The following is a 144,179-nucleotide window of genomic DNA, read 5'->3' as shown; positions in this document are numbered from 1 at the left end:
AGGTTTTTTTCCCTCCTGCACTTGCCTCTTTTTATTTTAATACATTGTTTGTTTTCCTTTAGAAGTGCTTATGGGGGAGAAGATGCTACACAAACACAAAACATGCCATTCAAATTAAATGATTTGGAAATCAGTTTTGCTGGTTCTTAGAAAACAAGAGTGTTTATGATTATTAAAAACCAAATGTAATTACGATCACATCCAACACAGCCCCTTTGGAACAAATTGTTTGCGGAACATTAAGGGGTTAGAGTTTGATTCACAAAAGGAAATGATGTGTCTGAAGAATTCTTTTGTCTGGGGGCTTCCCAGAGACTGGAGACAGCAGCAGAAAATTCCCAGTTTTCATCAATAAGCTGGAGAGAAAGTGTGGATGAAGTGTCATTTCAGACCAAATCCTGTGATAAGAACACCCTGAGACATCAATGGCATCTCTTATCTCGTCTGCCTTTAACAAGAGACAAGGATCCCGCCGTCTCGCTAACAAACAAATCGCTCACCTCCATCCTGGCGTCTCTTGCCAAATTGCTGAAGGGTCTGTCCGTGGGTAAGAAGCAGAGAGAGGACCGAGCATCCCCCCTGCCCAATGACTGGGCTCCCAACGAGGCAGCCGCCTGGTGTACAGCAACTCGGATGCAAAACCTGACCTAGAAAAGAAACCCAACTGAATAAGTCTCTGTGTGTTGGATAAGATGGACTAATTCCCCCCCCCAAATTTCATTAGACTTACCTAGAGAGCTGGAATTCACTGCACAGTGACAAGCAGCGACCTCAGGAGGCCGAGCCCACCATCTTTTTAACAGCACAAGCACATGCTGGTCAACAGGTGAGGCCAAGGAGTACGAACACCAGTTGGTCTCTTCTCCCAAGTAGCAAGTGACAGGACAAGAGGAAATGGCCTCAGGTTGCACCAGGGAAGGCTCAGATTTGATACTGGGAAAACATTATTCCCAGAAAGGGCTGTTGGGCACTGGAACAGGCTGCACGGGGCAGTGGTGGAGTCACCATCCCTGGAGGGGTTCTAAAAAGTGTATAGATGAGGGTCTCAGGGACGTGGGTTAGTGTAAGATTTAAGTTATGGTTGGACTCGATGATCTTAAGGGTCTCTTCCAACCACAATGATCCTATGATTCTGTGAATACCAAACTAAAAGAAGTACAGAAGGACTCAGCGGAAAAAGGAATTGCCCAAGGGACAGGTTTTTGCCTGTCCTTTGCATACCCTTTCCATGACAGTACCAGAGGTTTTCTACCAAAGAATACCACCAAAAATAAAGATCAGTGCTCGAAAGATGATGCTATTGGGCTGGCTAATCACATGGCTATTAACAACTCACGCAGGCATAGGAAACTTCACTAACATAGAAAGCCCAAGGGCTCACTCAGCCCAAGGCAGTTTGAAATCACCAACTCCAAGCCTCTCTCCAGCAGATTTCCTTTCTCACCAGATATTTCGGCTCTCCCACAGTCCCGACTCGCAGCCACCTTCCCACTTGGCACCAGATACTCGTTACGCTTCCTCGCAAAGTGGATGGCAAGCAAGCTTCCTTCTTGAGGGAATTACTGCATCCTCCTCTGTTCTTGGATGCATACAAAGATCTAATGATCAGTCCCAATTCCATATGTTCCGCCTTTCTTACGCTCTCTCTTCCCTTGTACGCCTAGACTGCGATGCCTTTGGAGAGGGGACAGAGGTTTTCGCTCTGACTCATAATTCTGCAGCACCACGCACACCAAGAGGGCTCTAAGTGATCACAATTAATACTTCAAGATGATTTAAGAACCCAGATGATGTTGAAGCTCACTCAGTTCCTTTACACCATCATATCACAGCAGCAAATTTCTTGAGACTTTTCAGATGGGAAATGTTCACCTTTACACCTTGTCCTTCAGCTAAACCCCTTTGGTACCTTGTGTCCCAGCCTTGATCCCTCACGCATCAATTCTGTCCGAGTCACAACTCAATGAGAGACACATCTGCTGCTTTGGAGTCCCAACATGATCTGGACACCGAAACCTTTCTGGGGAGACAAAAATCATGCTATTAAACCCTTGTTGGCTTCTTACATGGGCTGAGAGACCAGCTGTGTTACAGTCTCAATGGGGTGGGATGATGTCTCATTGCACTTGGAAGATTACTGTCCTGATGACCTTTTTAGTAGCATAAAGTATTTACTCCTCACTCCATCAATCAGTGCATAGTCTTATTAGGTAGGTACCATTAAATCCATCCAGGATCGCCCCAGCAAAGGCCACTTCTCAGCAGACTCAGAGGAGGCGCTGAGGGACGTTTCAGCACAGAGAAGCGTGTGCCTCACGCAGCCCTTCAGCACAGGCATTCTTTTCCCTTCACATAACTGCATTGATTTTTATCAATGTTATATTTGGTTCAGCCGCCCATCTGGAAAGTTCTTGCCTCCCCCGGCCCTCATAAATAACCAAACCCAGCTCTAACCAAAGGCAGTTGACAGAATCAGCCCCGTTGCCCTTTGGCAGTTCTTCCAGGAATTTTTAGGGTTTTTACCAGTCAGGAAAAGGCTTTGATGCTTTGGAATCAGGATTTTATGAAGATCATTTTGTAGGGTTCAGCCAACTCATGAAGTGTCAAATGGGGGGCACTCTTTCATCTCATCGCTGGATGGGGAAAAGATCCTCCCTCTTACCGGAATGAGGACCGGAGAGGGGGGAAACAGAGATGAAGGTTCATCCATGGAGGGGAGGGTGTCTTTTCTCTTGGTAGAGTCCACCCACCACATTCCCATCATACTGACTGCTGCAGTTCTATCTGTCTGCTCTCCGGGCTGCATCAGATAAGAGGAGAACGGGCTGTTCGCTCCGGTTCTGATCCTGCGTCACAGGGGCCTCCTGGACACAGAGCTGGGCTCTTCTTCACCCTCCTTTTCCAACAACTGCTCGTTGGTTGGGATGCCACCAGGAAACCTGCCACCGGCAAAGAACAAGACAGTCATCGAGACCAGCCTAAGGAAATTCCATCTTCCACTTTGCACATATAACCACCTGTTACAAATGAGAGCAAGGGAATCCCTGTGCTTTCCCAAAATGTATGTGATGCCACGCCAGGGCTGTTGAGGGCTTGGTTGCTGTTTCCCTCTGAGCTAGTCCCCATTGGGACTAACATCCCTATTGGCGATGGCATTCACCCACGCTGCTGGACTGTTCCTGAAAGCTGCACCTCCATTTTCTCAATAATTGCAGGTATCACTTGTTCAGAAGCTGCAGGCACCAATTAATGGCTATTTATCCTTACAAGGGCTTCTGCAGGGCTGTGGGCTATGCAGCCCATCTTCATCGACCACCTGATACTATTGCACCAGGTTCTGAACAGCCGAGTTGTGCACAATTGCTTGTGTGTCCTCTCTCTTGGGTGGGCTCGGCTGCATCGTCCTCACTCACCTCAGTGCAAACACCGGCTTCCTTGTCTGGGTAGTTTGCTCGGGTCAGGCCACTCTCAAACGGTTCCTTCGCTGGCTGTCCTGTTTGCTACAACCTGTTGCTCACAGCCTTAGTGCAGACCAGGCCCATGGTCACGCACGTGGGATTTGCAAATGCCAATCTCTCTACCACCAAACCCACTGAAGACCATCCAAGACCAGTGAAAACACTGAGATGCACCATCATTACACTCAGATCGGCTGACTGGGTTGTTGCTCCAACTTAGAGGCCCCAGGGGTTTCATAACCCCCAATAGCCAAGAAGGTGTTTGTGGAAGAGAGTCGAGCAAGAGGAAAATCCAAGTTATTTTGCTGGCATACCCACTGATTTAGGCAACCCTTTAATTTATTATAGTATGTTAGCGTGCACAGACACCCCTTCCTGCACCCGTGGAGACCACGACTAGACAACATACTGAAGTTGTTCTTCATTTTTTACAGAAGAGCAAGCAGTAAAGTCACAGTGCTTGAGCAGATGTGCAGACACCAGACACACATCCTAAAAGAGGAGTGGAAACAGCAAGCACGACACATCCAGAGCTTCCACCCCTCCTCTGCTGCAGAGCAGAAGCCAAAAGCGATGTCAGCAATGGTTCCAAAAAGGACACGGATGATGTCCTTCCACCTGCTTTACTCTCCATCACACCTGACAACGTGAAACAGCTACCCAAAGAAGCCAAGCGGCCTCCCAGCCATTTCCCAGCTAATAAAATACCAGTGAGCTTCACTGGGAAACTGACCTTTAGTGCTGGTGCATCACATGGGTTTCTATATAATACATTATTTGGGTCTGGTGCTGAAGGGGGAAGACGCGGGTGGTTGCGGTGCTGGAGCAGCTCTGCCTCCAGTTCCCAGCTCTGTATGCACGACCTTGAAAAAGTCATTCAACTGCTCTATGGCTGAGCTGTTTAACTCCAAAAAAACCCTCTTTCAGCTTTTGGCTGTCTTGCCCTTTTAGACTGTAAGCTCTTCAAGCCAGGGACTGTCTCTTATTAAATGATCATAACTCACTCTTAATTAGGGTCTTCTGCACATCCAGGGCCTTCCCAAAAATGCCATACAACACAGGCTTTTCACTAAATCTGGGGGAATTCCGGATTCTGACCCAAAAATGCTCTGTGGCTTTCCTTGCTGAATGTGGTGCCGAATCCCTTCTTAAACTGTTGTGTGTGAGGGAGGGGGGGGAAGAAGACTCTTTATAATTTAAAGAGATTGCATAAAAGACAGTTTAAGTCCTTGTGGCTGTATACTTCTTTTAATTAGTTTATGCACAGAGCATCTGCATGGGAAGATGCACAGCGTGTGGACGGACTTAATTAGGAGAACAATACGTTCCCTCTTAAGATAATGACTTGAGGATTATGAAAATTATTATTCCAGATCCATCCACGGGTCATTCAAGGTTCAGTATCCAGCGAACTTTTAAAATGCATTGAGGTCAGCAGTTTGGGTACTGTCAGTAAAGTCACTTGATTTTACTGTTGCTTAAATGATTAATTACGAAGAGCGGCTGCAGGCATCCCCCAAGTTACACAATAGCCCGAGGACTTGCTGCATTTCACGTATTCCATCAGCTGCTCTGGAGAGACTGATGTGCTGAACAGGGCTGTAAGATTCACCATAGTCACCAGCAAAGTCTCCTTTTGAGCTCTCCCGGCTCCCTTTAATGAGCCCTTTTGCCTTTGTCTTCCTGGCTGGGGAGGCGAGAAATTTCTGTCTCTGTTAATGAATCTTTGTAGCTGGAGAACCAAGACAATTTGGTGAGTGTTTGAGGACCCAGCTTAGCGGCTCATGTGAAACGAGACACAACATGTGCCATTTTAGAACAAAGCACCCACAGGCAACTGAGCTGGAGACACCATCTAAGTGTATCTCGGCTTTAACTTGGGGCTTGGCAGGTCTCAAAACTAAAAAGCAGCATATTTTCTGCCTCTCTGAATAACAATTTACTCCTAGGAGAGCAGAGCGGGGCAGCCCTCTACCCACAGCCACCCAACCCCAACTGTCCAGACTATGGAAGCTCCTGTCCACAAGTCTGACCCACCACGTGCAGAACAGACAGAAACTCCATCTTTCACCTTAAAAAGCAGAGCTACATACACAGTTCAGGAGGACATCCACAGCCCTTTCAACATCAAAAGCCAGGACTCATTTAGGAATCACAGCAGTAGCCTTTCCTTCCTCCTGCTCTATAACAACGCAGGTTTTCCACTCAATTGCAATGATTGTGAATTAAACCAGTTTTTTTTAGTAGCAGTGACAACAAAATCCTGGTGCATCACTACGCATGGTGTTGCTCTTCGAGCCATGGAAAGAGCAGTTCTGGAGGGACATGGACAGGATATCTTCAGCTGTGTCTCTCCCACTGAAAACCTGTGATTTAGGGCAGGCCATTCACAGGCAAAAAAGAAAGTCAGGGATTTGCCAAGGGAGGTCACGGATCCCTTTTAAAAACTGAGGCTTTGTTGCACAGGCGCTCTCAGGAGCTTGTGAGAACTGTTCTTTATAAGAATACACCTAAACCAACAGATGCTCAGGTCCGTTTCCTGCAATAACGTTCCTTTATGGCAAACCAGAATCTCGGTGAGAACAGCCTGGGAAAGGCCCAGCAATGCCCAGTTACTACGGAGATGTAGTTTATAGGATATACAGTTTATAGGAATATAGTTTATAGGAATATTAGAGAACAGCCTCTCAACTTCGCAGGGTCAATAGATACAGTTTGTGAGCATGGCTCATTACTCAACCTCTGCGGTTGATAACATGGCACCCAAAGCATGTCAGGCATACAGGGCAAATAAAGATGTCCCTGCCCCAAAGAGATTACAATCTAATTCTGATTTTACAGTCATATTTCAAAAGCACAGTGAGATCAAAGCCCTGCTCTCCTCCCCCGGGCACTCATTCTCTCTGGTGGAATATATCTCAATTCATAAATCAGAGGAGCAGCACATCTCTGTGAATTCTGCCATCCAGGGCACAAACGCGAACACAGGGATGCCCAAGGTAGTCCCGCCACCACGTTAGCGCTCAGGAGAGTAATCCTGAGGCACAAGAGAAGGGGAAACACACAGTAATTATTGTTTTTCCATTACCAAAGCAGAGTTTCGTCCGGCTGCAGCACAGCCAGCAATAACAGCATGTGACAATCCATGAGTCTCTAGAACAGAGCATTTAAGAAAAGAGCTCATTCTAGAAATTAAACGAAACTTCAGGAGGCTTGAGGTAAAATGGCCTGAAAACACCTAAAAAATTGGGATGAACGTCAGAACAGAGTTGTTTGGAAAGAGACACCCCAAATTAGATTAACAATCCCAATGTTCACTCTTCTCTGTCCAGATAGTATAACAGCCTCAGGGCACACTGAAGCACGCAGAAGGACAGACAGTTGTCTCCCAAGCATTATCTCCAGTGCAACATTTAAGGGGTTTGCCTCTCCTCTATATAAAAAAAATAATAATTAAAAGAAAAAAATCAAAAAATCTGCAATTCAAACACTAAATTTGCCCCTGGAACTGCTCAATCCGCACGCTCCAGCGACCTCCCCGCGACGGGACGCGCAGGCGACAGATGTTCAGGACCCGAGCTGGCAGGTTGCGCCACCTGAACACGCGAGTGGGAGCGAGACAGCGAAGACGCACGTCGCCTGGGAATATCTGATAAGGCCGAGCCTTGGGAGGCTGCGCCGCTGCGAAGGGGCAGGAGCGGGGCTCAGAACAACCAGCAGCTTTCTGCTTCCTCCGTGAGTCACTCCTGCTCCGAGGAGCTGCCGCTTTGGTTATTAACTGGGCTCGTCAGCTAGATATTTAAATGATTCCCAAAAGTCATTAAGAGCCCAATCAGATATGCGGTGCTTGACTCCAGCACAGGAATGCAGAGAGGGAATTATTTGCATAAATGATGCTTTAGAGAAAAGCACCGTGTATTTTGTATTTGAGGGTACGGGGGAATCTGATTTGAGTTAAAGAAAAGGAAAAGAAGCTTAAGCATTTTAAGGGACCACATTAAACATGGAAGAGACTAAAAAAAAAATAAAATAAAAACACCAGCTACCATAGGGATTAGGAATAACAAAAATATAATGTCAAAGTGCTGTTCCTCTCTATTCTCTAAGCAACAGGCAGCTCCTATAGACTTCTCCTGGCTTTTCAGAGAGAAAATTCAGCCTTAAAGCCAAAGCGCTGCCTGAAGATGTATATCTGAAGATGTATATCTGAAGATGTATATCTGAAGATGTATATCTGAAGATGTGCACCTGAGCAGATTTCGTAACCCTTTGGTCCTGTGTCCCAGCTTGAGACCACGGCTAATGCAAGAAGTGAAGGGTGGTTAGACACAGAAAGCCAACCCTTACAATTAAAGTAGCTTTACATTCACCTGGCCTCCACTCCAGAGCCAGGACACCGACTTTCCTCCCATCAAAAACTCAAAGCAGATCTTCTGTGGAATTGTTTTTATGGAAAGCATGGGGCAGCAAGCCCTACAGGGTTTGGTATGTCTGAAGGCAATACGAGAACAGAAAGTAATACCAGGATCAGGGCAATCTGTGCAGAGGCTTTACTGAGCTTGGCTGCAGCTTTTCTGATGGTTTATAACCCACCTCACACCTGAGGTCACGGGAGTTCCTGCCATATCCTGCATCGCCGGGGCTGGGACTGGTTTGGAGGGGTCATCCCCAGTACATCGCATCCTTCCGCTCCAGGTTAAAGTCGAACAAATGGCAGGTAAATCTCCCCCATATCTGCAAAAATAAAACCAGATTCAGGGTGCTTGGAAAGCTGGGCTAAGCCTGGAATTTGTAACAAAACAAGAAGGGAGTTGAAAGTGGCTCTTAGTTCCACATGGAGCCTCCTATCTCTTGAGAAGCAAAGAGCAATCGGCTGCTCACACTCAGCCCAGCATTTCAGGCAGAAAACTAAGCCTTGTCTTAACAAATCAGTATCCTGAGTCTGGTCACTGAAACTCTTCATCCCTCAGTCCCTCCATCTGTACAATGAGGGTTAAAGTATTTTACCTCATTCTTCCCACCAAGGGGTGGGAGCTGACAATAAACACACTGGTGCCTACAAAGCCTTCCTCAGAAACTGCCATAAGGCAGGCAAAAAACCATTATTGTTGTTGTGATTAGAAATCAAAGTCCTCCTGTGCAGTTATTTAATTAAACCATAAATACAAATGGATAAGTGTCTAATGAGCTAGCTCTACACAGTATATTTATATTCGTCTGAAAAAGAATAATGCTTAGACTAGTTGCAAATAATAGTCCTCTCTCCCAGCTTGGTTTTCCCTGCAATCAGGAATCAGGCCACACAGTAGTTTGCTGACAAATTGGTTCATGTTATGAAGATAATGAAGGCATCAAATTACTCTGCACTCCTTCCCCCTGGAAGCAGCGAGGCTCTTGCAGAAAAGAGATTTGCCAGGGTTTTATTTGTGCGCGTGTGTCATTTGTGACAAGACAGGCCCCCGAGGCCCGCCAGCCGAGGCAAGATGGCTCCAACCGCCGCGTCCCGCCAAAACCACACCGCACCGGCCTGCTGGCCGCGCGCTTGTCAGTGCTGCGAGAGAGGGACGTGGCAAAGATCCACAGCCCCAAAACGTGCTTTTCTTCCTTCAGTACCCACAGAGACACCTCAGGTTGTTCTATGAGGGACCTTCAAAGGGGCTGATAAGACGGGGACTGACTTTTAGCAGGGCTTGTTACAATAGGACAAGGGGTGATGGTTTTAAACTAAAGGAGGGAGACTCAGGCTGGACATGAGGAAGAAATTGTTGCCCTGAGGGTGGTGAGAGCCTGGCCCAGGTTGGCCAGAGAGGTGGTGGCTGAACCATCCCTGGAGACATCCCAGGCCAGGCTGGACGGGGCTCTGAGCAACCTGAGCTGGTGAAGATGTCCCTGCTCATGGCAGGGGGGGCACTGGGGGAGCTGGGGAGGTCCCTTCAACCCAAATCATTCCATGATTCTATGAGAGCTTGCACGGGTACCAGAAACCATTTAGTCATGTTATGACAGCCTTTCTCTAAGTCTAATATACTTTGCTTTCCAAGAACAAAACCTAAAGCAGCAGAGCCAGCAAATCATCCAGCCATGGGCTGAGTCAGGTCATCTTCAGAAGAACTGAAGCACTTGGTGAGGCCACAGCCCGTCTGGACAGTGGCTCTGCAATTTTTTCCGCCTCTCCCTTTCTGCCCGGTAAAAGGAGGTTTAACTCCTCCTTTGGAGGGGATTCCTGAAACTCAGGGGTAGAAGGATAACAGAGAGAAAAATGCTCCCACCCTGAGCTGTTAGTAATAAATAATGTATTCTGAACAGGTAAGATTTCAGTAAACTGGATGCAAACAGCTTTTTAAAGCCCCTCCAGCCACTATGAGCATCAACAAGCCCAGCAAAGCTCTTTAGTGATCATAACAAACGTGTCAGGCTTTACCCTGCGATTGATTCTCTTTTGGGAACACAAGTTAAGCTTTAAATCTATATTTCATATATAATCAAGCAGCCAAATCAGCTTTTTGATACAGAACCCAGACCAGCCGCTGTGTCTTTATCTCAGAAAGCAGGAAGGCCAACAAAGCTACAGCCCGGGAAGTGACAGTTCTTCTTTATTATCCTCCCTGGTCGTGCCCATCTTCTCATCTCCCCTATCAAATTTCTGGGCCTTTTTGATAAAAAACAATTTAAGAGCGCGCTCCGCAGGAAGCACACGAAGGTTACAGATTGAGCAATGCCCGGGAACCCCTGGCTAAAAGGTGCAAGCATAAAAAGGGAATGCAAAGGGGAGCAGCACGTCTGTCCGGCACGCAGCCCCTTCCAGCGGCACAGAAGGTGCCGGGGTCAGGTCTGGTGGGGAGATCTTGTCCCTTCACGGTCACCAACAGCTGCTGCCACAGCCCAGATGAGGGTTGTAACCTCCCCAACTTGTTGATGTTGCTTGTTTTCTTTCCCTCCCTTCTGCATTGCAAGCTGCCCAAAACAGCCCCTTCTCCTCTGCGGGGTCAGCCAGAACGCTGCTCCTGAGCTGCTGCTTATGAAAAAGGACTTAGTTGGGGTATTTTTAAGGTTTGTTTGTTTTTTAAGTACTCCCACCAAAGCATCTTTCCCTTTTTTTTTTTAACTGCTCACAGACTTCTTTCCTCTTTTGCTGGGGTCACATTACAAATTCAGCAGCAATACCAGCTTTGGGGATTCCCTTCGACTGATCCCCTCTGGGTGACACCAGCCTGACAGGGGAACGGATCCGCTACGACAAGACACGCGAGACACTAAAGCAGGATTTTCTTTTACCGCCACGTCAGTTCCCTGAGACGTCTCACCGCACAACCTTATAGATCTGCATGCTCAGCACCAAGCGGGGAAACGCTGCTGGGTTTGATCCCAATAAGAAGTTTTGCAGATGAACCCACAACTTGCCTTGGCTGGCTTGTGCCTCGCTTCGTTTTATATCTCTCTACATATATTCATTCATATATATATATATATATATATATACACACATATATTCATTCATATATATATATCTCTACATATATTCATTCATATATATATATCTCTCTGCGTATATTCATTCATATATATATCTCTCTGCGTATATTCATTCATATATATCTCTCTCTGCGTATATTCATTCATATATCTCTCTCTCTCTACGTATATTCATTCATATATATATATATCTCTGCATATATTCATTCATATATATCTCTCTCTGCGTATATTCATTCATATATATATATATCTCTACATATGTTCATTCATATCTATACATATATATAGGTTATAAAACATAGTCGTTTTGATGAACCCAGGTTTTTACTTCAGCCCCTCATAGGATATCTCAGATTTAAGCTGCCCACAAGGATCAAGAGAATGTGAGGATTTGATTCGGGGATGTTTCATAGCCAGCTACAGAACTGACAGAATGGATTCCACCAATCTGTGAAAAGTAACATGGATGTATGTCCAAAATCACGGCTCGGTCCTCTGTAAACGCTCCACAAATCCCTGTGTTTTTCACTTGCACGAATAACCCACAAATCAACACGCAACAGGAAATTTAAACTTGAGGCTGGCACCTCCATCCATAATTCTCCTTGTCAAAGGGGAAGAATAGGAGGAAAAGACCTAAAGGGCATATTTTGTATATCTGGAACAATAAAATAAAGCTGGAGAGAAGGTTCTGCCAGTCATCCACAGCCGCGTCCCACACGGAGCACGGCTCTGGTACGGCCCAACGCGCTGCAGCGCTTGCTTTCAATGGGCTGCATTCACAAATACCAGCCCCCGAGAGCCAGATCAGCAGCAAGACAAGGATTTCTGAGCTTATCTATCCCTTCTCGTGCCAGTTTCCCACCGCTGAAATTCGCTTCCAGGCCAGCACTTAGAATTTTGTTACATTGCAAACTTCGTACCTCGGAATAACAACGCAGGCCTGGAGCTGCCACCGTGCCTTGAGGTACCGAGGTCCCCTGTGTCACTGCATCTCACTACAAAGATATAAGAAAACCAGTAAGATTTCCTCCCTCCGGAAAAGAGGTTTAATTCCAGGTGAGTATGTTGCAAAGGAACTGGATTACAAGTTCAAGCATTGCTCAGTTCAGCTTGGATTCTTCAGCTACGTTATTTCACAAGATATGACAATTTCAGTGCTTCCTAACCTGATATTCAAAAAGCAGTGGTGTTTTCTTGGCCATTGAAGGTTTTAGTAGGGTTTTGGGTGGTGGGTTTTTTGTTTGTTTTAAGCACATTTCTAGCTTCTGCCTGGAAGTATCTGGGTTATCTGTCCGATGGCCAACACCTGCAGGATGGGGTTGCTCTTGTGAGAGTTTCCCAGTTCAATCTAAATCAGCTCCTAAAGGCCACAAGCCATGGGCATCACAAGGGTGTGAAGCCGATCAGAATATACAATTTTCAGCAATGAGCTGGGTTTTTTAGGTGACTAATATCAGACTTTTATAAAGAACCTAATTTCTTAGAAAGGGCTATTTTATACTTCCCTGGGAAAGGCCCCTCAGGTCAAGAACCTAAAGACCAGGGACTCCAAATCCCCAGGCGCTGCTTAGAACCTCAGGCTATACAGACAGAGCGACCGAAGGGGAGATGTTGTTTCTCAAGTAGCAGTACTTATGGTGCATGTATTTGTATTTCCTATGATTCCCCACATTCACCCCTTGCATTTCCACCCTGCCCTGCAGGGTATTTCACCTTCCCGGCCCAGCAGCCTCCCCTCACCGTGCCAGCGCTGCTCCAGATCAGATACGTGCATGCACAAGTCTGCCAAGATCTTGGGAGAAATACACTGTTTTTTGAAGTGTTTTTAATTTGTTTGCAATGTGCCCAATTGAGTCTATCAGCACATGAGACTATGGAATTCACTTCACCTGAAATTAAACACAAAAAGTTTAACCTTGAGGCTTCTGACAGCAAAACAGACAAGGGGAAAAATAATACAGACAGACAGGCTTGCTTGGTCTCGCTGTTTCCACATAACCAGCACAGGACTGCTCTGCTTGTGCTTTATCTGAGACTTTCTGAACGAGTCGAGCGCTCAGAATCATTATATTTTGCATTTGGTCCAGCGTTAATTCCTCTCCTATGCAGATGATTAAAAGGTACAAAGGCTGTTTAATTAGCACCCCACGTCACGCCTTATAACTTGTTCTCATCATCCAGTAGCAACCAGACAGACACACAAATGTGGGCACACATACACGCAGAGGCACATCACCAATCCCCCCCAAAAAACCCAGAAGTTCCTCCTGTGCAATTATAACAGGGTGCCCCCTAATTCTGATCGCTTGAGCATTTAATGCGTTTGCTCTGGGGTCTCCACAATCCTGCTCTAATTTTGCCAGCGGCCTTTGTATCAAAGGCCTGAGCTGTGTGAAAGGTGATTTAGCAGAGATGGTGTCGGTGATTATTTTCAAAGGAACTGCTGCAGCCCCACCACGAGGGACACTGCAGCCTCCAGATAGGGGGCCCTTATCATATTTTCTATTCTCAGATAAGATTATGTTTCCTTTTTTCATCCTCCTTCCTGAATCTTCTTGATAACAATTGGGGGCCAGTTTAATCACGGAGGTTGAAATAACCAAAAGGGTTCCTCGGGTAGCGGTGGGGAGGGCAGGGAACGGGGCCAGGTGGGTGGGGAGGAGAGAGAAGCCTTAACCGGTCGGAAAAGTTGGGTAAGAGCAACTAAGCAAGCAAGCCAGCAGAAACGGGGTTATTTCAAAGGGAACAGCTGTTAAACTGCAACCAAACGAAAAACACACGCGGCCAATGTTCTTGTGGTCGCCCATCAAAAACAAAAACAAAACGAGTTGTTCACGCGCCCATTCTGCGGTCTAAACAAATTAGAGTGAAAACGGGACCGGGACAGGGAGATGGATGACCTGAAAACAATAGGGACAGGCCCTTTGCGAAACAGCCCTTTTTGCTGCTGGTGGGGGGTTTCTAAACACTAATAATATCCTCGCGATAAGACGAATCACTTCGGCATGATGTGAATTGGTTCCAGGGAGTCGACCCCGACCCCTGGGGTTTGAATCAACTTGGACAGAGCATCAGAGACAGAAGGAAGCAGCGAGTGTCTTGTATTCCTCTCCCCAAAAAAAGGATTCAGACCTGGAGCTGGAGGGGTACAGGGGACTCCATAGCTCCAGCCCCATTCCTGGACAACATGGTGATGTTCCAGCACGGTGAATTCCCCAGCATACACTCAGGGTGGTGGAAAAGCCCAGTTAGTCCTAGAAGGAGATGCTCTAAGAACCATCAGGCTGAGCTAGCCCGCAATGACCCCGTGTCCTCCGGGCCCGTTCTGAATCAGCACCCTACATGTTGCATCAGAAGGTGCCAGGCTCTGAGAGCGGCAGTTAAGGGGCAGGAGGTGGGGTGGGGAGATAACACATTTCAGATGGGTTATAAATCAGAACTGTTCATCGCCTCTTGCTGTTAAGCAACCCCCTCCCATCTTTCTCTGTTGCAAAAAAACTGAACAATCCCATTCTGCTTTGGCAGCGTTACCTCCAACCAACCCCTCAATCACCGGGATGTCTGTTGTGTCAGTGCTAACGTTCCCACACGCTAAACCACAGGGGACTAGACTGTTGATCCATCTTTGTGTAAAAAGAAACGGGTTCTGTCCTCAAGGACTGTTTGCAGTGAGAGGCAAAGTGAATTTAAGACGCTGAAGCAACTCTAGAGACACATCCCGATCTCCTGAGCTTGAAAACGTCCCCTAAGGGCAGCGGGGTAAAGATGATACTTTTGAGATGTTGCCACCACAATAGGACATTGGCAGGGACTGGGCCCATGGGAGCCATCCTGGACATGGTTCCCACTAAGACCTCACAAAAAGGTCTGCATTTCCAGCTGCAAATTTTGGCGGCACCTGGACCTGCCTAAATCAGGTCATTCCCAAACACCAGTGTCGGTTCGTGACGTCCCTTTGAGAGTCTTTGTGACGTCCTGTCGGGAGTCACACGTGGCTGAGCTGTAGGTTCCCCTCAGCCGGCTTTTGGCCACTTACGGTCAAACCCATGTTCTCTCCTTGGCCAAGGACCCACCTCCTTCCAGCGACGGCCGGTCCGGAGATGCTGGAGCAGAACTTTCCTCCTCGAAGACACTCGCACGCGGAGTTCAAAGCCGGGCCTGACTGGCTGTAAGGCGGCGGATGGCAGCTCACCACAGAGTTCTTGGTAATAAAGTCTATTTGAAGACTCTCAGTGAAAAGTGTGTTCCTAATAAAGGATAACATTTCATGGTCATTATGCGATACACTTAACTTTAAAAGGAACAAAAATGCTGAGAAAGTCATTTTCTGAAAAGGGCTCTCGGATTTCATTACTATGGGTCAAGTGCCTGGGGAGAAGAATTAAAGAAAAACACGAACTTGTGCACAAATTAATTAAAGATATTTCCACTAATAAATTGTCCCTGTATCCCAAGGCAGAGCCTTCAGTTTGCGAAATGTGGTAATATTCAAGTTGTGGTTTTCTCCACCAGGCAAGCGGTTCAGCAACATTGAAAATCAATTGGACAGAGTTGGAGATGTGGAGTTTGGGAATGGGAGGGGGACGCTTCCTTCTTCAGCCCAAAGAACATTTCTGTCTTTTTAGCATATTTCTAAGAAAAAATGCCTTGTTACCCCCCCGCCCAAGAGACCAAAACCAGGATGACCTTTTAACTTCTTATTTTTCCTTGATGCAGCCAATTTCTCCAAACAAGGTCCCCTCCTCCACATTCTTCCACCAAAATTGTGAAGGACTCTGTTCCTTTGGATGCAAAGACAATGCCAGTTGATGTAATATGAGGAAACTGCACCACAAGGGGAAAGAAAACAAAGCAAAAACCCCAGAAGGAAAGACAGAATTCACTGTCAGCAGCTTTCTGAGCAGCAGGCCTGAAACGGCCCAGTGTTAATGACCCCCTTCCAACCACGGGAAGAGCTGTCACGAGAGGGGATCGTAGAACCATACAATGTCCTGAGTGGGAAGGGACCCACAAGTGGCTACAAGCAACACTGGGACAGCAGCTGAGCCCCCCAGGTCTAAGCTGTTTCCAACCCATAGCCAAAGCTGTTTGGTCTCCTGAGAATCATCAAATGTCCTGAGCTGGAAGGGACCCAACGAGGATCAGAGTCCAACTCCTCTCCCTGCACAGGGTCAACCCCAAAATTCCCACCGTGTGTCTGCAGGCATTGTCCAATTGTTTCTTGGATACTGTCAGGCTTCACGTTGTCATTTTTGAGAGGATTCATAGTCTGTAGAGCACTGTCAGCGCAAAGCACCGTCAGCCTTAGGTCCCGGGGTACGTTGCAGCACGAAAATTGTTGCCTTGTAAGGTGGTTTGCACAAGGGGTAAGGGCTGCATGCTCAGGCCTGTCTCCTCATTGTTTCTGCTACCACCAAAGAAAACTAAAGCTGGACTTCATTCTCTTTTACAGCTTCGATGCTCTCCCATTTTACTGCCTGCCTGCTTTGCAGGCATTGGAGAGCACTTGCAGTATTTGTCATTAGGAGGAAAGGAAGGTGGAAAGATTTACAAGCCTTTTGCAGCCCATCTTCCACAAAGCCACCGCTGTCTTAAACATCACTGTTGGTCTGCTCGCAGGCTCCAAAGAAGGTAACCAGCAAGTCAGAATGAGCTTCCCAGACACACAAACACAGCTAAAAAGTCCTGTCCTAGGAGTCACGGCAGTTTGTTTGGTTTATATTGACCTGATCCCATTTGAACCATCCCTGTTCTCACACTGATCGGGGGCTGAAACGGAAGGAAACTGCTTCAAGCTTCTCTTTTCCTTTATTTTTTTTGCCCTCTCCCCACTACCACTTAAATTTCACAGGCACCTGAATCTGATCACAACTTCCTCTACCCAGTGTAAAGTTTAGTCTGAGAGAGCTCACATACCACAATGCGTTGGGATAATATTAATGTATAGTATTCGAAGCCCCAGGGCCTGTATGTTTCATTAATTTCCTCCCCATTAAAGTAAAATGAGGATATCCTGTAGAGAATTGCAGTGAACCATTCGGACTGTGAAACTCGTCCTGACCCTGCTAAAAAAAACAGACAGAAGAGGAAAGAGCAGCTGATCGCAATATACAGCCACCCAAACGAAACACAGGGGTTCCTCGCCCAGCCCTCTTTGCACTACTACCGTGCAAATATTTAGCTTAACAGGATGTGAAGAGCTGGTCAGCAAGCGTTAAAAAAATACACACTGATTTCTATTTGTTTAAAATGCGAAACATTTCCCGTACATTCTTTGCAGTGCATTAACCTCAGGCACAATTTCCACTCCGGGACTGAGCAAACCAGAGACCTGAGTTGCACACGGATAATTCAGATTACTGCATCTGTTTGTGTGCGGTTGGGTGCGCACACCGGTCCTTACTCCGGCAAACCCTGCAGGGCCAGCATCCAAATGGAACCACCTCTTCCAACACAACTGGCCATTGTGGTGGGCGATGCCAGCTTGAGAATGGCAATGCCAGGTTTAGGACAGACCCAGCAGAGCCCAAGGCCTTTAAAGCACAAGGATATATCCCCTTCCCCTCTGCCCTAGCATCTTGTCTTTGGTTTTATTGCTCACCTAGACCCCCCCGACCTTCTTAATCCAGTAACCCTGGCGCTCACACCCCACCTGTCCCCCAACTCAAGAATTCCTAGAGGAGGAAATTTTCCACTTTGGACTTAAAAGCGCAGGTGTAAACACATGGATTTTATAAGCAGGAAGAGTTTCTTTGTGGAGGACAAGGGCAGCCATTCAGCCAAGGTTCAAGTTCTACCAGTGCCCTTGTTTTGGCTCTTTTAATCTGCCCAAATGCCGGAGCTCCGCTGTTCCACGGCAGCCGGTGTGACGGGCAAGACGGGAAGCAGAGCTGTAACCCCTCGGAATATCACTGAACAAGTGAAGAGACTCCAACAGAGCTTGGTTCCTTCATTTTTCTGGCAGGCACTACCTTGCTCCGCAGGTTTTCCTGTTTGCCCAGCAATCTCCAGGTCACGCCTGAAGCGATGCCCGGGACGCAGGGTGAGCACAGGGAGCCTGGGGATCCAGAAACCTGCCACGGAATTCACAGCTAAGATACTTGCACATAAACTTGAAGTTGTTCTGGGGAAATCGAGCACTCAGATCGGTCTAAATTACCTCCTGCTGATGCGCGACATGGTACAAAAGCGCAGCTGGGAAATGAATTTTCTCTTCGGTAGCCCCCTTCTGCACCAGCCCATCGAGGACCTCATTTCAATCCCAAGTAACAGCTCTGCCCTGACCCCAACACCGCAGGTTAAGAAGCGTATTTTGAGCGCGCTGCCTGCCCTTGGTGGAAGATGCAGTTGGAATTACCCTGCACCAGCCTCTCTGGGTTGCTCACGGACCTGCCCATGCCTGGGAGCACAGGGGTTTTCTGATGGAACGTATGGGGTGAAACCAGATATGGGCAAACACAGGACTGGGACGATGTCCCCTACCCTCCCTATGAAGAATGAGAAAATCTCTCTGTGCTCCTTTCGTTTGCACTGCGGTGCAGCCCCAGAAAACCTGATCTCTGTATAACATTTGCAAACGGTGGTGGGATTCAGGAGCAGAGAGATGACAGAACGGCAGGGTAACGTGTCCTCTCCAAGACAACAGCCAGTTAAAATAATCCCCAGTATGCAACCCCCCCCGAGACAAAAACCAAAATAATCACCTAGACCAGATGACTAGACAATCTGGTCAACTACCCCGAAGGTCTTTAGCTCAGCACCCCACATTGTCCCCACAAAGCCTTAACTCTAATTCACGGTCTTTACTTTCAAAACCAATCGCCAACGCACCTCCTGTGCCAGAGGTTCATAAGAAATACCCATTTGTATTTGCTCAAGCCTGAAGAGTAAAGCTCAATCCAGATAAAGTCTCATTCCCTTATTTTCCAAGCTCCATGACAGTAGCTGCCATTGGCTTCTCCTTCTAACACCAACCAGCATTTTCTTCTCCCATTTCACTTCATGTCCCCCCCTTGCTGAGCAACTTTCTTCCTCATCCCACCTCAGAAGCACCTTCTCTTACCCATTTCCCAGCACACAACTCAAATGCTTCCTTAAATGAGAGGTGGGTCTGAAGAATGAAGGTTAAATCCAGATTTTGCAACGGTTCTGCGGTGTTTGGCTCCCCGGCAATCACTTGGGCCCGTCTCTGCCTCCACTGCCCTAAGCAGCATGAAGAATCCGGCCTCTGGGCATTAGAGGAATGCATAGAATAATTAATCACAAAAGGTTCCAAGAGTCATGTATATGCCAGTGACCGTATTTGCACCATTTGGATTTGAAACAAGGTCTTTTATGCTCATGTTTGCTTGGAAAGCGCCAAGCCCCCATTGGAGACCACGTAGGTATCGTTTCCCCATTCTGCACCTTCAGCCAGCTCCCAGCAGGGTGGGAGCGGGAGGAGGACATGGTCAAGATATAAATATGCAATAGACTGATGATTACTAATATTTCTTAATAAAAAAAAACATATATTAAAAAAAAAAAAAAAAACAACATTAAAAAAACCCAACAGCCCCCAGCTCATGATTTGAATAAGGGGGAGGGAAGAAGGTGTAGGGGGGGAAATTGTCTTAATTAAAATTCTCCCTTTCATCCTGGTAATTACATTCAAACAGGCGACAGCAGCGGCAGCGCCGCTTGTCACCGTGCCAAAACAAGGAATTGATTTGATCGCTGGGACATCGTGTTGCGTTAAATCAAATCCCTAAAAATCTGCCAGCGAGTTTTGGTGGTTTCTTTAAACTGTAATTACTTCTAGAACACTGCAAAGAAGGGCAAAAACAGGGAGAAAAGAGGAGGAGGAGGAGGACGGGGAGCCAGTGGCAGATAATTCGGCAGCAGTGATGGAAACACCTGTAAGGCAGCGCGGATCGCGCAGCTATCGGCTCTGGCTGCGTTCCATATCCATTAGCTACGAGAGGCTGCCAGGGCTCCGGGAAAGGAGGGTGTTGGAGCTCTGACAAGCGGTGAAAAGCTGATGAAAACGTACCAAAGGGGCAGTCACGGCGCTGCCATTTGATAAAGAGGAAAAAAAATAGAGAGAGACAAAAAAGGGAGAAGGGAAAAAAAAGCCAGGAGTAAATCAGTCTAATTAATGGCTTTGCTCATTTATCGGGGGCAAATGCTAATTATTCTTTTTAATCACTTTTCTGCTGCAGTTGCTCATTCTCTCTCTCTCTCTCCTTCTTCCTGCCAGCTCTGCGTAGCGAGAGGCCGCTGGGAAAGCAATCCAAACCTCAGGCTTGTAAATAGGGAAAACACCAGAGAAAAATGAAAAACGGACGAAACGGTTCCATGAAATCCTACCAGGGTCCTCTCCACGCAGGAGCTCCCAGCACCCCTGCTGCTCCCTCGGAGAGCTCCAGGCCAGCCACCAAAACGAAGAGCAGCCCCGGGTGACAGATCCTGCACGGCAGCTGTTGAACCCATCCCTGCGCTCAGAAACCACCTTTCTGTCCCGTATTATTCACCAGCACCTGCACGAACAGCTTTGGTTCACACCAGTCTATAGGAAACCGGTCTCCACCAGTAAACCCAAGAGTTTCTTTGTGCCAACACTGGTGTCTGACTTTCCTGTCTGTCGTTTTGCCCACAGCGTGTGGAGTTGTCCGGACCCATGTTGGTTGCACATCTCCACGCACCTCAAGAGCTTGGCTTGGAGAAGGCAGCTAAGGCACCACTTTCTCAAGCCTTTTCGAGCCCATTACCCAAAAAAGCCACTAATCGCCACCATAAATCTTGTTCTCTTTCATCAAGTGGCGAGCAAAAACTCAGTGTTTGGTGACCAAAGAGACCATAAGCACAGGGACTAAATCTGCAACAAACCCACAGAGTTCATTCAACAAAGCCCCGCAGCAAACTGTCAAAACAAAATAAAGGCAAAACCAAAAACCTACATAAAGAAGCAAAAGCCAGGTCGCAAATTAATCTTGATTAAAAAAGAAGACTCCATTGATGGCCATCTGTCTGGAGTACGTGGTGAGCACCAGTGAAGAGACAAAGATGAAGCACGATGGTCAGATGGCATTTGGGAGCAGAGCTGCTCTACCAACACAGCCAAGACCTGAGACCTTGGTTTTCCTTACCTTGAATTTGCAGAAGGAAACAAGTTACTCGCCCCAGGGAGCCAGAAGGGTCCACGTATCCTCCCCGCTCAGGAACAGCTCCACCCATGGCAGCAGATCCAGCAGGACACGGACGCGCTCCTGGAGGAAGCTCCGGCTGCACAGCAGCTTCTTGGTCACAGTTTAAAGGTCTCCAATAAGAATTTAATTCAACAATCCAGTTACTGCATAGTAAATCCCCCGAGTACTAGATGTGCGTCTTGATAGCTGCTAAACCTCAGTAAACAAGTTTTTAATCATCCACTGGTAATTAATTAGCAAACAAGAACTAATTGCAACTAGATAGCTTCTTAGATTCAAGACAGCTGTTTTACGTTAATTAAATATAGAGGTCTGTGAATTACACAAATACACTCTAACCAACGTACACACAGGTTGCTAAAATGCATTTTGTCCCTAATGGAAGAGCTTTGCCAGTGAAAACTGTTCCAAGGGAGCTCATTTCAGAAACCCCATCGGTGCGACCCCAACCAGGGCTGAGCCAGAGCCACGAGTCCAATTCTCAGGGAAAGGCGGCAAGAAACGTAAATGATAAACACACGAGGAATTCGTATTCCACTACATTTTAGTCTGTTCCATGAAAAACTACTCCTTGAAAAATTATGTGTCTTTGATGTCAGTCCTGATGGCATTAAGTCAGATTTCTGCCACCAATTCCGAAAAGAACCAAAGCTTTTGGCCCATGAGTCTCATTTTCAGAGCTGACTTTATAACCTCTTAAAACAAGCAAAACCCCAAACCGAGCTGAAGAGATCTTATTACAATAGGAGAAATCAAAGCCCTGATTTGTCATAGCCACACTTGAGATTCGGTGAAATCAAATGAAAATGTGTGTCTCTTGCTCTCCCAGGTCGATCTGAATTACGGTTATTTTCAGGCTCACTAATCCCTTTGTCTGTCTTCAAAGACCCTGGAACCTTTTCCTCCCGGCTGTGCCATTCACTTGCCAGGCAACATTTACCAGCAGTTCAACATGATGCTCTGGCAGGGATTTACAGTAATGTTTTGCAATATCTGGTCAGATGTTGGGGCTCTGCCAGCGCATCCCGAGAGGGAGAGACCGCACCGAGTCCAGTGCGGGTTACAGACAAAACAAACAGCTTGGACACTTGCAAAGAGGCGGCATTTCTGGAAGTACAGGACCAGTTCCCATCTGTCTTGCAGATGATGATTTGGGCCTGATTCATGCCTACCTTTCCGTTTCCTCTCTATGATGGAAATTACTGATCATAGTGTCTTAGGTCATCATTTGGGAGGTGGGAACAGCAGCTCTTCGCCTGCATGGCGTTCACCAGGATGGACACAAATCCACAGCGCAATTCTCTTTGTCTTTGCAGCATCTCGCCTCCTCTAAATCCACCTGTTTTTCTCTTTACACCTTCCCCTAAAGCTCAGTGACAAACTCCCTCCCCGCCTAGGGGCTCAGGTGAACTCTGCCTGGCAGCACAGAGCTGCACGGCAATATTGGAGATTTTCCCTCTGCATTTTCCCCTAGATCAGCGTTGCAGTGTGACGAGGCTTCGTCTGCCTTCCTCCGCCTCCCCGTCATACCCATCACACAGCTCCGACGGCTGGGGCTGCAGCGCACGAGTTCACGGGCAGGCGGAGAAAGTCGAGTCCTCATCGAAGACGTGTAAGAGAAAGGGAGGAAGCTGGGTAGACAAAATTCAACAATCGTGATTTACGTACACAGCAGAAAAACAGCAACCAAAGGGTCTGCGATCCAAGGCACAGAGGATGCAGCTCTTTGCTGCAAGGAGACCGTGTCCCTCCAGCGTGGCCTTGCCAGACACCGTACTACGCACGGTTGACAGATAATTTCATCCAAATGTGCAGACACGCAGAACAGCTCATACAACGGGCCTGAGCTGAAATGCATTAATGACGACGACATCCCAAACTCCCCCCGTGCGGCTCAACCAACACAACTCTGCTGCCCAAACTCCTCCGAGGGGCCTGCACACAATCGCTTTTCCACAACAGACGAGGGGGGAGCAAAAAATCAGTGTGATGTCGCAACCTCTTGTCTGCTCACGCTTCCCCACCTGACAATAGTTGGGCTTGAACAGCAGTGGAGGGAGAGAGGGTGAGATTTCTCATGTGGACCAGCGGCAGCAGGTTCCATCTCGTACACAATTAACTCCCCTTCTAGGCCCCCACGTCCCCCCCAAAATCACACACATGGAGGGTGTGTTTACAAATACACCGTTTCTATATGCACTGCAAGCGCTTGCACAGAGATAGCACACCAGGGGAGAGGTTTAAAAGCAAAATGTCTTTCTCCATATACTCTATGTTCCCCTGGTCTTTCCGTTTCATTCTGCTTTATCTATCAAAAATATATTAACCCAAAAGCCTGTTTCCATCAAAGTCTCGATTCCATGAACATTTAAAGATAAGCCTTATCTTATTACTGGTGCATTAACAACAGAAATCTAAAGGGCTACTGTCAATCATCTCCTCTTCTCCGTTTCTTTTTCCTCTCTTCTCCGAAGAGCTTTGCAGAGCACGACCGGGACCTCGCCGGGGCTCTGGCGGACACGGGCGCACACAAACACCGACACACGCACAAACTGCACCCCTGCCCACGGCGCCGTGGAAAGATCTGAGGGTCTGGCCACGCACCCACAGAAAAGGAAAGAGCAGCGTACCGATATCTGCAAACACGAACCTCTGGCGCAGAGCCCGCGGCTGATCATCTCAAAGCAATTTGCAACAAGTCTGCACGGGGGAAAATGAACCACTCAAAAAGTCCGAGGTCACATTTCTCTTTCCATTGCATCTATTTTTTATTACAGCTTTTCCCTTGCCAGCCTTCACTACTGCTTTCTCCTGGTATCTAGTTCTCGCCACGTCGTATGTGTAAATTTTAAATGGTTCTTATTAGGATGTTTGCATCAACTGAGGCGGCATCCAAGTGTCTTGGCAGCGATGCTTGATTGAGGTTTTAAAATTAAAAGGTTCTAGATTACTTATGGAAAGCAGTGACGTTTTCTCCAGTGGTCTTTCTGGGGCAAACCCCACAATAGACCTCAATTCCATGCCTGTGGGGCAACTGAAATATCCACCTTAATTTTGCAGCAATGTGTTTTCCTCCCTTTGCTTTTTCTTTTTTTTACTTCTAATTAGAAGTTTTAATTCTGTGATGAGTGTCACTAAGAGACACAGCCAAAAATAACACAGCCTGTTCCAAAGGCCCTTTGAAAAGCTTTTATTTTTAAAAGCCAGAACAGGACAGACGGTCCAAGAGTGATAAATCTAAGGTTTCTGAAGGCGCTGCGGATGGCGGGGAAGTGAAGAGACAGCTCGGGATGAGCAGCATGCACAACGCGGCCCGTACCAAAAACAAACTTCCCATGGACAAAGCCGTCAGCTGCGCATGTAAGTCTCTACCAGAGGTCTCACCAAGAATTTCTACGTGCTAAGATGGTTGTCACTGAGAACCTTCAGGCTCAAAGCTTGATCCTAACATCAGCACCTACCGATCCGTCTGCTTGCCCACCTGGAAAAAAAGCACAAAGTTTGAAGGGCTTTGCCACAAGGTCTGTTCCCTAAGATGGGTGAGAACGTATCCCCTTGTCAAATGGAGTTCTCCTGTCTGGAAACAAGGCTCTGGGATTCTCTGTCATGTCCCTTAGACGAGCATAGTGAAACCACCACATATATGGTCAGTGACTCCATAGCCACACACATTGAATCTGTTTTATCAGAGGCCCCGAACAGAGAATCCACCAGTTACCACAGCCAGGGATGGCCAGGACAGCACAGGTGGAACCTGGAATCAAACCACATTTACTCCAAATGACGCCTCTAAAAGAATTTCCCTGCACCTTCTAGATTCATCTTTTTCAGCAACTTATCCATTCATCTTCCCTCAGAATGAAAAGAAAACATGACGGGTTGTGAAGATCCTCACACTTCAGCTGCTCGCTGGCAGAACAAGAGACCAGCCCCAAAGTGAAGGAGCTCCCGGGGAGAAACCCAGAAACTGCTGCTTTTCTTGTGAGCTACAGGAATTCCAGCATGGAAACACCTGAGCTCAGCTACGGCTGCACACCGTCTGACACGGGTTCAAAATCACTCAGATTGGAAAAGATGCTGGGAGACCATCTAGCACCAACCTCCACTGAAAGCAAAGGTAGTTCAGACCAGGTTGCTCAGGGTTTTATCTGGTTGGGTCTTGGAAAATTTGCAAGAAGAGAGATTCCTCCATGGCTTTCTAGACTGAAACACTGTCCTTTCCCTCAAGTGTATTGAGCAGGAGAGACAAGCTTAAATTGTGTAAAACGGTTTAATGGGTCACTGCTGGAACGAGAAAAGCATTTAAGTCACAAACTTGCATTCAGGAATGAAGTCACAGCCAGCAGCTTGAAGCAGAATTAAAACCAGGTTATATCTTATGGATGGTGGGAAAAAATGAGATATGAGCTGTAGGTCTTAAAAAAAATACAGCATGGGGACACGAAATTTTAACGAGGAAAATGCATCTGATGTTTGTGCATGTCAGGTGTTTATTTTTCAATCAAGTGCATGTGCCCAGATCACGACAGGATGTTTGAACTGTGCACATCAGGTCTTTCAGCCACTGTTTATGTGAGTGTCAGTCACTATCAGGCCTCTGCGGAAGACAAACAGATTGAGGAGAGATGAGGACGTATCTGAGCTTTGCGTTGCTTCCCCCTCTAACTCTGTTCTTGCCGCTGTAAGAAACACAATCTACTGGCCAGGAGGATGTCGGATGAAACAGCGAAGGGAGAAAAGAACTGGAGGCAGAGACAAGTGCAAACCAAAGGCATCTCCCAAAATGCTTCAGGATGGGCACTCTTGAAACCACGAGACACCCAGGACAATTTTTCTGGAGTCTGAAAGTGACAGACACCAAATAGCTAGAACTAAGATCAAAAAGACACGTGATCTGCTTACCTAGCAGACAACATTCCACACGTGCATAGCAGAGAAACTCGCTAACGGGACTGCAGGACTGCCAGATCCTCGCTGACATTCAGATCATTGTGTCTTCCCAACTCTTAACACGTCTGGTGTCTCAGAGGCCGCAAAGCCAGGCTTGGACCTACACATGGTTCAGGGAGAGGGGCTTAAAAGCTAAAGTTAATCACAAATTAATCAGAAGTGCCTGCATGGTTTTGCTGCCCTCTGTTCCCACCACCCTCTTCACCCCAAACCTTCACTTAGATTCTTCACACAGATTTGAGAAACAGTCATAAAAAAGGTAAGACCTTAAGCATCCATTGCTATCTCAGACTAGCAGAGAGCACAGGCAGGACACCAAAATCCTCAAGACTCCTGCATTAAGCGATATGTACCAGTAAAGCACAGCCACAAATCCCTTCTTGCAAGGTCTTGTACTGTTCCATTCAACAGGCAACTGCTTTGGACTGTTCTTTGATACAACACAACACCACAGTCACGTTGACACGAAACAGGCTCGCAGGCTCTAAGCCAGAAGTACTTTTTTGAGAGCCATCCTTGGCCTGGTTTTTGCAGTGGGTTATCCTTATGTTTCACCCACTGTTATACCCAAAAGACAAGACTCAAATGCATTTAGTGGGCTGTGCTCATGTGCTACCTTCCCCAGACATTTCCCCTTCCTTCTCCCTCCTCTGCAGGGACACTGAGTTTACTTCATATGTAAGGAGAGATTTGGAGACGACTGTACAAGCATCCAAGTATATCCTGGATGTCACCAAGGTCACTCGTGCAGACCTACGGCAGTGACTTGGTTTGGGCTGTGGGCATGTTCATCCCACTGCCATCAGCCATAAAACTCACTTTGATTGCTGTAGGAGCAGGTTTAGGGCTCCTCCTTCTGAAAATCCCGTCATGGAACACCACCTTTACCTTCAAAATGCAATTAAAGTTAACGGTTCGACCTACATACCCAACACAGGGTGGAAAGCTAAAAGCAAAAGGATATTTGCAGTGTTTATTTCTACGTTCAAGCTTTTAGAGCACAAACTACTATCTTGATTGTTATCAAAAGGTCACTCACACCGACTAGAGATTAAGATGAAGGAAAGGCAGCTGGTTACGGGAACTCTCCCTTGACACACGTTATTTTCCAGCAGACAGTGCTATATAAAGGATCGCAGGATTATGCACAAACCCCCAACAACCCCCCAACTCCAGCGTTACCACAGAATAGCTCACCTACCCAGACTCCAAAAGAAAAACAGCAAGTAATGAAACAGCATTTAGTAACAAAACCCAGCCTTTAGTAACAAAACTCAGCCTTTAAGCCTGTGAGAAATACCAACTCGCTGGCCGCACCAGAGAGGTGTATTGGTGAAGACAGTAGGTGTAATAAAGGGATGGAGGAGCAGAAAGGATGGGGTAAAGGTATGTTCTGCACAGGAGAACTGATGAATCTACCGCTCAAATATCTGCAAACTCAGAGTGGAAAGACCACTTCCCTTGCGCTCGGAGCAGTATCGTGCATTTCCCTTCAGACAACGATACTATCAAAGCCCAGTGTCCTTCCTGTGTGACACACTGTCTCATGCCTGAAGTGTTGTCTTTTAGAAAGACAAAAACATCCAATTTGACATGTTTTCACATGAATCATCCCTAACCCCATGTGTTTCACAGAATCATTTTGGTTGGAAGAGACCCTCAAAGATCATCGAGTCCAACCGTTAACCCACCCCTGGCACTGCTCCATGTCCCTGAGAACCTCATGTCCGTCTGTCCAGCCCTCCAGGGATGGTGACTCCAGCACTGCCCTGGGCAGCCTGTTCCAATGCCCCACAGCCCTTTGGGGAAGAAATTGTTCCCCAGATCCAACCTCAACCTCCCCTGGTGCAACTTGAGGCCGTTTCCTCTCATCCTGTCGCTTGTTCCTTGGGAGAAAAGACCAACAACGTGCAACTTTGCACTGTGGTGTTGGGGACAAGGACGCCCATAGTCCTACTTTCTGCGTTGGGAGCAGCCAGATCAAGGTGTCCCTTGAGCAGCCACATCTACTGCAAGGTAACGCCACAGTGTAGGCTGGAGCCTCCTTGGGGTGAGCGAGAGGGGAGTCAGCTGCTGCCCAAGGCATTAAACCATAGGCACAGTTGAGAAGATAGACAATACAATGGATTATTGTCCCCATTGTGTTTCAGAGCAGGAACTTACCCAGGCAATCCCCAAGGGTTTGGAATGAAGATTTTCCGATGTGCACACCCCATCACTACCTGGGGCCCACACCAGCACTATGGATTATTCCCCATTCCCAGCAGCACCCCCAGACGAGCCCAAATCCTCACTTAGAGCGTTCTACTCAGCACATTTCCCACCACACAGCCCCTGAAAGGCAACCTTGTGTCACTCCTCCTTGGTGCACCAGCTGCAGTGGGTAAGAGTACCCAGCCCTAGTTTCAAGCGTTTTGTTTCAGAGTCTCATCATTTCCCATCACGCGCTGGGTGGGGGCAGAGAAAGGCCGTCAGTCTGTCTGCAGAACAGGCTGGCTCTGTTTGCCCCGTGCCCCAGCCCACAGGGGTTGTCGACTTTTAATGGAGCGCTCAGGTTTCCACCGATGCCAGCTGCAGATAGAAGGGCCCAGCGGCAAACAAATTCAGGTCCCCGGGGGCCGCTTGGTTTCTCCTCTTATTTGTTAGTTTACCTGTAAAATACAGTTGGGCTAATTCCTGCTGGTGTGGTTGTGAAGATATGTTTCCCTCCTCTTTTGACTTAGTAGGGGTAAGAAAAGAAATGAGCAAGTGTAGCAAGGCTAATGGAGTAAGAGAGTATTTCCCATCGCTTCAGCAATACGGACTATTTTCTGCTGGGGATTGTTTGCCGAACACCCTGCCGAGAGGTGAAGTTGTGCAGCACTTTATAATAACTCAGACCCATTCGTTACACACAAAAGGTGTAGAAGGCGTCCTGATATCTGCATGTTCAGATGGGCTTAAATCCAATAGCTTCTCATAACGCCAGCTACTGAACTTATTATGTGCTTATTACAAGGCCAAGAAAGGAGCAGGAATTATCAGCAAATGTCTTATTTGATTTTTAAATATTAACAAAACACATTTTAATCACATCTGAAAGCATCGTGTTACTGAAATGGACCAGAATACTCACCTGCAATTCAAATCCCCACTTATTTCCTCCATGAAAATGAGCCTGAATGTCTCCTCAGACTCTGTTTAGGATCCATCCTGGTCACCAAACTGTTGTTCAATTCAGCTGCAACACTTGCTGCCCCAGAAGACAGAGGTGCTGTGATTTAGACATGAGCCATGAGAGAGAAAGGCTGCAGTGCTGAAACCAGATCCAGTCTGGGTTCGGCTGTGAGTGTCTGATGGCAGCTCTGATTTAGGGCTGTGATTACACCACACTTAACAAGAAAGGCACGGCTGTGAAGACTGAGTCTGGCAGGTCAAGATTAAAATGCACCTACAGAACCAGGAAAACTTGCATATCGCCTGTGTACAGCGTATTCTGCACCAAAAAGTCACCTAGAATATAGGTGCACATAGCTTCATTTAGAAAAACTTCTGACAGTTTTCCATAAAACATTTGCATAAGCAAGCTAGGGAGAAATCACCTGGAGAAACTCACTATATGCTGAGCATGATGCTGTTTGGAGAACACTAAGAGAATACGTATCAACGCTATGCTGTTTGGGATGATTTATTAACCATGGTTCAAAAGGGGTCTGTCCTACAGCTAATTCTATTCAATATTTTCATTAACGATCTTGATGACTAGATCGATCAGGCGGCAATGAGTATGCTGGAGGAAAGTATGGAATTTAAGGGATCCTGGCAAAGTGGGCAAGTAGTCTGAAAAATCAAGAAGCTACTTAAGAGAATGGGAAATGAAAGGCCATATAGCAGACCCAGAGAGAGGCATCGTGATCCTGAGCTCACACATTAAACTTAAGGCAATAAACTCCAGATTGTGCAAACCCCCACAGATGGGGAAGCACGAATGGGGAGATGGGCTGAGACAGCCCCAGAGTTCAACTCCTGCTTTATTAGGTCAGTGCTCACGAGGTCTCAGCCACAGAACGGCCTCGCTGAGAGAGACGCACTGGAGGAAAGACACCGGGCACTTGGAGAAACTCAGGAGAACAGAAACAGCCCCAAAGGGGAGAGACTGTTCAGACCAAGAACATTTAGTTCAGAGGAAAGAAGACTGAGCGCAGACGTGATCGGTCTCCAAGTACATAAGAGTGATGCGAGGAGAAAAGGAATAGTCTGTTCTCTGTACCACAGTGGATAGGGATAAAAATATAAATAGGCTTCTACGGCAACATGAAAGATTCAATAAGATACCAGGAAGAAAGAACCTGCTCCCTTTCCCTCCCAACCAACTCTCATGATAGTAAAGCCCTGTGACAACTAATGGCAAAAAAATCTCTAAAGACGAGTTAGCTGGACACCTGAAAAGAACAACGTACATACAGCCCATCCTTCTTTTGGGTAGGGAGAGGGAAAGGATGACCTCAGGATTCCCTTCAAGAAGCAATAGCCCCTGTCATCCTGTACTCATCTCACAGATGACAACTCCTTACTGAAAAGGCACAGAGATGCTTGTCACTGCCAGACTCACAAGAGATCTTGCTAACGGACAGGACAAAGGACGGTTTGCTTGCTTAATATCTTTATATTGATCCTAACTTGGACACAGTCCCTCCAACACTCACCAGGAAGTTTTAAAGTGACAACTTCTTCTCTTTGAACGTTGGTGCTAAGTTCACATGACAAAGCAAGGCACAGCACTCCATGGAAAAAATCACGGAGACTTTTTGGAAGCTCAACAGATGCTACTTTCCATCTGATCTGGTGCAATCCTGGAATGAGATGCTGTTGTATTTTCCTCCTACCTCTTCTAGCACTTACCTGGGCTTGATATTGTGAGCTCAGAGTGACAGAAACTCTGGCACCGCAAGCACAAACAGCTGCATTAGCCACAAAGACACCTCATTTGCAAGCCAGGAGCCACAGGCTGTTTACACCAGAGCGTCCAAGCCATAAACATTTAATTAAATCAGCCTTTTTCAATCAAGGCATATTTTCTACATCACTGCTCATTTTCGACTCGTTGCAAAGCCTCTCCTGATGGTGCTGTTTCAAGGCACTGAAATGCTGGACTGGGATGTTGCTGCAATAGGCAGAAGTGAGGAGTAAATGTAACACTGGGTTTACTCACCCGCTCCTCAAGGTTTGCCTGGCTCCAGATGCGATAACCGCAAACGTCCTTCCAGCAACAACTCATTCCAGGGCTTTCTGACACTGTCAGCTTAGAGTGCAGATGGATAATCAAAACTTCAGCTTTACTAATTTAAAACAGAAGCCGCTTTCACAATCAGGTGAAGAACACAAGAACATATGTTGACGCCCAAGCCAATTTTGTGAGCAACTTTGGACTAGAACTGCTCAGCAAACAGGGGAGAAGCTCGATAACGTTCAGTAATCATCAACTCTTGATCTGGGTTATTCTACTACTGTACAGCAAAAAAACCTCAACAAACACACAAAGCCCCAGGAATGTGCCTCTGAAGTACATTAAGACTCCCTTCTTTACCTTTTTTCTTTTAGGGTACACTTCCTCACTTCTGTTGACGGGTGTAAGAACAGCTGAATCCACTAAGTAACCAGACAATCAGCAGAAAACTTGTTAAAATGCTTTGCTGCATTATTGACAAGATTCTCAAATGATTCACATGCTAACAGAAATACACGTCCTAACTGTGGTTAATTACCAATGTTATCACTTAAAAAGAGAAGCAAAAAATTCCCCTGGGAATTACAGACCAGTGTAAGGTTACTTCAATGCCCAGGAAAACCATCAGCCAACAATGAAAACCAGGCTGGCTAAATCATCCTGACAAATGCGATTCATTGAGCATCGGAAAAGCAAAGGAAAATTGGGCTTCTCCACTCTGCTGGAATGATCCACACACGTTCTTAACCACCGGCTTACCAAGGACCTTCTGCAAACAACGAAAAGGAAGAAAATAAGAGGAAAATAAGAGTTTGGCTTGAACAGAATGAAAGATTAAAAGAGTGCTAAAAAACTCTCTGCTAACCTCAGTGTTGCTTAACTTTAATGACCATCCAGAATGTGAAGAACTATAACTAAGATGTGCAAATAGCCCAAGGTTAATGTAGCCGGCAGGATGAGGAGGAGGAGGAGGAACTTAAGTACCACCAAAGCTGGACTGAAACTGAGTATTGACAAGTGAAAGGTAACCACGCAAAGTATACATTGAACTATGCTGATGCATTGACAGAAGCATCCGAGATCAAGGATTTGGGCGTCACTGTGAACAGCTCAACGGAACACGGACCCTGCGCAGCAGGACGCTGGGGGATAAGTGATAAAGAAAAGCAACAGATATTACCAAAAAGTATTAAAATGCCACTGATCAATCTTAATTTGGAAGACCACATTGATTTAATACAACTGTTGGAAGCATGGATAGCTCTATACCAGAGGATGCAAAGATCCCCCTTCCGAAGACAGATGATGTCTGATAAAGGCAAACAAATTAAAAGCAAGAACGAAGGGAAATCGTTACTTGAGTACCAGCCGAACAAGAAATTAACTGACAATAGCAAATCAAAATAGCAGTTTCTTAAGTAGCTTGTGGGTTAGAGTGCCACAAGATATCTTGGAAAATGCACTTCAGCGATTTTTTACATGACTGGGTGTTTGTTTGGATAACAGAGCCCACATTTACAACTAGACAGAAGAAAATACACATCCCCGGGCTCAAAGGACACAAGATACCCGCCAAGTGTGAGAAGGCTGTGGAAACAGTTCCCTCACAACTAGGTTATTCCATAATTAGCCATGGCAGAAGTTTTGGGACTTTCCAATGCTGGAAGCATTAAATGCTACTACTTTGGAATCTGTCCCTATCTTCCCACAAATCTGCTTTAGAGCAGGTGTCTTTTCATCCTAGCAGTGAATCAGTGGAATCTCCTCTAAACTCTTGGGACAGACAAGGTGCGATCAGGAAGACGAAGAGAACCTTGCAGAACATTTTCTGATGATCCAACTCAAGAAGCAAACCGTACCTGCAGGCAGAAGGTGCGAGTTAATCCCCGTTGTGCTACAGCCCTGCAGAGACAGCTGATCCTCCTGCAATTCCCAACTGCCAGTCAAAGCTTTAACATCTTAATACTCAGCATGCTCTAATTAAAATTTCTAATTAAGGGGGGAGGAGGGGAGAGCCACTAACCTGCAAAACTAATGTTGCAAATTAGCAAGCCTTATGTACAAATTGAAGGTGGTCTTTGTTGCTCGTTCATAGATTAATGTTAGTATTTTAAGCAAATAACTCTGGACAAAGTCACCATGAGCTCACTTGTGCCTGTTTTAACAGTGGGAGACAAGTGACATTTCTAGACAAGCCTCCTATGATAGGGTGTATGGCAGGAAACAGAGAATCCATCTTATCACCTGCCGTTGGAAGACAGACCAAATCAAAAAGGACCAAGGGACAAATAAAGGCAAATTCTGTCTCCATTGCCTCAGTGAAAGATAAAGTTATTTCAGATTTTCTCTTACTTTTGTCCCAGGAAATGTCCTGAGGAGTCTGGACTCACCACCCCAAGTCTCAGCAGCCTCAGGAGGGACCTTCACGCAGCAGAGAAGTGAAACGTGGGGCAAGGAGCAGCAGGTACAGGCTGAAGATTCAGCTCCACATCTGCAACATCCCAGGACAACTCACTGAGCTCATTCTCCCGCTTCTGCACCATCAACTGGGCACAAATTTACCGCAAACACATCAGTGGGAGTGAATTGTACGTGATGCTTTAGAAATGCGTCGCATACCGAGGGCAAAAATCGTCAAACGCTGTCAGCACTTGGAACTGCTAAGTCAAAATGCTCTGCAGAGAGGTTTGCTCAATACTGACCTTGCAACCACTTTAAAGGAAATTGTTATGTTAAAAAACCGTGATGCTTAAACATTTTTATACCTGTTATAACAACAGAAGTACAAAACGAATGTGTGCTCAGATATTGTTACTACAGCAGTTCTAGGCCTGTACAAATATTAATACATTCCAGGTTAAGCCCAGGCCTCTGGTCCAGCCGTGTGCTTCTGACAGCTCTATTTTTAACACCAAACCGGCAAACCTCTGCTTTTCCACTGTTCTAAACCCAGATGTCTCCCTGAAACGGCCCAGTCATGCCACACTCTGCCAGACAGCAAACGAGACTTACAGCTCAACTTAGAACTGCATGGAGACCAAACAGTTCACTTAGCGGGGTTTTAAGCACAGATCCCACACCGAGGTATAAAGTGATTTAGATTCGTCTCCAAACAAAAGGCTTCTCTTGCCAGAGCTCCTCAACTACAATTTTTAATAGGCAAGATGACATAACATCGTCCCTTCCTTCTCCCTTCTGCGTTCACTAACAATTCAAACCCAGCTCAGTTCATCTAAAAAAGAAATGGGAATGATGTGCACGAGAAAACGCATCTCGTGTGCCGTCACAATCAAGCTGGGCGGCTTTCTGCCCGTGCCACCCCACCTTGCCCTTCACCGCAATAGGGGACATTGGCCCGACATTCCAAATCTTTCCCATAGGTGTAATACTCTACAATAATCTTTGTCAGGAAGCACCCGGGAATGAGGCTTAAGAAAACAGGGTTTTGATGCACTGAGCAACACTCGATGGAACTCAATTACTGCCTCACTCTTAAAATAAAAGGAGTAACAGAAGAATCAGACAAAACCAACTGAGTGGGTAACGGAGGCAAACAAGCTTCTAAATAGATAAATACAAATTGATGCACCTGGGCAAAAAATACGAGATGCTGAGCTCAGAACTGCCAGTTCCAACTCAGGAAAGATAATTTGGAGTATTCACTCAATCCTCTACAGTCATTGACTCAGTGTGTGGTGACAACCAAAGTCAATCACCAGAAAGGATAGCTGCCAGGACAGAAATGATTTCTATGCTAGGGTTGGACTCGATGATCTCTGAGGTCTTTTCCAACCCAGTCGATTCTGTGATTCTGTGATATAAAACTGCATACTTCTAATGTCCTGCAGTAATACAAAAGGATGGGGAGTTACGGAACATGCGTAGACAATGAAAACATCCGAGATGCCCGGGTTCTGGGAGGAGGAATTTCGGTTATTTCCAATTCCTGCCCAGTAAGTAATTTTTTTTGTTCCAAATGATTATTTCCAGATACTCTGTTCCCATTTCCAACGTCTTCATAGACAGTATGATCCACGTTCTGCTGAAAAAAAATCACATGCACGTTAATGCAGGTGGGAACCAACACAGATCATCTTCGAGCAACCTGACGTTGTCTAGAAGAGCTTCTGAAATATGTTGATCTTTCCAGGTAATAAACCAGTATTCTCATAGAAGGCGCAGAGCTCAACTTAGTTTTGGTTAAAGTAAGGCTTAAGAAAGAAAACTGGACAACAGATCGCTTGCTTAGCTAAAAGGAAGAAATTTAGGCAAAACCAGTGTGTGGGGTCTGAGTTTCGACTTGTCCTTATGGAATGTTGTTTTGGGAATGTATTCACCATGCAGGCACGGATCACTCCCTGTCAGCCAGAAGTTATTGGCACTAAAATATCAGTTTTCAGACAAGCAGTATAAAAGAACCGGTTCCTGCGTGTCTGAATGGGGCCATATACAGCCTAATAAAGCAATTTTGCGGTCCAAGGAGGATGGAGTTTCTCTGATTGACATGAATGAGGCCAGTGAGAAATCTAAGAGTGAGCAACCAAAACACAAAAAGGCTGCGTGACTTCCAATCAAAGAAAAGGAGAGGAAAGTGATCTAAACAGAACCTTCTAGAGCTAATGAACAGTTTAGATTTCTTAAAAGATCACATGCCATCAGACCAGTTTAGCCAAAATGCCGACATACTGGTGCTAGCAGGCACCTCAGTCGCTGCCAGGGTTGTTTGGTTTAGTGGCTCCTGATCCCGATCTCAAATTACTTTTTAGTTAAGAAATGTGAACTAGAACAGGCAAGACTGGCGAGGACGTGATAGTCAAAAAGATGGTCGTGTTTTCAAGAATAAGCCCCGGAGTGCCAGGTAGGGCTCAGATTTACCCAAGATCTTGCAAGGTATTTCTGGTTCTGTCTGATGATCCTGAGCATGAGCTCCAAAGAGAAAAGGATGAGACGGGACTCCCTCTCCTGTCCTTTATTAGGACAGGAATAGCAAGCACGTATCAGAAACAAAGAACCCTTAGAGCGTTCATCCTTGACAAGCAACAGCCACACCGAGGGGGAAGACCAAGATTTCAGTCTCGCAGACCGATTACACCATTCTGGAAAAGCACTTGTACCAGGCACACAAATAAAAATACACAACTTTAATACTTCCTGAGAAATGCAAAATCCATTCTATCCTAAACTCTAAAGTCCACTTACAACTGGAACTAAAACCAGTGCTGCGTGAGCAGCCGCAGATGCAGGAAAGGCTCCGTATTCCTCTTATGTAGTGTATATGGTGGAGACCTAATCATACCGAATCATGCTTTTAATCTGTTTTTGTACAGAACAGTAGGAGAATTTGTGGGGAATCCCAGAAGGCTGCTCCCCTTTCTCCCATATCTTGCTTAAACACAACCTCTCCAAACCCTTTAATTCCTTCTGGATGCTCATCACCTGGTACAACCGGCCTCACCGCAGACTGTAATCACCCAGTTCTGCTCCAGACTCAGCAGGTCGGGCTCCCCATGCTAGGCTTTACCTTAAAATTATTCTATTTATATACTCAGCAAGTTCATTTAGAACTCATGTGTTTGTAAATAGAGCTTTTCACCTCAGTGTGGATATTCAAATAAAAGGAAAACATAGGTTTTTTAAAGTGCTAATAACTCATGCTCCTTTGGTCCTTTCACCCCTCATTTCACAAGATCCCAGAGCATTTCCAGATGTAAATACAGGTGACAGCTCCTCGTCGCTTTTCCTCTGCCACCCCGTGGCTGCTCGGACGAGCAGGGAAAGCTCATTGTTCCACGCTCAGGTACTTGCCACGAATTAACACACTTGGTAGGATGTGAGGAAAAGAGCTACTACCAACTGAGCCAGACACAGAGCCAGAAAGGACGCCGGTACTTCAGGGTTTGGCCAGAAGATCAGAGTTAACGACTGCCCGAGTCATTAAACACAGAACAGAAACTGCTCTTTGAGAGATGGGCTGCGAGCTCGATGCAAAATCCTCATTATCAACACCAGCACACAGCACATTCTTAGGTGGGGAGCTTTAGTTTTGAGGCCAAGTAAAGGATGCCACCTACTGAATGGTGCGGCTGTAGTAACCGGCCCTCAGGCTCAGGACCTGGGGCAGGATCACACACCAGCCCGCAGGCCTCAAACAAACCCCAAGGAAGAGCAGAAAACAGGCTGGGAAACACAAAGCTTTCCTCAGTGCTCGTCTCCTCACAAACCCACAGATGTATTACTCACCAAACATCTGCACAGCCATAATAATTCCTAGTTTTGCAACGCTGACAACCTCAGCGGTATTGAAAAAACCTCCTTACATCTTTATTCTGTTTTGGATTCATTATAAAATAGTCTGACAATATATGCTGGTACAGTACAATCTGCAACATTTAACCCTCGCTCCCAGATGCCGTTCTTAACTTCACGGCTTAACAACACAGAGTCAGTAGATCACAATATGACCCTGTTAATATTTTTTTAATGCCATTTTTACAAATTACAGCATAATGCACTGATTACGAGGATGAAAGGAAAGTCTCTACGTCTGTCTGGAAACCAAATAAAAGAATGTTTGAACATCTGTTCATCCTACAAATGTCTTTAAAAGCTTTGATTTTCCCGTAATCATTTTGTTCCACCATTTCACCCTTTTTCAAATGTGTATCCAACAGCCTCAGGACAGCAGCCAGAGATCTGCAGTAATAGCACATTATTATCAAAGTTCTCAGGCACACTTAAGTCCTCCTTTTGAAATGAAAAATGGGGAATAAAACCACAAAATCAAACGCCAGCCTTCAAGAGGTACCTCTGTCCTACACAAACCTCTGCCCTACACAAACCTCTGCCCAGGGAGCAAAGCGAAGGGACGGGGCTTTGTGATGGGGCTTTACTGAGAGGATTATTACCAAGCAGAAGGACGGGAGATGGTGGCAGGTGAAGGGATGGACACGTTCCCGCTCCTCCTGTGTCACCAGTAACTGTCCCCAAGACTTTGCCCAAGTGCCTGTACTCAGGAGTCACTCACGGCAGCAGGAGCAGGTGTAGGAGCAGGGACGGGCCAGTCCCGCCATGCTGGGCTCCCAAAACCCACCATGGGGGCCCTGTCAGCACCCAGACTGACATCACCTTCCCCAGAGGCAAAACTAGAGCGAGGAGAAGCAACAGGCAAAGATGGGAAATCGGAGCACGGAGGAGAAGGCCTTGGAGCGAGGGGATGGAAGAAAGATGCTGAGTTAGTACGTTAGTGTGAAAATTATACTTCTAAAAAAGCTTTCCTCCCATTTTCCGTATATTACAGGAGACTGGATGAGAAAGGGATGGGGTTCCAGCTCTGCAAGCTGTGGCTGCTCCCCTCGAGCACCCCAGGCAATAAACCATGGACCCTGGGCAGGACGAGACCTTTCAGCTGCAGAACTAAGCTCTGTAAGAACTGACACGCTGATCCTGCTGCGGGCGATCCACAGCGTAGGGGGGAAAACATTAACCAGACAGCGCTTCGTACACCCACATCCCACCGTTTACACTGACAGCCTCCCCTCCAGAACTATTCAAAAACGCCTTAGAAATGATTAAAAGCTCTAAGTGCAAAGCCAACAGCTCCAGAGCAGCCAGTGATATCCCAGAGCAGGACACCTCTACCAGCAACTGCCCTTTTCTTCCCACAGCTCCAAGCACAGTTGGCAGAATTTAGTGACCCATTTAAAATTTGGTGAGGACATTAGAACTATACAGATAAAAATGTAAGTTCCTTAATATATATTTTTAAAAATTTTTTTTTAATACCAATAATTCTTAGACTAACCTGGGGTGGTAGTAACAGCATTCCTTCTATGTCACCTGGTTCTCTAGCTTCCGTCACTGCAGTATCTTAAGCAGAGTAACAGTGCAGGGTACAAACCAGGATTTGATAAAGGCTTAAAAGAAAGATAACATAATAAACACTCTTTCCAAAGGCTGCCTTTGGGGGTGTCTGGGAAGAGGAGAGGAATGGGGAAGGAGAGGTGACAGGGGGATGAAAAAGCACTATTTTTCACTACAGAAGGACACATTTTCCAGCACAAGGCACGTTAAGCCATGGCTGAAGTTGCCTCCCTAATTCCCCTGGGATCGCACTGAAAGCAAACCCCATAATCTTAAGGGATGTGCTAAAGCTTCACTGGGACTCACTCAGCAGAAACTGTTTGGGATTATTCCACAAAGCGCTAACTCTGTTCCGATTTAAAGGGGCACCACCACCCTAGTTTAGACACCAGACCTGCCCTGTCTCTCCACTGTCCAGTTGCAAATATCCTCTTGACAGCTGATACTTTTGCCATTTGTATCCACTTTGGTTACCTGGAAATCAAAAGGAAAAGACTGAAAAACACATGATCATGTGAACGTGATGGACTCGTGCCCATCAGTGGATATTTGATTAATAACACTGTTATTAATAATATAACAACAACAGGATTATTAAGAATGAGTGTAGCAATTTATTTACTCCCATGTGCAACTAATGCACTTACATTATCCATGTGGTCACCTTCCACGGCTGGCTTCAGTGAATTTAACACCAACAAGCAGCAGATTTGTTGTTCAAAAGGCAGGAACTAACACTTTCCATGCTGCCAAGCCTGAGTCCGATTTCTGTGCCAGACTGGAGCTCTCAGACCTGTGGAATTATTGTTAAGTTTTCACATTAAGGTGTCCCATGCTTTGTAAGTAACATAAAAAGGATATTACCAGTGCTCACCTCTTTATAAGCCTGGGACACGAAATCGAGAGGAAGAACTAAAGCAGCCATGAAATCCCTATTAAGCAACAAATGGTTTCTAAAGCATCGTGGAGATGTTCATTTTACAAAGCTTATACTGCAATCTTCTATCATTATTTTAATGAAATAAAGCCCTTGTATATTTCCAGGGGCAACTTGTTCTTTCACACACCAAAAACCTTTTGACTACAAAAAAATAAACCAGTTCTGGAGTCAGATTTGCTGCAGAACAGGCAGGAAATACAGACAAGCTATAAAAATGCCCCTGAAGATAGGTTCTGAACCTTCGGAACAGCAAACAGGACAGTTAAGACTCTCAGTTATGCACATCATTATGTTTAATACGCAAAACATTTCTAGATAGAAATCATAGTTATAAAAAAGCTCCATCCCCATCTCTCAGACAGCACCTCACATATTTGCAGCTGAAGGAACGTGAAATATCCATGTCAGGTTTCACCTTTTACATTGTGTGCTTTCTGGTCCCCAGTTTGCTGGGGGAACTGAACCAAGACTAATCAGCTTCACTTCGTGGGTCACGTGAAATTCACATTTTGACCAGATTTAGATTAACAAACTTGGAAACCAAGAGAAACTCCCAAACAACTCTCCAGCAAACCAGCCCTGTTAGAACACACCCGGCGGGTGACGTTCTCCGAGAGGCAGGAAGATTTAACACGGCAAAGGTGACAAAATAAGCAGATTCTAACAGAACAAAACCAGATTGCAGAGATTTTGAAAGGCAGCACATTGTCAGCAGGAGCTTCCAGGCTCTGTTGGTCACAATGGAACAGGTTTAATGCGTTCAGACAAAAACCACGTTCCACCTGAGTTTATTTCAGGGTTTGGGCTTTCAGGTGCAATCGCTATCTCAGGACTGAATCATTTTCTTCTGTGTGTCAAAGACGTATCTTTTAAAGAGAAGAGAGATGGTAATAGGTTGGGCTGAATCGTTCTTGCTGTTTTCCTCCTCTTTGGTTGTATCTCCCTTCCCCGCCTTCGACTTCTTCTTGGAGGCAACAGTAAGAAGCGTCTTGGTCTCCGGCTTCAGCCCATCTGTAAAAAACAAGAGGATGCATGACAAATGTGCTCAACATCACGGCAAAACTTGAAACAAGCCTCAGCAGATCATTCCTATTATTTACACACACCTCCCAAAGTGTATTCTCATCACTAAGAATATTTATAAAAATATAAGTTATGAACAACTGGTAAACACTAGAATTATATTCTGTCCTAAGAATCAGAAGGTTCTTGAATGTCTTCAGTCTGCTTCCCAGACCTGCTACAATCAGATTGCCAAGGCTGGACCAAACTACACCATTTTGGGTTTGTTTGCTGGGTTTTGTTGTTGTTTCTGCTAAACCACAGTATTTGTTAAGGGTTTCAACTGTCACCTTTTAGCGGAGCCAGAATTAGGCTGCACAGGATTCCGGGATCTAATTTTAGTCTTTCTCCAGGCATTTGTGCCAAACAACATTTGTCCTTTTATTTTTAAATAGCTACAGTTTATTACACTTTTATATTTTCTTTTAACTTGACATATTGGTGACGTTTTAGATGAGAAACACAAGATAGCAAAGTCCAAAGAAATGCTGTAAAGCAAGAGATGCGGCCCCTTGGAAGCAAATTGAGCGCCACCCCAACCCCTGTGAGGCGGATCTCCAGCCAAACTCAGTTCAGGTATTTTTAACCTGTGGTGTCACATAACCTTATCTCCAACACTTAATCGGCTTCCCTCCCCCTTGTATCGAAATTCAGCTGCGGGTTCTCGTATCACGGCCTGACAAAAAGATCGAGACACTTATGATTTCCTGGAGACAGGAGGTCTGCGGCACTGGCCAGCGGCTCCGGCACAGCCGCACCCATCGGGGGACCCGGCCCCAGAGACACCTTCTCATCTTCCTCCTGTGGGTCGCAAATTGTTCCCGGTGGCGGCATCGCCACCGTACGGCAACGGTGAAGGAACGCCAGGGAAATGCCCGTTTGCCGTTTCATAACCAGGGTTATTAAGCAGCCCAAAGGCCCTGCAGTGCGGTCATGGGGAGACTTTTGGAGATAGAGGGGTCTGCTTAAAAAAAACCCCTAATAAATAAGTAAAAATAATTAAAAACCCAAACACACACAACAAAAAACCCACATAGATGCACAACAAAATAAAAAACTCCCACACTGCCAGCCCAACCTACACCCGCCCAACCCAACGTACACCACCAACCCCAACCCAACCTACACTGCCCAGGCCAAGCCAACCTACACCACCAAGCCAAGCCAACCTACACCGCCCAGCCCAACATACACCACCAACCCCAGCCCCAACCCAACCTACACCACCCAAGCCAACCCAATCTACACCGCCAACCCCAACCCAACCTACACCGCCCAGCCCAACATACACCGCCAACCCCAACCCAACCTACCTAGCCCAGCCCAACGTACACCGCCAACCCCAACCCAACCTACACCGCCCAGCCCAACGTACACCGCCAACCCCAACCCAACCTACACCACCCAGCCCAACATACACCGCCAAAGCCAACCCAACCTACACCGCCCAACCAAACTACTAAACCAACCAACACAAACAAAAACAACAAAACCGAGTGAAAAAAACAAATGAAAAAGCCTAACAACAAAACAAACTCCCCCAAAAAGCAAGAGCGCAAGAGAGGTGAAAAGCAACACATGATGCATGTAACTCCATAAACTCCAATTCACACTGAGGCTCAAGCAGGATCAACTTTGCAGAGCTCTGCAAGATGTTGGATTTCCCACCCAAGGCAGCAGCCGTTTTCTCTTCACAGATGGCAGAACACACCAAAATAAGTAATGATTATTTCACTGGGAAAATAATCGAGACTGTTTTCTCTTGGTGGCTGAGAAGTCTGACAATGACTATCTTTGCACGTGTAAGGTTCAATTAATCAAACTAGATAATATAGTGTGGCTTGACCACATATTTATTATGTGATTGTATTACATTGTATAGTTGTGTTCGATGCAGCCATTTCGAATTTTTTAATTGGATGCTTTCATATAAATCCCATTAATATCATTAGCCTTACAATCACTCAATCTTCGTTATGAAAAATCATTTATCATTACATGAAAAGCAGCTTATTTCCTATTTGGAAAGCTTGAGAACATCTTGGGTGTTGCCAGAAAATAAATAGCAACAGTTAAAACAGAAGGAAACAAAATAAAGACAGCAAAAAGAGCGATTTCACGCAGTCCTGCTCTCTACCTTTGCAGGATTTATTTTAAATTGTATGTTTTCTGCTGCTTTGAGCTACCCAAGTGTCCCCAAACAGAGTTTCCACTGATTTCCTGGAAATACCATCTATTTTTTACACAAAGAAGCATTTCGCTTTCCTTTCTACTTGGTTTCCCTTTCTGGGGCTTATCACAATCGCTAATGTTGCTGTTACTGGCACGTTACTGTTTAAGAAAGATGTTTAACTAAATCCTCTCAGAAAGACATGCTTTAAATTAATTAAAGCAAACAAATCCTAAAACACTTCTATTTATGTTCGTAGGCTTCGTGAGACTCTAATTTCCAAAAAAATGCTAATTGGCGGAAAGGAGGGAGGAAGGGAGGAGACGTGGCATTAAATTCACAGCCAAAATGTCCATTTTCACTCTTGCAGCCCCAAAGATGAAATAAACCCAGGTTCAGAAACTTTCAGGGAGCTCTCGGAATACCCAACGCATCCCAGACCCAGATCATCATCTATAGTGTTTAACCAAACAATCTCATTTTGAACACATTTTGAGGGAAAAAAAGGATACGCTGCACATGGAGCTGCACTGGGGAAAATGGATTTAAAACAGCAATCTCAGCCTGTCATTAACTTGCATATATGGAGAAGTAAAGTTGTACCTCACCTGCACCCCTGAACACCTATTTGGATTGAAATATAGTATATAATGGGTAAGAAGTCTACGGAGTGGTAGTTCCCAGCAGGACGATGAGGGACGGGCTGCTTGGGTAGCGTTAAATTCATAAGACATAGAAGTGAGCCGATCGGAGCCCATGGCACAGGGGTTGGGGGGCTGGAATGGCCCCCGTTCCACACCGGGGCCCGTTGTGGTTTTGGGCGCCGGGGCCGGGAGGTCTCGGGTCGTTGGAAGCGGCACAATCGGGGCTTCATCGACCTCCGCGGGTTCTCGCGTTACACACGACGCATACTTTACATTTCACAACACCGAGGAAACGAAGGGCAATATATCTGTCACCGAAGAAGACATCAGACCTTTAATAGCTGAAATGACGAGTATTTTTAGATGGAGGTCTAGTTTAACTTACTTACATTAAGGGTCTAATCTCTCCTGAACAATGGCTATGTTAACTTGAATACATAGCGAGAAATCTGTTCCGTTAATTAAGTGCTGCCTGTACGACTCGGATTTGTAGCAAATGTTAATAGATTTTTTCTCCCTTCGTCTGTTGGACAATTACTTTATTTTGCCAAGTTGCTAATGGATTACAGTGAAAAGGACGGTGTGTTCAAAAAAAGACGTTAAATTCAAAGTTCTAAGAAATGCCTTGCATACAGCAGTGGGAAATACCTATATATTAACGTTATTAATGGGCAGTCCTCAGAGGCACGTAAGATGTTTGAAAGCTTAGCAAATTCATTCCCATCCATCATAACCGTGTCTGTAACAAGAAGTGCCCAGATAAGTCTTATGTAAAAGGTACTTGCAGCATCAACTAACGCAGGTTAGATGTGAAAATCCAGTTGTAAAACAGTTTAATCCACTTCATTCTTTTAGTTTCAACTACTGTTAATAACTAACATATAAGAACACACACTATTGGCATAATATCCTTTGTCTCACCAAGGATTTAATTCAAACTGGGCCATTCATAAGCGCAAAAAAGGTGAATTTTCAAGTTTAAATGAAAAGCAATACCTCATCAGGAAAAACATCTTCCAAGTCTAAGTACAGGTTCACATGCACAAAATAAAGGATAAACACATTATTTTAGCCAATTTTCCACAAAAAGAGCCACCAGCTGCTTGCTGACTCGCAGTAGTTCAATGCATCACAGCCTGGAGTTTCACAAATACACAAAGCAGAAGTGTCCAATACCAGCACATTTTACTTTTGCTTTGTTTTTATTATTGCTGCTTCAGCCAGGAGGAGGACGAAGGCTGATATAATACTTGCTCTTCTAACTAATCCATCGGCAGGGGGACAGAGCACCGCTCTGCTTTTTCCCCATTGACATTTTTATTCCAACTATTACGTGTCACCACCTCCTATTCTGCCCTTCACGTCTTTTCAATCTCTAATCCAACTTCATTTTTCAGATTTCCCCATCTCCACATTTTTCTTTCCTATTTCCATGAATCTCTTCAATATTTAGGAATCGTCCTGTCTCTTGCAAAGCTACTGACACATTGAGTTTGAATGGAAGAGTTTCAAGACTGAATGCCAGACGCAGTTTAGATGCGAATCAAGATACTACAGCATCTCCTTGTAGCCCAGCCAGGGACAGGAGTCATTTTAAAGCAACTGATAAACACATCATTGAAAACAGGTGTAATAATATAGGTGCAGGGCAGTTTTCCAGCACAGTCAAGAGAACAATTCCTTTTGCTGAACTTCAACAACTCCCTTCTCACATGCACATGCGTAAAAAAAGTCGACTGGTAACTATCCCAAGTAGCGCTGGTGAACGTGGAGGTGTTTGCGTCAATGATTACACAGTTTTCTTACGGTATTACAGTATCACAGTATGTTTGGGATTGGAAGGGACCTCAAAAGATCATCTAGTCCAATCCCCCTGCTGGAGCAGGAACACCTAGGTGAGGTCGCACAGGAACATGTCCAGGCGGGTTGGAATGTCTGCAGAGAAGGAGACTCCACAACCCCCCTGGGCAGCCTGGGCCAGGCTCTGCCACCCTCACTGAGAAGAAGTTTCTTCTCAAATTTAAGCGGAACCTCTTGTGTTCCAGCTTGATCCCATTACCCCTTGTCCTATCATTGTTTGCCACCGAGAAGAGCCTGGCTCCATCCTCATGGCACTCACCCTTTATATATTTATAAACATTAATGAGGTCCCCCCTTAGTCTCCTCTTCTCCAAACTAAAGAGCCCCAGCTCCCTCAGCCTTTCTTCATAAGGGAGATGCTGCACTCCCTTAATCATCTTCGTTGCCCTACGCTGGACCCTCTCCAGCAGTTCCCGTAAAGTGTTACGGAGGGAATCAAGCTAAAAGATTTCAGGTCTACTGATTCATAAGAACCTTGCTGTCGGGTAGAAATTAGAAGTTCATCCTACCAATAGCAGCATCTGTATTACACCGGCCACCTGCAGCGGTACCTGCCGTGGTTTGCCAGCAAAGCGCTGGCTCAGGGTTCTTAGCACCGTCTTAGGACGAAACACATTAAGGCTACACCAGCAGCTCTTGCTGGAATAGAAAACATTCCTCTTTGCACTTGATATCAAGAAATTCCTAGACTATTCTTCACTTGCTATTATCTCCAAGCCTCCTATTCCATTCGGGAATTTCTGAGCAGAGATTCAGTGGGATCCTGAGCTTGGATTTTCCCTCCTCCAAACAAAATATCCTGTTCACTTGCTCTGAAAGCTGCAGGTAGAGGACTCAGCCACCTGAAATTGCTTGTTTCCTGTCAACATTCAAATGTTAAAAATGGACTGAACATCAGAAAACAACTTACCATAGCACAGTTGATATACTGGGAATAATTTTTATCCGAGGCAAACGTGACCTTTTAATATGACAAGCAGACTCTTTGAGTGAAAGAAAAATCAAAAGAGCAAAACTTGCAAGAGGCAAAGGGCTGGGGACAATCCTCACTTACAATGGATTATTCCCAACAGCTGGTTTTCACAATTTCAGGATTTCCTTAAATTTAACCCTCGGAGCCTGAGCCCTCGTTACCCAGTTAAGGAGCGTGTGTTTGCATCAACTCTCCTGCTGACACAGAGAACAAGAGCTGCTTGACCTGAAATTCACAGTCTGATGCAAATGTTATATTAGTTATAAACTGATAGTTTTGTTTTCAACAGATATATATATATATATATATATATACATATATATTCATCCAAGGCTTTAAAACCCCCATATTTAACCTGTGTTCAAAGAGGGGTACAAGGCTCAAATACAGCACTCTTACCCATTTCAGATTCTGACCAACTTAAAAGGAATAACCATAAATCTATCGTTGCTTTGGGCAAAATTAATAGAAATGCCAGTGGTACAAGTGTTGGCTCTCCAATTACCACAACGTATGAGCAAGCACATGCTGCTTCTCCTCCCAGTCCCAAAACATGCCAGCAGGTCCTATAAAAAGAATTAGTATTAATCTGTGCCCTGAAAACATGAAAAGCTCATGCGATTATCCCTAAAGTGACGTTCTGGAGTTTTGATTCAAACAAAAAGCAGAAGCATCCCAAAAAATCAGAGGATGAAATCGCCCAGCCCTTCCTCTTATCTTCTACAGACAGAAAGGACAAGAATAAAAGAAAACGCACCAGCCTGATGCTTGAATTCTTTACGTTAAGTTACCAGGGTAGCAACTCCACTTTGCTCCTCCTCGGTTAAAGATACCCCAAAATCCTACCTTTTGATTTTACTCAGGCTAAGGTGGTCATCGTTCTCCTTCAATATCCCAGTAAAAAAATAAACTCTGAGCTGCCGAGGAAAAAGAACCTCACTGTAAGCCTTCCAAGAACAACAGCACCATATGACTCTGCCCATCAACACTGTAAGAGGAACATCAGCCCTGTCCGACCACATCCAGGTGACAGCTCATCCAGAGACCATTGGTCCTGCCCAACTCGGCATCTCGTTGCCTGTCGTGAGTACACGGAGCTTCAGCAAGAACAGGGATGAGACCTGTGGCCTGAGCTGACCAGGCCCTGGATCAGGTAGGAATTCTCTGGTCGATATGTCGGCACCTACCAGTCTTTCTAGGGCAAAGATTTAAGCACAGTGTGCCTGTGGGAGCCAATCTACTCTGCTCCCATCACCATGGCCACAAGCATAATGTGATTACCCAGACAATTTCAGTGTAATAGTTGATGAGAGATCCACTCAAGAAAAAAGGGATACTCCTTTCCTCATGACCCTCAGGATTTGAACTTCAATTATTTGACAGATCAGGCGATGATTTTTACTTATGTAAATCCCTTCACAATTCTCCAGTAATTCTGTTCTGAATTCACACCATCTTTTCCGACATCTCTTGTCAGCTCTCTCAAATATTTCCAACTCCAGAGTAGATGCAGATTTCTCTTCCAGCTGGTACAAGATCTGCTCTTATCACCTCGCTTGGCTTGTGAGTGTTAACAGGGTTGAAGTCGGCCAAGGAGGGCGATCGACCTCCATGGGGACTGGAAAGCAGACTGTCCTTCCAAATAAGAATCACACTAATGCCTTGGTGTGGCATTTGGGATCTACACAAAATAGCCACAACTCATTGCTTGACGACAGAGAGCAGAAAAAAACTTCTTAAAGCCACTTTTGAGCAGAACTAGACTGTCCCACATCCCGACCAAACACCAGCAGAGCAATTGCCACAGTCCCAGCTTGGCAGATTCTGTTTGGAAATCCTTGACTACTAAAACATTTTCTCATAAACTGGGGAACGGCTGCCCCAGACCACAGCATGGAAGGTGGCAGTTCAGCAATGAACTGAATTGAGTCTTGTGTATCCATTTGTTAAGTTTATAAAGGCTTTTGGACTGAAAGCCATCACTACAAGAAGTGGCACTGCTGGAAATAACGTGGATTTCATTACGGGCTCCTATTTAGCAGGGAAAGGGCTGCTCCTCTTGATGAGGAAGACAGAAGCTGTTTTAATTCAAGAGGCTGACCTGGGTGAAGTTCAGGCCAAGGCTGGACTTGGAAAACTCTCACATCAAGCCGGACACGACCCTTTCAAGCTCAGTGCCAATTCCACACAATGGCTTGAACCGCGCTCTCCGGCAGCCCTTAAAGGCACATTTTGTATCTTGGCTTTTGCTGCAAGCAATCAAGCAAGAATGCAAGAAAACAAAACTGTTTCCCAAGCACTGTTTGCTGGTGCCATAATTAATATAATCAAACAATTCCACAAATTGCTTCCAATTGCTGGCGTCACTTTCATGTGCAGAGCCAGACTTTCAAAGAAGGGCCCTTCTTGTCCTCCATCCTCACACTGGTAACCCTCGCTTCACACAATAGTAAACAAGACCTCGCTAAATACTGTAGGGTAATTTGTACTGTAATAGGTCCCCAAGGCACCATGGACACAATTTGAAATGCCATCTAATTTTTCTTTTTAATTAAAAAAGCAGTTACTATATTTAAACAACAACACAAAAAAAGTTCAGAGGGGACAGACCGGAGTTTCCCACAGCTCCCTGGGAGTTTTCTCAAGGTCAGGAAGAGTTTTATAGGCTCAATTGGTACACATTTTTTTCTTTAATTAGTCTGCCATACCCTCTGCATGAAGTCAGCGTCTTGATTTTTAGTCTGATATTTTTCATATTGCTACACGGAGCACAGACTGCAGGACCGCGCCGTGTCTATCGGCGCTACCGCGTGGTTATCGATGCCAGGTTTTCCTGTAGGTGCCTTGCTGGCCCCTGAACCTGTCACCTGCACCAACAACACCCAACACACGGCATTGAGAATGTGCCATTCATTTTGTTTAATACTCCTCAATTTCCAGCAAGATGATCAGGATATATTTTCCAACATAACTACCACGTTTTAACCTTTTTTTTTTGGCAACAATATCATGTAATAATTGAACACCAGACACAAATGGGCCGCTGTCATCTGAAGCCATGGAGCGGGATGGATTTCCGCACTTGACAAATCCCTACGACGTATCACACCATTGTTCTGCAAACACCTCGTTATTTAAGTAGCTGACAAGCCCGCACACACTTCAGAAGGATATTTGCGGTTCCCACAGTGGGTTTTCCAAAGCGCACCCTAACCCAACACACCCGTCACCCCAAATAACCACCTCATTTCTTGGCCGGCTGGCCACGCTGCAGCAGAAATAGGCTGAAATACCAACCTTGACTTTGTCTTATAGGCCCATATACATCTCAAGCTGCCATTACGTTTTGCACCAGCACCTTTCGTTGGCTGAGCCCTCCCAGGGCAAACCCTCCTCAAGGTGATGACTTTATACTTTACTCTCCTGGAACACAACTCGGACTTGTACAATCCACACAATTGTTTGTTTCTGTACGCCAGAGATCAGCTTGAACCCGGTTCCATGGGAGACTCCAGCGCCCCGTGATTACCAGGTCTGGGCTATACAAATTAAGTGCACACACAATCCGATGGATCCGCTTGCAGAGCTACAAGATGATCACTAAGGTCATCTTTTTGGCCTCAGATCCAACACTGTCTCATTAGCCTAAAGGAAAAGATTTCCAAATTAATTTCTGCGTGGGCAGAATGCAGAGAAGGAAAGAAACACGCAGACATAATCAACATGATGAGTAAAACTGAGGAGAGTCTATGATGACTGTTGTACAACACAAATTTTCCCAAGTTTTACTGCTGAGGTGGGTCCTTGCTGATCTAATCCTCAAATCAGGAGGAACAAAATTACCAAAATGACCCCAAGAGTACAGTGAGGTATGGAAAAATAGATCCAGAAACCACAAAGCACAGGAGCTTCCATAATTTTAAAGCCTGTTGAGTATTTCCTTGGGACTAAATTTATATCCAGTGAGGGAGGTCTCAACCCAGAGCCACCCGGTGTAGGCCAGAAAATACTCCTGGTTATGTTTTTGTCAGCACCCCAGTACCTGTAAAACAGTAAATAAACAAAACAAACAATCCTTATGGTCTGTGCGCTAAGGCGAGAAGAAACAACTGAAAACGCGTCTCAGATTCAACACAAGGGACTAAGATTTCATCAGTCTAGTGAAAAGGCAACTACAATGAAACCAGTGCCCACGCACCGTCTCTCTCACGGCGGCCTTTCAGAAACACATATAACGCGGAAAAAAGTTCAGGTTTGCAGATCTGACACAGAATCAAAGGCAATTTATTACAAAGCAGCTTCAAATCCAAGCGCGAGATCCACGGGCCCGTCTCTAATCCTCCCATCGCGCCCAAGGCTCTTGATGGTGCCGCACAGGCCAGTTAAGCTGGACTAACTCCGCTGGTCCGGAGTTGGTGTTGGGCGATATTCATCTTTCCCTGGGCTGTCTTTAGAAAGCAATCCTCAACAATGGGACTTCAGAATAAAGAGTAAAACATTGCCATTTTTCTTCTTTTTAAAACTTCTAGGCCTTTAATGCGATTAGAAAGGGGAGGGGGAGTGGATAGCAGCTTCTTCTTTTTTATGTTATGTATATTGTGTGTAAACAAATATGCAATTTGCTTTAAAAAGATAAGGTGATTAAATTTTTATCGGGCTTGTACTCTGTTGTCACCACAACAAAGAGAATTAGGAGGAGGAAAGAAAGGCCTTTTTATTTGAATTATGCTCTTACCAGAGGTTCTCTCCAGCACAGCTGTAAAGCCACTCAATGTTCTCCAAACAGGCCCTTTGATTGCATTTTATTCAACTTGTTTGCATTTGGAGCAATCGAAAGGAAAAGAACGCTCCACATTTTGATGTCTTAATGTTCCTTAATACCTTCTTTAATTTATATTAAGCTTCTTAACTAGGGTGATGAATTCTTCAAAAACAATAAAGACCTAGCGCAGAAATCTTTCACGCACCATGAAAATTGAAATTATAATGTATTCATGGCTGCTATTTTTTTTTTTGGTTATAAAAAAACATTATTTAGAAGAAAGATTTAAAGCACACACATAAAAAAAATCCTGAAGTTGTACGAAAATTACTTGATCCACAGAAACAGACGCAAGTTCAAACTAATTATTACAAGGGAAGTAAAATCTTGTAGGAGGTGGAAGCAAAGAAACAGTAGGAGAATGCTGGGTTGCTATGAAGCTTTTCATAACCTATAAATTCCTTCCCCATGCTTTTCCACAAAAGGAGCCTGTACATCTTTATAATTTTGTTTTCTCAAGATCAATTCAAATGTTTATCAGTTCTTTCTCTTTTATTATTAATTTACTTCTTCCCTAAAAACAGCTCTTCGGGTGCACAGTCCCACAGGGTGTTCCCCTCCCAATGCCTTCTCAGTCTGCCAAGAGCAGCAGCACCCATGGAAATTGGGGAACACCAAAAGTGGGGAACACCAACACCCACAGACGCAGCAGCTTCACACGTCCTTCGGGAGGTTCCCAGGTGGATCTCAGTCAAACGGGAACAGCAAGGGTCGCAACATAAAAAGTCCAGAAGAAGCCAACCGAGGGACACGGCCGGATGGGTTTGTTCTTGCAGGCGCTGCGTGTTTTCTAGTTGTAGCTACAGGACGCTCGGTCTCGTTAAGCCTCAAACACTAATTATCTGGCCAATAGAAAATAAAACCCCTCACTCTAAACTATTTCACTGCTCTTAAAAATCCCTTCTGCAAAACATGAACACAGCTTGCAGTCAAAGTCCATGATGGCACAAACCAGCCTTAGCAACAAACATCCAAAAGAGCATGTTCTTGCTTTGCTTCCCTATTTGTCTTTTTAACTTAAATTTACGTTCCGATGCAACATCTTTAATTCTCAGCAATACATATGCATGTGCGTAGTGACAAACACCTCACTTCGCTCCCCCGTTTTCCTCTGCAGAGAAAGGGCAGAACAGAAACCAGCCCGAACGGCTGGAAATTCTTCTCTCAACACCAACAGCTCCGCAACAGGGACCGGGCACAGGGGTGTTACGGCAACGAGCTTCCTAAACGAATCCTAAACCACGCTGAATCATTTCAAGTATCCTCAAAATAATGCATTTGAAAAACAATGTATATTTTCATGCGGAATGATAATTTTCTGTCGACTGCTCACCTACCTTCCCCAAGTCACATTTTCAAGCAAATACCAGGAAAGCTCAAATTAAAACTACATGACAAAGCCCGCCGCATGTGTATAAAACCCTTGTGAAACAGGTCGCTCGGCTGTACCAGCAATCGACCGGCCACAATAATTAAAACAATTTACAAGGTTTATATGCTGCATTTACCGTAGAGGAAAACAATGCTGATCTTAATCTAATCCCCACGTACCGTGGTGAAACCTTGAGAAGGGTCACAGCACACGAGCAGAAGCACCAAATCCAAAGAGTTTAAGAGCAAATACAGATCACTCCAGCAATACCAAAAAACCTCCAGCACTGAGAAATTAGTTATTCAAGCACAATAATTATAACAGGTAACACTTACTTTATCCCACCTATTGGAGCTTTTATCTACATTTTTTTAAGGGAGTAAGTACGTAATTCACACGTCCAAACCAGTATTTAGGTACATAACCAGTGAGAAGCCTTAACTGTTGTAGCCATGAAAGTTTGTGCCTTTAAGCACAAATGATTCATGAATTTTAATTTGTTTTAAATGTTGAAAAATCCCTTCCAAGTAAATGGAGTCAACAAGCCAGCAAAGGATGAAGACACGTGTCTGGTTTTTATTTAAAAAAGAAAAAGCTCAAGTCTATACATTTCTTAGTCACCCACAAATCCTTTGCAATAACTAAGTTTCCTGCATTTCTTTTAATCAAGACACTCTGCTTCTCCCCATCCAGCACATGCTGTTTGAACAGTATTGAGCCTTCACTGATTCCTTCTGTATTATTTAACTATTACTATCTTTAAATGTTTTTATAGAAATAAATCAGCCAATGATTTGGGAATTTGGGAAAGATTTGCAGAATGGGACTCTTTCTGTAAGCTGCTCCAACATCATTTCAAAAATGTACAGTCATCAGCCCACCCTCCAAATAAAAACATTTCAAATTCATATAATTAATATATTTTTAAAGGCATAACTTATTTCCTGTCTCTGCACCAAGAGTTTCAGTTCAAACTCTTCATGTTTTTTCTCAATAACCACAAAGACCAGGAATAAACCTTTGAATCCAAAGTTAATGTTTTCTAATAATTACTTTACAGGACTTCGGTTCCAAATAAACAGCAACACTGGCAAAGCTGAGCCCAGTGAAACGTTTATAAAGGGGCAGGCCCACTAAGTCAGGCTTTAAATAAGACCGCGCGACTTGCAGGGATCCCGTGAAACAGACCCAGCACGTATTAATAACTTAATACCTCTATCCGTGCCACCGCGATACTTCCATTTTTCTAGGCAAGCACCCAAGGGCTGGGTTTCCTTCCTCATTACACTCTTCCTGGGCACAGATTGTTCTAAAATCCAGGCAATTATATGCCAGAAAATGCAGGTACAGTCCCTGCGCACGGGAACCAGACCATGATTAAGGCTAAAGAAGATGAACTTTCCTGACCCAGCCCCCAAAAAGACTCTCTCTTCATCCCTCTGAAATTTCCAGGTCCTGATATGGCTTGGAAATAAGATGTAGGCAAAGCAACGATGCTCAGATGTAGAAATTAATTACAAGCATCCTGATGTCAGTCGGCTGGACGAGAACATGTTACAGCAACCTGAATGACAATATTCCCACTGGTAGCGCCACTTTGACTGTCCAGCTCCAAACCCGGCAGCGAGAGGCAGAAGGTTCAAAATCAGTATTTCAGGGTGTTACGACTGCCGACCCAGCACCAGGGACTGAGGACCTGGGTTGAAGAGTCACTGCACATTCCAAAACACCAATTTGACTCGCGTTGCAAAAAATCCAACCCCCACAAATAAATGCAGCGTTTCTAGGGAGCGCAGTAAGAGTGGAATTGGAGGAGAGGAAAATTAGATTAGAGAAGATGTAATATAACCAGCCAAAACACACAAACAAGTTAAAAATAAATTAGCCCTGTTACCAAAACCACAAAGGCAGCATCTTGTGTGACGACTGGTGATTTCTTTACGCTTGGGCTCTAGGACAGTCCATTAGAGTTCTCACATCTCAAGACTTATTTTTCCTGACAAATAATTGTTAAACATTTGCCTTGTACCAACGTATCAGTGTTTACGAGATCCTAACTTACCCAAAGACAACACAGGCCTATCAACCTAAATGACTTGTGAGTGACCCTACCAAAGGGTGGAATACCTTTTGCCCAGCGAGTTTTGCTACAATACTGGATTTTTGGAGGCAGGGGGAAGAATAAAAGCCAGACAAATTCACACTCAAATGACATTTTCTCTGAAACCTCTCCTATATCTTCCCCCGAGCTCCCGCTGCTCACATGGCGATGCTGCTCCAGTCAACTCCGCGCTTCCCGGCGTCTCCAAAGACATCCAATAAAAGGAAACAGAGTGTCCCTTCCAATACCCATCTGTGCCTGTGTTCTCTGCTCAGACCCCTGCCCCAGGGGTTTAACTCCCCCCATCCTCCCTCTCTCGTCAGCATCAGTGGTCCCGATGTCTCCACTTACTGCTCAGGGCAGAGCTGATCAACTGCAGGTTCTGTGACGGCAACCAAGCGGCCGCTCACAGTTCCGACAGCTGGTCCTGATTTTGCAGCAGGATCGGGTGGTTCAAACCCTCCCTTACGAGGAGGGAGAAAACAACAAGAAAAACAAACCCGAAGAAAAGGGAAGGACTGGGAAAGCACCACGGATAAAGGACACAGCCCCAGCCGATAACTATTTTGCCAGTAACAGAGATTATCGCACAACGTTAAGTCAAGCCTAAGTCCTATCTTATCTAGGTTCCTTCCTTACCAGCAGACACCGGAGAAGAAGGAAACCTGCCATGAACCACTATATTAGGTCACGTTGTCCTTTGAAAGAACCACAGACAGCAGCGGGGTGCAGAGATAACCCGGGTACCGCACGAGGACGCGCATCCCGGGGCAGGTAAAGCATCAGCTCCAGCCCCACTTAAGATCTTCCAGCCTTGAAAATGGAAGCAGCAGCATTCCCTCCTCCCGCATCTTGACGACGAGGGAACTCGTAAGAGTGTTTGTTTTATACGCAGTTCATCGAGGCTACAGATCTATAGAAAGCTTACGTTAATACTTACACTGCTAAAATTAAAGCTCTAGTGAAAACGCTGAGGTGAAAGAAAAGTCTTTACAACATCTACCAGATGCACTCCCAAATACATTTAAACAATAAGTCTTAACACGATTTTCCTCAGGAAAAGCCATCCTTTCATCCATTGGAAGAAATACGGGATACTATGGGGAAGATAAGAGCCTGACGCTTTGGAAGGATCCCAGGTGGTTTACCCAAGAGACACGCGGGTGGTTCGAATGAAGCAGCATCTTCAATTTCTTCCCCAAGAAAAAGGATCCTGGGCAACGAGCACATCGAGATCATTTCTGTCAGAAGCGAGAAGTACGTAGCAATTACTTTTAGGGTTTTATTTCATACTTACGTGCATCATCTTCAACCTAACCATGTTTTATTCAAAAAGATGGCAGACACTAACACCAACTTGCAACTCCAAAGTGTACTTTGAGTGAATATTATTGGAACAAAACAGAAAAAAGGCCTTAACATCAGAAGAGCCTCTTGGTTGGCTGTGCTGACTTCTAATGGAGGTTGGTTTGTGCTCTGCAATCTCAAATTATAATGGACAGACCACTCTATTCCCACCTTTTATTCAAGTCCTATTTTACTACTCCAAATATATACTACCTAAATTTGTATACTCTTTAACAGTAGTTAATCTTCAATTAAAATACCTAGAGCAGAAACTAAGATAACTGGTTTAAAAGGTAAAAGCTTATTGACAAAAATGTATTCTTCATATTGCCTTTTTTTTTTAATTCTGCATATTAAAAATGTCATTTTTATGACTTGAAAAAAAATATCTTCAGGAATAATGAAGGCTAACAAAAGACTGAAGAGCAGTAATTTAAAAAGCTCCATATGTAGCATCCTGATTACTGTATCAGTCCCATTTCCATAACGAAGGGAGAAGTCGCCAAACCGCTGCCTGTCCTTTCTGGTGACAAGGGAAGGGCAAAGAGGACGCAGTGTTTGAGGCATCAGCCTCCAGGCTCATGGGGAAGAACAAGAAGTCTCTGGCTTCACAATATGTGGGTGTCAGTGTCCGGCGCGCTTCTGGAATCCGGTAACCCCGGCTCCGGTGGTCCCTGCACATGTCCTTAATTTGCAAGCAGCTGGGTTCAAAAGTTTATCCTCACTTTTTGACCTGCAAAGGTTTCTGCGTGTCGTACCACACGGCTGGAGATGCGCACGGCCATGCGGGGTTTACGTGCACGGTTTCGCACACAGAACATATTGCGTATTTTTAAATAGCAAAACATTATCCGGTAACACATCAGCGATGTGCACCGTGAGCATTCAGCCAAACGAGCCAGCCTGTGTTTTAAGATCCAGTAAACTTCTGGATTTTTATGGCGTAACTTCTAAAGGACACATAATGAAATAATTTAACTACAACAGCACCTATGCAGATAGAATAGAAAGCGCAACCACCAAACCTTCAAGCTTGACCAGATTAATGCCATTAACACACCTACCACAGGTACGCCTACATAATAGATACAACAACCAGAGAGTTATCTTCATATTTAGTGTTTTTCAACACAGAAACAGCAAGCTAAAAATGCTGGTGAGTTGATGGGGGAAAAGAGGCAGGGAAACTAAAAAGCCTAAGGAGGCTGGAACCTCTGAGCACAGTTTAATACCAGCAGCAAAATGTACAACCACAGACCAGTGGGGTGGGCAGAACTCAGAATTAATGTCTTCTACAGTCGACATCTGAGTATTTTCTTGAATTGCCCTAAAGCGCTTTCCCCTTGCAGGCAGAAATCCCTGATCTTAGCATCAAGCATCTATTTTTCAACCATTTTAGGGCTCAGCCGCAGTTTAGTGCCGATCAGCTGAGCTCGGAACCGCAAATCTCAGCACATCAGAACATCCTCCCCGGGGTGGGAAGGGAGATCCGGGGTTAGGAACTTACACCACATTTGTGATGTGTTCGAACGTTCAGGCGCTATCGCCGAGGTAACAAACGGCAACTCATTAATCCACGGAAACGTGACAGTCCAGTTGAGCGCAACAGTTTTCTCGGCACTTGTGCTATTTTGAAATCTTGAATCAATTGTTTACAGAAGCTCTTCACTTGTGTTCACAGCACTAAGTGCTCCACATACCAGCGAACCTTTAATAACTCCTAATGCGCAGCGTGTACCAAACAGCGGTTTGTTTTATTTAAACGATAAAAACCAGCACACAAAGTGGATAAATAGTTCGTGATGAGTGGGAAACACAAATTTTTCAAACAGAACAAGCACTTTGTGTTTGTTGATAAAGTTGTAACCATCAGCCTGAATTACACAACAGTAACTCTATTACAAACCAGTTCCAAACACAACAGGGGGGGGAAAAACGCTTTGTATGCGACACAAATCAAGGAAAGTATGTAGGCATAATGGCATAGAAAAGTTATTTAACAGAAGAGCTCATACATCAGCAACTGAAACTGCGAATTAAAACAGAAGATGGTGCCTCGGGGGGAACTCGGAGCACAAAGACACCACAGACGGCAAGTCTATGGGGACCAGACGACTCGACCAATGCCAAAAAATGCAAGTCTCCCTTCAAAAGTTCCAGGGACACAAAGGAAAAAGTGAATGTTCAGGGCCATTGTGCACTGCAAACCGGCTCGTGACCTAAAAACCTCCCCAGCTTTCCAGGGAAATTTCCGGATTTCAACGGAAACGTTTCGTGTGTCGCATTTGCTGCTGATCTGAGCCCCTGAATGGGGAAAACGAGGGGAAAAATCCGCCGAGAAAATTAAATTGTGCTTTCATTGTTAGACAGTCATCACTATACCCAGTGCAACAGTCAATGGAAACGCTTCCCATTTTAGTTTCAGCACTGTAGTACACAACTACTTCTAAAAAAAGAGACAAAATAATAAGTAATAATTCTAATGTATTACTAACGCAAAGAAAATAACATTCCTTGAGCAATAAAGGCACAATGAGGGAAGAACAGGCTCTTCTACGGGGTGACGGCCCCGCGGCTGCTGCTGCGCGTCGCACGGTGATGCTCTCCTAAGTAAACCGGGTTCTACTTGTTCCACGAGCATAAATCAGGACTAACTCTAGACATTCAGTGGTTGAAATGAGGATACAACTGAACCGGTAACTACGTCTCAGAGCAAAGATGACTGAGAAACAAGCACTGCCTTACTTAGCCCAAAACTGTAATGCAACTTGTGAGCAAGTTATTAGAGCCCTAATAGACACTTGGATTGGAAATTAAGGAACCCAAGCCTGGGCAGTTTTGCTTGTTTGGCTTCTAGCAGTTCACAGTATTGTTTAGTCTCTGCCTCGGCTTCCCTACTTACAAAATGGGGTTTATGACGCTACAGTTCTTTACACAATATCTCGAAATACGCAGCCCTTTCTCAATCTGAAGAAAAGCTGCATATTATGTATTAAGTTTACAAATTGTCACTGTCGATGCGGCAGCCTGTTCCTTTTCATTTCCCACTCAAACAACTGCACTGCGGGCTGAAGATCTTGATTTATTTCCGATTTCACACATTTTTAAAAAAGGCTTTTTGCGGAGATGTAATTCACGAGTTTAACGTTTCATCAAACGTGCTTTTGTTAAGCGCGGTCGAGCAGGCACATTACCCAGGGTCATAAACTCTTAAGTCAAATCGCAGGCAACCGAGCGGCTCCCGTCCCTTCCGACGGCCTCCGCGCCTGCCACAGAAGGCTAATTATTTCACAACAAAACTTGAGAAGTGTACTTTTTCCCCTAAAGCCATATTTGTTCATTGTTTCACTGTTGCTGCCTCCGGAGCGTGAATTCACGTCTGCAGTTCATATTTTTCCCATCGGAACCACAGCCAGGCATTAACGGGAGGATCCGCACCGCAAAACGGCAGGGAAAAGGACTTCAAATGGCCACTATCCATCACACTTACGTAATGAATCTAGCAATAAAATTCACGTATGAACGTATAAAATTGCACCAGAATGATGCCAGACAAGAACTTTGAGACACATCCATGGCAAGAGCTCAGAATTCTGCAAAAATCTGGGACTTAACTGTGTCCCCTGCACTCAGACTGGGGCGAGTTATTCAAACATCTAAGCTGTTTGAATTAATTCTTATGCTCAACATATTGCTTTTGTCACTCTTCTGGTTTTTTTCCTTTGATTATCAGTGTAACACTTGCAGAAAAAACAGTCCTGCAATAGCAGTTTCCCCATATAAGTAAAATATTAGATGGTTATGAGGAGTGAGGATCTAGATGTCTAGAAAGCCGTGATTATTGTATCAGTGCCATTTCTAGGACAGAATCACAGATTCCCAGAGTGTCAGGGGTTGGGAGGGACCTGGGAAGCTCATCCAGTGCAATCCCCCCATGGAGCAGGAACACCCAGATGAGGTTACACAGGAAGGTGTCCAGGGGGTTGGAATGTCTGCACAGAAGGAGACTCCACAACCTCCCTTGGGACAGGTCCCAAGATGTGCTGACATAGAAAACAGAAGTCATGGAAACAGAGAAGCAAGAGGCTCAGGGTATTGTTTTGTACTAAAATAGGTAGTTCTATTTTTAGGAAAAAAAACAAATCTCTACAAAGCGGCAAATTTATTGCTGGCCTGTGACTGGTCTGGAAAAGGGAGCTCCCCAAATGTAGAAAATTTGTCAGCCTCACCCAAAATAAAGCAAGTGGGGTTGTTTTCACTAAAATCTGTTAGGACCAAGTGATGCTGTTAAGGAAGTTGAAGTTCGTTCTAATCTCTTCTGCTGTCTGGAAGCTCCTGTTTGATCTCAGTCGCTTCCACAGTCTGGTTGTTCGCAAAAACCTCCGAATCCAACCTTTATGTTGTTTCCTACCCAGAGTCTCTTTTCTGAGTGTGTCTGTGGGACCAGCACTCACAGAATGGAAAAATGGTCCCTGTGCACAAAAAGCCTCATCGCCTGCGGCACCGGGGTGAGCCAAAGGATGCCGCGTACAATACCATATAACACAAGTTCGCTGTTCGGGAATTGGTGATCCAAAATGCCACCAGCCTGTTCCATCTTAAAAATCACATGCAGAGTGAAGATTGATAATTAAGCACGCAAATAAAACAGGTCTAACAAAGCCAATTTAATCAAGGAAATAAATTTATAACCACTGTCATCTTTCTCCTTTCATGATGACCCAATTCAGCACAGGCTGGATCAGCGTTCAGCAAGGCTGGGGGAAGGGGAATGACCCGGTTAACACTTGGTCCCATTTAGTCATACAAAGCTGGAAGGAGGGTAATAATTTAGCAATGAAAAAACTCAAAAAGACCCATCAAAACATGGCAGGCTCCAGAGATGGGCTTTGCCAAAAGGCTGGTTTGGGGACAGACTGGGCTACAAAGCTGCTATTAAGCTTCAATCCTTAAAATAAGCCCATAAACTCAGAAAATATTTATCTGGAAGGGTGGCAGCCCAATAAAAGTTTTATGGATGTTTTAAACCCGCCCTGTCAGGGGAACAGCCGCTCGGTCACCTCCCGCCCTCCTAACAAAACACACACAGAAAAAGCAGCGCCGTGGGTCGGGATCCCAAGTGGGAACAACAGGGGAGCCTGGGAAAGGGCTCCCACCTCCCACAGCCCCTCACAAACACTCCATCGGGTATCATATAATCACTACACATAATAGAATAATAATAATAATATAATCAGTATACATAAGTAAGGGACAGCATAGAGAAATACAAAACCTACCTGGTTTTAAAGTTTGTATTTGTAGAAGCATCGTGTACCAAGAGGTTCTAAGATGACACGTTTCGGGCTCCTCATGTGAACCGGTCGCTGTGAATTTGGGACTGGCTCACAGGGATGGACACCAGGCCAAGTGTAAAGGGACAAGAACAGTCCACTTTGGACATCCCTGCATCCCATCTCTGTTAACACTCCAGATGAAAATCAAGCTGAAGTAATGCAGACAGTGAGTTTAAAAGTAAAAGAACATAAAATTCACTTCTTAAACTGCGCGAGGCTGGAAATGACAGCCAAAGGAGCAATGCTGCTCCCCCAGCCCGTCACACGCTTTTTCCCTTCCTATCTCCCCACCATCACCAAATCTAAAACCCCACACAAAACTCCAAAAGGAGCTTGGCACCTTCCAGGGGGAAAGAATCACAAGCAGCAAAATCAAAATGGGTTGGAAGATAAGAGTCAACGCTGAACGAAAATCTGTTTGCAGCCAAGCAGACTCTCACCACTCACATGCAGGAAAAATCAGGAACAACTTTCAGAAACATGAACTTCAATACGTTGGCGGTCATTCCACTCTTCCCGGGCGGCAGCACCCTCCTTTAATTTCTTTTTTTCCAAGTAAAACACCTATAGACTTAAAACCAACACAAACACCCAAATAAAATCACAGCAGCTGAGGCTGCTGCCGTGCTGGGGACACGCGGCTGCACTGGCTGGCAGGACAGATGGCTCCTCTCCCCACCGTCATGTTTGTGTTTTTAGAGGGTTTTTTTAATGTATTGTGTTACTCCATCAATCTTAGCGAATTGTCCATCTTGTAAAATTCTTTTAATTATGTTATTTTCTTCTCGTTATCTGCATTATCTAAAATTATTTATACTGTTATAATCTGGGTTTCAAACACCGGTTATAAACATTGTCGCAACAGTTATTAGATGGGGACTCACATACGCACATAGATGAACTATTTACTTCACGACTGCTCCGTAACGCTGTAACATGATTTTGTTTCGCCAACACGCTTCTCTACCAAAAATGAGAATAAAAGGACTAGAGGGACAAGATCTAATCTGCCTTCCCCCGGGATCCCAGAGCAGTTTTCCTGAGGATGGTACAACACTGTCCTGTATTTCAAAGCCTTGTTGGCCACTTTTTTCCGGGGGAGCGAAGCAGCGTCTGAGCCGGAGTTTGGCAGGAGGAGTAAGTGCTCTGTTAGATTAAATTTCAGCGTAATGTTCTCGATAGGAATCGCAGCACCATCCCTAAAGTGCAACGGGAGGGTAAAACGCCAACCGTCGAGATGGATGGTTTGTTTTTATTTTTATAGAGATTTTCTAAACCTCAACTTTCACCTCCTCGCCCCCTCCCTCTCCTGTTCTCAGTCACCTCCAATAGCCCATCTGTCTGCCTCATTTAATAGAAACCTATATTTCCTAGCTAATGGATACATTTGGCTAAGAAGATAATCTCTTTGTGTTCGCTTCAGTTGTCACATTTCTGTTATCATATTAATACTGATTAAATACAAAACCCAACATTCAAGTCAGACCCCACACATTAGTTAAAAGAGCGACACGACGTTCATATTTTGGCCCTGGGAAACCTCAGCTGGAATGGAAGGGGCCTCCATGTCGCCCTTCAGCCGGGATGCCACCCATTGGGATTTTTACAGGACAGGATTATTTCAATAGTTTTGTCTTATATGAGACCACCAGCCAAAGTTCAAGTTTCCTGAAGAGCTCCAGGGCTGGTACAAACCTCTTGTATCCCAAGAAAACCATGATGACGCAGGACAAGCAACGTGACGCCAGGGGCTGCAAGACAGGAGGGGCTGGGACAGATCTCAGCGCGTTTAGAAGTGTCCAGAGGTGATTTACAACCCGCTCTTGTGCCTCGGTTTCCCCCATCTGTACGTGAGAGTATTTCCCGAGCTGCGTGTGTGGTTAGGTTATTAACCTCTGTTTGGGTCTGCACGCTGAGGTGCGGCAGAAAAATGGAGTAAAAACCGCCAGACATCAAACCAGCAAAAACTAATTCAACAGATCCTGGGATTTAAGCCAACTCCGTAACACGGCGCGTTTTAAAAGCGGCCGCTCACACGCGTGACACAGCACACTGCCAACCCTCAAAGTCATCCTCAGCTCCAGAACAAACCTACTCACCACAACTATCTTGCATCAAGGCCCCGATGAATTTACACCGTTCCTTTCTCGCTTCTTGTGTGACCATCGTCTGCTCTGTGGAGAGGGAAGACTGCGACACAACAGCCTCATGAGGCGCACACCTCAGTTCACGGTTCTGCTCATTACCTCACCAGTGCTCATTTTTAAATAAAAATTATTAATAGAGCTACTCATTGATTCAGGGTTTATCCTATTCCATTTAACAGACTGACACTGCCATTCAATAGAAGCACTAATTGGTAAGACTTCACCTCAAAGTTCTGCTCAAATTAAGCATGTAGGTCATTGATTTTTCAAAACTACCATTTGATGGAATCACAGAATGTCCTGAGCTGCAAGGGACCACAATGATCACTGAGTCCAACTCCTGTTCCTGCACAGGACACCCCACAGGTCACACCGTGTGTCTGAGGACGCTGTCCAGTTTCTTCTTGAACACTGTCAGGTTGGGGCCGTGACACCTCCCTGGGGAGCCTGTTCCATGTCCAGCACCTCTGGGTGAAGAACCTTTTCATAATGTCCAACCTGAACCTCCCCGGCACATCTTCCTGCCACCCCCTGTGGTGAGTAAGAACCTAAGTTATGTGTACCAGCCATCTTTGTGTGCAAATATCAAGCCTAAGAATGGAAGCACAGTAATTAGCTACACACACCACACACGCAGATTATTCATTAGTTACTCAAGATGGACCCAGTGTTACTTTTCTGATTCCCCCCACCTTTCCTAGAGACAAAGTACGAGCTGCAGACACCCCGCTCAGCCCATACCTTCCCTAAAAGAAAAAAGGGATGCGACACCTCCCGAGCGACTCTGGAGCAGATGAGGTTATCCCATGGTCAGGAAAGCTCCCCTGGGATGTCAAAAAGGCCAACCTAACCTTCTGAGATCCGTACAAACAAACAGCTGAACACGGAGAGCCTTGAACCGAGGGGCTGCTGTTTACCTAACCCCTGAACCGCACAAGACATCAATCCCTGCCTTATTAAAGAACCGCGTCCGTGGGGCAGGCACGGCGGCTGCAGCGGCATCGCCCGTTCGCGGCTGCGCCGGGGTCGGAGGAAGTTCCAACAGGCCCCACTCCGTAAATAAAATCCTTCTGGCCTGCGATAACTAAATTGTATTAAGACCAGCTCAGGCAGCTTCAATTAGAAATAGGCGGCAGGGGCGGACTGAAATACCCGCCGTCAATTTGCTGACAGCTGGGCTTTTCCACCCCGAACCAATTCTAACTGCCCAGATCAATGAAAGGAGCAGAGAATCCATAACATGCTTCCACTTATTATATGTGTAATCCATATGTACATGTGTCCTGAAATCAAAACCATGTCTACATAATAAAGGAGTAAAAGCTTCAAGTAGAGAGAAAAAGCAACAGGTTGTTAACAGGAGATTCCCAACCACCAGCAAGCAAAACGAAGGGACTTCAGATTCTGAACAACACAGACCCTTCCCCACACTCTGAGCATTTCTCTCTCTCCTTAACCAGCCTGTATATTACAAATCCATCCTTTCTTTATGAAAATTAACAAAAGTAAGGTTATTCAAATAAACTGATTTGCAACACTCCAGGACTAAGGATTGTCAATACCATTTTCTCCTCTGAGCTCAAACTTCAATCTTTCTCGGAATGACAGAAAAACACAACTAAAACCAATTACACGATGCCCTCACACCACTTGCTTAGAGCACAGCAAGGAAAATACGAAACAAAACTAGTGAAAAAAGTCAGGGATTGGTGAATCAGGCATCAATTTCCACATGAGCTGCAGAGGGACTGCAATCTCCGTACATCTTCTGAGGAGGCACTTGTGAGAACAGGCGATTGTAATGGGCCATGAAAAGAAAATCCCCACTCTGTGATATACAGCCGGCTCCTGTCAGCGGGAACTCGCATTCTTCAGCACATTTTCGGTCCTTGGAAACGTCGTCTTTCCCTCTGCCGGTGGTGGTACCCGGCACAGGCTGCTTGGCACAGCCCACGGACCATCGTGCCAGCTTGAGAAGATAACTCCTTGCAATCATAAAGAAAACAAGCGCATATTCTTCACGTCGTATTCATATTATAATACCAGCCGTGATGAGCTGATACTTCAGGAATAGGCAGACAAACAGTCCTTAGCTTAACACATCCCTACATTAACCGGTCAAAATAGAAATTTGGAATGTTATTCTTCTTTCACAGACAAAGCTGAGAAGGTAAACAAATGTATTCAGAAGGAAATACGTACCTGGCAGCAAAGCCATGGACTGAATTAAAATCTTCAGACGCACAGTGAAAGACTGCACCATGCAAACAATATTCTTCATTTATATACAAAGAGACAGTATAGGATGAAACAGAATAACTGAAGGGATGGCATGGCTCCATTTTCCTGGTTCAGGGTTCTGTAGCTGTTAATGTATTTACTTTAAAAGCAAAAAGGAGCTGAGGCTGCTCAGGGTTGTGTGGGCAAGGAAGGGCCAAACAAAGGGAACCGACGGCGTTGGGTATGGGGATGATAAGGGACAGATTACAGTAAAACACAGGAAAAATGAAACTGGGCAGCTAATCAGTTTTCACAGGGAAGAATGGCTTCTCTGAATTACCACATTGTCTTAATTTCCTAATGCAGAATAGCTGAGGGGCAGGAGAACCTCTCTGACCTACTGACCACCCCCTTCTAACCCACCCCAGGTACCATTGGCTTCCTGGCCACAAGGGCCCAGTCAGTGCTGGCTCATGGTCACCCTGCTGTCCCCAGGACCCCCAGGTCCCTTTCCCCTACGCTGCTCTCTAATAGGTCATTCCCCAACTTACACTGGAACCTGGGGTTGTTCCTGCCCAGATACAAGACCCTACACTTGCCCTTGTTATATTTTGTTAAATAAGGTACTACACACAACTCTATATTTTGTGTTGTAAGGTTGCCTAGCCAAGCTGTATAGACACGTAATAAAAACCACTGTTAGCTGCATTCTTTCTCAAGGAAAAAAAAAAATGTTTTAACACTCAAAAGTACAGCAAGAGTGTATTGAATTTGTAAAATGAAACACCTCAAAATGACAACAAATAACCCTCAACACAAGGTAGCACATGCGTGCTGCAAACAGCACACGCTGCCAAGCCGAACCGCCGTGCTTCAGGAAAGCAAGAGCCGTTATTCTGTTCCACACCACGTTCTCATCCAAACCGTTTGCAATTTCAGCAGCATAAAATCCAGCAAAGTCACAATTAAATGCAGCATTTGGTCTATAAGGAATAGGATATTGGGTCTGTAGGGACTGTAGCGAAGCATCTCAAAGTGAAAAACATCCTAAATGATAATGCGGCGGAAATTTTAAAACTTGAATACAGATCTATTCTGCATTTGTATGACTACAGAGCTTTACAACTATCACACATGTAAAATAGGGTCGGATCACATTTATAGGTAAATAAGTTTCTTGATTGCCTCATTCTGAGTATTTAATTTTGCCACCCACCACCACGGTTCATTTTTTGCTCCCTTTTCTCCTTCTAAAAGGTAACTTAGAGTAACAGAACCCCATTTGACACAGCATTTCCCCAGCAGGTCAGGAAGGTTTGTGACCGTCCGATGGGGCAGGTTTACACAAGAGCAGAACGAAGCTAAAGACATTAGATGATTTGGAAAAGGGTCCATGTTTGCGGTGATGTGATGGCAAACACGAGCTCAGAACGCAGCATTTTACCAGCTCCATCAATCCCCGACGTGTCTTGCCGGCAAATCCAGGACTTACAGGTCCTCTTGGAAGTATTCAAAGATCAGCTCATGCTATAGCGAGTATCAGCTGCTTTGCTATTCAGGGCAGGGAAAGGGGTTCAGCACACAATGGGTCACAGAGCAATGGGTCCTGGCGACCACCCCAAGCTCCGGCTCCAAGTCACTGGTGTACGTGATGAGTAGGGAAGAAAGAGAAATTCCATCATATGGAAAGACCGTTGGTGGTTCTACACCATTGACGACACTTTCCTGCAGCTCCTCTTGGCACAGAAATAAGAAATGTGTGTAGGAGGAAAAAAAAAAGGAGGCTCAGTCTCATTTTTTCCTCAGTTACCCAATGCAGACTCCACTGTACCCAACACAATGGGCTTGGACAGGAGCTGGAGCTTTTTCCTCCCCAGTTTTAGTGCTTGAGTTAGGTTATGGTTGGACTCGATGATCCTGAGGGTCTCTTCCAACTGAAATGATTCTATGATTCTATGACACTCAAACATCGCAGTGTTACATGGGGTCAGATAATTCATCACCTGTTTCTGCTCGATCCCAGAAGAGCAACCTGCTCAACAGATGCTCCAGTGGCAACTTGATGTCCAAGGAGTCTTCACCTCCCCTGGGCACACACCATCAACCAACCTTTGCAACCAGTTTTACAATCAGAGATCTAAATTTAGAGACTCAGTCCTGTAATTCCGTCATTAAAGTCAAGACCAGGATCTACTGGTACTCATGTAAATGAGGCAGACAGGCAGTTAATAAATTAACACCTCCCTGGCTCCTGTTTTCATTCAGAAAGAACGAGTGTAAATCTTGACTTTGTCTCCGCAAAAAGAACGCTCCAAGGTCAGTAAATCTGAATATTCAAAGGTCAACAGGATGTCACTGCTTACAAGGCAGGTTTGATTCCTTCATTTTATATCAACGCAGCACAAATTCCCGGCTCCTCCGTGCTCACCAGGACTCTCGCGTCGCTGCAGTTTAATCCGCTCAAGAGGGGATCACGCAGCGACGCTTCCCTGGCAAGAACCCTCTCCAGCCTCGTCCCTGCTCCCCCGGCCAACACAACGCAGAGGAGCAGATTGTTGCCCGGAGCACCCCTGAAGGATTTGGGGTTTTGTTTGGTTTAGAGGGTAGGGGAAAGAGCGACTGCGAAAGAACAAGCAGAGCTAATCTCCAGCTTTTAAACAAAACCCAGCCACGCAGATTTCCTTGCCCTTGGGCTTTTGTGTTTCCTCTTGACTGAAATCCCGCTCAGCCTCACCTGATACCGCCAGGGATGGCAACTCACCAGCCCCTTGCAGCCAACCATTTGCTTTTATTAAACGAAGAGCCAGGCTGGGCAAACACGGACATTAAACGTGCCTAAATTTCATTTGGCCTAAGAAAGGAAGATTATCCTATTCTAACGCAACACAAAGAATTCCAAATATCGAGATCTCCCACCAAAAAACAAGTGTGCTGCTTAGTGACAGGGTGTTTAATTATTCTCAGTGCAATGAAAAGGTTTAGACTGCCCTGGTCCTGCTGATGTCAGTAGGGACCGCCCTGCCCTCCAAATTAAAGTGGGAAATACGACATTTATCTACAGTCAACTATTTCAAGCTTGTCTCCTACAACTGTTTTAAAAAAATAACTAATATTCCACAAGTGCCAGCTACGTCGGTGCATTGAGAGCTACCTGAAGCGAGACACCTCTTGATTCATAATAAAAAAGGATATATCAAAAAAGAATATCATTAAGATACCTCTGAAGGGGAAAGTTATAGAAAACAATGGGATACATAAATTATCTTCCTGTTATGTTGTTCTATCTTTGCCCAACTAATTTCCCTCATTCCATTTAATCTCTGTTCAACTTCCTCACTTAAGTGGAGTGCTAAAAAATAAATTATTTGAATCTCAACTTTAAATCTCCAGTTTTTAACTGGAATTGAAGCGATGCAGACGCGCTGGTCACCTGCCGCTCCTACAGCAAAGCTCTCCCGCTACATCACCCACCGCTTTGCAAACCGGTGTGTGATCCCATCCACCAAACCACAACGACAAACCATCTCCACGATGCACCGAAGTGGGAAACACACATTCAGCATTTTCACCCCTTGATTTGACGCACAAAATACGCCAGATTCTCAAGAATAAGGCACGTTGGTTAATTCTTTGCGCTGCAGGATGCATCCCAGAGGTGCTGTGTGCCCTGGACTGGGGAGCACATCTGGGTTATTCCTTCAGAACAGCATTTATGGTGCATTTGACCCCTCTACCACGATAAGAAATGGAATCAGTGAAACCAGACTTGCTCTCTCATATGCAATAACGCTTGTAAACGCAAAGCAGAAAGTGACCGGCAACAAAAGGCCACAACCAAGTTTGTCATCACCTGTTGTAAGAAACTTAAAATGACTGTTATCCCAATACAGGGGAAAAGAACAGCAAAGTTAAAAAAGCTTGTATTCTAATATTCTCCGTTGTATCTCTTCTTATGAAAAGTATGCCTTTTATTACACTTAAATTTGCTCAATTCAGAACCACGTTCCGCTGTTATGGAGCGTTAGATACGTGCTACTTCTTTGGCATTAAGAAATAAGGCAGCTTTTAACTCGTGCCACGTACGGCAATTTTTACTGTATCGAGTCAAAAAGAGCAGAACAGAATTCCAGACAAACAGGCGGTCGTGGCTCGGAAAGGACAAACACTTGAGCAGCAACCAGACAGTAACGACACAGACGGAAAGCGGACTATGCCTGAGATAACACAGACACTCCCATCGGATTTTAAAAGTCTCTATATTTTACAGTAATTAAGCACAAGACAAACGCAACATGCCCAAACCAATTAAATGGGCACATCTAGAGCTAATGGTTTAAAAGATGTCCTGAGACATACCAACAAATAATGATTTCGTAAACTAAGCGGAGTTTTACAAGGTCAGTTCTCGGGTGAGAGACAGTTAAACAAAATCCACAATCAGGACTAAGTTATTCAAATGATTCACTGAACTTTCCTCTGAATCTCTTACCAACCAACTTGACATTCTGAGGTGACGTGTATGTTGAAATGAGCGTTTTCCAAAGACAGGCACTGTTAGCTTTTGTCTTCGTTACCATGAGACACTTCAACATACAGTTCCTGCCTTCCCAAACTTGTTCTTGATTTCCACGGCAAACAATACTTTTCACTCATTTACCTTGACTACACAACGCAATGTTTTCCCATTGACAACCAAACCCGCTGCCACATCACCCACCACAGCAAGAAGCTCTTCATCATTAACACCACTGTAGTTTAAATTACATTTCAAATCCTGCTTGTTTTTTAAGCAGCTTGTTAAACTAAGCAAAACTCTCGTGCGAGTTTAGAGATTATGTCCCCCTTTTTATATATTTGATCACGCAACCAGACTGGAAAGTAAGCAATGTCCATCCATTAACGCACCTTGAAACTTCTTCCTCAGCTGAAACACAAGCAGCTGCACAATTCAGCCCTATAGAATGGCAGATGTGCCAGCAAATACTCCTTTTTTTTTTTTAATAGAATCATTTCAGCTGGAAGAGACCTTCAGGATCATTGAGTCCAACCATAACACTAAACCATATCCCTAAGAACCTCGTCTAAGTGCCTTTTAAACCCTCCAGGGATGGTGACTCCACCACTGCCCCGGGCAGCCTGTTCAAACCAGACGCTGCTGCAAACAGTCTACAAAGCGGGCGATACCTTGTCATTCAAGCAATAAAACTGTGCCCGAACGCAAAACTAGAAACAAGGTGAAAAATACACTGTTCTCCCACTAAAAAACCCAGACACCAGCAAACATCCAGGCCAACTACACATAAGCGTTCCCAAAATGGAACCACATCTTCCTCTGCAAAGAGGATCTGGCACTGCCAGGGGTCTCTGCTAAATAACATCTCTCAATAATCAAGCTACACTTTGCTTTATTTCATATTATGAGCTTTACTTCTACCTCCCTGGACCACCCGAAGGGATCCTTCGCCATTATGTTCTTCAAATACTTGCAGATAATCATATCTCCCACTTAGACATCATTTAGCCAAGTCTCATGCGTTTCTTTTCATCTCCCTTCCCTCATAAATCAAATCCCTTCAGCCTCTCCAGCATTCTTGCTGCTCTTCCCTGAATTTCTTCCAAATTGCTGACATCTTTCAGCGACCGAGGAACTTCCAATTGCATGCTGTACTCTAGATGTGTTTTTTGTACTCTAAAGAAAGATAATTAAGCTTTTTCAAGAAATATGCTCCAAGTCTGGAATAAATCTAAATCAGAGATTTTTTTTTTGGTCCTCCTTTCCAGAGCGGGTAGTAATTATCCCCGTTTCACAGAGCAGAAGAGCAGCGAGAAGTATCTGAATCATTGCCGCACACAAGCGGTGCCAGAATAAGAAACAGAGCCGCGTTCTGCCAAGTCTCAGCCCACAGATGACGCTCCCAGGCTGCAATGGACCCGCGGGCAAACACGAGCCACGTCCAAGTGGCCATGAATGACACTTGTGGAGCCCAGGGCTTGTTTGGCTGAGCCAGAGGCTGTTGGGATCAGTGGGAACACAAAACACCCCATAACGTGCCACAGGCTGCTACTGCCACCAACACTCAGCACACAATGATACATCTACCTGGTTTTTATTGCTGTGCAGAAGTTTGTTGCTAAAACCAGTCCTTAGCTGTCATCAGGTTAACAACCCGATCAAGTCCAGAGGTTAAGACTGGTTTTAAATCCAAGAGGATTGAATGATTACGACAGTTCAAGGCACTTTTCAACTTGCACATTTGCTTCCCTTCGCTCCCACTCACGGATACGTTTGTGAAGGAATCGTGGGGAAATAACTTCAGAAAAATCACAAAATAAGTCTATAAGAGAGACTATAGAAGGGGAAGCAAGGCTGAAGAATGGGAGGGGAGAGAGAGGAGTCTGATCAGTTAAATTTAATAATAATAAAAAACCTAAAAAGCCACAAACAGGATGCAGACACATTAAAAAAGCAACACTGACCTAACACAGGAATGTGAACTGCAGTTGACTTAAACAGCGTTACAGCAACAGCCCTCCCCCTGCACACAAATCTCAGCAGCTCTTAAAGACACAGGTTTGCGGGCCCGTCTCAATTGTGTGGGTTTTGCCATGCTGGCCACACTTTGTTCCATACTCTCAGCTTGAGCTGATTTAGCTTTTTGCCTCTTCTTTCCAGATAGCAAGAGCACCCAGATTTGACCCAGACTAAAGAAAACTAAGTTGTATTATTCTGCCTGCCTTAGAGAGGTATTGAATTCTACTATTCTGCTACATATTATTCTCATTGAAAGAACAAACTATAAAGGGTCCTCTGTTTCACGGGCTGCTGTTAAACATCAGTAGAGTATATCCGAGATTAGATAATGAACACCTTGGTGAAAGGTATCATTTCTTCCCACTAACTCAATATACAGGGCAAAAAGCAATTTTCTAAATCTGCTTACGATTTTCTTAATGTGACTGCTGGTTCACAATTATGTTACACCCACCCCGGTGACAAAAGTTCCTTATTGGGCTTCTCCCCATCCCGTGAAGAACCATTTGCTCCATCCAAAATGTGGAAACAGCAACCTAAACGCCATCCTCCTGTCATTCTTCTCTGTCATCGTATTTTTGCCTCCGGGAGATAAAAGCTACTAAGAACACTACATTTTTAAGCAAGATATCATCTTGATTTTCAGCGCTAAGGTCATTTACGCATCATTTCACCACCTACCTAAAGGTAGCTATCTTAGAAACGCTTAAAAGCTTTTCTAGAATATAAAATGCAAACCAAACATGGTGCAAATTCTGTTTTTTTTTTTTTTTAAATATGCATGGTCCTTGCTAATTAGGCGCTCAGGCCTGTTTGCAAAGTTCAGCATTTGGTGACAGCTACAACAGAATACGGGAGGTTTGGTGTCTAGTCAGAAATTCTTATCTTATGGTAGAAAGAAGAAAGGAAATTTGCTATGGGTCAAAATTAGTGCACTTGCATTAATTCCTCAGTTAAATGGAAAACAGTCCAGAAATCAGGAAACCCCATTTTTTTCTGTAGATCAATCACTATGTGATGTTCACTGTCATAGGACATCACAATTTCTTTTCTCCACTTGTACGACAGAGATAATCTTGCTCATCTCCCTAAAGAGGGTGGAAGATTAACCAGTGACAAATGGGCTGAAGACGCTACAGAAATAGAAAGTACTCCTAAAATCATTACAAACTTATCCCATAATCTGAGTTAAATGCAGTACCTCTTATGGCCTATTGAAAAGGCTCAGAACTACTTTCCTAACTTAAAAGAAGGAGGAAAAAAACCCAGCACTGACACACTTATAAGCTCCAGTACCCATCAATCCCCATGCTCTAACCTAAGGAGGTATAAAATCCTTGCTGTAATTCACCAAACACTAAAATAATACGGTAATATATAATATCATAAAACCAAGAAGCAGAAGCAATAAAACCAATTCTCAAGATCTCCAAAAAGTCATTTGTCAAGCAGCTTTTGCTTGGGGGCAAGTCAGATAATAACATGCACAACAGAGGCAATTTAAGGAACTTGCATCCACTATAGTATAGTTAATAAATAGCTACAGGTAAAAACGAGCACAGGTTTATTTTCCTTTACTTGTTCAGAATGGCTCTGGTGCAAATCACATATATATTAAGAGAGAAGAGATACCCGCAGACCTTTCTGTGCAGAGCGTGATTTCGATAATGCTGACACTTAACAATAAGTCATTTTGAGACCAGAGTTTGACTGCGATGTGGCTTCAGGCCACTCAGTTGCACAATATAAGTCACAGTCACCATCATTTAATTAGAAGAGGTACAATCCACCAAATAATCAGCGGTCCGGGTACGAGCTGATTTCAAGATTTCTGGAAACTACTGGTGACGTTCAGACTTGCAACATGAAAAGATCAGCATCTACACTCAACAGAAGACTAAAGAAGGGTTTATTCACATTAGATAAGGAAAAAATGTTATGCTGGGGGTGGTGAGAGCCTGGCCCAGGTTGGCCAGAGAGGTGGTGGATGAACCATCCCTGGAGACATCCCAGGCCAGGCTGGACGGGGCTCTGAGCACCCTGAGCTGGTGAAGATGTCCCTGCTCATGGCAGGGGGGGCACTGGGGGAGCTGGGAAGGTCTCTTCAACCCAAACCATTCTATAATGCCACAATTAGCACTTGTTAGCTGACAATCACCTACCTGGAATTCGGATTTTAAATTTGCCGCTCTGTCCAAAACCACCATCTATTATTCCATCTTCTCCTGTAGATAGTTTGACTTTTAGACCCACGAAAATCTGGATGTTTGTTTCCTTTTTGAACAACGAGCGACCGATCACGCTGTAATCATCCATCACCTGCAAGAGAAATGGGGCTTCGTGAGCCTACAATCTGAAGCGACAAACCAAATTATACCTATGAGATACGCTAAGTCTGGTGACTTCTACCCTCCTGCCCTTGGAAAACTATTTATACCTACGAATGAACAAAACTCTAGACGGACCATCTAAACTGCTGAGATTAAGGCAATTTGTATCAAAAACTGTAGAAAAATAAGTGAACTAACACATTTCTGCTTTCGCCTCCTTTCTACTCGTAGAGACAGAACAAAACCTGCATCAGAAAATGCTTTAAAGATCAGTTAATTAAACTCTCTTTTCTGTTTTGAAACCTCTCCGTGAAAGTCATTTAAGCAGCTATGCTCACAAAAAGTTCATTCCATTACTCATCCTACAGCTCAGTATATTATCACCTGCATAAACCATTCCATCTCCCAGCTCCAGAACCGCCCTCCAACAGCTACGCTTCAAAGAAAATACAGAATTACTTAGATTTTCTAAATAGAGACTTCTAGATATTCACCTTTACATACGTATTTGATTCGTTAAACTGAAAGCCTTATGACCGTTGTATCCAATTTTAATTTCAAGGTTTGTAACCTGGTGGGAAGAGCCGTTCCAAGTCCAATTCTTAATTAAGCTATCAGGAACAAGAGGCACAAGTGCGGTGGGTACGGCGAGATAAACAACCCTCCCCTCGGCATTACAAAGTAGAAGGTGCAGTCAAGTGAGCCTAATCCTGGAGGTGTGAATATCTTTGTACACCTAACGCCTGCAGTTACTCCACCTCATAGCCATAGCAAGAGCGTTTATTTATTTGTCACAAGAAATAAGGGGATATCACTTTAAATCTTTCCAAGGTTTTTTTTTTTTAGTGGCAAAAGTTGCTGCTCTTCATATTTTAAGAGCTACTTTTATAATAGATAAACCTAACGGTTTCAAAGATCAAAGTGACTTAGAACGGTAAAGGATTATAACCAATTTTGAACACTCCCCTTTATTCAGTTTAAGTGATGACTCCAAGTATTGCAGGTCTATTGAGCTACTCTCCATCCCCAAAGCCTCTTCCATGAACAGGAGGACCTTCTTGTTTAGTATTTTGTTCCACCGGTATGCCTCTATTTTCATGCCAATGGCAGTATGGTGGTAAATCTAACATGAGAAAGCTAATTTTGGGGTTTTTTTGGGTTTATTTGCTAAGTTATCAACAGCCTTGCAAGGGCTGTGCAGCACCAGGGACCACCGGCAGGATGAGAAACCTCCGCAGCCCTTTTTCCACATGGAAAAGAGAACAAGCACCCATCTTTTCCCACAAGGTCACGTTTCTGGTGGTTGGTGTGGTGGTTTTGTGTGTTTGGGTTTGTGGGTTTGTGTGTGGTGTTTCTTTGGGGGTTTTTTGGGTGCCTGTCCTCTCCCATCCCCAACAAAACACACTTCAAAATACCTTGTGGACCATTAATGGTAATATTAATATAACTGCTTGGCAACCTCTGGCTTAAATTTAAAACTGAACGTCTTTCACTATAGCAACTGATGATAGGTGGTGGCAGAGAGGGAAGATAAGCTTTCAGGCACACTTGCCTTTCTTCAGGTCTGAAATTGAAGACTAGAAACTAATTCCAACTCAAAACGAACTTAAAATTCTCAAAACCTTAATTTTTCTAGTTGCATTAGCTGATGAAATAAAAATATTACTTCTTCCCATACAATCTATTATTCCTAAATCAAGAATTTTACAACCGAACATTCCTCTCCTCCACCACTGGCCATGTGCTCCTTACCCCTGTGCTTGAAATACAGACGGGCTCTTACACTCCAGTGAGGATCTTCCATATATCTATTATTTTTATAGTTATCCCACAAAATAGCACAGGAAGCCAACTCTACAGACAACACAAACACTTTTTATTTTTTCAAGAGCACTTCAAAGTTATCCTTAATTAAAAATGGAATTACAGGGTGAGCAATGAGGTTCGAGCCTCCCCAGCAAGATGGTTGGAAACAACTCAGAACGATTCTTGTGAACAAGTGTTACAGGCACCATGTGCCTTTGAGTAAACTCGTAATGATAACCTGCTGTTTATAACAGCAACAAAATCTATCACCCTTTAGATACGGCATACTCAACACCTTTTGATTTTAAAACCCCTCATCTCTCGTAAATAAATGTGCCTCTTTTTAGGGTCTTGCTCTTGTACACACGGTTTAGCAAAGTAACCGATGGCTCCAGCTGAGCTGTTCCTCACACTCCAATGGTTAATTTGTAAACAAATATAATAAAATAATAATAATACCTCCTTTAGCCAATTTAGATGTTCTGCCTATATCACCATTATTCCTTGGGCATCTCTGTTGGCCATTAGGAAAACAACTGTTTTACCAGTGTTGAGATAAGTGATCAGTGACCTGCCCGAGTGGCTGTTTGGAATAAAACCTTTATGAGCTGAAGTCTCAGTCTTGCACACTAAATACTACACATCCCATCCCGTGTCATCCATGTCCCTTCCTCCCCCAGTTACCGTATCATCGATTTATCCCTAAAGACTAAATAATGAGAGAGTTTCCGATGTAAGAAAAACTAAGATAAGTGGCCAGTCTTCGCAGTAAAATCCATGGGTAAAGGAGAAAGAATTGCTGTGAAGGAAACTTCATTTTCTCAACTTCAAGACCATTTTACAAGAATAAATAATTTTTTTTGTTGTTTTAGTCTTGCTTTGTAAAAAGCCACAGAAATGCATGTTGTTCTCTCCAACTGAAACTCAACACTTCCAATTACTTTACCAGCAATTCACCTCCAATCGCTGGATTTTAAGTTAATCCCTTTTGGGTTCTCAGAATATCTACAATGGCAATCACTTTGCCTATTAGCTGAACAGCCTTTTGGGAGATCTTTCCTGCTTTTCTCTCAAACAGTCGTTTTTTTTTTTTTCTGGTTATAAAATATTATTAACTTAAAAAGCCGAATGCCGCAAAGACAGTAAGGGATACGCGGCCTGCTCTGAACCAGCAGCAAGGGGCCTAGCGATGAGGGCAGACTAATTTTATTAACTTCAGGGAAACTTCAAAAAGCTTTAGGGCTTTAATGCCAGACAGAGACGACCCCAAAAGTCAGTTTAAGTGCTGCATAAACAAAGGATTAGGGCAAGAAAAAGCTGAAGGCTCCTTGCATTTCTTGTTTATATTGTCATACGACCTAGTGGGAGTGGGAGAAGCCTGCGCCTCGCTGACTTTAATCCCCCATGGTGTACAGTGGCGTTTCAGTTCACTGACCTACATTACGATAATATTGTTTTAAATTTATGGGCAGAGGTGCAGCATCAAACTCACTTAAGGACTTTAAAAAAAGAAAATGGGGGCGGGAGGGGGAGAAATAGCCAGAAGAGAAAAATTTTCTGGCTGGTATAGTCTCCCCCTCTCGCTTCGGTGGGATCAGCAGCTTCGAAGGGGATTTCAAGTTCAAAGGGAATGTCTCTGTTACTCTTGTTTTATGGCTCAGACCAGAGGACACAATAGCAACGAGTTTATGAAATATCCCTTCCCGCTTGGCTTTTGTGTTTGCAGAAAAAGAGCAAACAGCACTTTATAACCATAGGTGAAGGATGTGCATCGCCAGCACAGGGCGCTTTTACTTACACCAAGAATTTCACCTAAGAGACTAACCATCTCACACTCCCCATCTAAGCAGGACTTATGCTACTGTATATTGTTCGTAAAACCGCAGTTATGTTGGTATTCAGTGCAAACTATAGTATAATTTCAAGGAAAACTAACTCTGGGATTCCCCTTTGGGCTGGGATAGGCAGCTATACCGCCCGGCCTGGTAAACCACCCTCATTTTTAAGGTAACTTAGGAATTACTGTCATCTGAACACCCTCTCAAACTCCATCACACACATTTTGAGAGCAATTAACTCCATGTCTTAACATATCTGTGGAAAAAGAAATAAGGGGATCAGAAGAGAAACACACAGGAGGAGACTGAGCAGTTCCAGAATGAAGTTGGTAACAAGATAAGACATGAGACAGAGAAAGTAAAAGCACTGAACATTCACCAGCAGGAAGAGACAGAGAGAAGAGCCCTCTCCGATTTAATCTAAAATTATAGAGTTTTAAACAGAAATAAAACAACTTTTTTAAAAGGATAAAACCGGGTCTCAAGGTTATTCTCAGCAAACTGAAAAATGGCCCATTGAAACTAAAGCAGAAAACAACAGGAGGAGAGAAAAAGAACAAAAAGAACCTATGACTAACACTGAAAATACCAAGTATTTTTATTGCTTTTTTGTACTTTGGAAAAAGTACACTTGAGACACCTTCATCATGAGCAGTGACAGCTCATTTATTTCTAGAAAACAGTTTTGAGCACTTTTCATTTCTCTGTCAGAAATGGGAATATTTTGGAGGCTGCAAATTCCTATTCTTTTTTTAAAACGTGGCTTCACTCATTGAAATAATGATGGTACATCCGGCTGCAAAAGGGTGAAGGAGAAAGGAACCCAGAAGATTTTCACTGACAATTGGGTTTGCGGCTTTGTGGACTCTCCAAAGGCTGTTCTGGCTTTTAGTTTGTCATTGAGAACTAACTGAACAACTTGGTATAAAGAAAGAATAATTCAGTCACAACAGTTGTTTTTGCAAGAGCTTACACCAGCATAAACCACTAAAGACTCTTCTTTCTGCCATCGCCTCCAGCACTAGAAGGTTTGGTTGTGTGCTGGGCTCTAAACACCTTCTTCGCACCATCCGCCAAGCAAACAAACTAAACTTCTGTCTTTGAACACCCATCCAAAAGGATGGAACAAGCATGAGAAGTTCATCTCCTTCAGCACTTCGTGTCTCATTATCGCTGTTTTAATATAACAAGAAGCCATCACACAAACATCTCTGCATATCCACTAACTCTGGGTTTTAGAAAAGGTTTGTCCCTTCTCTCCCCAGCCTATGGTTTTTGTATCCAAGAAACATCTTCCTTTCTGAATAAAGCAATGATTGTATTTGAGAACGTCTAACAAGCAGCCATAAAAACCCTGCCTGAAGCAACTGATGTCAAGGGAGAAGATGGAGCCGACTCTTGATATAGACTCGCATCCCACGGACAAACAGACATCCTGCGGATGGACAGACATTCCGAGTCTCTCTCTAACTCCTCTGCCCAAAGCCCAACAGTCCATCATCTCTCTCGGATAACAGTTTCTTTCTGCTATTCGGTTGTTCACAAGGTTTGTGCTACACTGCTGGATATTTCTAACCCAACCCTAAGTCAAGGTGCACGGTAGAGGGATGGTTACACTTCAACAATACGTAGGTTTAGTTTTACCTTCCTACTTTAAAAATTGCCTAGGAAATTACATTTATATAAAACCCAAGCTATTTAAATTGCAGAATCGGGCACTTAAGAAATGCCAGATGTCCATACAAGCTTATTCCTGTCCCTCTTTGATATGCCCCATGATATACTCTTTACATGACCACATCCTCAAACATTTCCCAGGAACGCTGCCTTATTGAGTGCACGGGGTAGAGGCACAGGGGAACAGAATTAATGTTGCATAGGCAACTGTAAATCTGGTATTTCCCAACTTTCAAGTGCTTGATTTTGCAACATAAGAAAGATTCTTAATTTCTTTTTGTATCCAATAAATAAAACGGTGTATTGGTTGCCTTGCTGACAAACTGATTCCCCCACAGGTGACTCTTACACAACCTCAGAAAAATCAAGACCAGCTGTCCACACACTTGTAAGACTCAAAAGCATGTCTGCATTTTAAATTTAATAATATAAATAATAACCATAGGTGTTACTCAAACCTTGCAAAATTCTACTACCCAGTCGTGCGGAGCAGGCCGTTCTTTTCTTGGTGAGTGAACAAAACACCAATCTTTTCATATGAGTAAGCAAGCAGATTCTGCGACTTAGCGGGTACACTTTTATGACAAGTTTAATCTATCGCATTAATCCATATGTTGTGTCAGTCATTAAACATCACCACTCTCTTCTCAGTACTCTTTAACAGAAATGGTATTTGTTTAATGAGCACGCAGCCCTTGCCTCCCCTTCCCCCACACTGAGCTCCTCAAACCCTTTTACTCAAAAACTAAACAAGAACCAGTAAATAAAAGCATCTTTTATATTCCCACTTTACAGTGCGTTTTAACTGGTGAATGTGCTGTGCGCTTCTATTCACCTGATTGCCTTCATCTCCGTATTATTGCTGTATTTAGCATACCATCACCAGCCAAGCAGAACCAAACAAACTCATGTTCAGACTTCAAAGCGGGGAAAATATCAATTGTGGCGTCTGCACATTTACAGTAGCTGGAGTGACACCCAGCACTTGTCCCACTGGAGCCGCAGCAGGTTCTGCAGACACAGCCCTGCTCACCACAGGCAGCCCCCAAACACCTTCTGTTTGGTCTTGTTACTCACTTTGTGCCCATTTAGCCTGTATCAGTCACCCAGAAAGCATCATTGCGTTCATGCCACGTTTACTTGCTGTCCTGCTGGAACTACAGTGCCGCTATATGAAAACAGCAGATGAAACATTAGCCTAAGCCAACAAAACATCCTTTATCTAGGAATAAGTTACGTGGAAGAATCTAACTATCGGAACAGGTAACATATTTATTTCTCTTTGTTCCTAGCGGCACTACAACCGTCCAACAGAAAATTCAAGGTACAGCGCACAGACATAACTCTGCAAAATGAATTCTGGTATTACTGATATCTGGAAAGGATTCAGTGGGAATAAAAGGACCGGTGTTGCTCACACACAATCCACAACTCAATAACCTTTCCAGACAGGAATATTCTGGCCGTCCCCTATGAACTTACCACCTCCCCAAGCAAAGAAAACCTCCCCAGAAGTCCAACTCAACCACCGTGGATGTTCCTATTTTCTCCTGGGCAAGTTCATTTTCCCTCCTTCAGCACTTCAGTTAAATATGTGGTTGAGCTACTACAAACTTGACACAAAGTCTGGAAACTAAATGTTGGCGCTTTCACTCATAAGGAACCAAAAGACAAAACATGGCCGATAAATGTTAAAATAAAAAAAAGTCATTTTCACGACTGCTGCTTTTGAAAGCATCAGGCTCCCTAAAGGACGGTCTGGGTCATTGCTGCTCACCAACTAACTGAAATACTATTCTCTCAGGCCTCCTGCAGTTACTCACTAGTGCTGATCTCCACAATATCTCATCCTTCTCCTGAAAGGCCAGAAGGACCCGTTGAGCAATGGTGCCAAAGACTTTCCATTTGAACACCCAGGTAACGCACTTGCTCTTGTTATCCTACTGTAAGAGAAAACCAGAGTTTTAAAAGATGCTGAAAGATAAGCTTTTCCTCTTCCATTCAGGCTTCAGAAGAGATGCTCTGATAAGAATCTTGAGAACTTGCCCTGCTTTCACACCTTGCTCCTGCAACAATACTTGTCTCCTTGGGGACACTTGGATCACACTAGTACTCAAACAATTATAACACCTTGTTATTAAGCAGCAAGGGATTCTTCCACCCTCCAGAAGGTAAAAGTGCTACATGACGGCCTCAGTCCCCATGAGAACCAGTTCAATAAGAAAACTCACAACCCGGCAACCCACCAAACTTGGGAACAGCGGCTATGACTGAAACAACGCCATCCCAGGGCTGTGACACACGGAACTGCTGAAGAAACAAGCACAACGTGACAACCACCAAACAAGCAAAGCCTAAGAGCAAGGTAAATAATGAGAAAAATACATTTAAAAGTTTGAAATACAGAGAAAATTCATTCTTCTTAGTGTCAGAGGAACACGGAGAAAGCATCTTTAGGAAGGACAAGCCCATTCTCATAGGAAAACATTCTGCTGTGCTTAAAATGGGAAACAATCACAGCTGAGACACGCGGATATTTTTTCACCACACAAGTTTGAAAGTGCAGAAGGTGCAACTTGTGCCATGCGAGCACGGCGCAGAGTTTCCCTTCTCCTTTTGTTCCAGCCACAGAGCTACTGATTTACGAGCATCCTTGACAATAGGACCCTGTGACGACCATCCCAAGATAAATCCTGCTTGTGCAAACACTTTCAAAACAGGCAGAACATCTGAGTCACGCAGGAAAGAACGATGTGCTTCTACGGTCTGAAAGTTACTGCACTCAACCTGCATGTCCACAAAAGCCTAAGAGCAAATAACGTGACAAATATAAGGGATTTATCCCAGGAACTTTGTGAGTCAGACTGGAATTCATCTGCAATGCTGCATAAAGGTAAAATTCAGAGAGGAAGATATTTTGGAGATGGTGTGAGGATTAATAAGAGTCTCTCTGCCCACAAACGAAGAGCTGACTGGTGAGCAGCCTGTCCCCAGGAGCACAAAATCAAGGACACCAGTTGCTCTTTATGATCTGCTTGTCCCCCATCAGCAACCATCACCCACATTCACAGCCACCACGCACCAATTTGGAGGGATAAACTTCCTCCGCAGCACCTCGTCTGCCTGTTTTTCACCAGGACTCCCACACCGTACTCCTTCAAGCGACGCTGCTGTTCACAATAGCACGCTCAGCCCTTTTACCTTTTTATCAGTACAAGTCACTTGTTGCCAGCCAAGCGCGTTTTCCTACCCAAAGAACATTTGTCAGGCAGCCAAGGCTTTGCAAAAATAAAGCGTCTGGAGGGCAACAGCCTCTGCCTCCACGTAACCACACCAAAAGATGCTTGTGACAGAAACTTCCTTCCACTGAACTTTCTCTCCTGTCTCGAGTCCTTTCTGCAAGAGAAAACTAGAGTCGTATTTCACATCATTTTTAAATCAAGTTAAGCAAATACAAACCTTTGCCAGCACCCTCTTGGTTCTGTGGGAATGGCAGATCTTGATTTTCCTTCAAACTAACTCCCTAAAGATTTGAACCGCCAACCAACTCTGGGCTAAAGCCTAAGAGGTGAATCCATATGCTCCCTCAACAGTTCAAAGACATGATATAAAATCCTCACTCCAGTTTGAATCGTGCAACTTTTTCATAACCAAGGGGCAATCCCAGCACAGACCCTAAAATGCCCCATCCTGGTTAAAAGCAAGTTCCCCCAGAACACCGGCTTAACCAAGAAGAGCATGTCTTAAAGTCAAATTTCTCATATACTACAGTAATACATCAATAAAAAAGAACAATAACCAGCAGCTAAATAAGCAAGGATATGAAAAGAAAAAGGGAAATTTGAGGATCCTGGTGGACAACAGCACTAAGGCTCCGATTCTTTCTCTCCCAGAGCTTCACTCAAGACTTGGCATTGAAGATGAAGACGCCAAGGGGAAACGGTGAGCAATACAAAAGTATCACTGAGCAGACAAGAAAACCCAGGAAGCTTGGGTGTGACTTTCCACTAAAATGTACTAATTCAAGACTGTTCGTACAGTATGTATGATTTTTTTACCATTTTAAAATATGGTGTTTACCCAGTTCATAGATTCAACTTCTATGTGAAACAGCATAAATGTCACACTTGCTCCTAGAGAGCCAAAAAGTCTTTGAGAACAAATGTTGTTCTTTTATTAGAAAAATAAACATTAATATCCAGGGGGGTGCTGTACACAAGGGGCACAGAAGTACCGTGATGCTGCAACGTCACGACATTACAATTCCTACTATTCCATCATTAATCAGAACAGGAATAAAAAGCCAAACGGTAAACGCCTGATTTCTCCTGGGTAAACTGGTAGTTAAACGGCAGGGAATTTATTCCAATTCCAGCAGCAAGCTGGGGGGTTGGGAGAGCCCACATTAGATGGGCTGCGATGGTTTACAGGCGGGTACCACTGAATTCCGCCGCATCCAGATCCGAGAGCCTTTCCAGCCCGTGCCGAACCAGGACGGCGGTTCTGTGCCCGTCTCCCTCTCTCCCAGCCTTTCAGCAAACCACAAAGCTGCTTTTCCTCAGCAGTTTTCTCCAGAGGAAAAGTTCGCTTCTCCTGAAGGTACCATGTATTTTTTAATTATTACTGGTTTTTATGCCTCCCCAGGGGCGGTGAGGAGGGGGAGCTTCCGTGTTCAACACAGAAAGACATTTTCCTGTCCCGGTGCCAAGCACAGACACCCTAAGCCCAGCGATCCTAATCTCCAGCCATCCATCAGCAGCAGGGTGGGACCAGCTGATTCACATTTTCTATTAGCTGGCGACTGTGTGCTAAAATAAGTCACCATTCCACCCCATTGTTCCTGCTGCTCCCGGCTCTGCAGAGCACAGACTTCACAGGAGGTACCTCCGTTAGCGCTGTAATCTATTCCCAGCGGGCACAACCCGCTTGCCACCCACTCTCCCAAATCTCCATGTGCCCCCATGATTTTACACCATTGGATTTTCTTACCACATTTGCTCCGCTATCCTTTGGGAAAACCAGCATGGAAAATACCAGTTTGGAATATCTACAATATCATAGGAGGCAGAATCCGAGAAAAACCTGCCCTGCAGACAGTCTATTCAATAGCAACTGTTCATTCGCAGGCAATTAGCACTAATACAGAAAGTGATCAAGGCTCACACACAGGACACACCGTGGGACAGATGAAGACAGCATAACATGATAAAAACACCCAGCTCTATAGTTTAAAAGGCAGGGGAAGATATCAACACAGTTCAAATAATAAATGACTGTTTGCCAAATACTAAATAACCCATCCTCACTGGTTATTTTCTGGGTCAGAAAACATATGTAATTTGATTAACGTTATTCCATTATTTACAGAGTAAAATCAATAGCAGAGTAAGTAAATTGGCAAAGGATTTTAAAATAACACTAAATAAAAATAATTAAAAATGTATGAGTGAGGGTAAGAGCAAACTGTGCTATCCCAGCCGGACCACTCACACAACTGGTGCTCCGCATGTTTCCAGCTCCCATGGACCAGTGCCGTGTGTTGGGAGCAAAACCGGAGAATAACAGACATCGCAATGTAATAATACCAACTGCTATAGACAGTGTATCTAGCCATACTGAAGGGATGGTACAGAAACAAGCCAATTAATTTTTACTGTGGATGCTGACTCCTCCAGAAATCACCTTTATTTTCTGCCACAATGAGGAGGGTCAATACATACACTATAGCAGATTAACACCAGTGCAACGTGGAACAACACACACGAATCAAAGCTCCGAGTTCTCCATTCCATGAGCTTGATCCCAACTTCAGATTCTACAGCTCTGTAAAGCATCTTGTGGGAGATTAGTTTTGTCTACTAGAACGTGTTAATAATTAAAGCTTTTATGTAATAAAATGTAAAAATGCATAAAATAATTAATAGTATTCTCTGTGTTATTTACTCTACGTTCTGATTTGTCTTTAGGCTGTCTCTACATTTCCAATGTGCTGCAGAATAACTGCGCAATACATGTCAATGGAAAGCTGGAAGTTTTGTCAAGTGGGAACAGATGAGCCACTCGGGAAGGTGAACAAACAAAACCAGTTTGCAGCAAGAACGAGTTGCTACACATCAAAACCATCGGTGGAAATTACTCAATGCCGCACTGAACTGAACAAACTGGTCACTTTTAAGCAGAGATTTCTGTTCGCAAACAGATAAGATGTAATACACTAGGTATACAAACTTAAGAAAAATATGTATAAAGACTCTAGAACAGTGAAAATCCTGTAGCCCACCTATAAACGTACTTAACGCAGAATAAATATTTCCTTTTCCCTCCTATAACACAAAGACACCTTACCCTTTCCACTTGTCCTTCTTTGTGCTTCAGTTTGTACACCTTCAGCTTTGGAAGGAAAGTCTCCGTGTAGTTCTTGTCCTCCATGCCCTGGAGCAGCACCCCATGGAACGCCAGCCTGCAGGTGTTTGCGTGGATATCGGTGTCCAGCTTGGAGCCGATCACAAGGCACAGCTTAGGACAAGTGACGGGTTTTTCAAACTCCAGCAATGCCCACTGTTGTCTTGGGAGCTGCACTTCTCCTCCCTGCTCCTTTTCTTTGTCCTCCTTCGAAGAATTTGAGTCCTTGGACAAATATTCCTCTTGATAAAGATAATCTTTGCCAAAATCAAAAGTATTTTCTTGAATTTCTTCATTGAAGTCAGCAGGGGCTGGACTGAAAAACATCACTCTGCCCATAACTGTTTCGTGACCAACTGTGATATGGAACTTGGCCTTAGTCTGCAGAGCTCCTCGAAAATACTGGATTTTCTTCAGGGAAATGATCGCAGCGTGGATGGTGTGAAGCGACTCTGGGGTGCAAATGAGGCCTCGTTCTAGTAGTTTGGGATCAAACTGGGTTACGCAGATACCTACTCTGTCACCCTGCATAGCGTAAGTCACAGGAGTATGGAACATCTGCATGGACTTGACTTTCTTGGTCACCTAATGATGAAAAAGCAAGGGAAAAAGGTGATCAATTACACGAGTGCATCACAAGCACAAAGCCACATCTCACACCCTGCTCTCTTGTGAAGGTGATCTAGAAGAGGCCACAATTCAAAAAGCAGCAAGTGAACAGACTGAGAACATGCCTCACCATTTAGAATTCCCACACGTTTGAGTTTTAGACTCTAGGTTTGAGTCTTGGATCCTGACTAATTCTCTTTCAGACAACAGTATCCTAATTAAAAACCACCCCAAAAATGTACAGCATCACGCAAAATAAAGCTTTTTCAAGCCAAGCCAAGCAGATTATCTGTGCTGCCCCCCATTATCTCATGGGAGAGCAGCCTCCCCACACTGTGCTCACCCAGAGCATGGAGAATCACACAATGTAGCTGGGCCTGGCTGTCAGACAGACCTGCTTGTCCTCACACATGCAAAGGGAAAGATCCCGCATTCCTGAACCTACTGAAAAATCAGTGCTTCATGCTGATGTATCCAGTACCTTGCAGGCGATTTAATCAGCCTATCTAAACAGATATTCCCCTTATATTCATGGTATCTATTAATGCATCTAAAGTTCCCATAAGCATACACAAGGAGGGAAGCAAAGCAAATTGGAAGAACGTATTCAAGACCATCCTTTTTTTCCTATCTGTTCTCAGTACTGGAATCAACTCCCAAAGGAGCGCGCAGCACCGCGTCTTAACCGACCATAAACTCTCCCAAGAGCACAAGCTACATAGGAATTGAAACGTGACCAGAAAAACGCTACGAGTGCACTTAGGCAATTGGGGGTGGGTTAGATCACACGAGAACCCAGTGGGAATTGCATCTCCCTCCAAAAGGTCAGACGTGGAAGCAGCGGAGAAGTGAATCAGGAGCTGATCTGCGCCCACCGGGTCGAGTAACAGGAGCCAGAGCAGCTTTAAATCACCAGCGTCCCGTTTGCCGAGCAGCTCATGAGCAGCAGCCCAGTATTTCATCTCTTTTCACTGACCCCGACTGACAGAGACATTCATCTCTATTTTAAAATACTGCAAACGTAGGGTTTTTCTTCAAGAGACTGCAGTAAATAACTACAATACATCTTTGTTTTGCCTGGCACCCAAAAGGACACAACCGGCCCCCAGTATTAGATTTGTTTCTCTTACACATACCCAGTTTCCTTTTCTAAGGGATCCCCCACAAGTTACAGCTCTAAAGTTTCACACATTAACTTTACAGCACTAGAAATTTCTAGTAGGGAGTTGGGACCAAGTCCACCCATCTACCAAAAGAACGCCGTTAAATAATATTGAGCATTCTGTCCTGTACAATAGGAATTCCTAATCAAGACCAGCTCCCACCAATATTTTAGTCATTTATTTGCATTTATTTCGAGCACCCAATTTTTGTCCTCCAAACGCTGGCTGTAAAACAACTTCTATCTCACCCATGAAAACAGAGCGAGGCCCATTTTAGCAATGCACTAAACAGAGACACATTTTGTTCTTATTCTGAGGAATTAGGCATTTCAACACAGAAAGAAATTGAACAATATTGAGTGCAATTTTAAAGAGACAGACTTCATTGCACACAAACCATGTAGGTAAACATGGGTAACTTGGATGCCGTTATAAAACTTGCTACAAACTCTGCAAAGAAGTTCACCCACATTTTGCCTTCTAATAATGGCGCAAGGGAACTGATTCTATCTCATCATATAAATCAAGAGGCAACGTGTCGCAATCTTACATCATTTGCAAATGGATTTGCTTCACTTTTTCAATTCTGTTTGTATAATCGCGTTAATGTTCCTAAAGCGTTATGTAAAGGTCTATAAAAACAGTGAGAAAGAAGAAGTTTCTGTGTTCAAATGCAGAGTATGAAAAATGCAACACCCAAACAGTTCAGCCCTGTTATTCACAGACCAAAGGAAAAGGCCACTAAGATTTTCAAAGTGGTTTAGTCCAGACTAATAGAAAACAGGATACAGAAAGAGTCCACTAATGACTTTTTCCCCGATATATCAGAGCTCCTTTTTCTTTATTTATCCAACTTCCATTAAATTATCAACCATATGCCATTGCTCAGAGCTTCTCCAGATAAGAACCCAGCCACCCTGCCGGCTCCCAACGCTGGGAGCGCATCTTTCCAATCGGGAAGATACAGCAACCAAACTTCCCTCTAATACTGAGGAGAAACCGCACAGTTTGAATAATTAGTCTCAATAACCTATCAAAGGAAATACTGATGATAAACGCAGGATTTATAAAAGGAGTATTACATACACATTACAAAAAGACACCCCCGCAAATGGAGTGGACTCAAGCCAGTTTAAAATAAAGGTCCCACCTCAGAGCTGAGCTGCGAAGAGCCACATCTTTAAACTTGCATCCAAGGGGGACGAGGATCTGAGGTGAAGAAAACGTGATTTCAGCCCCGAGGTTTAGAAATATCCCAAGAGCAAACCTGCCTGAACCAGCACCCAAACAAAACCACCCCGAGAGGCACAAAGTGACCGTGCACTGCAGCAAAGTGCCAAATACAAGAAACATCTTAATATCCTCCAGTCAAAGTGTTTCCCTTCTACTAGAGGGGACCAAACTCAGGCCCAACTGCAGGACCACCGTGCAGCCCAGATCGGCTTTGGAAACCAGGACTCCTTTCCTCTCTGTTATTCTACTACAGCACCAAAAACCAAGAACAAGGTATCTCATCTTCCTGCTTCCAGCACCATCTCTTGGTGATCAGCAGATGTCAAGAGACACCACCAAAAAACTGCAGCCCACTCGCCTGAAAGTCTACCACCAGTTTTAGTTTTCAACCAACCCACGCCTAAGCACATATACTGAGACAAAGCAAAGCTCTAATTCAGATATGACTGCTCTTACATGTAAGCGGATCCTTTCATAAACTATTTTCTAGACATGCAGCATGTTGAATTCTTTGCTATATGAGGGATGACGATTCACAAGCAAAACTGTCTCCTATAGATGAGTGTTTAGCAAAGATGGCAAACCACTGCTGTTTAAAGGCGTCCAAAGGAGCCCTTGGCACAAGACAGCAACAGTGAGCACTAAGAAATCATGAGCCAACCCTGCATCCACATCCTCCATCCAAATAACAAAATCTTTTAGTTTAAAAATTCATATATGGAATATTTTCTTAATTCTCCAACACGCCTTTGCACTTCATAGAATCTTTTTGGTTGGAAGAGACCCTTAAGATCAAGCCCAACCATAATCTAAATCTAGCACTAAGCCACGTCCCTCAGACCCTCATCCAGTTTCCAACTCGCACCAAAAAATCCAACCCAAAACCCAACTTCCACACGAGGATGCTGTGAGATATGTTCCTCAAGCCTTCCTAAAGTCACGACTCTTCCCATCTCTGCGTTTTGCCATAGAAGACAATCAGGCCGCTCAGTTGTAATTGACCCTCGCGGTATTTCCCAATAATTACATGTTTTTATATGCTCTTCAGCTTCCACCCCTTCCATCTCCTCCTCTGCCTGGGATCCACGAGGGAACACCAAGAGCACCGAGCTCCACTGCACCTTGATCACCCTCTTGTAGATCTGGGGAATCTTCTGACTCAATATCCTTCCATCTTCAAATAACTAAAATCTCTCACTTTTTTGTAACCGAAACAAGAACCTTAATGTCAAGTACCTTTACATGAAGCGGCACCGCTTGTGCCATCCATCACTACAGATAAAGGATGCATCTTAAAAGCGTAACGTAACAATGACAAGTTTAGCCAGCAAGTATCTAGGCAGAGAACACAAGACCTATAGTAAAACAACGACACAGAATAAGCTTAACGTTCACAAGTTAATTAAAATGTCTTGCAACTTATCAAAAAATATTTCAATAAAACATTTTTCAAAGAAAAAACAGAAATCCCAAAAAAGGAGTCAAACCAACGCAAAATGACAGGTTAAACACAGTCGTCTGCAACGTTGTTCTTCCAACAGAATGAATTATTGTTTCCAAACAGATTTAGGTTTAGAACAATAAGAATACTTTTATCTGAAGACTTCAAAGTCCCATGCAAAAGAAACTATCACAGTAAACACAGGGCTGAAGGTTTTATAGAACTTCTACTGGGCTTTTTTTTCTTCTTTAAAAGAAATTTGTTTACTACCAGCCTTTGAAAAGCACAAAAAGGAGAAAACTATAGAGTAAAGAAGTTAAACTTTTACATGTAATGAACATTTGGAGCTTTGTGAGAAGGCTGCTTTGGGTAGAATGTGCGACATGTAGCCCAACGCGAGTAATATTATATCTCAAATAAAAATCAGCCCATGAATATACATAATCCAAAAGGTAATTCTCCCAATCTCTGAAATGTAATGGAGCCACTCTAGATCACTGAGGCATGAATATTTGCCGTATTCAGGCTTTACTGCTCTCGATCTGGGTTCAATTTTGCAAATTAAAATGAAGGCTCTGTGGATAGAGAGATTAAAGAAGAGCATCCCCAAGCCTGCCCGTTTCCTTGGCGTGGCAGCACTGATCTGGTTACCCTTCTGTTAGGTTATTTCTTTTTACTTAATGGAGTAGGTCAAAAGCAATTGAGAGTGGAAAGAGAAGGTCATTACTGGGTCATAACCTTGGAGTTAAAGGCTCACGAAGGAAAACAAACACAGAGTGAACATAAAGCTGCACTTACAAATAAAACCTGTAATGAAAATTAATATTTTGGGCTCTTTTTGCTCCTATTTGGACAGGTCGAGGGGAAAAATAAGAACAAAGATCTTTTGCTCCCGTCTTTCTCACAAACAAAATTCTCCTGTCTCTTCTCTCAAACAAACTTCTTATATAGAAGCCACGATTTACATTAAACGAAACAAAGGTGATGAATAATTACTGAGAGATCTGGTAGGCTTCATTAGCTGTGGCAAACGTTAACATTAATCATGATGAGCTGTACATCTTCGAGGAAATACTTGCAATATAAAGGCAAAGGCACCTCAGTGCCATGCAGTGAACACAAGTATGCACATCAGTACAGATCGAGTGATACGGTACCTACCAGTGAATTCCTTGCACTAATTACAACCAAAGCAGAGGCCACCCCTGCTATGAGGAGAGGAAAAAATAACTCATTGCTAGCAGACAAATATTTTTGCAAGAATCCTTTTTATGAAATAAAAAATAATTGGTGTAAAAATCTTCATAGATTGTTCCTTGAGGTAGGGTTTTCGGTGGCAAATTGAGAGTTCAAGTGGTAAGCAATTTCTAATATTAGGAACAGTGATAAAGATTAAAAGAATCAATTTCTATCCTCTGCACTGCCTCTTTTCCAAATCTCAGCAGCTGAGTCTAAAGAACGAATGGATTCATCCCAACCACCTTGGCAAACCATACTAGGCTAATTAAGGGACAACGCAGCACAGCGCAAAGTCTGATAGAGCAAAACCACGTTCTAATGCACAGACGCATGGTGAAAAGAGCAAGTCACGTTTGCAGTAACGATTCCAATTAATTCATTCACATGCAGAGGGGGAAAAAGGGACAAAAAAACGGAGGAGAGAAGTTGAAGGAAGAATTAAGAGACTACATCTTTTAAAACTGGAAGTAGAGCCAAAACGTAGCGGCCATCAGCTGGTAAAACCATTTACCATCCAGAGGTGCCACGAGATGTCTTATGAAACAAGAAATTCACGCTTTTTGCCCCTGAGCTCCATCCTGGTACCAAAGGGTTACTGTGCTTTGAAACCTTCACCAACAGCCTTGCTGAACGTTTAATATTTTTCTTTCTGCTCTCTTCAAGGCCCCAGATGTGTTCTTGCAGATCAAAAGAGACCAACTTATAAAGTTAAACGAAATCAAGGGCTTTTGTTCCAAGGCATCGTTGCTGAACTAATTATTCCTGGATGTTGTTTAATGAAATAGCGGTGCCATATATTAAAACAGTTAACAGGATGAGTTGCTTGAGTTATAGGAAAGGTCTGATCTGGGATTATAAATTTCAGGTTTTCTTCAAAGGAGATGAAACAAACTACTCGAAACTCCCCAGTCCTTTCTGTCACTGCGAGACTGAAATAAAGGAACCCAAAAATGTATGAAAGCTGAAATATCATTCTACGTATTTACCCTTCCCTGAATGATAGAGAACTAAAGATGGGGGAGTTCAAAAAACTCCCGACATTCTTCGAGGTGGGGAAATGAAGATCTAAGTTATCCCGTCTATTCCCCAAAGGCCACAAAGCTCAAAGTAAATATCAGTGAAGTCTGAGGAGAAGCTTCATTTTAAACGTACATACGCAAAACAAGAAAGGACTCCCATCTTAAACAACTCAACACAAATAGTTACCAGAGTCGCCATTAAGCATTTTTAATAACAGGAAAAACAACAAAATAAAGCAGGGGGAAGGTAAGCAAAGAGCTATTCCAACATCAAACTCTCCATACAATTAGATCTTTTACGTTATTCCGCAGCCCCCAACCACACCAATGTTTTGAGTAAAATGCTTATTTAACTATACAATTACCTTACTGAGAGAAACGAAAGACTCTCAAAACCCCTAAGGACATCTCAGACGAGGAAGGCAACTTCTCAGAACCGGGGCTCTTATACATTCAGACAATAAACACTTCACTTCCCCACCGATAGTCTCTCCTGTGTTTGTATTTTACAGCCTGACACCAGCCTACCCAACACTTGACACCTAATTAACAGACCGAGGAGCTGGAGGTCCATATATTGATCACACTAAATGGGATTAGTGCGAAATAAAAAGTTCAAAGGGTCTTGACCAAACTTCACCGCGGCCCAGCTGTGACAGCTGCTATGAATTTGTGGATCCAGCGCCCCGCGTCGTTACTAAGCCGGGTCTGGCGCTCCAGAGCGTGCGGTAGCCGGCGAGATCACCGAGGTTCACCCAACAACGTCGGGCTCTGTAACTGCGGTGACCGACCGCGGAATAAAATCCCCGTGCTTGTTTGCATAGGTCTTTTTGATTAACTCACCAAAAGGGTCCCTCACCTCCCATACAACACACACTTACAACAAGACGTAGAGTTGCGAGTCCTTTGCCTCTCAAGGATTTGTTAACTTGCTACGGGAGAGCTGCCCAATTTGGAAAGAAAGTAATTAGGTTTGATTATAGAAATAATTTCCAATACATGCTGTAAGCACACCTGGTATATTCTGAAAACGACAGCCAGGAGCTGTATTCAAACAACAGAACCCCAAACTATCATCTTCTAAGCACATTTTCTATTTGCCAAAACATCTCAGCTGTCAGCAGGCGAATAAACACACACACTCCTACTCTTTTTAGCACAGTCCTGCTAATGTGTTTTAAGCCTTCATCAAAGAAATTACAACGAACACCAACGTATTTCAGAGTTTGTAAGTACCTGTGCAAATCCATTTCTTATCTAAGATGTTTTCCAGCATCAAGCAGCAGACACCTGTGGGGAGGGAACGGGCAGAGATGTGCAGGTACCACTGACACCGTGAATATTCAAAGGGATTCCCCCAGCAAAATATTCTGGATAAACTATGAACAAAATGCAATTTTGCTTTTGTTGGTGCTCCTATTTCTCGGCATTCTTCCCAAATAACAAACCAGCGTTGGCTCTCATCTCTAAGGGTGAAGTTACACAGGTATCAGCATTTATCTCAGTGCAAATCGATGCTGAATATATACCCAGAATTCTCTTATATACAGCAAAAAGCACTGGTCTTCCTACATCACAAGCTTATGTTCTCTTTATTCTAAAAGATGTATTAATATTCTTCTACAGCAGCTATAAATATAAAAGTTACTCATCACAGTGAGGCTTCAAGATTTGGTTACCTGCTGTTCTAGGAGACTGAACTCAGATCTAATTTGGGATGCACCCTCCAGTCCTCTATTTCACACATTGTTTTGGCACAATTCAAGTATTCCGAAAACAAAACATCATTTCATTGGAAGCGGCTGGGTACTTTTATTTAGGAAGAAAAAAATACCCAACTAGAAAAGGCTGCGGTAAGTCAGAACTGAAGCTGAAACTGAGAGCTGATTCTATTCAAAAGCAAAACGCCAGTGTTAGAAACTCGTGGTGCCACAGTCACTGTTGATCAGAGGAACCTGAGCCAGCTGGTGCAACTGGTTGAAGGTTTTTCACTGTCTGTCAATGGGAGGAGCGGGACAAAGAGAATTTAAACACAGATGAGGCCAAAGATAAACAGAAAAATAAGAAAAGCTTTTAACTTGGCCACTAAGCCAGGTTTCCAAAGTCACTCTAAGTAGATGCTCCAAACTAAAGGGATTTTGCTTCAAGAAGCAGTATAACAAAAGTGAGCCAAAAAACCCAAAAAATACATGCAATACTTAAGCTACGTTTTTATACCACCGCCTATATTCTGTGTGTGACATACGTACATTTCGTCATCCTTCAAAATATTAGATTTAGAGGAAAAAGAATTTTTTAAATGGAGTTTAATATACAAAGCAGCTGCCATTAGTGACTCAAATGTTCATTTTTCTGTCTTTGCTGAAAGGCAAAACAATATTGTACCACTGGTGTATTCTCCGCTCGGTCAGCATTGTGATCTCTCACCTCCCTTCTGTATATCGTATAACTATGATAGCTTTTCCTCCTTTTCATGCAGAAGGCAGGTACCACTTACTCCCTATGTTATTTCTATTTTATTAAAGTGGGATACATTGCACACTGTTTGGAAAACATTCCACCCCCTTTATTTTTCTAAAGATATTATTTTAAATCCCCAAAGATGTTAATATTTAACAAAAGCACAGGGTTAGCCTATGAGAATACCAAGTCTGACATGTTATCTAAGGCAAAGGTTTGTTTCAGTTGCTTCAGAAGAAAACCATGAAACCCCAGAACCTCACCAACTGCACAATAATGAAAATATAATTGTAATTAATTCCCAAACCCTCCACAGAGGATTCCAATTACCGTGCTCACGGGAGAAGTAAAAATATTGACAAGATATAACACCATTTTTCCTGATATAGCAGTGAACAACGCTGCAGAAGACCTTTCGTAGATGTAAATCTGCAAAGAAAACCACATTCCCACCCAAACTTCATGCTTTTTAGTCTTGTTAGAATCGCTGGTATTCAATGGGCTGAGCTCTCGCTCTGCACGCACACAGGGGCACGAAATAGGGATGTTAATATGAGGCTTAGCAGCAAATAAATAGCTTTGCCATTATAAATTTCAGTAGAAACATCAGCGGTTAAACTTAGCGGGCTCTGTGGTTTAATATCCATTCAGCACAAGTAATTTTTCTACAAGTCTTTAGCTCCATCTGCTGACTTTTAATATTAAAAATAATTGATGAGGCTGAAAACTTCCATGCTTTTGGAACACTTAAGTCCTCTCCATTTTTGTAAGTGTGGTTCAAAATGTATAACTAAATACCCCAAGTGTGTGGTCTGGTAGTTTTGTCAGTTAAAATTATCTTGGAGCAACAACACAGCAGCTCAGAGAAGGTTCCTGAGCGAGCCTGCGATGCACCAGGATAAACTGATCCTAACGTGAGGACTGGCTGGAACCGGGTTTAAGCAACAGGTACAATTCTGGATGCTTGGTGTCACAGAATCACACCAATTAACTCCAAATCTGAGAAGGGAGATTCCAAGCAGATTAACAACAAGAACTGAAGATCCAAAACACGACCCTGTGTGTTCAGCACCTGCCGCTGGCTCCGGCTTCTCCCATTCTCACCGAGCCGGCTGCTCCACACAAACTGAACCATTTATGAACAAAAACAACACAAAAATTACTCTGAAGGTTCAAAAGCCCCAAGATTTGGCTGTTCCAGCTCTGATTTTTTTATTCTTGCAGAATTCTGATCATTATCAGAGCACCACGAACTTAACCTAGATAGAATTTCCACACAAAAAAATTACATATGAGAAATGCATCTGATATGCTCTTTAAATATAGCAGGGGAAAGTCTTAGATTCAAAAATTAAAACAAACAGCTCTGGTACTTCATTGACCTTTTTTTGCAGTTGAACAATTAAATCCATCACTAAATAAAGGCAGCGTGGTTCCGTGAATGCTGAGCTCTCACAGCTGCAAATTCTTTGAGTGTTAATGGGGATAATCAGTGTCTCTAACAATCTCTTTTCCTTTCCGATGTCAACTTCCAGTACCCGTACTAGAAAAATCCAACACAAAAAACCTTCCCCACAAAACAAACCTCAACACACCTGGTTTCCAAACCCTCCCGTGTCACCTCCGTGCACAAACCAAATCCCACTTGCCACAATTGCTACCTATGGGGAAGATTTTTTATTTTTAACATGATTTTATATCAAATTACTGGAGCCTTAATGTTTTACTCACAAAAACACGGGTAAAAAAAAATGGAAACAATCATTTCATGTTTAAATCCATTTGCAAAATAAAGTCTTAACTGTGTTAAAGCTGAGATTAAACAGAATCTGAACTAGACCCTAAGCTCAAAGGTGTGTAAAAAGCTTATCTTCATAGTTTTGTAGAACACAAAAACTACTTTTATGAAAGGAAAAATATAAAAAAACCCTCTTGCATATATAGCACACACCACAGATCCTGTAGTTTCCCGAAAGCTTATTCGAAAGCTATTAAATGTTTATCATGACTCCTTCAGGACTGAGACTGACATGATCTCCCTTGACTTGAGTGAGGCATTAAACACAGTGTCCCACAGCATCCTCACAGCTTGAACTGAGGGAGTGCGGTCTGGATGAGCGGGGAGTGAGGTGACTGTGAACTGGCTGAAAGGAAGAAGCTGGAGAGTCGTGGTCAATGGGGCAGAGCCCAGTTGAGGCCTGGATCTAGTGCAGTGCCTCAGGGGGCAGTGCTGGGGCTGGTATTATTCAATATATTCATCAATGATTTGGAGGAGGGAATAGAGTGCACTATCAGCAAGTTTGCTGGTGACACCAAGCTGGGAGGAGTGGCTGACACTGGAAGCTGTGCTGCCATCAGAGACCTGGACAGGCTGAGAGTTGGGCAGGGAAAAATGTAATGAAATATAACAAGGGCAAGTGTAGAGTCTTGTATATGGGCAGGAAAAACGCCAGGTTCCAGTGTAAGTTGGGGAATGACCTATTAGAGAGCAGCATAGGGGAAAGGGACCTGGGGGTCCTGGGGACATCAGGGTGACCATGAGCCAGCACTGGGCCCTTGTGGCCAGGAAGCCAATGGTACCTGGGGTGGGTTAGAAGGGGGTGGTCAGTAGGTCAGAGAGGTTCTCCTGCCCCTCTGCTCTGCCCTGGGGAGACCACACCTGGAATCTTGTGTCCAGTTGTGGCCCCTCAGTTCCAGCAGGACAGGGAACTGCTGGAGAGAGTCCAGCACAGCCACCAAGATGCTGAAGGGAGTGGAGCATCTCCCGTGTGAGGAAAGGCTGAGGGAGCTGGGGCTCTGGAGCTGGACAAGAGGAGACTGAGGGGGGACTCATTCATGTTCACAGATATCTAAAGTGTGAGAGTCAGGAGGATGGAGCCAGGCTCTTCTGGGTGACAACCAGTGACAGGACAAGGGGTAATGGATTCAAACTGGAACACAGGAGGTTCCACTTAAATATGAGAATAAACTTCTCCTCAGTGAGGGTGGCAGAGCCTGGCCCAGGCTGCCCAGGGAGGTTGTGGAGTCTCCTTCTGTGCAGACATTCCAACCCGCCTGGACACCTTCCTGTGTAACCTCATCTGGGTGTTCCTGCTCCATGGGCGGATTGCACTGGATGAGCTTTCCATGGCCCTTCCAACCCCTGACACTCTTGTGTGATTCTGTGAAGCTAAGGAACCCATTATGAAAGCCATTACTTTTAAAACCACACAAATTCAAATTCTGAACAGATTGCTACAAAATTTTAACAGTATATGAAACATTAGGGAGACACACGATTCATTTCTACATGGTCATGCACAGGTACAGGTCAATTAGGCTCAAAATCATATTTATACAAAGGTTCACGTCAGGACAAATTATCACCACACAATTTGAGTTTCAGAGACACACTAAGGAAAACTTTCAAATATAATCACATTTAAACATAAATGTATCCTTCTGCAAATATGATTTTCTGTATAAAGGAAAAAAAAGCAAGAAAAGCATGTATATGGCAAAGTGCTGTGTGTAATTATCAAAAATTTAATCACATCAATGTATTTTATCTGTTGAAGTTTATCTAAATCCCAACCCAAGTAAAAAGGTGGTGCCTGGATGACACTGAATAATTGAAAGGTGGGATTAAAACTTCATTGCTGAGCTGATCAAAAGGGACCCCTGTCCACCACCGGGGACAACAACCGCATGGAAAACAAAGAGCAATAACATCGTGTTTGATTTGCGGAGTTACACTCACCGTGCCAGAAAAACTCTAACATTACAGATTCAAAATAACATTAGCTCAGCCCACTACGCATTGTGGATCTCCAACGGTATGTTTTTACAACTGTTTGTAATGTACACGTCAGACGGCCTAAGTCTGTCTTGTGAGTCACAGCATAACCACAAAACTAGGCCCAAATGTTCGTTTTCCTTTCTCCCCTCACCCCATTTAAGTCTGACGTAAAAATGTCTTTGCCCATCTCTTTCAAAACATCTTTCTGATAATAATCAGCAACCCGCACAGGCAAGAATTATAATAACCCTTAAAAAAAACCAACACAAACAGAAATTTATCATGCTTTTCTTTTTACCTCATCAAAAATAGAAAAGGAAACTTGTGGGGGAAAAAAGGCAAAAAAGCACCCCCAAACACCAACATTTTTCAGAATTTTGTACTATAAAAGTGTTTGGCTACAAATAAATCTTTAAACTTCTGACAAATGTGCTGCAGGAAAAGCGGATGCATCAGGACTTCTACCAGCTTCGGGATTTCCACTGTTTTCCCACTATTTAGGGAGCTGCCCGCCAGAGAAATATTAACACATCAACACATTAACATAAATAATGTTGAATTTTAACCTTGTGTAGCACCTCGGACATCACAGACCTACCCAAGATACTTCAGAACCTCTAAACCCAGGTCATCAAGTAGCCTTTGACAAGACTGGAATGAAGTATCCATTGGAGGGTCCTTGCCACCATTATATAAATATATATGTTGTACAATCGTTTCTCCCCAAACAGCATCACATCAACAACAGAAAAGGAATATTTGAAATAGAAACACGCGTCATACAAAATATTGTTCTTATTTAATCACCACCTGACTGTTACTCTCTCCTAAAACTCAATGCAAAATAGACCACGGTGGGATTTTGTGTCTTATTTTTACTAAGATTTGTATACTCGCTTGCATTTAGACTCAACTAACTGGTGTTGCTTTGTGTTGATTCAAGGCCAAACTGGGTGTTTACTTTAATCTTACTGAGCATTCACTTCAATCCTTTACTAAAAACACATCCTTTCAAATTTCCCGCACAATCCTCTTGTCTGTTTTGAGCATTTGTGGTTTACCTGCACATTCCACACTCCCTGAAGACTTCTAATTATTGTCACCTAATCTCCACAAGCAGGATCAATATCTTCAACTATACAAAGAAAACACCACACTAACAACATCCACATCTCAAAACTGAAGCGATTTATAATAGCACGTCTTTTTTTCCTTAAGCCACCGTTTAGCTTGTTGCCGTCCTATGTCCCAGGTGTTGCACAAGACAAAAACCTCTTCTAGGGATAATTAGCATAAAAGTCTATTGAGATGCATTATATAATGAATATAATATTAAGGAAAAGCAACTACAACATAGCAACTAAAACGAAGAAAACAAAACCAAAGTGGTTAGATGGATACTGAGGAAGAGCAGAAAAAACTTCAGAAGTTTCTTAAACCTCACACAAAACCTAAGTGACAAACTTCTGAATCATTTTTAGTACATCTATCTCTTTTCTCTTAAAGAAAATAAAAATTATGTCTATGTAACAGTGTCGTTGCTTCCATTGAGTTAATTTGTTCTCATGGCCGATTTCTGCCGCTTAAACTGAACCCAGAGCAAGTCCAGCTCTGCTGTTCTTTGGTATAACCTATTACCCTATATATATATATAATATACCTTAGAAACAGGTTGCCCATATAAATACAAGCCAACTACTAAATCTAACTTTTAAATCTTTTACAAAGCCCTGATAGTTTTTAAGTCGCATTTAAAGATGTAGTAGCTACGGTGACTCTTTAAAAAGGCTATTTGACCTTTCCTTCTGACTCCTAAAGTGTGAAACACTTATTTTTGATTACGTATCCATTAGAGGAGAAAGAAGCCAACTGCATTTTACGGCACAGGCTTTCAAGCTCATCTCTACAACCAAAAAGAGCGTGGAAGTTCGTACTTTTCATTTCAGACAGTTGCAAAAGAAAAACTGTATCCAGGCATTCGTATCATGTTCAGAGTTCTATGTGGGCAGATACATAATGATATTACTCCAGCTGACACTGTAAATATTGGCTCTCTCTAGTATTACTTCTTCTTTCATTTCAAACCTTGCCAGCTATTGTAATATAAAGTTAGGGGAATACTCTGGTGAAGAGGTGTATCTTACACTTAGTTTCAACAACACATCTGTGATTTGACGCTCTTGTCACAGGGATATGACAACAGGTTCAGGTGATGAGCTGAACAAACATTTTAAGAGCAAAGTCAGTTCTCGTGTAATTTTCACAGTAGTAACAAAGAATAAGAGTTTTATAAACAGGGTCATCTCAGGAACACACAGCACAGGGCACCAAATCCAGAGAACGTGCTATGGTGTTACAGTAATATTCAGGAAAGTATTCACTTAATAGACTAATTAGACATTCCTGGGGACTTCTGCACTGGTCCATTTTCTTCTGCCTTTCGGTCCAGCTTAGAAGCTCATCTCCAACAGTCTTAGTTAACTAACACCTGGATCTGAGCAGAACTTTATAATAAATAGACTGTGGCTTAATTAAAGCAGCACTTGCTGAACTGTTCTGCATCTTAACAGCCTGATCAAATGAGCAATTCTGCCGTATATGGATGACCACGGAAGAACAGAAAGTGACATTCCCTTCCTCCTTTCTGGTTACTGAAATTTTGCCAAAGCCTCCAGCACTTAAACTTAAATATTTAAAACACGCTAGTTACTCACTGCCCTAACTAAGAATACTCGTACTAAAGTTACATTCACATTGCATTCCTGTTGTGAAAGTATGTTTACCATACAGAAATCTACCTTTCCAATTACTATTCAAGCGTTCTACTAAGATTCCTGCTCAGACTGTATGTGTACGTGCATGTGGGTCTGTTTCCAATTGAACTGAACCGAGAACAACTCTACCTGATAAATTAAAAGAAATAAAACTAAAGTCGATGACCTGGCAGCAGCAACGCTTAAGCAAACAAGTTGCGCAAACACAAACCAGCCATCCTTTGCTTTCAAAAGTTACCATAAACTTTAAACAAAAAGGCATTTGGACGGGGGTTTGTGATTACTATAGTGATGTCCATTAACTTAGTTTCAAACTAACGCTGAACCCCAGGGTACACAAACCCAAGAATGCAACACTGGGTCACCGGGGCAGCAACTGCTCGATGGGAAACACGTTACCCACCAAGTCCCTTGATAACTCACACGGGTTTCTGCAGTTGGACCCAGTCTTGGTCCAAGTCACCTTAAAACCCTTCTCCTCCCATTGCGTAGAGTACCTGCTTTAGGCGGCTCCAGGACTCCTTTCTTAACTATAAATGCAAGGCATTTAGCCCTAGGAAAACAATGGAAAAAAACTGGAACCTGCTGCTTCATTGCAAAATTGCAACAGCAGCTGAGAAATAGCACGGAGGAAAAAAAGTTCCCTGGATCTATGGTGACAGTAGAAAAGATCAGTCACTGAAGAGCAGATCTTGACACTGGGGAAGAAGCTGGAAATAAAGAAAGATGGAAACAGGCAGAAGAAGAAGGAGAATGAGAAGATGAGGGAAGTTAAAGCAACAGCGAGAAATCCAAATGTCAGATGTGATATTAATTGTTTATCTGATGTTTGGTTTTCTTTCCATCTTTGGAGTCGCAAACCTACATGTTGCTTTATTCTTAAATACGTCACTGTATTGAAGCCAAATTGCTCACTAACAACATACAAGAACATGCTCCGTTTCTTCAGTTGTGGCAAATCTTTGGTCCTGGGATCCTGAGCTTTTCCATCAGATCCAGCAACCCAGCACATTGGGAATTCCCAAAGAGCTACAGAATACAGAGCATCACAGACTATGTGTGGACGTCACATCTGCCAGCAGGATACACGAGTCAGGATAGCATATGAATGCAGCACGCTTCTCTAACAGCTCTCATGGGACAAATGATTTACTGAAATCCGGACGGAAAAGACGTAATTGGATTTATCTAAGGAAAAAGAAAAATCAGCCGTACCAAATAAAAATAAGATGTTCATCTCACAGTATTTTCATCTGCTCAGAGCTGAGATGATCCTGTATTTCTTTTTCATTTGGAACCCCATTGATTTGGGTGCCACTTCTTGCCATAACAACTCTCCATGCGTTCTAACTAACAAGGAAAAATTATCTGCATGGCAATAGCACAAAATACACACTGGGAATTATTTCATGCCTTAACCACAACCAGTCAGCACTGCAGATAACCCTGGACAGGCAATGGGTGTCCCAGAAATTCCGCAGAAGCGTCTGCCTTAGAGGATAGTCCTGTTTCCAGCAACACTGCACTTCCACATGGACCCAAACAGCCACCTGACGATGGTTTAAGTGGATAGAATTAATACAAAAATCACACAGAAATCTCTTCTCAGGCCCACTATACGAAGAAACCTATATACTTACAATTTTTCTAGTCTAATAGAAGTCAATCTCTAGCTGGCTGGGAGCACATCTAGACCTCCAGGAATTTTAGTATTTGAAGAGTTAATTGGCCAGCACTGACGAGGCCACTTTCCTGCCTCCAGAGATCGCATTAGACACACAAGCTCCCAAAAGGCAGTGTATGGTTTGGATTAGCACCGCTCAGGTTGGCCGCCGGCCCTCCTGCTCTGACCAAGGAGAAAAACATTTAAAACCCCACGATATATTTCCAGCTGCCTTTCTATTACGTCTTATCCCTGGTCCTGAATACGACAAACCTTAATGCACAAAGTCCTTTATCTTGCTCCCTCTTTTTACTGTCCCTACATGATGCTCAATAAACTGCAAGCGATATGAACTAAAGCCCACTGTACTTCAGTATCAAGGAGTGAAGAAAAGGCAACATACAAATCTCTTCCTGAGCATTTTTATACCTGAGCCTTCTTAAAGTCTAAAGTTAACTAGATTTTTTTGTTGTTAACTACAAAAATTAAAGTGGATTCTGCTCTTTGGGGTCATTTTGGTTTTGGCTTGTTGGTTGTGGGTTTGTGGGCTTTTTATTTATTCCTAAGGGCCAGATATTGGTTGGTTTGTTTGGGGTTGTGTTTTTTGGTTGGTTGGGGTTTTAAGTGTGAACTTCAACAGATATAAAGAACACCAAAATAACCCAAACCACACAGTAAAAAGTTACAAAGCCATACACTGAAATTGAGGGAACCGATCTATAGAGCTCAGCATCTGCTACTATTATTCTCTCAAGAGATCAGAGCCAAAAAGACTTGAGAAGTTTTTATTGCCAGATCTAAATTTCATTCCACAGGCACTGGATCAGGCCTTTAATCCTTTACTTAACCACAAAGAACTGTGCTGAGGACTTTAATTCTTCCAAAACAACTGATAATATCCTAACCGTTGAAAGCAGAGTACTTGCCCGTATGAGCCAAATCCTGCATGTTTTGCTTTTAAGTAAATGCCACAGCAGACGCAAAACCAGTCGGATCCATCCTGATATTTTCTAGGAAAGCAGAAAATCTTCAAAAAACACAACCCGTGCTTCAGAAGTGGCAGACAATTAAAGAAACAGTCTAATACGTGTACTGAATTAAGCCGCATGTATAACATTAGGTGTATATGTTTAATTTATTGATTTGGGATTTAAGATCCTTGTATTTTATCACCCACGTATTTTAATATGTATTTTGAACGGCCTTTTCATTTATTTTATCTGGTACGCTTAATTGATTCTTCCCCCTCACCACAATTTTCTGAACTGCTTTTTCTTCCCAGCGTTTCAATAAGACAATTGGTTCAAGGCGAGATGGGCTCTTTCCCCAGCAGATCAACCGTAGCACTTTAAAGGCTGTTTGGATCAGTATTGGGCAAGAAAAATCCCCAAAGAAGTGGAACAACCAGCATTCAGCCACACTCAGAAAAGTTAGCAAGTGTTCTATCTATTCACAGTGCAAAACCAGCCAAGAAAGCCTGAAATTTGGAAGGGCTATATTATAACCTTAATCATCATAGTGATAGCAAAACCTTACTTAAGATTTCACTATAAAAGTCCATATACAAGCGTCTTTGTGGTCCCATTCAGTGGGGTTTCAGCCACCTTCATTTTCTGGGATTTAGATGTTCTCTGGCAAGACTTAATGGTGGAAACCTGCAAAAAGTCCTGAAATAGACTGAAAGTAGTTCTTACAACATTTATAGACTATAAGTCAATACTCAGAGGTCTTGCAGCACCAGACTGGCTGAACTACTCATGTGGGCAAAAGCAGATATATGTTACAATTTGGAAATCTATGGTGGTTTGAAGGAAATAGTCTTGCAAGTAATATTTGGGTTATTCTATCAGACACTGAAGATTTTTCTTTTTGTTGGATGAGCCATGAGAACTAGAGAAGGTTTGCCAAAAAACAGACCAAGGTTATCTAGCCAACAAAAAAGCTTAAAAAAACCACCTCTTTTCAGATGTTGGAAGGACATGAAGCTTCTCAGTGTCACACTTACAAAATGATGCTTCTTAAAGGGTCATAAAACTCAATATAATTTGACAGCAAAAAGGCCCTTGCCAAGACAGAATCCACTATTGGCTTAAACCGACACTCATTTATAGGGCATTTGACTGGGAGAAACAGAAGCAAGATTCTCACATTTTTCATATTTGATGTCTCAAGTGACCGCTTGAAAGTTTGAGTGCTGACACATCTGGATCCGCTCGCCAACTACAAGAGAACCACTTTACGCACTTCCAACCTTTGAGATTGAAATGCTCAACATTAACAACAGTCATTGTCTACTGCAAACTGCAGGGATGGTGAAGGCTGGACCAAGTGTGAACATTCTTGTTCTGTTTTCATAGAATCATAGAATAGGTTGGGCTGAAGGGACCTTCCCAGCTCCCCAGTGCCCCCCCTGCCATGAGCAGGGACATCTTCACCAGCTCAGGTTGCTCAGAGCCCCGTCCAGCCTGGCCTGGGATGTCTCCAGGGATGGTTCATCCACCACCTCTCTGGCCAACCTGGGCCAGGCTCTCACCACCCTCAGGGCAACAATTTCTTCCTCATGTCCAGCCCGAACTAACAATAACAGCTCAACCACACCTGGCACATCAAAAACCTGACAGTGCCTAAAGCAGCACCTGCCAAGGTCAGCCCAATGATTCGTTGTCCATATGATTTTTTTTCTATATATATTACTATGTACTATATTACACCAGATACATTATTCAGCTTTAGCACACTGCAAAAATCCCCATGCGATCCCACGCAGATAAACATCTATGTCACAGCTTACCAGTAACAGCTACTTGGCATTCAAGACATTCATATAGTTCTGACAAAACACAGCACACCATACTTTTATAGATGCTCCAATGAAGCCATCAACCCCCACCTGCCATCCAGCTTGCATCAACTTGCGATATCATTTGTCAATAATTGTATTAAACAGAAGAGGAACTTGAATCTAAAGCAAGAAGAGGAGCTTCCACTTCCCCAAGTTTTGTGACAAACAACAGTGTCTTTGCACTGGGCCGCCCCAAACGCGTTTTGCGGCTGCTCTGCACCGGCGGCACGTGCTCACAGGTCACGCAACGCTGAGCCGACACCTTCTGGATGACCAGATTTATCATATACCCATCAACTGGGTACGTCTGTCCCTGCCTCCTCACCCCGTCACCCGACCTCTTCTGTGATCTTCCATAGACAGTGATTCTTATCAACCAACCTGCAACATTTCCTGTGCTGCAAAACGTACTGAAAGGAATACTAACATATTACAATCTGGTTGACTCAATCCTCCAGTGTTCCTGTTGTGCTTGCAACTGTGCAATCCAAAGCCAGAATCACTAATGCTGGGCACAAGGAACACCACATACAACGTTTTGCATTACTTTTCAACAAGGATTATTCTCATTTTGAGGCAATCAATGATAAGAACAGAAGTCTTGGTTCTCGCCTGTTTAGCATCAGCCTTCTAAACTGCTGCTGTTCTTAAGCTACTATGGCTTTTTCCACCTGGATAAGGAAGGCAAAGATAATTCTCCCCCACTATAAAAAATAAAACAAAATTATGATACAAAAAGACACAGCAGCACTAGAATTTAACAGTCATGCTCACTTAAATTCACTAAACAAAATATACTTAGATCAATATTTTGAAGTGATTATCACCAAACTTATCAGTAAAATGAAACCAATCTATATTGAAAACAATCCTCATTATTCAAACTCCAGGAACCTTTATAAAGCAGAAATGAAAGTGTCACAAGTTGTTACAGTTTATGAACTGGAAGACTGCAGGGATTGAAAGACGACTGAAATAATCTTCCAGGACATCCAGAATTCTGCCAACACTGTGTTTCTGCTGCAGAAATCCCAGGCTCATGCTCTTCAAGGTGGATTTCAAGTGCTAGTGAGCAAAAAGCACTAACTCAATCGGATCGTGAACTGTTTGCTGTGTCAAAGCTTTTTGCCAAACGCATAGATATAATTTTTCTTTCTGCTATATGGATAATCAACCCCAGATGGCAATTTACATGGGCAACAGCATAAAGGAATCCACGCACCGCTGGTGCTCTCAGCCTCAATCAGAGCAGGCCCGGGCGTTTGAGAATGTCACTGTTTATTTTTAATTGCTGTGTCCCTCCTTTGCGCAGGTTCAAGCGGTCAAAGATGTCGAAGCCCATTAACAGAACTGGAAAGTGATGCCACTTCATTCGGCAAGAGGGTTCCTCAAATTTACAAAGCAGGCGGTTTGTGATGTCCCTAAATGCCCAGTGGGCACCAGCTGTCAATCTCAGTTACCGCAGGGTCAGGGCAAAGAAAGGTCAGAGAGACCCATAAACCACAACGTGTTGTGAAATGTGCTTCCTCCGTTACCTTGTAGGCCTGAGAAAGGTTTGACCTTTTATAGGGATCCTAACCCAGCTCTGCGGGATGCTGGCGGGGGTAAGTACAACACACAATGCAAAACTTACACAAGTCGCTTCCTTTGGCTGCGCTTGGTTTCCATACCTGGGCGATGGGGACGGGAACAGCCACACACTGCTGGTGGCAAAACGCAAAACTCTGCCCGCCGCTATTGCCGCTCAGAGATACAGATGTATCTTAAAGGTCTTTTCCAACCAAAGTGATTCTAAGATCATCGAATCCAACCACAACCCACCCCTGGCACTGCCCCATATCCCTGAGAAACTCATCTCCACCTGTTGAACCCCTCCAGGGATGGTGACTCCACCACTGCCCTGGGCAGCCTGTTCCAATGCACAACCACCTTTTCTATCAATAATTTTTTCTCGATATCCAATTTAAACCTTCCCTTGCGCAACGTGAGGCTGTTGCCTCTCATCCTGTTGCTTGTCACTTGGGAGAAGAGACCACCCCCATTGCTCAAACCTCCTTTCAGGCAGTTGTGTCTTCCACTTTACACATAGTGGAAGGTTTCATCCATTAACAACTGAAAATTGTCTTTGGAGTAAGTTTCAATGCCATAAAAGCCAAGTGATCAGGCTTCTCTTTATCAACAGCCTGTTCATCTGCTAACTTGCCTTTCACTTCACTGCTCCCCAGGTCACCTGGGGAGAACAGATCTTTTCAAGTCCCACTCAAAGCTTTTCCTACTGTCCTTTTAAACACCCATTTGCAATATACAAGTTATTCACTATATTTTTGCCATTTTCCCCTTCATACATATATTGAAAGAGTAGACTAATTCCTAAATAAATATATTTACTTTCAGAATGTAACCAGCCAGGTCCGCTTTAAGTGGCAGCTACAAAATGCTCCTCAAGCCTTGCCTCATTTTGGTCAATTAATACACAGGAAAAGTCAGAGCAGTCCAAATCACCATCTGTGAAACAGGCTTCATCTGCTCCAAGCACAAAATTATCTTGTTTTCTTTTAAAGGATTAATATAGTTTAAGGAAATAAAATAGTAACAACAGTTAAGCAGTTCAAAAGCCATAGAAAGGGCTCTTGACTTTCTACAGGCTCTCAAAAAAGCCCAATGGCAACAAGCCACATCATCCCAGCAGTTCTCCCAGAACATGCTGACGCCAATTAAAGCCCAAACAACAAAGAGAAGGTGCACGAAGCAATTTCACTGCCCTCTTCTTGTCATTCCCTTCACTTCCAGAGAACTCAGGACGCCTACCCAGTCAGGCTCTTTTTGGAAGCCTTCTCACTGCAGCACAACGGCTCAAACAAAAGTAACCTCACCCAAACCTTGTTCAGTCCTTGGGCATGTCCTACCTTGGAAATGCGCCCGCCTTGCTGTTCTGAGTTTGGAAATCTAACACGCTAATCTAGGTCAGTCTTCTCTTCATTCAACTGAATTAAGCAGGTACTGGATGCCTTGTTTAAATGTCTCTATGTCTCTCCCTATTATAAGCTGGCTTATAGTGGAGCATCAAAAAAAAGAGACACTGAAAATAACTGAATAATTTCAGATTGGAAGAGAACACACTGTTCTTTGTTGAGCATCTCTTTCTATCAGGAAAATTAGCAGGAGTGAAAATGAGAGACTCACCTTCAGGGCAGGAATCTCCACGTTGTCACCAAGGCTAACAGAGCCAGAAAGAATAGTCCCTGTCATCACCGTGCCTTGACCCTTGATAGAGAAGCAGTGGTCAACGGCCATGAGGAAGGGTCCCGAGGGGTCTCGCGATGGCAGGTAAGCCTGAGACTTCAGGACCTGGAGAAAAACAAGATAAAAGCAGCACCACGGCTGGGTGAAAAGTCCTGACAGGCACACAGCCAGAGGAAGGCGAGCGGATGATTGATTGAACAAGTTTGCGGTTTTACTGATCCCAGGCATCTCCCAATGAGCTCAGAACACACCAATGTCAAATTAACTGTGCGGGCCATAGAGGAGACACACGCTGAGCAGCAGGAACAGGTCGATTTTCTGCCTTAGAAAGATTTGGTGCTGCACATTTAGCTTGGTTAGCAAAACTACACTGGCGATAAAGTTGCTGCCAAACTCAATATAAACACTGCAGCAAAGCAAAGAGGGGAAAAAAACCTATACATCTCCTCTTTTTTTCCTTCCCCCCCGCAAAGTACAATTGTATAGTGCATTTTGCTACTTCAGCTTTTTTGGATTTTGTGAAAATGAACTTAGAAACAGACATCGGTGCCCCAATAAAGCCCATTCCCACCTCCCTCCCAGAAAAGCTGTTATACTCGGATAAGTTTTCAAACTCAACTTCTTCAAATTTCCATTAACAGTTCTCGGAGGATCAAACCACTAAGGAAAATACCTACACAAGCACCATCTCCTAGAAGAATTCTCCAAATTCAGGATTTGTTTTGCTGACAAATACTACATTTCTTAAAATACATCATCATAGACTTTAATTATAGAAACGCCGTCATATACCCAACAGCTCACCCCCGTCCCAAATCACTTTTGATCTCTGTTATAACATCAGCATATAAACTTGGCACTGCCTTCAGTGTCTGCATTTAAGGTCAGAAACGGTGGGTTAAGCCCAGCAGAACAGAGAGAATTCTCTTATCAAGGACAAGACCTTGAAGCTCAGTGGCAGCCGAGCCCATTTTCTAAACCGTGGTACAATTACAAAGGAACACCGTCCAGAATTTTAAACCTAGTTTTACTCATCATGCTTCACAATTCTTTACAACTTTCAAACCTATTTCACCACAGCTGTGGTAGCTGTTCAAGACACAGCTATTCAAAGGTATTGAAGCCTGGCTGTTGGAAAAGGGGATGCACTTAGGGGGCGCGTAACCTCAGCTTCTCCATTCACTGCAAGGAATCCCCAAAGAAACAGGTCCCTTAAAACTCATATTAACACAGGAGTTCCTCTGCTCTGGATGCTAACACATGGCACTCCAAAAGACTTAAAGTTCAAGCACATTTTATGTTGTTGTTATATTCTTCAGCAGGTACCTCAATTAATTCAGAAATACCCAGTGGATTCTCAGACTCGGGCGCTTCTGGTCCCCCGGGCTTTGCTGCGACAGCAACAATAGGACACCCAGAGAACCTGCAACAGAGAAAAGCTCCCATTAGACCACAGATCTTCTACATGTGTCAGCGTAAAGCAGTTCCAGGCTGCTGATTTTCAAGACATGCTGTAAAGATTCATCTGTACATCAGGATAGAAAAAGGAGGTTTAATTTAAACAGTGTATGTACCATACATAGTTAACAAATGTGGGACAATCCCAGGCAAAACAGGCTGTGCTTCAGTTTTGTGTCTGTATTGTATCTTCCTGCTTCATAACAGCTACATTGCCACTCGTGAAAGTCACTGCATTTCACTCATTATGTACCTCAATTACTTTCCCTAAACAGGACTGACAAACACCGTCCCAGCCAGAGCCACATCACACCGTATGAAGTTCCATCATCCTGCTCTCCCTCGTGAGGGCGCTCACATTTTCCACTCTCAGTTAAGGAAAAACCCTCACTCTTTATTATCTCTGAAGTGAGGAAGACTTGCGGACCACAACAAAAGCTGCAAGCACATAAACTAAAAGAAAACTCAACAAAAAACCCCAAACAAACTAGTTCTTCACCTGGACATTCTGGCTGCATTTTTTCCAACCTGGACTTCAAGCAGCCCTTTAAACCAAAAAGCTTTAACATAGGGAAATATTTCTCTACACACACCAGTTACAAATACAAGTTCAGGGTTACGCTTGGGTTCCTGGTAATCTTTCCACTCTTCTCTCATCACTTTTGCTAAATGTCTCTGTACTTCACCTTGGTGTGTTGAGAAGCATGTTGGAAGGGAAATGTGAGCCTATTTTTGTTTTGTTACAAATCAGCTGTTACTCTTCACTTACTTGGTATTTTCCAAGGTCTTCTGCATTTTCTTGGTCATCTTCTCAATGGCACTTTGTCTCTTCCCCTCTGGAAGGAGGTCGATCTTGTTGAGAACCACCACCATCCTCTGGCAGGCGATCTGCCCGATGACCAGGCACTCTGCCGACTGCGTCTGCATCCCTTTGGTCACATCTATCACCAGCATCATCAAATCGATAATCTGGGCACCTGGAGGAGAATTCACAGTCAGCACTGCGGCGGCGTGAAAAGATTAAGGATCATTTTCTCCAACAGTTTCCATTAAAGCTGTTGGTGTACGTACAAACGGCCAGAAGTACGAACAAAACAAGGCAAGGCAAGCATCGAACGTAGGGCTGCGTTTGGAAATAAGAACTCGGGAACTTAAGCTATTATGTGCTACCATCAGACTCTAAAAGCCTGTGACAGCTTACGCATCCCTCCATATTAACAGTTTGAGTATGTTATCACTATATTAAAAACAATAAACTACCCTTGGAACAACACAAGCACAACGTTTGACTTAATCTAAGCAGCTAAGAAAGAACACGGTACAGCCAAAGCAACACACGACAGCCCTGTGGACAGTTGGATCGAGCCTAAGTAGAGCCAATACCTGCCCCACAACCACATCCGCAGCCCCTCATCCCCACCTGCTTCCCACCATTTCTGACTTCAGAGGCCAAAATTTAATAAAAATGAGAAGATGACCCCTTCCAGGGGCAAGTTTACCCCACACCTAAACTCCTATAACCCCTCAATGGGAGGAAAAGGTGATTTAAACCCGACAATATTTGCCATTTGCTCCCAATTCAGATGGACATAATGTGAACGTGCAGTTCCTCCATGGCCACAGACAGACCAATTCTCAGATAGCTTCAAGAAAAACTTCCTCCATTTTAGGCTGAAGTTACCCAGCATGCTTATGGATTATTTTTTCCTAAGTATTGTTGTCGTGGAGCCTTAATTCTTTTATTGAAGCAGCTGGAATTTCATGAATTATAATAGTTTCTAAGGGAGCTCTTAATGAATGTTGGGCCTTCCACTAAGTACATTCAGAATTTTCCTGCCTTATTCCTGGTAACTGAAATAGTCTAAATACCAAAAAAATAAGTAAAGTACAACAGACTTTAATGGCGAGAAAGATTAAACATAAAAAAACTACAACAAAATCCAAAGCGGAACTACTAGAAAGTCATAGGTCAAAAAATGCATTTTGAAAGACAAAAGATGCCGTAATTTTGCATCATTTCTGAACTTCGGTACTTTTAATATTTGCCTTACGCTTTTGATCAGAAGAACAAGAAATCGATACAACTGTTCCTTGTTCCTCCGCCCTCTCCAACCTTCCCCCCGGCTTTTATATAACTAAAAGCTTTTAAAGCTTTTACAGTGACCCTGACAACAACCACCCTTGTTCACAATTCCCACGAACTCGGCATTGGAAGCCACCCTGAGGTTCAAGTTCATGGGCGACCGAGTGGGCGGGAGCTGCACCACGGGAAAAAAAGAATTACGGTTACAAATTACTATTTTCAACCTACCAAAGCTTTCATCTTGTAATTAATGAATGCTAAACCCGCCAGAGCGCTGGGTGGATAATTATGACGTTTCCAAAGCTCCTGCAGAATGTTACCCCATCATTTCAAATATCTCCCTGTGACAAACTGAAGATGGGCTTTCTATCTTTAAAACTAGTTTTATTTCTTATATTCTTCAAGAATTGCATTAATTTAGAACTTGCTTAACTAATGCAAACACCACCAAGGCTATACGAAAGGCTCAGACTCTATGAATCAGAAGGACAGACCTAAAGGACAGGACGCAAAGGAGATGAACAGCCTGAAAACATTCAAGTGGGACAAAACACTGCACAATGGGAACAGATGCATCTTGGAGCAGAGCAGAGGGGTTTTATTAAATTCATACAACACCTAGATTTTATATTAAATTCTTACTATATAAGCGACATCCTTAATACGAACATGAATTCATAAAACCAAACCAAGCCAAATTGATTATTAATACTACAAAAAGTATCACGGCCATACCAAGCAGAGACTCCAAAACCAATATGACAATATAGGTTAATAAACCTGCACTATCCAACCATGGAACATCTGCCATGGGCTCCTGTGCAAAATAGAACAAAAAAGAACTGAAACCTTTGTTTTTGCTCAAAAAAATGAGATAAGATATGGTCCTACACAGGTAAGAAGGGTGATATGGAAGAGACGAATGTTCCTCCAGCAGGCAAGCGGCTTGAAATTACTCTGAATGAAGTAGAGACATGCGAACAACAGCACAGCAATCAAGAAAAATGCTTCATCTGCACTGAAGCAGGTCATATAGAATCAATGAGAAGTTAAATTCAGGTATTCACACTACTGCTCCTATAGAAAAACCAGGTGTATAACCTTTCATTTGCTGTTTCACCTTTGAAAGAGATGATCAGGAATGATCAGGAGTCCTCCTGCAGTGCGATTTCTCACTCTGCTTAAAACTGAAGCATCAGCTATGGGGGTATCTGTCCCGTGAGGACATACAGCTCAGATCAGCCCCGGAAAAGCAAACCAAGCCACTTGTCACCCGAAGACACAGAGGGGTGGGGGAAGATGGGAATTATATGGCAAGATAAGCAGTTAAACCACAGTGAAAACAAAGTACAGTAGATAGTCCAAGGGAAGAAAAACGAGAAATGTAACAAACGGACAGAGAAAACCCAGATGATGGCCCGATATGGGAAAAATGCCACAAAACCAGCAGCACCGCATCCCAGAGAAAAGAGCGCAAGAAGCGCCAGCAGCGCTCATTTGTAACACAAAACCCATAAATATTGAGAAAAATACCTTCCCAGAAAAGAGGAAGACAAAGTCCAGCCCCTGCTTTGAATAAGCACATCCAACCCACCCTTGCTTCTGACGTTTGAGGAGTATTTGACTAGGAACGGTGGTCACCGTCACTCACTGAATTAGCCGAACCAGAGATACCATAGACTAGGACAGGTTCCGTATATGCAGAAGGCGGCAAACACCAGCAACTCAGGTTCCCTCGACTCGTCATCAGCTCCGTTCCTCCAAGGGAAGAACAAAACGACAGCACTTGCAGCACGTCGTTCACAGCCACATCTCCCTCTTCATCCCAAAAGATTTCACCAGCTGCTGTCTGAGGACACCCAAAAAGATGGATGACCCAAAAGAATAGTAGGTATTAAAAAATATATAAGTAAAATGAATGAACTTTTAATCTTTAGGAGAAAATCCACTGCATTCTCTGCATTTATGTTATTTAGTACACTATATCTTTAAACCTTTACCAAAAGGAAAAGAAAGACCTACACCAAGTTGTAGGCTGCAGACCATCACCTGTATCTGATTCATTCCTTGGAATGCTCAGTGTTGTATCATCTTTGACTTCCACACAGCTTATATAAATAAAGCACACCTGATTTTGCTCACTCAAGTCAAGTAGTCACTGAAGTCCAAACTCTGCAGTGCTTACATGCTACTGTCTAACACCCTCACACTAAATTGTACAACTAGGAACAGATCTGTTACACCAACCTTCCCAGGGAAATGCTGTGCGAGATCCCAACCTACAGGCTGCGTTTTTCAAGACTGCAAAGCACTATAATAAACAACATAACGTTTATTTTGGAACAGAACATTCCGTATTTAACAAATCTCCTTCAACCTCAATCACAGAAGTTGCTGCAGTTCTGCACAGAACCCAAAGCCCTTCTCTTTGCACATCCTGTCGCATGCGGGTAAGTCACAGACCCCAACCCCCAGACCCAGCTGCGTGGAGATGGAGCCCAACAGCAACGCACTATGTTAACAGCAAATCGCACAGGGTATTGTTAGCTCCAGGAGGGGAAAAAAATACAAAACCAAACAAAAACCACCAAAACCATAACACTAACTCAATATTTTGACCTCTCGTGTTACTTTATCAGTTCCAAAAGCTTATTACTGTATGTGCACTGTGCCCACTTTCAGAACCATTACGTTATGAACTCCACGCACTAAACCAGCTGGCGACTTCAGCGTTACTGAAAAGGAGCACAAAACGGTATTCTCAATAAATGGGTAGAATCTCAGTTTTTTTCTCCTCAAAAGTAGATTACTGGAGTATTTACAACTGCTACTATTTTGGTAAAGTTTAGTATTGCATCAGATCCTCCATAATCCATCAAGATAAAGCCAACTTGGCTCCAAACAACAAAACCTGGGCTGGTGGAAGGAAGGAGTTGAGTCCCTGAGCGAATAAACGGGAGGTTTCTTGTGTCCCAGGGAACACAGGCACCGGTTCTCGCTCTCGGCTCCTTCCAGCTACCGCGTCCCATCCTGTTTGCTGCAACCTTTACTGGCTGACTCTGCAGGAGCAGCTCAACTCCTGTTCACAGGCAGAGAATGGAACCTGAAATGTGAAAAACAAAATAATTGTGGGCCACGGGCTATAATTTGATTTCACGCTTTACGAGGAAATGAAAGAGGACTTCCTTAAACATACTTTTGTTTTTTAATATGCTTTTTACCATGTTAAGATTTCCTCTGGAGCAGAAGAGAAAATAGGATTGTAGAAAAGGGACCATTCTCAGGTATCATTGCTACTCAGGGGCAAAGCTCAGTTTTAATGTGCACTTCCCATTCTGGGGAAGAGGAAATTCTTCAATTAATAAACCGGGTGGACTGAGGCGAGTTTTTTAAGGTTTAATCAATTTCATCTGCACATCGGATAAAAAGACCGACTATTCTACCATTTTTGCTTCCCCTATCCCCCTTTCAAAAAGAAAATAATAAAATCAATGTTTTATTTTAAATTCTTTGAGGTTAGTATCTCCTGTCTCAGGAAATATTGTCTATATCATGCAGAGTATGAAACTTCCCCCTTCCCAGGGCACCCTCCCGTTTTTTGTGAAGAATCTTTATTCAGAAACAACTAAATTATTCTCTGCTGTCATATACAGTAACACCTTGGGAGATGCTACACGCCGCACAGGATTGCGCTGGGTACCTTAGGGGAGGCATTGCGATGAATACGGAAGATGTTTTACAGGATGGGAAACCTCCCAAAATCCAAACAGCAAAACGGAGGCGTGAGGGGGGAGAGAGACGTGGCCACAAGTGGAGCAACATGAATTACCCATGAAGAAACCCCCTGCGAAGCAACGCAAACCACGGCTCAAACCCGACACCGCGACACGCGTTAGGAAGCGCTTTGAAAAGAAAAGGAGCTCAAGCATCCCAGCGCCGTTTCCCGGGAATGCTGCTCCCAGAGGTGCAGCAGCTGGAAGCACAAACAGGAGCTGAGCGGCTTCAAGCTCCGCAGAGCTCGGAATCCGCGAGGGTCAGGGCGGCAACCCACAGGATGTCTTTCGGTGCACAGTAAAGCTCAGAATTATACGCGTTAGATTTGATTTTCAAACAATAAAGAAACCGCTGGTTGCACAAATTCCCTTTAAATGAAAACCAGCCACTGAGGTCTTTCCGAAACCAGGAGCTACAAAGAGAAGGCAGGATGACCCATCTTTTACAGTCATTTATTTGTAATTCCAAGTTCAACTCAACTACAAATGGTAAGGGATGGAAAGAGATAATTGCTAATCTCTTATTTATAAGAAGACAAATAAAAGGGTTATTTTGTGAAAGACTTCACACAAGATCTACCTGGAACATACCCCCAGTGAGCACGATTGTCCTGAAGAGGGGAAAGTCAAGTCATCCAAGGATCTTTCTTGTTTGAATATGTTCTAACTACACGTTAGAAACAAGCCTGTGCTCTTCAGAGGGAGGAAATGCCTCTAATGATTACAGTACGTCAATGAGCTCGATGGGCCGTGCTGAAGTAGCACAAGTAAAGCTGATAAGGCCTCCAAAGAAGGTTACGATAAGAAAGACTGGGGCCTATCTTCAATAACGTTATTATATGCTGATCCAGCTACTGCAATACTGTGCGTATAAGACTATATTAAACAGATTATTTTGGTGGGGGGAAAAACCAAACAAAAAACCCCGCACAAACAAACAGGCAAACAGCAAACCTGAAAGCGAGAACTCCCTCAGTAAAAGGCATTAGAGCACAGGAAGAATGAAGGTTGTCAAGAGATTCTTTGCAAGACTTTCTAGAATGGAAGGAGTCTCATGGTGCCTTCAGCCTCTTTGGACAAGCATTGTACACTGGGCCACATCCCCGAAGCCCTAAAATTCATCTTAGGAAACTTGATCTGGCTTAAAAGTTGCCTACTTAGAGGTGGCTGGTCCACCGTGAAGGGTTGGAACCAGGTAACCTTCAGAGGTCCCATCCAACCTGATAATACCCGCTGGATACCATCTGGCTTCAGACAAATGAAAATAGAGATTTGATATTTACGCAATTAGGATTTTTAAAGCCACATCTTGCCGGATGAAGTTCCATGGCTTATAAAACATTTATGTTTTTATCCTGTGTAAGGGGCATTAGGATAAAACTTAAAGCAAGTGACACCATTAACTTTCTTGCCTTGACCTTCTGAAATATTCACTGTGACCGTTTCCAAAGAAAATACAGCAAATTAGGTGAGTATCTACTAGGGCCTGGTATTTCAATTCCTGTTCTTCAAAATATTTCTGAAAAAAAGCAAACAGAAAACCTCCACAAATGACAATGCTTTCCCTTCATTGTCTACAGGAAAGTAAACCACCCTTACCTTAAAACAAGAAATGCCATTTAATATATAGTATATGGAGAAATGGAGATAATCCACCATACGAGAGAAAACATCATCATCCTCCTTCCATTTGCAAAGTCCTTTCTGCAATAGCACCTATTTCTAGATCTGAATTTCTACACTGACAAGGCACAAACTGGACGGAGCCCAGAAGAGGCATCTACTTATCTTAAGGCTGAAAACATTAACTGTGGAAGGGTTTAAAAACGCCTTCGTATCTTGAGAAAAGCACCAGTCGCTCCGAGCAGACACAACCGACCGCTACGGAACAAGTCAGCATTTGCTCAATTACACACCACCATGGTATTTCAGCTGCCTTATTTCTTTCTTGGCTTCAAGTCCAAAGTGCATAAATTGTGCATTAGTTAGCAAACATTAACTTTTAAAAGTGTCATTCATATATCCATATATGCAAATACAGACACCAGTAGAGGTGGAAAGTTAAATATTTAAGGTACTGCACAAAACTAGAAGAAAAGTTACCTAATATTCTAGGTTGAACATCGTTACACAGCTTATCCTTGGAGTATAATCCATGGCATATAGCAAGAGAAGTGGTTATTTCACACACTTGACAGCAAAACAAAGCACTGAACAACTGGGTCATTACCATCCAGGTTGTAACTGGTTTATTTTTGCGCTACGTGCCTGTATTACACCCGGCACAAAAAGGCTCAGTTGCTTAATTTGTCATCCGGATTATAAAACATCTCAACAAGAAAAGGTCGCGTCAAACTTCTGGGCTCCCAAATGACAGACAAACACAGCACCAACATTTCCACTGATTCCTATCAGACTCAGAAGTTTGCAATGAAGTGTCCTGTCCCTTCTGTCTAGAGTTGTTGAGTTCACGAAACAAGGTTTCTGAAACGTAAATCAACACTATATGTTCATGCTTCAGGAAAAAGAAACATGCAAAATAAAAAGGACCAATGTAAAACCCCACTCGGACCTCCTCAGATACTCCTCATACCGTGTGCTCAAGGTCCTAGCAAGCTTTCCTATGGCCTCACGAGCCATTAGTTCAAGTTTCAGGCTTCTTATTCAGAAGTATTTTGCTTTGGTATCAGGGCCATGTGTGGTTTTGCGCTGCTCTGAAGAATTAAGCATAACACAACATTATGCTCGGGCCTTTCATAGTGACCATAAGTGGTTCCTGGAGGTCCACAAAGTCTTTACAGTAAAAAAATCTGATTACAAGGTATGACCATTCTGCCCACTCCATCTCTCAAAGAGTACAGACATATTGTTTTTGAAGCTACTTCCAAGACCAGAAATAGAAAATAGCAGCTGAACAGTATAAAAGGCCTCAAGTATCTGGAAGAATTAGGAAGGCGTCGAACCTGGACAAGGACACGAGCGCATCCCGGCCCTGCCAGAACTTGCACCCACCTGGAACCTTCTGTCCCGTCTCTAAAAACTCAGCCCACACCAGACAGACACAGAAAAGCAGCACATTAAAGATTGTCTGGAATAACCTGATGTAGTTTCCACGGCTGTTTCAGGAAGACCGGACGTAACCAGACAAACGGAACCGACGTGCACACGTTTGCCTTCAAAGCCGTTTGCTGCTTCAGGCACTGAACTTCTGCATCGGCTTGTCAGAAAATAAAACGCTGCTTTCCAAGAACAGGAGAGCGAAACTGAAAAGCTTCCTAACCAATGTGTTCATATTTCTGTATGTATTTGAATATACTATTACATACAAGCCCAGTAGTGGACTCAAAGAGGGAGGAAAAAGCAAACACCTGAACAATAAATACAAAGTGTCCGTAAATCCTACTCTCCAACAGTGTTATTTCACACTCAGCTCTTTGTCTTTTCAAGTTCTTTTAAAAATCTTACGAGATGATATCGGCACGTTAGCGTATCTATGATTCCATCACATCCACACCCGTTGTAATATAGAGAAACAGCGCATTTCAGAAACCCTTACACGAGCAACACACAACTCGAGTACTCGATTATCTCGGGATAAAAAGAACGTGCTCTGCTTAATGACCAACTAGTTGGGTGCTTTTCCTCCCCAAGGACTACAGAATTGTTACTACAAAGCATCTATTGCCTCCCTCTGGGTGCTTAAGAGAATTACTGAATTATCAACATCTTAGAATTCCTTCAAACTTAGTCGGTTTAATATTAGATGACACTTAAAACTATTTTTGCTATCTTTGGTGTTAATTTCTTAAGTCCTGCCTGGCCAAAGGATATCTCGCTGGGAATTCTTATTATCCTGCCATATCTTTGAAAGATCAATCTAACAAGTGTCTCAGAGCAGTTGTAAGAAATAAGGACCACATCACACCACAAACACACATTTAAACATACAACTCCAAACCTGCATGACCTGGATCATGGAACGTGGATCTCAAGGTGGACTTCATGGGAGCCAGGGATACAGGGGGCTGAAGCAGCAGGCGAACACAAAACCCTGCAAGCTGGGAGGAAGGTGAAGGATAGAGAGACAGCGGAATGTTGCCAGTGTTACATGAAGAAACTCTGAGATTTCTGTTACTGATTTTTTCTGTGTGTGATTTTGTAACAACGTGGGAAAGCCGGTAAGATATGTGTGTGTCTGTGAATGCAAAATTTGAAAAGCAATCTATACCTGGAAAAATATGGCATCAACATAATATGTATTAGAAGCCTTTTAAAGGAAAGTTGTCCTATGCCTTCTTAAGGATACCTATGAAACGTATTTAACTTCTATCTCTGAAGCTAACCTTGAGGCCTCTTGACAAAGCCAAAGGAATAAAGGCATGCCTCTATGCCTGATAGATGTGGAATTAGGACTGTAAGATCTGATGTCAAAAGTAATAAGACAATGGGAGATAGAAGCTAGTAAACATCTTAAAAGTTAATATTTTACTACTTAGAAAATACTCCTTCACCTTCCCTTGAAAACAGCTACAACCATATGACTTAGAAGAAAACTCACCTGCTATTTTCAAGCTATTGTACTTCATTGTGCAAGACACAGCAGTCTGCATGCAGTCAAAAAACCGGTATGAAAGTTGTCCCTTAGAGACGCTGCTGAACCACCCTGAAATTAATGATTCTGTTAAGTTTTTCTCTACCTAAATTCAATGCTTTAGGCCAACTAGACTTTAGATCAGTAAATTCCCAAGAAACACACAAATTAACACCTTGATCACAGAGATCTGCTCCTAGATTCTCTTCATCTCTCTGTCAAGTCAAGGACGTTAGTCTGGCAGCGCACCTGCAGCTTTAGACAGCTCAAGGAACACCAATCACAAATCCATTTTAAACCTTGTACAGCATATTTCTATGAGACCACCACCAATAGGTTTTCTTGAGCAATTCTGCAAGTCACCAGTCCAACAGCAAATCTCCAATTCACCTGATTCTACATCATCTTCTACAGAAAGGAAAACCCGATTTCCACGTAAAGCTGGAAATCAATCGTGATCCTATACCTGAAGCACTTCAAGCCCTAAGCCACCTGTCTCTGCCTTTGGAATAAACTATCTAAAGGTCACAGACTTCACACTAAGGAGCTTCTTTGGTACTAAAATCCAGCACTATTGTTGCTTTTTGCAACACTGCATGTAACGCGCTGTCCCAACAATAGACTTGTGGTAGGACATAGGAAGATGTTCTTGGTTATGTCCCATCTGAGGATGTTGAACGAGATTTTTCTTAAGGAAAATACGATTTTACTCTTTTTGCCTCCCACTCTTCCCTCAAAAAAAAAATCACACACAGCCACGGGCAAACAAAACAAAAAGTGTTCTTTAATTTTTCTCTTCGCCCTCTGCAATACTGAAATACCATCAGTCAGGGTTACAAACATCCGTAACTGCCAGGGGAATGTACGAAACATTCCCAAACTCCAGGCCCACGTATCCTGTAGCTCCGCGCTTCACAAACAAAAGGTTGGGGAAAGAAAGAGGGGGTGGGGGACGGAATAAAGGCTTAAAGATTAAAGTCACGGGCAGAGACAGACGGCTCCGTTTTTTAATAACTGAAAACACGAGTTGCGCCTGAATGTGCTCATTGTTTTATGGCGGGGGGGAGAGTCTCCGCACGCTGGACTGGCTGGCGACAGAACTGCCTTTGCGTCAAAAACAAGATGTACAGAAAAAGACACCAAACCCGTGCCCTAATTTCCCCTCTTGTAATGGTTAATGACGCATTCAGGTAGAAAGCCACAAATTATCCCCCCTTACCTTTATTAAACTGGGGAGAAGCTCATGACTGGAACACGCACCTGATGGTAACACCCAACACACACGACTGAAGGGGCGTCCCAGGTTTTGTGCTGTGAAGGAAGACAGCCTATGATAATAAGTCACACACAAACAGGCTTCCAAGTCAATTTCTCATAGCTTATTTTCACAATAAAACCAGCGCTGCAAGGCTAAATTATGTTATCTCAGTAGATTTTCATGGAGATTCAAGAAGTTTCACTGTCAGGAGGAAATTCTTAAATCCATTTTAGAAAGTATCGGCTGTACTTTCAGTGAAGGAAAAGGTGCACAAGTTGCGCTCGCTTCAGTCACTACAAGAGTCATTAGCTTAAAATGTTGCGCTAGAACATTAAAAAATTCAAAAGGTTTGGTTCAGGTTTTAAAACCCATCTTTCTCTCAAAAAACAGACTAAAAGATGCTTATGGCTATTTAACATCCATGATTACACATGCATGCTATTTTTAAATTCCATAACACACAATTTGTATAAGGACAATTTTTCATCTAAAAGGGGAATTACTTGTTAGGATTTATTTCGGGGAACAGATTTTTGTTGGTTAGATCCCACCAGTGCCCAGAACCACCTGAAGTTGAATGCGACGAGTCAGGTGCCAATGCACTACAGGCAAACAAGCAGTCTAAGCAAACACATAAACGCAAAAACCACTACATCATTCTTTGTTTTATGCTGATTTAGCTGGAGATGTTACTATAACAGAGTTTTTGTTCTACCGTATTTTTTTTTTACCTGCCAGCTTTGCTTTAAATACAAACAGAAAGGAGATAATTCAACAAGACAACACGCTCTTTCATCTCAAACCACGAGTCATGATTTTTTGGGGAAGCCTAAAATAAGGCGACACAACAGGAGTCCCCGGGACACGGTCCCCGCGCGGGAGGAAGCGGCGCCCGCGACACCCCGGCTCTCATCCCCTTTGTTGATGCAGCAATCCTGCATCACCCACACTGGGCATCTTGTGGAGATTTAAAAACGTTACTGTCTGTTTAGCAAAGAAAAAAAATAAGGCCATGTCAGAAAAGGAGGGGAAAGGAAAAGCTGAAACATGAGCTCAGAGCCTGGTCCGGAGGATGAAGGGAGGCTTTGTTTGACTTTATTCATACCAAGTACGAACAAGAGACTCATCACTGTTTTGAGCTCGAACTGCAAAATTTGTTTTGTATGCAGCGCTGCCAACTACTTTTTTCCTCCACATAATGAAACTACCCCTCTTCCTCAGAAATAGCTTCTGCTGATGCTCTGATCAAGTATTTAAGCCCGGATGGAATCTGTACGGCAGCAGAGACTATCATCCTGCCCACGCTACAAACCCTGACGCTTCAGAAGCACGTACAAAGACATTCTTATATAGTAAAGACAAACCTTGCTTATATGACTGATTCTGTCCTGAAGCTCTTGTATGCACAAACAAGTCAAAATTAAAACATATTAATATTAAAAAGAAAAAAATAAAATAAAACAAACCACTTGGAGGCCACACTGGATACCCAACCACACTAAGAGTTGGGCAACGGCTATTAAACTGGAGATACTTCGAAAAGAAATATTAATTATTTCTAAGCTTTCAAATGCAGAAATCAGTCCAAAAATACAGTGTTTTTAAAATTCCATCCTTTGAGAGATTAGAGAAAAAAGCACTAGTAAAAAAAGGGCTGTTCTATGTCGGAAACAACCCATCAACGCTGCCTCTAAAAGAGCTCAAGGGCAGCAGCAAGAGGCAGCGAGGGAAAGCGCAGGCTCAGTTCTAGTTTCTTGCTCTTAGGAAAAGGCAAAGCGGGTGGTAATTTACGGTGTACGACCAAATTGTACACGAAAGCTTAAAACCAGCCAATTAAAGCTAACATTATGGAATGGACCAGAGGGTCCAAGTGGAAGGCATTAGACACGCATTCCAGACAAGGGCTCCAGAGCCCGCCCGCGAGGCGGATCCCGCACCAAATACAAAGGGTCAATGAGTTCTGCTGGAAGGGAAGCCCAGCGTGGACCAGGAGCCACAACAACCTGCCCAGCCGATGGATACGGCGCCCGGCCATGGAGCGACACCAGGGCTGTAGAGCTCCGCAGCACTTGGTCATCACCTGTACTGACAGAACACTATGGATCAAGTTTCAAAACTACGCCAGTCAATGAAGGGAACGTCTCACTAGGACTAAGGATCAAAAGGAGGGTGAAAACAAGGAATGGAGACCCACTATAGCTGAAGTAATAACCATGCCTGTTTCAGTTTCAATCCCCTGCATATAACTATTCCTCTCATACATTCAGCTACAGCTTTGTTTCTCTGTCACACAGTTCAATCTAGAATGACTAAAAGAGCTACAAATATCTAGTGGAAAGCTGGAAAAAGGAAGACAATGACTACAGCAAGTTACCAGAACTATACTGCATTTAGCCTTCAGAGTCCTTGCACTTTAAAGTATGGTGAACCCCCGTTTTAGAATAGAATATTTCAGCTGGAAAGGACCTACAAGGATCAGCTAATCCAACTGCCTGACCAACTCAGGCCTGACCAAAAGTTCAAACATGCTATGAATGGCATGGTCCAAATGCCTCTCAAACACCGACAGACATAGAGCATCAACCACGTTTCTAGGAAGCCTGTTCCAACGTTTGACCACACTCTGCCTAAAAAATCCTTCCTGATGTCCAGTCTAAACCTCCCCCAGCGCAGCTTTCAACCATTCCCACACATCCTGTCCCTTTAGTTTTACACCAAGTTTTATTTCAATCACCTGCAGCACAAAGCTGCAGCAGCACAGCACGTGGAAAGAAACAAACACCTAAACCAAATCAGTCCCAAACAACTAAATGAAGGATGCCAGCTCTGGGAAAACAGATGCTTTCATTCTCTGCGCTGTGCACAGATAATCACAGCCAAAGTAAACAGCAAGACTTTGGAATACAAATTTTTCCAGACACAGTCCAGCCAGCACTGAGTTAACCTGCCCTGCTGCAATCCCAAATATCACATGCTTTGCTAACTTACACATTTCAGAGAATGATATGAGTAAAACTGAACAAACAGAATAGCCATTAAGTTGCTCTTACTAAGGTTTTAAGTTAGCACTGCACTACCAATGGTGGGTTTTATATGAAAAACCACTGCAAACCTATCATTTGAAACCAAACTCACATCAGTGATCTATTAGCTTATTCTCAGTTCACTTTAACAGAGTTTTCAACATTCCCAAAGGCTGGAAGTTCTGTTTTAAACGACTCACTATCCTGTTCTCTGCCCATGGCAGACAGCAGGTCCTGCCCAACCACCCAGCACCACATCATGACAGTGACCGCAACTGTGCACAGCTCATCGCTCCACAGTCACATCACGTTGTGCCAGAGCATCTTCTCAAGCACGTGGTACTAGTTCCTACTTCCCACCACCCAACAGAAGAGCTTTTGACAGAGTATTTAAATTTCGGCTGACTAGGATAGCACACAATCCACACCTTGCTCCGGAGGAGTCTCAAGGGGTCAACAGCCACATAAATCTCAATGTCACAGAACTTCAGGACAAAAACTGTATCACACCAGATACACCATCTAAATTGTCAACGCTACAAAGCATTCCAGGTATCGCAGGTCATACAGTATTTGTGTTTCACATTAATACGTTCTCCATATAAGTAAAGTCCACTGTAATACAAAAGGTGATGCTCACTGTAAAGGAGGAAAGCAGGGCAGAGTTTAATTACTAAATAAAACTAGATGCAATACTTGTCAATGTTAGAATTTATACTGTATTAAGAGGGACTGGAATTTAATGATCTATAACCACACCAAGATAAGATACAGTAGCAACACTTGAGTAGATGTTTTCAACAATACTAATATAGGAGGGAAGGTGAAAAAGCTAAAGTATCATGATTTATACACAGACAACTTTAACAGTTGGCAGCAGAATAAGTGCTATGAAAAGACAATCAAAATTTCACTGGTAGAGTATTAGTTAAAAAATATATATTTACAACACATTGAATGATTTGCTTTATTATTTTAAAAGAGATACTCATGGGAATGAAGTTTTGCAGCCGACTACGGAGCAAAATACAGGTTTGGTCCAAGTTTGTACCGGTTTGGACCTTAATTCTGAGAGTTCCCCTATAGAGTTCATTCCTACCAGACCAGACGGACACAGAGCGTCCAGTGGAGCTCCAATTGTTACTTCTCCAGAGCCACGAGCGTGTGTGGCCCTCGAGATACTCACAAAACGAGGCCCCTTCAGAAAGTTCACCGGCTAAATTTAGACCAGTTGCTCCCTAGAATAATGGAAAACATTTTAATCTTGGACACGGCCAGGTTGTTTTATTGCTTCGAGCTTTATACTTAGAAAAGCAGAGATCTTGTGAAGTGAACATACAGAAATCATCAACGTAAAAACAGCTCTTTTATCTCTAAAACCCCTCATAATCGCAATTGGCTATTTTGAAGAATCTCAAAAGGTGAAGCTGTTCATCACAACCCTGCACAGTAATTTCACAGCACAGCTCAATATTATACAAAACAGAACACGCTTAGATTATCAGAGGTATTTAGGAGTCCTCCAGCATTTTCAACTAAATAAAATACAAGTGTTGACTCCATGGTACAGGAATTTTACAAGTAGTAGTGGCAGTTTGTGTAAACTAAAGTTAGTGAGCAGCAACATCTGCTGATTAAACAAAACACTCAAGATCAAAACCTTCATCAAGACCAGAGCTTTGCTTCTGCAACCAAGAAGAAAACGTACGACAGGTCTCCCAGCTGCGTCCCACGCTCCTCTGCTTCATTTGGTACTTCAGAACCACTTCTCTCCCAAATCTGAACTTCAAATCCCCAGCAAAGTGGGAGGAAAGGCGACGGAAAACAAAGTCGGCTCAGAACACACGAGCAGCTCTCGGGAACGCTGGTGCTGCCGAGTTATTCAATGGAAATACAGACCAAGAATCCCAGATAAACAACAAAATAAGCACTCACTGCTTTGCACTCCATCTTTCCTCCAGTGTAAATCTGCGTATATCTGTTTAAAAATGGAACAAGGGAAGCAGCACGTTTCAAGAGACCGCTAGTGGCAACGACAATAATAAAAAAAAAAACTAAAAATAAATTTAAAAAAACAATCCAAGAGCAGCAAGTCCAAGCACTGAGCAGGATCTGGTTTGGACGGGATTCTGGAAACAAAGCGCCCAGAGTCCAAAACAATCAGCCACGCTCGCTAATCTGACCTCTGGGATACAACTTCTCTGGTGGCAAGAGAAGAAATTCCCAAGCAAGAATACAAAACAGCATCAACAATTTATCAAGAATATCTAAAAATTACAAACTCTCCAGAGAAACCCTTTCCCTAGATGCTTTTGCCTTGTATGAGTTTTTTATATTGAGCTGTTTCTTTTCACACCTTCTCAGGTCTCGTTTCCCATTCGCACCTTCCCGGCTTGGAGAGGACAGCAGACACTAAATGAAACTTCCTGACGATACGAAGTATTATAGAATTACACAGCAAGAAATTAAAAACTCAGATTGAGAATTACATTTTAAATGATCTTAACTAAATACATTTCACTTGTTATCCAGCTCCGTCGGTCTTGATATCAAACAATGGAGACAACTGCTGTTGAAGAGCCATATAATAACAACGGAAAAGAAATACAAAGGAACTTTATTAAGTATATTCTTACTGACAATTTACTGTAGGCTTAAATTAAATTTTGGTCTAAGAGCTCCTTTAAAGCACTTCCAATAAATTATTTTTTAGTAATTATGTTTAAAATGTCGCAGTTAATCTGCTTTTGAGGAAAATATTATCTTGCCATTTCGTAAAAATATAACATTGAAATAGTGTATGAAGAGGAAAAAAGGTAAGTAACATAAGTACAGAAAATGAAAGGCTGGAGAGTTGGGTGGGGAAAGGTTTAATGAAATATAACAAGAGAAAGTGTAGAGTCTTGCATCTGGGCAGGAACAACCCCAGGTTCAGTGTAAGTTGGGGAATGACCTATTAGAGAGCAGTGTAGGGGAAAGGGACCTGGGGGTCCTGGGGACAGCAGGGTGACCATGAGCCAGCACTGGGCCCTTGTGGCCAGGAAGCCAATGGTACCTGGGGTGGGTTAGAAGGGGGTGGTCAGTAGGTCAGAGAGGTTCTCCTGCCCCTCTGCTCTGCCCTGGGGAGACCACACCTGGAATATTGTGTCCAGTTGTGGCCCCTCAGTTCCAGCAGGACAGGGAACTGCTGGAGAGAGTCCAGCGCAGCCACCAAGATGCTGGAGGGAGTGGAGCATCTCCCGTGTGAGGAAAGGCTGAGGGAGCTGGGGCTCTGGAGCTGGACAAGAGGAGACTGAGGGGTGACCTTATTAATGCTTACAAATATGGAAAGGGTGAGTGTCAGGAGGATGGAGCCAGGCTCTTCTGGGTGACAACCAATGATAGAACAAGGGGTAATGGGTTCAAGCTGGAACACAAGAGGTTCCACTTAAATTTGAGAAGAAACTTGTTGGGGGTGAGGGTGGCAGAGCCTGGCCCAGGCTGCCCAGGGAGGTTGTGGAGTCTCCTTCTCTGCAGACATTCCAACCCGCCTGGACACCTTCCTGTGTAACCTCATCTGGGTGTTCCTGCTCCATGGGGGGATTGCACTGGATGAGCTTCCCAGGTCCCTTCCAACCCCGGACATTCTGGGAATCTGTGATTCTGTGTGAAATATCTAAAGACTGCTCTACATGGAAATTTAAAAAAATTCACATAAATGGGTATTTAATTTTTTTCTCCCTTAATAAAGTAATACCAGCACCCACTTTACAATTTTTGCCTCGGGAGTGTCCTGTTAAGCAAGATACACATTGGAGGTGAGGGGAGACCTGAAAGACCACAACGGGAAAAAAATTCTTTTAAAATGTTGTTAATTTGTAGTCACCATGTTATAAACACACATAACGCCCTCTGTAACTCACAAAAATAAGAGTTAAGTGTCCAATGAGAAGATTTGCTTCTCTCAAAGATTCTGTTGGCCCAAGGAAAATTAAATCACAACATCTCAACACGCATCAGTTTTACCAGCAAAATGAAAGCTTCGAAGTTTTCAGCACAAAGAAATGGCAGCAACAACCTATTCTCTCCACAGCAGCACTGGGCAGGCAGGGAACCCACTTCTGTGCCCTTAATAAGCTACAACTCCAGTTTCTCTGCTGGTCAATCTGGACGCAAACTGAACGCGTCATCTTAAACAAAACCCACGACACAGAAGTGAAGCAAAGGCGGGTTATCAGCAACCCGACCCCCATCACAAACCGCCCTCTCCCAGCCCACCAGTGCCCACCCAAATTTCATCCAGTTCTGAAAGAAAACAAAAAACTGCAGCTTTTAACAGTCCGACAACTCTTTTCTCCTCCCTCTCATTCCTACAGGAAAGGGCAACGTACAAGTATTAAGAAATTACTCTTCAGCCACATTTCCCACCACGTCGTCCCTCCTCTTTTACTTCTCCCTCCACCCCTATAAGAAACAGAAAGAGCTTTTAATTCATTTGTGGAAATCCTGGGTTCTGAAAGTAGAGAAAAATACATTAAGCGCAGGCTCTGAGATGAGCCTGTTCCGCTGCTTATTGCCCTGAACCTTCAACCACCCCCGGCCTGAACCCGGGGAGGGAACTCAGAACAGAATGTCTAAAAGTTCCCCATGGACGGGGGTGGGAAACACACGACTCACACTTTCCACCTTCCTAAATTAAAAAAATAAGTATATAATTATAAAACCCACACACCCCCCCAAACAATTAAGATTATCATTAAAAACAATACTGAAACTACAAAGCCCTCCGTGCTGCTTTCTTGCACGTTCTTACATAGCAAGGGAAAAAGATTGCTAAGGATCAGCCAAACTCAGCAAACCAACGCTATCTCTAACTGTAAATGCATCACCAAGATAAACGAACGCTTAATTGAAGAGTACTAATCACTGCTTAACGAAACGCTGAAATCACCAAGAAAGAACACAGTGGTTAAAGCTCCAGTTTTCTGTTGCCCAGAGCTAACAGAGATTACAACTTGGGCATTTGAAATATTTCACAGCGATCGTTATCGCTTACCAAACCATATTTTCCAGAATATATTGAATTTTGGAAAACTAGCTTGATAGGTTGTTTTGGCTGCTTTTAGCGCCTCTGTGCTCTGCTGGGCTTCTAACTTCATTTTGTTAAGGGGACACCAGACCCCCCTTTAGCATCCTCTTAACACAAACACATTGCTCATTCACAAAGGGGAACTTAAAGTGGGGCAAAAGCACCAATTTTCACAGCACAACAGCTTCCAAATGGAACAGCATCCCAAAATGGGTGCGTTTGCATCATTCCATCCTGGCGTCTCAAAATTTTTCAGTGTCCAATAATAAGAATAAATACGGTTTAACGTGAGACGCTATGAAGTTGTTAGTGGTCCAATACAAAGCAAAAATGCTGCCGAAATATCATATGATGCTAAAATAAATATTAGGCAGCTTAACCTCAAACAATCTTTTAACTATTTTGTTCCAACTGATCTTATACGAGCCCATAAGTTACTGCAAAAAGGTTTAAAACAGTATGTATAAACTAATTTAAATTTCATATTAGTCAATTCTGGTTTTACCCAGGATTGACTTAATTATATGAAAAATACACACAAGAAAATCCCATAAACTTGATGGTTTTTCCAGTTTACCCTTTTCTTAATGGGACAAAAATAAAGACCCTTAAAAAGGGAAAAGAAACCAGTACGGCAACCAAAATAACCTTCTCGCTGCAGGCTGAGTAAAGAAATGGACAGAGGGGCTTGCATTTAAAAAGTTAAATTTATCTTTGCATTTCATTTGTTTGGCTTTAAATTACAACAAAGAAAACATTAAACCCCACCAAAGCAGTGCCGGCTATTACTACAATAATCAACTATTTCATACAGTCAACAAAGCTTCAAAACAGAAAAGAAAACACATTTAGGGACACAGAATGAAACAACACCCACACACGGTTTGTCGGTGAACACGGCTCAATCATCAACACACATCTGGAGACCAACTCGCTGTAAAAACTGCACTTTCAGCCACTGGATTTGTTTTTCTTTTAATAATAATTTAGCTTCAGTTCAAAACTCTTTCCTTCCCTCAACCAAAAGAGTATTTTCACCATGCAAAGTTTGTTACAGCTCAGTTTAACCTAATAGACTTTTTCAATATTGTCCCTGGCTTCACTATACAGCACCAGACGAGTGAATCTTCCCCCCCACACATAGACTTCAGTTAAACAGCAATTTTGGACAGAAAAAGCTGCTATTCCTGGATATCACAACCCCCAGAGAGAGCTCAATGCCAGACACACGGGTCAACATCCCCACAATCATCCCAGCACTTGAAATAACGGGAGAAAAATACACGTGGTGGTCCCTACCACATGGTGAAAATACATCACACTGCGAGCAAATTGAAACAACAAAAGTATTGCCCTTAAACAACCTTCTTAGGGATGCCCGACTGGCGTCCTCTGTTCAGCAATGCTGTTAGCATCACACGCAAGGATAAGCACCATCAAAAATTACTTCAGATATTTTTATTATTTACATTTATAATTTTGGGGTAAAAACTTGCTTTTCAGGCTTTAAGGAATTTTTAAAATAAGACACTATCACATTATTTGAAGGTATAATATTGCCAGACAGAGGCCACAGTTTCCACGTGTCCCTTCAGTGACCGGCACTGGTGACATTTGGGATTATTTGTTTGCTGCACTTTTCAATACTCCAAACTGAACACACGTCATCATACTGAGATCCGGCAAGACTCCGAGATGCTGAGAGCTCTTAAGAATGACAATGGTTTAGAGTTTTAGTCTATACATGCATCCTAGATGCAAAAATAAGCACGACTTAGAAGCATTTTCCTTTCAGATTAAATGCGTCTTGGTTAGCTCTGATGTCTTTAAAGGATATTTCAGAAACAGAGCGGGGACAGTGACCCTGGCATGTCCCAAAAAGGACTGGGACATGCTACAATTAACATATATATATACACACACACACACACACACACACACACATATACACACACACACACACACATATACACACACACACACACACATATACACACACACACACACACATATACACACACACACACACACATATACACACACACACACACACACATATACACACACACACACACATACACACACACATACACACACACACACACACACACACACACATATACACACACACACACATATACACACACACACACACACATATACACACACACACACACATATACACACACACACACACACATACACACACACACACACATATACACACACACACACACACATATACACACACACACACACATATACACACACACACACACACACATACACACACACACACACATATACACACACACACACACACATATACACACACACACACACACACATACACACACACACACACACACACACACACACACATACACACACACACACACACATACACACACACACACATACACACACACACACATACACACACACACATATTCTAAGCCACACTTTAAATCATTTCACACACTAGGCCATCAGCACAGATAAAACCACTGCCAGAACACGACACGGCATCTTCCCAAAGCCAACCACAGGTTCAGGTAATCGCGACCTCCCTTTTTACAACACAAACGCGTAATTTCCGCCCCGCTCTTTGATGGAGGGACCACAGACTTTAAAAGAGGAAACAATTACAGTCATTAGAATTTCACCCAAGCATGAGATTTAATCTCAGGCCCCGGTCTTGCCAATGGCTGGGGGGGGGTCTCGATGGAGACAAAATTGCTCTGTGGGAGAAAGAGCAAAAAATGCCTCGATGATGACATTAGTCAGCAAGAGAGACTGAGCTTTGTCTTCCACCCCACCCCACAGCCAAATACAAGGAAACCATTTTCCCTCCCCCTCTTCTTGAGCCTAAAAAGAAAACACCAATAATTTTGTTTCTTTCTCCGAAATGCAGTTTTTGAATGCTTTGGAAACTCGCTTCTCCAAAGCAATAATGCTGCAAGGGAAGTCTTTAATGGGGGAAAAGTAGATTTCAGCGCAAAGAAACACCTACGACAAAAATACATTCCCCTTTCCCTATCTTGGTTTTATTAATGGGATAGTTCTATCAATGATTCTCTAACATCTCTACAGCTTTTCCTTACCCAACAGGTTCTCAAAAACCATTTCAAATTTTACTTATACAGGAATTATGTCTAAAATATGCTCACTTGCTCTACGATACATCTATGGGGAAAAAAAATGAAACTTTGCTGAAAAAATTGAGGCAGAAATTCCACAATTATGAAGAGCCCCTGAGATCTGAGAGCCCCAGCTGCTCTGATGTACCAACCATATCATACATCCCAAATAAGACACGAAACAAAGGAAAACTTTGACACAGAAGGCAAGAAAGTGCCACAGTGAGTCGGATTAAATGCACTTTGCTGGCGCCGCAGAAACAGCAGATCTGCAGCGGACAAAACAACGTTCAAAATCCTTATATGGCGTGAAGTGAAAGCAAATAAGTTCTTAAACAAAACCATAAGCCCAAACGAATCATCTGTTCTCTGGAACAGGGTAACTTCTCCTGTCAATCTCAAAATTCAAACTGATTTTTACCCCCTTGTCATCCTTTACCCCCACGATGCTCCTGAATCCAATTCATTCATTTTGCCCTCTATTCCATCTCCTTTTCTTTCACTATTCACCAACTCGTTCTGCTGTTACATTCAACGCATATATATATTTGTTTGTCTGGTCACAGCCACCCCTAGTACTGGCAATGCTGATAATTACAATCTAATGCACAATTAATCAGCTTAAGTTTGCAACAGAGATCATAATTCAAATTGGAAGCCAACAGTAACCACTTCATGTCCACTTCAATACGCCGTGCAAGAACATTTTGGTAGAATAACTGATGAGGAGATGGGAAATAAGAATTATTGGTATTTATTTAGCCTGCAATGCCTTTTGGAAGCAAACAGCTTAAAGGAAGCACTTCAGAACTATTTAATCTGGATTTTCCAGATGGCACAGAGAATGTTTTCTCACAGAACGCACGGGATCTTTGCAATCGCAGCTCTCGGACGGGCTGCTCGAGTCTCTTTGCTGAAGCTCCCGCTCAGTTCTGCTCCGTTATGAGCTGTGACCACAGGACACAAACTAATCAGGAATCCAGCTGGAAATTAACCCACAGAACATCTGTCCTCACTCTTCAGCCTAAGCCAACATCAGGGGTCCCGGGCGGAAAACAACCACCTGCCGCACTGAGAAACAACTTGTTATTCCGCTTAATAGACATTAACGACGACAACATAGGGGTTTGCTTTGCCCACTTCACTAAAAGAACTGTCAGCGTCTGCTTTACAGTTACAACCCGGATTTTCCATCTGCATTTTTGTTTTTCCACGGGTTTTGATAAACAGTACTTGACAACAGTCATCCAAGAGTATATATTACTACTTCTAGCACCCCCCCAAAAAAGAAGCATTAAGGAAGGTAAGTTCATGTCTCCATCAAGCCAAACTAGCTATTAAAATTGGGTTCTGTACATAAGCAGCATATCATTCAACTTATATCTAGCACCTACAAATTGAAGACAACTTCTAAATCAAGCTGTAGAACAGATACAGTAGAACCTTATTAAGCAGGTACCTGATTAGTAGACCACTCAATTGCTCAATTGGACCATTTAGCAATCAAACGTATCCATCCCCAGTAAAAATACTGCTTTGAAAAATGTGCTTTACATTTATTTTGACAATGGGTACGTCAACTATAAACAAGTTGTTCTAGGTTTTATGCAGGTATTTATGACTTCACTACATTAGCTGATATTTAAATATATCTAAAAATGGATTAATAAAGCTTGACCACTCTCCCAAACAGCTTACAAAATCATTTCAAGCAACGAGAAACATGAAGCAAATGCAAAATGAAAGGGCATGTGGTTATTTGATCAATACTCACGCACAGGATGATGGAACAAAGAAATCCTGGTTTAAAATCAATAGGAAGAAGGATCAAACAGGCTTCACACCATTACAGCGCGCGGGTATTATGTTTTCCAGAGAAGTTGTCAAGTTTGTGTGTCAAATAACCAAGCGTGAATTAGCACCATTTTATGATATACGAACAAGTACACACACAACCACCCAAAAGCTTTGCAGAAAAATTCTCCTGTACTAACATGAGACAATTTAACATTCAAACAAGCTTCAATAAAGCCCCCCCTGTTTGCAAGCTACATTTAAGAATGAGAATTCAATTATAAATCGCATCTTCAGAACAAGATATGCACAGTTTTGTGTTTTTAACAGGAAACAGCACATTTCTAACAAGATTCTAACAAGAAGAAAATGTGACTACTCGCTGTAACTTTTGAAATCAGAAGCTGATGGCTCTTTTACTCCTTTTAAACTTTTCACCCCACCAAAGGAAAGGAAGAATCTTCCTGCTTCGCTCTCTAATATCACTGAAGACTTGATAAATAGTTCCGGAGATTATTGAACCTGTGTAACTTTAATAGGGAAAGCAGCTCCAAGTCAAAAGAGGAGAGGAAGGCATAGAATGAAAATCTAATCTTGCTGTCACTTCACTCAAAAGACATTAATACACAACGAAATTAGATGTAATGCACAGTAAACAGAAAGATAGAACCACTAAAGTCGTGACAGATAAAATTCCACACAAAGACCCCTGTTTAAAGTGCCCTGGTACACACACAGAACCGAGTTTCATGCTACTCTTAATCCCACCCAACAAACTCTGTATAACACAGATGTGATTCAAACCAGCTTCAGTAGAACTGCCTTGCTTCTGCTCAGTTAATAAGTGACCTGGAGAAATGGTGAAAGAAATAACCCCATATACTGAATTTCATGGTTCCCACATCTCCACTTGCTTTGCAGGTTAAACTAGATCAGCTTTCCATAAATGTAAAATAAAAAAAATGAAATAAAAACTATAGCCTTGTCTACACGGATGGAGTCACAGCACTCCCAGGCAACTTCGGTTGTTCCGTTGCGCATGTTATGTGTATTTCATGTGATGCGTAAGACAACACCACATACATTTTTATGGCTTAACGTATAAAAACCACTATACAAATTACAGATGAAATAAGACCACCCTTCCTTAAAACACGGAGGATATTTTCTTTAGGAACGGGAAAACTAAGCTGCAGTTGTGTTCCGAGCCCTCTACTTAATGCCGTTTCTGTTCCTGGAAGGCCACTCCATCCCCGACCTGTCCCCCCGTGTCCCCAGCCCCAGGTCCCACAGCGATCAAACACTGCCCTCTGCTGCACTGCGGGGCTGGGACGCCCAGTTTAGAGCGGCGATAGCTCTACACCAGCTGCCTTTTCTTTACGCAGAGCTCCGTAACTAAAGGAGTGCGTTATTTTAAAACGTCAGTTAAAATACTCCTTTAATTTGTCAGAGAGGCATCAGGCACCAGTCACATTAAAGTGAATTAAAAAGACACTGTTTGAATTTCAGGTCAAAGTTTTTTCATTTACAGAAATAAAGTTTATTTATTTACAATTCTTAGATAAAGCAACGTCAGCAATGTAAAAGCACCATGAACTCAATGAGTCTAACAGGGTTTAGAAAACATTAGTGCTGGTTGAACTCTCTTGAGAGGTGGTGGATGAACCATCCCTGGAGACATCCCAGGCCAGGCTGGACGGGGCTCTGAGCAACCTGAGCTGGTGAAGATGTCCCTGCTCATGGCAGGGGGGGCACTGGGGGAGCTGGGAAGGTCCCTTCAACCCAAACCATTCTATGAGAACTTCCACAACATCAGCCACCACATAAAGGCTCATGAACATGAATTACATTATACAGGAGTTGTATTTTAATATCTTTTTTCCCCACCAGCACAAGGTTTATTATGTTATTCTCACTTCAAGCTGGCAGCCAAAGTCCTCCAGACTCTCCAGTGATCTCTCTGACCAGAATGGTCACAACACAAAGCTCTTTCCTCCAGAGAACAGGTTTCCCTTCAACATGCGCTCTCAACTTACATCATCCAGACATACACACTTCTACAACTATAGAACTACTTGGACACTCACCTGGAATGGAAAAACACAAGAACTGTCACATCTTCACAATGTGTCAACAAGCAAAAGCTGACACTGAGGGAAGGGTATCTCTAACCCTGACTTTACAAATCCTCTTAAAGAGCTCACGACAAATGCAGCAAAGCAACCAAACTCTGACAAAAATACACGTTTCTTTTGTGTTACGATAATCTTACAAATAAACCCGCGCTGACTGAATTTGAATGCTGACACAAAGACCACATTCCACTTGATCTCCCAAGACTGTTTTCATTGTACTCATTTGCATCAGCAAGACAAGCTTTTGCTACGCTCATTTCCCCCTCCCCAAGCCCTTGTGCAAGTTCAAAAGTCTTGGCCCCTCCACCATATCAGGTATGAATTAATACCCTTCCTTAAGAGAACACAGCGGCAAAGTGGAACCAGACACCGGCAAGGCCCTTTGCTTTGAAAGAAACTGCGGGGACAAACGATGACAATGAAGCTCTAGTTATAAAGTACAAAGGTCGAAGGTTCAGACAGGCACAAGGATTACAAAACTACAAGTTTATCAGAATTTCCCCCCCTGCCCCAGGTTTAGACAACCAGGGTCAAGCAGCAGCTTTCCAATTAAAACCCTACAAGGCGACTCTGTCCTTTGAACTTCATAAGGGGGAAGAAAAAAGATAATAAAAAAAAGACAACTTTCTTTTTGAGAAGTTCTTTTGAGGACCCATCTCAAAAATCCAACAGATAAAGGGCGTCTGACAAGAGCTCACCTAAAATAAACCCTGTGGTATATCTCTGCACAGTGGGCGGGGGGAAGCCAGGATGAGGTAAATCATGTTCTCCTGCATTAGCGCGCTGACCCTTCATAGGGCATGAAATTGGCCATCAGCGAGGCAAAAAAGATCTGCTACTGGTTAAACTACTTCGCTACGCAAAGTGGTCTTAAAATGAAATACGGGGATTGAATTTCTCCTGGCAGATTAACTCACACCACCTCTCCGCAGGCATCCCTCGCTGCCCAGTGCATTGGAAAACACACAGGTCTGCCACAAACAAACAGCAAGGCAACTCCTATTTTACTTTGACATTAACGTCGGCCTCGTGAAAGATCAGAGCGACGAAATTCAACAAAAGAACAGAAGCTTAAAATAAAACGCCCTACAGGACTGTAAGAGAAACTACCCCATCGTGGTGTGAAATTTAACAAATACCGCTCTCAATCTTTATAGCAATAGGAGCAAACAGTGATGATAAAAGCAACAGCATCACATTTTGCGGTCAATCCTTCAGCGCAGAAAGCGAGCTTAAGGCTGATGTGGGTGCTTTTTACTGCTTGTGACAAGTTAAAGAATTGACGCTCAAAATTCAGTTATCCGGGTTTGTTTTCTCTGTTTAGCAAGTCAGCTACGAGCAGCTACAATATAGTATTTGTTGCACTGCTTAACACATCATAGATAGGATCCTGCTAAAGCACAGGAGTCCTGAAATTATTGTAAAATAGAGTTTTGTTCTTGCTGTCCAAAAGAATAATACAAAAAGAAATACATTATGTAGGCCAAGCCACACAGCTATCCACAACAACTAAATACCTTCCTGCCACACGAGACATACAAAGGTCTACTGGTGAATAAACCAGCATGGTTTAATACAAGGGAAAGTCACAATGTACTAAGTGCCTGCCATTTATTCCATTCCAACCCTGACTATCACACCTTCCAGTAAAACTTCAAGCAAGCACCTTGGGTGGAACTGTCCGCAACATTTTTCAATTCCCAGCATGCAGGTTAAAAATAAAATAATAAAAAACACCACACAAAGCCAACACTTTTGATTTAACACTCGCTATGTTTTGTTTTCAAGGACATGCTTTGCAAGAAACATGTAGCCACACAGAATGAAATACGACTTCCATCTTCCATCCATTTGGTTACTCCTCAAGTATTCTGCATTCATTCGATCCTAAGGTACCGTCCCTAAATAAGCATTTTGTGAATGACTGAGAAGTATTTACGAGGTCAAGCACTACCCGGCATCGCACGACAAAAACATAATACTAGATTCAGCCATGAAAAAATCCAGTCCAAGAATTAGCTAGACACAGAAATATGTTAAAGAATGGGAAATAGTATAACTTAATCTGTAAGCAGATTTATCAGCTTTATACAGCAAAGAAATTAAACTTCAGAGCACTGTGGGAGCACAGAGAGGATGACACAGAGGATGCAGCTGGACCAGGAGACAGCCTGGGTCACCATTGATTTAAAAAAACTCCACGCGCAGGACCAACACATCCAAGAACACCACTTCAGAGCCCCCTGTTGTCACCCCACCCTCCGATTCCTCCTGTCCCGCTCCCTTTCCTACAGCCCCCCCATCTCCAGTTTTACTGTGGGTTAACTCACATCCACAGCTACCGCAGGGCTTAATTTCAGAAGAGCGGTATTGTAAAGAGGCGTGAGAAATCTGAGGTGCAGAATAAACACAAGATAAAGCGTTTCGCGCACACATTTTAAAACCTTACATACATAAAATCTGTATTAACAGGGAAATCACAGTTTCCATCAAAAAAAGTTGTAGCGTTCCTGATTGCAAAGAAAATGCTTGGAATGGTGAACCATCAACATTCATTATTAGGAAGCAGATGAAAACAATCTGAATATTTAAAGTATCACTATCTGGAAGGCCTGGTTTTCCATTTCTGAAGAGCTGGGAAAGTCAGCAACACTGAAATACTGGCACCTAAACACTGAAGGACGTATCCTGTTACACAAGATATGCTACACCTCAGTCTGAGCTTCACCAAATCATGCAAAAACCGTGAACACTTCAATAACCCCACAGGTACCGATCAATTTTATCGTTAAGGTTCCACCTTTTAAACCTGGTTGATAAAAAAAAAGAGCATCTACTATCAAGATCCATGTATGCTATGAAATTTCTAACTTTTCAAACTAAGTATTAATACAACACTGCATTTCCTCTACAGCCCTTTCTTAATACACAGAACTGCAGTAAGTCACAATGAACATTTTCAATAAAATACATAATCTGGTATAACTGGAACTGAGATAGTTTGACGTGCTTGTGTGTCTGAATGGCTACCTGTGAATAACCATTTCTGAAGGGAAGAAAACTCCATCACGCCATCGAGCCCAGTCCATTCTCCACCTCTTCAGCACGGCCTCTCCTTAAGGAAACCTGAACGTGGACAACTGAGACTAAACGCTTTGAAATCCTTCATAAAACCGACAGGAAGCTACAAGAAATCTATGTATTAAACAATCACCCCAGATAAGTGTTAAAGAGATTATAAAAGCTATTTTTCCAGGTTTTCCCCACGTCGTCTTAATGAGAAACTTTACCCCACTCAGATTAGTTGTTTCTGGCAGATACAAGTTGCTCTTCAGTATATCCAAGAAAAATCACCATTTGCCAAAATAAACTTTGTTCTTTAGCAATGAGGTGCTCACGGTTATTTAAGAATGACAGCTGATTGTAAAGTAGAAAAGACTACATGTTTCTGAAACTCAGCACACAGCAACTCCTCCCTCGCAGCTACAGCCTATACATTAATGGTATGGAGCACTGTGCTGCAGGTGAAAGCAAGAAAGCAAATCCTGCCAAAAAGAAATACAAATACAACGCAGTTACTGCTAACACCATTTGCAAACAAAAACACCTGTTCAAAAGGGGATTAACACATACATCACTAAAAGTAACTTGCTCTGAACCTCAGGCTGGCTGAGAAGGAGCATCTACCGCATCACAAACCCAGCGCCGAGCGGCCACTGAAGCGATGCCAGCACAGGAAAGGCACAGAAACTTCATTTTCTGAGGTCCCTGTAGCTGCAGTTTCTCAACCTGTAACCACTTTAACAGCTGCAGCTCCATCACATTCCTCATCAAGCACCAACCACCTCCTAACACTTTCTGCAAGAGACTGAACGGGGGGGAGGGTGTTATTTCTCACAGAACAAGGCGAGCTAATTTAAAACGAGCTCTAATACAAACTAGATTAAATTTCCAATATCACCTCCAAAGACTAAAATGGAAAGTTAGCAAAATCCACAAAATCACTTCTAAACACGAGATTATAATGTTAGCAATTCCCAGTAACTCCAAGAACACAGCACAAGCATGAACAAACACACCACGGCCTCAGACACGGAGAACATCAAACTCTGACAGCTTTAGAAGCGACAAAGCAGAAATTAATGTTGCCCTTAAATACCACACACACACACACAAAAACCTAATTTTAAGTGTGAGGAAACAGCAGGTCTGACTGCCCGAAGAGCACCTGCAGAAGTCACATTTACAAAGTGCTATTTTTACGAGTACCGGTATTTTATTTGAGCTGCAGCTCCGAACAAGTGTCGCCCGTGGAAAACCCGCCACCCCGGGCCCGGCCTCGCCCCGGAGCCCCCGCTCCCCTCACACCGCAAACCGGGCCGTGGGGCGCTCCGAAGCACCGGGGCGGCCCCGAGAAACCCGGCTGCACCCGGCAAAAGCCTCCCGGCCGCGGGGCGGGCCGCCCCCCTTACCGCCGATGATGGTGCGGATGAGGGAGGCGTGCCCCGGGCAGTCCACCAGCGTCAGCTGCAGCTCCCCGGGCCCCGGGCCCAGCTGCGGCGGCAGCGCGGTGCGCAGGCAGGAGAAGCCCAAGTCCAGGGTGATTCCCCGCGCCCGGCTCTGCGGCGCTCGGTCGAAGGCGGCGGTGGAGCCGGTGGTGCTGAGCGCCCGTGCCAGCGCCGTCTTCCCGCTGTCGATGTGGCCCAGGACACCCACGTTCACGTTGAGGACGCGGGGCTCGGCGGCCATGGCGGCAGCTGCACCCGCCGGTCCGGCCCCACAGCGCCCCTGCGGCAACGCGGACCCCGGCGCCGCCGTTCCGCCGCCTCAGCGCCGGGAAACCCGGCCCTGCCCCGGTTCCAGGCGGGAGGAACGCGGAGTGGAAGAGAAACGCGGGCACCCCGTGTGCGGAGCGGCTCTGACACACAGTGCGAGCTGCCACCTCCACAGGCATGAAGTGAAAGCCGCTAAAATCTGCATTAGGAGCCCAGCTCTGGGTCCTCAGCACAGACACGGAGCTGCTGGAGAGGGGCCGGGGAGCCACAGAAATGATCCGAGGCTGGAACAGCTCTGCTGGGAGGACAGGCTGAGAGAACTGGGGTGTTCAGCTGGAGAAGAGAAGCTCTGGGGAGACCTTATTGCACCTTTCAGTGCTTAAAAAGGGGCCGATAAGAAAGATGGGGACAGACTTTTGAGCAGAGTCTTTTGTGACAGGACGAGGGGTGATGGTTTTAAACTAAAGGAGGGAGATTCAGGCTGGACATGAGGAAGAAATTGTTGGCCCTGAGGGTGGTGAGAGCCTGGCCCAGGTTGGCCAGAGAGGTGGTGGATGAACCATCCCTGGAGACATCCCAGGCCAGGCTGGACGGGGCTCTGAGCAACCTGAGCTGGTGAAGATGTCCCTGCTCATGGCAGGGGGGGCACAGGATAAGATGCAAAGGCCCCTTCAACACAAACCATTCTAGGATTAACAACATATACTCTAAAGAATAACACAGAAAAGCAAAAGACTGGCTGAATTCACAGCTCCTGGCAGCAGCCACACCAACCCCTGACAAACAGCACAGACTCACCTCTCAGCAGGTTTCCTCTTCTACCCACACGCTGCCTCTGCCCAGCCTCATCTAAAAGACAATTAAAGCCGTTTACTTTGATGGCCACACATGTAACAGC

General features: G+C 43.7%; 1 protein-coding gene across 2 annotated transcripts; it reads right to left on the bottom strand.

Annotated features, from left to right (window-relative positions):
- Positions 1-39,731: 39,731 nt before the first annotated feature.
- Positions 39,732-143,298, bottom strand: EEFSEC (eukaryotic elongation factor, selenocysteine-tRNA specific). 2 transcript variants are annotated; one of them, XM_065075681.1, is made up of 7 exons: positions 142,979-143,298; positions 112,411-112,618; positions 111,510-111,606; positions 110,124-110,288; positions 86,663-87,304; positions 74,829-74,985; positions 39,732-41,091 (listed from the first exon to the last, which is right to left on the bottom strand). In XM_065075681.1, the coding sequence occupies exons 1-7, from the start codon at positions 143,253-143,255 to the stop codon at positions 40,907-40,909; spliced, it is 1,731 nt and encodes a 576-aa protein (XP_064931753.1). In that variant the 5' UTR covers positions 143,256-143,298; the 3' UTR covers positions 39,732-40,906. The 2 variants fall into 2 exon arrangements, with proteins under 2 accessions (XP_064931753.1, XP_064931752.1); XM_065075680.1 differs by lacking the exon at positions 142,979-143,298 and adding an exon at positions 142,776-142,946.
- Between the last annotated feature and the right edge of the window lie 881 nt (positions 143,299-144,179).

Source organism: Columba livia, chromosome 10 (assembly GCF_036013475.1).
Source record: "Columba livia isolate bColLiv1 breed racing homer chromosome 10, bColLiv1.pat.W.v2, whole genome shotgun sequence".
NCBI classification, from domain to species: Eukaryota; Metazoa; Chordata; class Aves; order Columbiformes; family Columbidae; genus Columba; species Columba livia.
This window is presented reverse-complemented; position numbering and strand designations above follow the sequence as displayed.

Bases quoted from the DNA above. Each gene is read 5' to 3' on its own strand.
- EEFSEC (XM_065075681.1), bottom strand. From the start codon at position 143,255: ATGGCCGCCGAGCCCCGCGTCCTCAACGTGAACGTGGGTGTCCTGGGC. The intron at 111,607-112,410 runs GTAAGTGAAGAG...TCTCTGTTGCAG, and splicing joins AAGACCTTGGAAAATACCAA to GTTCTCTGGGTGTCCTATTG. The intron at 110,289-111,509 runs GTACCTGCTGAA...GTTTTTCTCCAG, and splicing joins GTATTTCTGAATTAATTGAG to GTCCTGAAGTCTCAGGCTTA.